We start from the raw sequence: 144,179 nt of genomic DNA on the forward strand, positions 1-144,179 counted from the left end.
CTCTTGAATACAGGGTGAAAACCAACCGGAATACTGGAGCTTTACCCACATAGGATGGTACTTCACCTCCACAGCCACTTTAAATTCCCCCTGCAAGTCTTCATCTTGAGTAACTCCTCTCTGAGCGAATTGTTATGGGAATGATCTCATAAAGCAAAACTGGCATGGTTGGGTACAATTTGGAATGGACAGCATACCCACCAGATCGGAGATTGGGGGTGTTATTATGTATACAGGTACACTGAGCTTGCAAGTATCTATGAGATGTGGATAGTTTCTTCATTGTTATTTAATAGTTTTCTCCCTTTTGATCTGAGTGCAGAGTTGCCTCCCAGAGGAAAATACTTTAAAGAGTTTGTGGCCATGGTGAGAGAGGTCAGAGGTGATCTTAACCACTCACTTCCTGGCCCTTGCAGTGTACAGTTTGTCAATGGGGGGGGGAAAGTTGCAGCCACCAACTTTCTCAGCTGATCGATTGAATTGTGTTATGCACAGTCTTTTTCTTTTCACTGTCTTGCAGAATATATGTGTAATTTAGGTATAATTTATGTTTTTGTGTGTTCGTAAGTTAACAAGTTCTAGGAGCAGAATTAGGCCATTCGGCCCATCAATACTTCGCAATTCAATCATGTCTGATCTAACTTTCCTTCTCAACCCTATTCACTTGCCCCTCCCCATAACCTCTGACATCCATACTAATCAAGAATCTGTCAATCTCCGTCTTCAAAATATCCATTGACTTGGCCTCCGCAGCCATCTGTGGCAATGAATTCCACAGATTCACCACCCCCTGCCTAAAGAAACACCTTCTCATCTCCTTTCTAAAGTTATGTTCTTTTAATCTGAGTCTATGGCTTCTTGCCCTAGACTTTCCCACTAGTGGAAACGTCCTCTCCACATTCATTCTATCCAGGCCTTTCACTATTTCATAAGTTTGAATGAAGATCCTCCTCCTCCTTCTAAACTCCAGCGAGTACAGGGTCAGTGCCGTCAAATACTCATTCATATGTTACATATCAAATGTGTTGTTCGAGTCAATGTGACTGCGATGCTGCTGCAAGCAAAATATTCATTGTATTAGTCCCTCATCGTATTTGTGCATATGAAAATAAACTCAACTTGACTTGAGTTAACCTTGACCACTTCAAAACACTGCAAAATGTTACCAGTGCTGTCTCCATAAAGATCTCCAACTTTACATCACGGGTATGAAACCAATGCCAGTGTCATTTCCCAGACAAACCTTTCTTGCACTGAGGGCCCAGTTACATTTATTTGGCTCTGATGACCAAGAAATATGGTTTGCTTGCCCGGCACTGGACTCCCTGAAACAAACTTTCCATTCAGACTGCTGGAGGTTACCAGATGGGCAGAGGTAAATATTCAAGGATGTCCCTCTGACCTTCAGGGGTCTATGGCCCATGACCATTCATAATAGAAAGAAAACACTCAGATTGGTATTGAGAATCTTGGGTCCATACACAAAAGAACACAAAAGCACTGCTCAACAGCAGGAAGGGCATATCATTTCAAAAGATCCAAAATTGGCATAATTGGAAGGTGATAGTAAATGGTTGTTTTTGTGATGTGGACCAGTGGTGTTTCACAGGGATTGGTGCTGGGAACCTTGCTCATTGTGATACACCTGAATGATGTGAATGTGGATATAGGAGGTGCAAACAGAGTTCACAGACAACATGACATCATCACGAAAACATCATACAAACCAACCTCCCTTCCATTGACTCCATTTACACCTCACACTGCCTCGACAAGGCCAGCAGCATAATCAAGGACAAGTTACACCCTTACCACTCCTCCTTCTCTCCTCACCCACCAGGCAAGAGGTATATAAGTGTGTGCACACCACCAGATTCATGACAACTGTTTTATATCACACCACGGAGTCAGATTCATGGACAGAGAGATTTCTCGTTTCCTGGCCCTTGGGGGGAAGGTTGAAGAAGACTGTTTTGTGTTTCCTCAGATGCCGCAGCCCATGAAGTACGTCCCTGGCTGTTGGGCTTTTTTGTTTCCTAACCGCAGGGAGTCTTTTTGGACCGTGGAGTCGTGGAGTCGACAGTGCCCCCCCATTTAAGATCCTTGGAGATGATGGGTCCAAGGAACTTAAAGGACTCCACAAATGTGACTGTGGTGTTGTTGATGGTGATTGGGAGGAGGGGAAGGGGAGCTCTCCTAAAGTCTACAATCAATTCTACTGTCTTAAGAGCAGTTGAGGTTGTTGCGATGGCACCAGTACGCCAGCTGTGACACTTCCTGTCTGTAGGCAGATTCCTCCGCATCCTGGATCAGTCCATTCACATTTGTGTCATCTGCAAACTTGAGAAGCTTGACAGATGAGTCTGTGGAGGTGCAGTCATTGGTGTCGAGAGAGAAGAGGAGAGGGGAGAGAATGCAGCCTTGCGGCTCTCCTATGCTGAGGATTTGCGGGTCCAAGATGTGTTTCCCCCGCCTCATAAGCTGCTTCTTGTCTTTCTAGAAGCTGGTGATCCACCGACAGGGACATTCTGGCAAGTCAACTGGGACAGTTTGGAGTGCAGTAGCTCTAGCACAATGCTGTTGAATGCAGAGCTAAAATCAACAAACAAAATCCTTGCATAGGTCCCCTGGCAGTCTAGGTGCTGGAGGATGAAGTGCAGGCCTAAGTTGCATCATCCACTGATCTATTGGCCCAGTATGCGAACTGCAGAGGGTCCAGCAGGGGGTTTGTGATATTTTTCAGCTGGGCCAATATGTCTATGAAGGGTCAATGCAACAGGCCTGTAGTCATTAAGACCAGTAATCCTTGTCTTTTTGGGTACAGGGACAATAGTGGAGACCTTGAAGCAGGCAGGGACAGTACAGGTTTGCAGGGACTGGATGAAAATGTCAGCGTCAGTTGTTCGGCACAGAGCTTGAGGATAGAGGGGGAAACATTGTCTGGTCCTGGAGATTTCCAGCTTTTCTGTCTTCTGAATAGCCTCTCCATCTTCTCAATTTCATAGATGCAATAACTATTAGAAAATGACTGCCAACAGTTGTAACTTTTTCAGATGTTACATATACACTATGTAAAAGAATAATGTGTCCTCTTTGGCGCAGCACACTCTCAAAGGAAGCGAGTGCCATGATTTCAATGCAGCTGTTAAGACAACACGATGGCAACAGGAGTCAAACGTGACATATGTTTTTAGACAGCCACAGTTCTCAATGGAAATTAGTCCAAAGCATAATAGCTTTGCAGTGATGCAACTCTGACATGCAATAAGGATATTTTGACAATAGAAGTCTCACCTGGATTACAAGTGACTTCCACCCCACCATTCACTGATCAACTAAATGTCTCTCAGAGGTGTCTGCTGAAGAGAATCGCTGTTAATCAGCACAATAGCATAAATGCTGCAGGGTTTATTTCAGTCAGCCATTATTATAAGCAATTCAAATATACAAACAAAGATCTATCTTTTTTTTATTGTATTATTATATTATCAACTTCAATATATGACAGTCAAAATCTGATAAGGTATTGATATTTTCCTTTTCTTACAGCAGAAATCTACACTCATGTTTTTCATTTCACTTACAGTAAGTATCTTCTGCTTTGTGCCTGTATCTCAATTCGCTTGGAATGTTTTACATTCTTAATATAATCGCACTAGGCATTTTTGTAAATGAAAGTATAAGCTTTTGGTTTTGTGAGGATGAACTGGAATATTAAAAGAGCTGGGGTTAGTAACATTATGAAAATTGCCCCAGGGGCTTTCTCAAGGATTAGATAAGTATGTGATTGGCTGCTTTGCATGTTATTGAAGATTGAATTTTAATATTAGATCCTCTGGAGATTCACTGTGGTTAGGTGCTAATAGATTCCAAAAAAACATTAATAGTTTGCACAGTGGGAAACCAGTTCACTTAAATAGAATTGGAGGCTAGTTAGAATGTAATTGCAAGTATCAGATCCCATACATATATGAAAATAACACAATTACAAGCATGTTGTGTACTTTGGATTTTCATGTCTTCGTCTTCTTCTTGCGTATGATGTACGCAGCCTAAACTTGTTCTATTTGATCTTATTTGAATGTGCATGCCAGGTTGATTGCATTTGTTGAAACAGAACGTGAAGGTTGCAATCTCCTACCCCTGGATTTTCATGTGTAAACTGGGAATCATAGTGGGCAGATTAATCAGCAATGTTACATGCAATATCAGTTTAATTTGTATGATATAATAGTTAAACCATAGACAATAGATGCAGGAGTAGGCCATTCGGCCCTTTGAGCCAGCACCGCCATTCAATGTGATCATGACTGATCATCCACAATCAGTACCCCGTTCCTGCCTTCTCCCCATATCCCTTGACTCTGCTATCTTTTAGAGCTCTATCTAACTCTCTCTTGAAAGCATCCAGAGAATTGGCCTGCACTACCTTCTGAGGCAGAGAATTCCACAGATTCACAACTCTCTGGGTGAAAAAGTTTTTCCTCATCTCCGTTCTAAATGGCTGACCCCTTATTCTTAAACTGTGGACCCTGGTTCTGGACACCCCCAACATCGGGAACATGTTTCCTGCCTCTAGCGTGTCCAATCCCTTAATAATCTTACATGTTTCAATAAGATCCCCTCTCATCCTAAATGCCAGTGTATACAAGCCCAGTCGCTCCATTCTTTCAACTTATGACAGTCCCGCCATCCCGGAAATTAACCTCGTGAACCTACGCTGCACTCCCTCAGTAGCAAGAATGTCCTTCCTCAAAGTTGGAGACCAAAACTACACACAATACTCCAGATGTGGTCTCACAAGAGCCCTGTACAACTGAAGAAGGACCTCTTTGCTCCTATACTCAACTCCCCTTGTTATGAAGGCCAACATGCCGCTAACTTTCTACCCTGCCTGCTGTACCTGCATGCTTACTTTCAGTGACTGATGAACAAGGACACCCTGATCTTGTTGCACTTACCATTTTCCCAACTTAACACCATTCAGATAATAATCTGCCTTCCTGTTCCTGCCACTAAAGTGGACAACCTCACATTTATCCACATTAAACTGCATCTGCCCACTCACCCAACCTGTCCAAGACACCCTGCATCCTCATTGCATCCTCCTCACATTTCACACTGCCACCCAGCTTTGTGTCATCTGCAAATTTGCTAATGTTACTCTCAATCCCTTCATTTAAATCATTAATGTATATTGGAAATAGCTGCGGTCCCAGCATCGAGCCTTGCGCTACCCCACTAGTCATTGCCTGCCATTCTGAAAGGGACCTACTCTTAATCCCTAATCATTGTTTCCTGTCTACTGAACAATTTTCTATCCATGTCTGTACCCAACCCCGGCAATACGATGTGCTCTAATTTTGCCCACTAATCTCCTGTGGGACTCTATCAAAGGCTTTCTGAATGTCCAGATACACTACATCCACTGGCTCTTTTCCATTTTCCTAGTAACATCCTCAAAAAATTCCAGAAGATTATTCAGGCATGATTTCCCCTTCGTAAATCCATGCTGACTCAGACCGATCCTGTACCTGCTCTCCAAATATGCCTCTATTACATCTTTTATAATTGACTCAGTAGAGAGCATGCTGACCGTTGCATCGTGTCTTGGTTCGGCAATTTGAGCTCCCTGGAGAGGAAAAGTCTACAAAAAGTAGTAAACACTGCCCAGTCCATCATCGGCTCTGACCTTCCTTCCATCGAGGGGATTTATCGCAGTCGCTGCCTCAAAAAGGCTGCCAGTATCATCAAAGACCCACACCATCCTGGCCACACACTCATCTCCCTGCTACTTTCAGGTAGAAGGTACAGGAGCCTGAAGACTGCAACAACCAAGTTCAGGGATAGCTACTTCCCCACAGTCATCAGGCTATTAAACCTGGCTCGGACAAAACTCTGATTATTAATAACCCATTTTCTGTTATTTGCACTTTATCAGTTTATTTATTCATGTGTGTATATATTTATATTATGTATATGGACACACTTATCTGTTTTGTAGTAAATGCCTACTATGTTCTGTGTGCTGAAGCAAAGCAAGAAATTCATTGTCCTATACAGGGACACATGACAATAAACTCACTTGAACTTGAACTTGAACTTGACTCCAGCATCTTCCCCACCACCGATGTCAAGCTAACTGGTCTATAATTATTTGGGAATAACTTATATGATGACAGTTAAATATCTATACGTTGTGAAACATCTTTAGGTTATCGAAGTCTATAAGTTATGATTTGCTTGCATTTCCTACCAAATAATAAATGAAGGTCATCGAAAATAAAATATTGCGAAGATAAATGTTGTCCACACTCTCCCTCCATTAACATTATTCGACATGCTGGGTTATGCCAGCAGATTTTGTTTTGTGTCCAATTCCAGCATCTGCGGTCTCTCGCAAAAGATTTCAAGCATTTGATGGGTGTCGGCATGGAGTGTTATCAATTGTGGGTAAAAGCCAGAATAAATTAATTATAGGTTAATATTAGAAATTAGGCAGGGAATTCAGGAGTAAGTTTTTCAGCTAGGGGGTGGCGAGATTGTGGAATTGACTTCCAGAAGGTAAATACATTTTGAGGGATTTAAGGGGACAGAATAGAACGTCATGTGTATGAGTTAAAATAATGCCTACAGGGATTGATTGAACTAAAAAGTCTGATTATGAGTTGAAAGTACTTTTCGGGGACAATAAACAAGCTGCACTTAAACCTGCGAATGAAGTAAGGCAAGGTAGCATATTCCAAAGGAAGAGAATTTGGGAAATACCGACCACATGCTTAAAAATCCATTCCTGGTGGGGAGCACTAAATATGTATTGTGATGTCAGCACAATTCTCTCTCATCGAAGATAACTGAGTAATCTTAGAGCTCAGTTAGCATGATTAAACAGGAATAGGTTGTGAGGCTAAAATTGCATTAGGTTTAAAATAGATAATTTAAAGAAAATGAATAAGAGGTATTTACATGAAAAAAGGTATTTTATATTAAAATCATAGTCATATAGCATGGAAACAGGTGATTTAGCCCTACTTGCTCACACCGACCAAGGTTCCCCATCTACACTACTCCCACCTACCTGCATTTGACCCATATCCTTTCCTATCCATGTACATAACCAAATGTATTTTAATGTTGTGATACTACCTGCAACTATCTCCTCTGGCAGCTCATTTCATATACCTACTACCCTTTGTGTAAAAAAATTACTTTTCAGGTTCCCATTAAATCTTTCCCCCCTCACCTTAAACCTCAAGGCCCTGTCCCACTAACGTGACTGTTCAGCAACTGTCTTCGACCTTCAAGCTTGAGGGCACTCGCCTGAAAAGCATAGAGCTGGATTGACCATCAGCGATGAAACCGCGAGCTAGATCGACCAACGCGCGCGCGCGCGCGCACACACCACACACACACACACACACACACACACACACACACACACACACACACACACACACACACACACACACACACACACACACACACACACACACACACACACACACACACACACACACACCGCAAAGGCGGGGGGCACTGTCAGAAAGTGGGGGGGGGCACTGTCTGAAATTCACACCCACGATGAACAGGAAAGTGAAAGATGGCTAATACGGTGTAAGGTAAGTCCTTTAGAAAGCGGGGAGGGGTGAAGAGAGGGGAGAGAAGCGGTGAGAAGGGCAGAGAGGGAGTAAAGACACTTTTAAGAAGCCAGACAACATAATAAAGTTTATCAGGCATTTAACATTACCGGTCGGTTTTCCTTGGTTCTGAAACCTCCAATGAGCCAATAAAATGCCTGGTCAGAATAGGAGATTGCCTATGGCTACCTCGACTGCCTATAACTACATCGCAACCCCACTACCACTGCACGACGAGTTCAAAACAACCATGCCGACCAATTTTTACTCGCGGAAAATTTTTCAGCATGCTGAAAGATTTTCCTCGACCAAACTGAGGCCGCGATTATTGCGGGAACTTCCCTCGAGCATGAAGAGTTAAAGTGACCTCGGGGGACCACATGTCGACCATGCTGCGAGTTTTAGACGAGTGAAAACTCTTCTAAACTATTTTGTTGGTTCACATGCTTGATCAATGGTGTTTTATCATGAATGTTTTATTATTATTAATGTTTAGTGTTTTCTGAGTCATTTGTAACTGTCATTGTATGTCATGTTGTTACTTGTGGGCAGAGAACCAAGGCAAATTCCATGTATGTGAATACTAGGCCATTAAACTTACTTACTTACTTAAGGGCCTGGCCCACTTACGTGTCCTTGGCACGCAAATTATGCAACCTCGTCATCGCGTTGAGGCGCATGGGCATTGTGTGGCCGCGCAGGGCCGGTCCCACTGAGAAGCGTGGAGGGGTATGGAGTTGTGCGCGGTGTCGCGCGGCGCTCCGAGATTTTGTAGCAAACAAAAGCTTCGTGCACCAATGGCCTGTCACGTAACTGATGGCCAAAGTGGGACTGGCCCAAGACCCTGGCACGACGCAATGTCTCACCTCCAACAGCAGCAGAAACAGGTAAATGATCGTCGAACTCTGCTTGGGGCTCACGGTCGTTGCGGAACCGGTCCGCCCCCACATCTACTCCCAGAGCGGGGCCAAGAAAATTGAAGATAGACACAAAATGCTGGAGTAACTCAGCATCTCTGGAGAGAAGGAATGGATGACGTTTCGGGTCAAGACCCTTCTTTTAGACTGAAGAAGAGTCTCGACCCGAAACATCACCCATTGCTTCTCTCCAGAGATGCTGCCGGTCCCGCCTAGTTACTCCAGCATTTTGAGTCCATCTTCAAATGACGTCACGCACTCCAGATGGCTGTGCAGGCGAATGAAGTCGCGCGCGACCTTCGCGGGACCGGCGTGCCTCAACGCGACAACAAGGTCGTGTAATTAGCGTGCCAAGGACACGTAAATGGGATAGCGGCTTTACTTACTTACTAAACTTGCAAATTAGGTCCCCGCAGTGGGACAGGCCCTTAAGCCCTCTGGTGATTGATTCACCTACTTTGGGTAATAGACTGTGCATTTACCCTGGTTATTCTCCTCGTGATCTTCAAAACCTCTATACGACAGCCCTCTTCGTCCTACCCTCCAAAGAATAAAGTCTTAGCCTGCTCAGTCTCTTGAGTCTTGGCAACATCTTCGTAAATCTTTTCTGCACTCTTTCCTGCTTAAATACATCTTTCCTACAAAAACCAAAGTTGAACACACTACTCAAAATATGGCCACACCAATGTCTTGTACAACTGTAAAATAACATCCCAACTTCTATACTCAATACTCTGACCTATGAAGGCCAATGTGCCAAAAGATTCTTGACCACCCTATCTACCTGCGACACCTGTGATGCCACATTTATGTTGATGACAGGATAATTGCATAAATATTCCATATCTTATAACCTCTGTTAAATGCTTTAATTCTGCCATGATCTCTTTATCCCTTCCTTGTTCATGTTTGACATTTTTTTTGGATGGCAAATTAAAAGTCTCATTACAGATTCTATACCAACATTTATTGTGATGGCATTGCTCACATGATTGAAATGCTCTATTCTACTACTGTATGTTATTTAGATTCATGGTCACTTTTATAAATGCCTTGCAGCTGCTTGGAAAGTTTCTACATCAACTACACATTCCCAGATTGGTAAAATATAGGAGCAGAATTAGGCCATTTGGTCTTTCGTCTGCTCCGTCTTTTAATTATCTGATCTATCTTTCCCTCTCAAATCCATTTCCTGCCTTCTCCCCATAACCCCATAACGATATATAAACTGAACAACACTTTTTTTGAAAATCTATTCTTAACTGACTAACATTAGTATATAAAAATATTACAATCTTAATCTTTCATTTTATTTCTTTTTAATGTGTAAAGCCCGAGTGTGAAATTCCTGGTTCTGGCAGATCTATCACATTCAGCTGAAAAAGCTTATGAGGTCGTAGGTTAAAGCTCATAACCAACATTTGTTCCGACAACTTACAGAGATTATTTTTCTGATTGGCAAGGGAAAACATGCACACTGCAAGCCATGCCTTGCTATTTGTTAGCCTTACTCTTTTACTCCTTTACTCCTCCTTATTAATGTGAAATCACTGCAGGTGAAAATCCCTTAGGAAACCATTATTAGAAGCAGCCAGGGTCACATTAATGCTTATAGATAAAAATACAGCAAATCCAATTGGGGTCATTTTAATGCCTATATATAAAATGCATCAAACCGAGGAAAAGCCAGGTACCGTCAATTTTTCCTCAGGCAAAATTTGAAGGGAAATTTAATGTATGCTTCTGCCCTCAGCTAAAGTCAAGGAGCGCAATAAAAAAGACAAAGAACGGAACTGTATAAAAAGTAAGACACTAAATGCTGGAGTAACTCAGCGGGACAGAAGTAAAGCCCTTGTCCTACTTACGTGTCCTTGAAGCGCGACGGTCCCACGAAGGTCGCGCGTGACTTCATTCGCCCGCACAGCCGTCTGGAGCGCGTGACGTCATTTGAAGATGGACACAAAATGCTGGAGTAACTCAGCGGGACCGGCAGCATCTCTGGAGAGAAGCAATGGGTGATGTTTCGGTTCGAGACTCTTCTTCAGTCTGAAAAAAGGGTCTTGACCCGAAACATCATCCATTCCTTCTCGCCAGAGATGCTACCGGTCCCGCTGAGTTACTCTAGCATTTTGTGTCTATCTTCAATTTTCATGGCCCCGCTCTTTTTTTTATTTCTTTTTTTTTTATGAAACTACTTTTATTCAAAAAAGAAAAATAAACATCGAGTATTAACACAATCAAAGACTGCCTATGTTGACAGTTTACAAACAAACAATCATCAAATTAATATAACGTCAACTTTATCAACAAAACACTCGACTCCAACGGCGACCAGCATTCACGGAAGGCCTCCAAAGTCCCCATGGACACCGCTTGTTCCCTCTCCAGGGACAGGCGGGCACAGACGTATACCTGAAAAAAGCTCAAGCAATTTAAAAAACACTTAAACAAAATTATCAAATTAAAATATTAACATTTTTATCTATAATATATTCAACCTCCTGTGGTGACCAGCGTTCACAGAAGGCCTCCACAGTCCCCATGGACACCGCGTGTTCCTTTTCTAGGGACACACGAGCTCGGACGTAACCCTGGAAAAGGGGCAGGCAGGCGACCGCTGTGCGGCCATCGACTGCCCGCTGCCTGGACCCGCGAATGGCCATCTTGGCGAGGCCCAGGAGTAGACCGACAGGGAGACCCCCCTCCTCCCTCCCATCCATCCCCCCTCTGTACCGGGTGCCCATAAATTAATAGCGTTGGACTAAAATGTAGCCAAAACTTGAGGAGCAGCCCTTTCAGATACTCGAACAGTGGCTGCAACCTCTCACACTCTATGTACACATGGAACACAATCTCTTCCTCACTGCAGAAATGACAAGCAGGGGAAGAGTCCGTGAACCGGCTCAAATACCTATTACAGGCCACGGCTTTGTGCAACACTCTCCACCCCAGGTTCCCGATGTAAAGGGGGAGGGTTCCCTTGTAGAGATACCTCCACTGGGGACCGTTCCCCTCGTCAGGTGGTAACACGGACCGCCAGGGTGTGTCTGGACAGAAGACGAAGGGCGAGGAAGTGGAGAGTGTGCAAGAGCAGCCTGTACAGTATGTGCCTCTCCACGTCACAGAACGGCACGCTGGGCATCTCGGAAAGGTGGCTCATGTTGCATGGGGCCGGCTCTTGGGGAGGGACCCGGGCTGTGGGCCCTATGAACAATTCCGACTGAGCGGGGGTAAGATCGTCCGGAGTCGCGCCATGCACACGCCTCTCCTCGACACCCACCGTCACAGCCACGACACTCCCCTCCCCCTGAGGAGCAGGGCCCTGGCTGAAGGTGACCAAATTCCTGGCCTTCAGGAGGTCACGGTAAATGTCAGGCAACTCCCGCCTAGCGCGTCGACTCATGCCCGCTACCGGGAGCCGGGAGCCCTCCTGAAGGCAGCGCCCTGGCGGAAAAAAATACGTCACCAGCACGTGCCATTTAGGAGGGTAGTCCGAGTAGACGTACCTCCGCAGGGTCCTGAGTCGGAGAGCCGCCACCTGGGTACGAATACAGACCAGCGCCTGACCACCCTCCTCCAACGGGAGACTCAGAACCCCAGCAGAGACCCAGTGGTTCCTCTCACACCAGAAGAAGTTGACCAATCTCCTCTGTAACATGGTTATAAAATAAGAGGACGGGACCATAGTGGCCATCCAGTACCACAGCAGAGAGGCCCATAGCTGGTTTATAACTACAGCCCTGCCCCGGTAAGAGAGCACACCAAGTAGGCCGGACCAACGTCCCAGCCGGGCGATCACCTTCGCCTCCAGCTCCTGCCAGTTCGCCGGCCACCCCCCCTCAGCGGGACTCAGGTAGACCCCCAGATAGAGGAGGTGCGTGGTATTCCACGCAAAACCTGCCATCTCCTCCGGCAGGGAGTCCACCTGCCACCCACCCACCAAGAGACCAGAACACTTCCCCCAGTTGATCTTGGCGGAGGAAGCAGCCGAGAAAACCTGCTGGCACTCACGCATCCTCCGCAGGTCAAAGGGTCGGTGAACATCAGAATGACATCAGGCCGAGAGGACCACCTCCATCCCCGGTCCCGTTAAAGCCAGGCCTGTCAACCGCCTCCGGAGAAGGCACAGGAAAGGCTCAACACAGATGTAGTACAGCTGGCCGGACATGGGACATCCCTGACGAACCCCCCTCTCGAAGGGAATGGGGGCCAACAAAGAGCCGTTGACCTTAACAAGGCATTCTGCAGCAGTGTATAAAAGTCGAACCCAGGCCACAAAGTGTGGTCCAAATCCGAACGCCTGCAGAGTCCCCAGAAGGTAGTCGGCTCCACCCTGTCGAACGCCTTCTCCTGGTCGAGGGAGAGAAAGGCGACTGACAGACCAGCCCCCTGGGTCAGATAGATCAGGTCCCGGACCAGATGAACATTGTCCTGGATGGACCGGCCCGGTACTGTGTACGACTGGTCAGGGTGGATCACCTGGGACAGCACGGGACCCAGGCGACTCGCCAATGCCCGGGCAAAAACTTTATAGTCCGTGCTGAGGAGAGTGACCGGGCACCAGTTCTTCAAAAGGCGGAGATCATAGAAACATAGAAACATAGAAATTAGGTGCAGGAGTAGGCCATTCGCCCTTCTTGGGCAGCAGGACAACAACTATCCTGCGCCACGAGAAGGGCATCTCCCCAGTCGCCAGGCTCTCCCCCAGGACCTTTATATAGTCACCCCCCCAGGACATCCCAGAAGGCTCTAAGGTACTCCACAGTCAGCCCATCCAGCCCTGGAGACTTGCCCCCCTTGAGCTGGTGCAGGGCACCAGTCATCTCCTCCAGAGTTAGGGGATCATCCAGGTGTTCAGCCACATCATTGCACACAGCAGGTAAGCCCTCCCACAGGACCTCTTGCGCCTCCCCACTCGATGTGCCTGCCGAGAACAGAGTCTTGTAGAAAGACCCAACCGAGGCACCAATGCTCTCTGGATCTGTGACAGAGGAGCCATCATCCGCAAGCAACTCAACAAGCTGCCTGCGGGCTCCTCGCCCCTTCTCCAGAGAAAAGAAAAAGGGGGAGGCGCGGTCCAGATCGTGCAACATCTGGACTCGCGACCTCACATACGCACCCCGGGACCTCCTAAGCTGCAAGTCCCTCAGTGCTCCCTTCTTCTCCTGGTACTCCTCTCACTCACACGAACCCCACCAGTCTGATCCAGACGTTCCTCCGAGTCGAGCACCTCTCTCTCAAGCCGTCCGATCTCAGAGTCTCGCCTCTTAGTCGACCCCCTCGTGTAGTTCCGGCAAAACAGACGGACATAGGCCTTCCCCACGTCCCACCACTGCCTTAGGGTAAGGAAACACCCCTCTGCCTCTCTCTCCACCTCGCCTAGAACTGCCTGAGTGAATCCTGGAATTGGCGATCCTCCAACAGCTGGCTATTAAAATGCCAGTACGCGGAACCAGCCCGTGTGCGCATCGGGATAAAATCCACTCGCACCAGGCAATGGTCCGAGCATGGTGCCGGCTGCATGGAGGCTGCCGAAACACAGGAGACATAGGCCTTGGACACGTATAAATGATCAATACAGGAACCACCACCCTCAAACCTGTACGAGAAGGCGTTAAAGTTAGGATGGAAATTCCGCCAAGCATCTACCAGCTCAAAAGAGTCCACCATCTCCCTTAAAGTCTTTACTGCACATGGGTCAAGCTGAATGCCAGTGCGATCTCTTGCCTCGATGGCACAATTAAAATCTCCCCAAGGAAAACACACTCCCCACGGTCGATAGTATTCAACAACGTAGTCACTTGCCTTGTTAAGCGCGTCTGCATTACGCCGATCTTGGGGGCGTACACATTAATGGAGTGTAATGGCACGCCATCCAAACACACGGCCAGATACAGCAAACAGCCTGGTACAATGTCCTGCACTTTGAGGATCTCTGGCTGGAAAGACCGAGCCAACAGGAAGGCTACTCCACTCGAATTGGAGCTGAGATGCCTCATGTGGACCCCCCCTTCCCACTCCAGGAGCCAGGTGGGTTCATCACTGGCCACAGTGTGTGTTTCCTGAAGGCAGCACACTGCATATCTCCCGTCCATGAACACTGAAAGATGGTGAAACCTACGGAGAGACCACCTGCCTCCATTGATATTCAGGCTGGCTATAGTGAGCTTCAGTTTGAAAGTACACTAGATCTTTTACCCGCCCCCGGTGAAGGATTGGAGCCACCCCTAACCTTCTGCCCTCTCTTTAGGGTCTTAAAATGCTCTTGGAGCTGGCGCCTCTCATTTCTTATTAGCCCCGCCTCATTCCCCTTCTTCTGAAGGATGGTATGAATGGACTGCATGGGCGCACTCAGATCCGACCAGCGGTCGACAGCCAAATCCACCTTGTTCCTACTCCCTCTAGTGTCCTTTAAGAACTTCCGAAGTTCCCAGACTTCGACAAGTCGAGACACAGGGCCGCAGGTGGAGCAGTCCGTTAACTCACTGTCGATGGACTCCGCGTACCCCTCCTCCTCGCACTCAATGTCCGAGCCCGAGTCTGGAAGGTTACTACTCTCAGCCGCCTCGCTCACCCCTCCCTGTGAGGTGGGCATTCCAGCCACATCACACAGTCCCTCCTCTGTCACCATCCCACCCCTAGGGTCAGTGGCAGGGGCAGGTACCAGTGCCTCTGACTGCGGCAAGCTATCTGACAATTGGCCAATCTCCTGCACGCTCCCACCGCCCTCTGTAACCGGATTGGGAACAGTGAAGTCGGACCAAGTCTCCGGGCCTTGTTGTAAGCGGGCCTCTCTGGAGTCCGACCGAAGGACACGATCCGGAACGATCTTACCCTCCCCCTCACCCAGGGTACCCGCCCCTGCACCATCACCCAGAGAGTCCCTGTCATGGCCCCGCTCTAGGAGTAAAAGTGGGGGCAGATATGGACCGCAACGGCCGTGAGTCCTAGGCCGAGCTCGGCAATCGTTTGCCTGCTTCTGCTGCTGTTGGAGGTGAGATGTTGCGTCGCGCCAGGGTCTTGGGCCTGTCCCACTTTGGCCGTCAGTTACGCGACAGGCCATTGGCGCGCGAAGATTTTGTTTGCTACAAAAACCTCAGAGCCCCGCGCGATGTCGTGCATAACTACATACCCCTCCACGCTTCTCATTGGGACCAGACCTGCTTGGCCATACGATGCACTTGCACCTCAACGCGATGATGAGGTCGCGTAATTTGCGTGCCAAGGACACGTAAGTGGGACAGGCAGCATCTCTGGAGAGAAGGACTGGTGATGTTTATGGTCGAGACCCTTCTTCAGACCAAAAGAAGTGTCCGATGAAGGGTCTCGACCTGAAACATAATCCACTCCTTCTCTCCAGAGATGCTGTCTGTCCCACTGAGTTACTCCAACATTTTGTGTCTATCTTTGGTTAAAACCAGCATCTGCAGTTCCTTTCAATACATGTTTAATAAGTAAGTTAGTGAGTGAGGACTGGCTCAAGCAGGGATGACTCAAGCCAGATCTCTATATTTGTGCAAGAATTAAAATAAGCTGGGCTGAGGGAGAGGAGCAAATCCACGAGCACATTACAGACAGACATAAAGTAATTGAGTATAAATTATAAAACACTTCAAATATCCCAGTATTAACTGGAGAAATCTATATGAAAAATGCAAAGGAATTTCTGAAATGTGTGCACTATCTTGATCAATAATTTTCTAGCCCTGGGAAAATAAACACTTCTGTATCCAGGTCTATGTTTTGGTGGGAGAACATTTCGGAAATAATTAAGGTAATGTGATCAGATTTAGAATTGTTGTGGAAAGGGAGAAGGCTGAACCAAATGAAGAGACATTATACTGAAAGTGAAATACAGTGATTCGAGAACAACTCGATTGCAAATGGAGATTGGCAGATAAAATAGAGGAACAGTGGAAATTGTTCAAAGAGGAAATAGTTCAAGTACAAACAAGAAACTACTGTGAGGGGAATCAGAGAGCATCCTGGCATGATCAAATTACAGAACTTAAACTGAAATATAATTGGAAAAAGAGGTTTAAAATAAATATTTTTTTTAAATAATCAGACAGAATACAATATTGTTGAGGAACAGAGGGTGATGGTGGAAGGTTGCTTCTCAGACTGGAGGCCTGTGACTAGTGGTGTGCCTCAGTGATTGGTGCTCGGCAGGTTACTGTGTATCATCTACATCAATGATCTGGATGAGAACATACATGGCAAGGTTAAATCAGGCTTGACTAATCTTCTGGAATTTTTTGAAGATGTAACTAGGAAAATGGACAAGGGAGAGCCAGTGGATGTAGTGTACCTGGACTTCCAGAAAGCATTTGATAAGGTCCCACATAGGAGATAAGTGGGCAAAATTAGGGCACTGGGTATTGGGGTAGAGTGTTGACATGGATAGAGAAGTGGTTGGCAGACAGGAAACAAAGAATAGGGATTAACGGGTCCCTTTCAGAATGGCAGGCAGTGACTAGTGGGGTACCGCAAGGCTCGGTGCTGGGACCACAGCTATTTACAATTTACATCAATTATTTGGATGAAGGGATTCAAAGTAACATTACAAAATGTGCAGATGACACAAAGCTGGGTGGCAATGTGAACTGTGAGGAGGATGCTATGAGAATGCAGGGTGACTTGGGCAGGTTGGGGGAGTAGGCAGATGCATGGCAGATGAAGTTTAATGCAGATAAATGTGAGGGTATCCACTTTGGTAGTAAAACCAGGAAGGCAGATTACTATCTAAATGGCGTCAAGTGAGAAAAGGGGAAGTACAATGGGATCTGGGGGTCCTTGTACATCAGCCTATGAAAGTAAGCATGCAGGTACAGCAGGCAGTGAAGAAAGCAAATGGCATGTTGGCCTTTACAACAAGAGGAATCGAATATAGGAGCAAAGAGGTCCTTCTGCAGTTGTACGGACCCCTGGTGAGACCACACCTGGAGTATTGTGTGCTGTTTTGGTCCCCTAATTTGAGGAAGGACATTTTTGCTATTGAGGGAGTGCAGCGTAGGTTTACAAGGTTAATTCTCAGGATGGCGGGACTGTCATATGCTGAGAGAATGGAACAGCTGAGCTTGTACACTCTGGAGTTTAGAAGGATGAGGGGGTATCTCATTGAAACATATAAGATTGTTAAGGGCTTGGACAAGCTAGAGGCAGGAAACATGTTCCCAATGTTGGGGGAGTCCAGAACCAGGGGCCACAGTTTAAGAATAAGGAGTAAGCCATTTAGCAAGGAGACGAGGAAACAACTTTTCACACAGAAAGTGGTGAGTCTTTGGAATTCTCTGCCTCAGAGGGCAGTGGAGGCAGGTTTTCTGGATGCTTTCAAGAGAGAGCTTGATAGGGCTCTTAGAAATATGGGAATATGGGGATATGGGGGGAAGGCAGGAACGGGGTAATAATTGTGGATGATCGGCCATGATCACATTTAATGGCGGTTCTGGCTCGATGGGCCAAATGGCCTACTCCTGCACCTATTGTCTATTGTCAAGTTGCAATTGAATAAGACATTGGTGAGATTTCGTATTGTGTTCAGCTCTGTTATAGGAAATACGCTGTCAAGCTGGAAAGGGTACAGAAAAGATTTACGAGGATGTTGCCAGGATTAGAGGTCTGAGCTATAGGGAGATATTGATTAGGCTGGTATTTGATTCCCTGGAGTGCAGGAGGGTGAGGGGTGATCTTATAGAGGTATGTAAAATAATGGGAGGAGTAATGGGTAGAAGCACAGAGTCTCTTGCCCAGTGTAGGTGAATCGAAGACCGGAAGATATAGGTGTAAGATGAAAGGCAAATGATTTCTTAAGAATCTAAGGGGTAACTTTTTCACACAAAGTGTTGTGGGTGTATGGAAGAAACTACCAGAGGAGGTAGTTGAGGCTGGAACTATCCCAACATCCAAGAAGCAGTTAGACAGGTTCATAGAAAGGACACGTTTGGAGGGAAATGGACCAAACGCAGGCAGATGGAACTATTGTAGCTGGGACAAGTTGGCTGGTGTGGGAAAGTTGGGCCGAAAGGCCTGGTTTCACACATTATCACTATGACTCTATGGAGGTAAAATGAAAAGATAGAAATTAAAGGATGTTTTGGAGGATAGCAGTTACATAAAAAGAATAGAATAGGAATCAATTAAGGAAAACAACAAGAAAAATTAGTCCTTGGGTATTAAATGAATAATTTTCATCTTTTGCAACCCACTGCCACAATAAAATATGAATTACTAACGAAAATGAGTGGGACAAAAATAAATAAGCTCAGTTCAGTTTATTGTCACGTGTACCGAGGTACAATTACAAGTTTTTTTTTGCGTGCTAACCAGTCAGCAGAAAGACAATACATGATTACAATCAATCCATTTACAGTGTATAGATACATGATGAAGGAATAACATTCAGTGCAAGATAAAGCCAGAGAGTCCGAGGGACATCAAAGGTAGATAGTCACTGCTCTCTGGTTGTGGCAGGATGATTCAGTTGCCTGATAACAGCTGGGAAGAAAATGTCCCTGACTCTGGTGCTGTGCGTTTTCTCACCTGTATCTTTTCCCGGATGGGAGAGGGGGGGAGAGGGAGTGGCCAGGTTGTGACTCGTCCTTGATTATGCTGCTGGCCTCGTTGAGGTAGCATGATGTATAAATGGAATCAATGGAAGGGAGGTTAGTTTGTGTGATGGTCTGCGTCCACAATTTGCTGCAATTTCTTATGGTCCTAGATGGAGCTGTCCACAAACTAAGCTGTGATGCATCCTAAAAAAAATGCTTTATATGGTGCATCCGAAGCAGTTGGTGAGAGTTTTAGGGGACATGCCAAACTTCCTAAAGGGCCTGTCCCACTGTACGAGGTAATTCAAGAGTTTTCCCGAGTTTCCCCTGATTCGAACTTGGAGAATTACGGTAATAGCCGCTCGTAGGTACTCGGGGTTCTCGTGGACATTTTTCAACATGTTGAAAAAACTTCACAAGCTTACCGCATTTCCCGAGTACCTACCATTAGTTACCATTAGCTACCCGCTATGCACATTCTACGTATTTACCATGAGTTTGATTTTTTTTTTTAATTCAGGAGAGCTCTTGGGTAAACTTGCGTAGTGGGACAGGCCCTTAAGCCTTCTAAGGAAGTAGAGCCTTAGGCGTGCCTTCTTGGTTGTTGCTTCCATATGTGGTCCAGGAGTTGTTCCTAATATTGACTCCAAGGAATTTAATGTTTTTGTCCATATTTACAGTACTTTGGCACCATCAATGCAAACTGGGGTATGCATATCACTTTGCTTCCTGAAGTCGATCATTATTTCCTTTGTCTCTAACGTTGAGAGAAGTTGTTGTCTCGAAACCAGGATAGGAGGTACTCAATCTCCTTCCTGTACTCCGTCTCATCATTATTTGATATCCAGCCCACAATGGTGGTGTCTTCTGTGAATTTGAAAATTGAATTAGATTTGTACATGGCTGCAAACACATGGGTGTACAAGGAGTAAAGAAGGGGATCGAGAACGCATCCTTGCGGAGCCCCTGTATTGAGGATTAACGTGGAGGATGATTTGTCCCCTATCCTCTTTGATTGAGATGAGTGCTGACCCCAAGTCCTGCGGGTTTGGTGATAAGCTTGGATGGTATAATGGTATAAAAGCAGAGCTGTAGTCTATGAATAGGAGTCTGATGTTGGTGTCTCTCTTCTCCAGGTGTTCTAGGGATGAGTATAGGGCTAGTGCGATGGCATTGCCTGTGAACCTGTTCTGGTGGTAGGCAGAACTGTAGTAGGTCAAGGTCGCTGGGTAAACTGGATTTAATGCGTTTCATAACTAGCCTCTGAAAACATTTCATGATGGTGGATGCCAAGGCAACTCGACGGTAGGTGTTTATGCATGAGGTCTTGCTTTTCTTCATCACTGGGATAATGGTGGTCTTCTTGAAGCATGATGGTACTTCAGAATGGAGTTGGGAGAGGTTAAATATGTCGGTGAATACTTCCGCTGGCTGGTCCGTGCAGCTACTAAGGACACGGCCAGGAACTCCATGTGATCCTGTTCCTTTTCCTGGGTTTACCCTCAGGAAGGCCGATCTAACCTCTCCTACAGTCACCCTGAGAAGTGGCACACTGGCATCTGAAGGGCTAGATGTCACCACCCTTTTGGCCTTCTGCTCGAAGCAAGTATAGAAAGCATTTAGTTTATCGGGTAGGGTTGCACTATCACCAATGATGTTGCCTGATTGGGCTTTGCAACCAGTTATCTTATAATAATAATAATAATATAACATAATAATAAGGTATAATCTTATAGAATTAATGAGGAAATGCTTAGAAAGTTAGCAAAATCACCTGGTACTGATAGGATCTATTCTAGATTGCCGAGGAAAATTAACAGAGACTTTGGCTGCTTTCACCAATCTTTCTTGAGCTTGATGGGAGCAGCAATAAAAGAGATACATGAAATTCAGGCCAATCAACAAAAATAATTCTGCAGATCTTTTAAAGTTCATAAATCCAAGTCAAAGGTAGTTATCAATTGGAAAAACATAGGTAATACATAAGATCCTGTATGGATGAGTACAAAGCAAATTGTGTCCAACAAACATAATTCAGTTGGTAGACAAAAAATGCTGGAGTAACTCAATGGGTGAGGCAGCATCTATGGGAGAAGGAATGGATAATATTTTGGGTCGAACATCACCCATTTGTCACCCATTCCTTCTCTTCATAGATGCTGCCTCACCTGCTGAGTTACTCCAGCATTTTGTATCTACCTTCGATTTTATCCAGCATCTAGTTCTTTCTCAAACATAATTCAGTTCTTTGATTAAAAAATCTAGAATTGTTTGAAAGCACTACACTTAATGTTGTATACATGGACTTTCAAGAAAACACTACAAGATAGTCTTGTGAGTATGACCGAGGTTTGACAGTTCAAAGGAACAGTTTAATTGTATTTGAAAAAAATTATACAGGATACAAAAATAGTCTTAGACTCTGGGGAGGTCTACAATGCAAAATTCCGGAGTTTCGTATCAGGGCCCACTGCTCTCCTTACTATTTATTAATAGACTGGACCTCATTGCGCAGTGCTAAACTTCAAAGTGTATAGATAACATAAAACTGAAATCTTGCAAACAATAAAGACAGCCGCAAACTACAGGAGGATATAGACAATGGGCAGAGCCATTACTGGTGCGATTAAATAAAGCATAGGACATAGATCAGTACTGTGCAGGTATAGGCCCTTCTGCCCACAATGCCTGTGAGAATCTGATGCTAAGATACATTTTTATCTCCCTGCCACATCCCATAATTCTCTATTCCCAAATGTAGAAAGGAACTGCAGATGCTGGTTTATACCAAGATAGACATGGATAGACACAAAGTGCTGGAGTAATTCAGCGGGTCAGGCAGCATCTCTGGAGAAAATGGATGAGTGATGTTTTAGGTCAGGACACCTCTTCAGACTCAGGTCTGAAAAAGGGTACTACCTAAAACGTCACCCATCCTATTTCTCCAGAGATGCTGCCTGACCCATTGAGTACTCCAGCACTTTGTGTCTCCCTCCATTCCCTGTTCCTGTGCTGTGCGGTTGTATGTTGTATGTTCTATCAGTGATGGTCATGATTTGGAAACTTTGAAAGTTTTATTCTATATTGTGGGCAGATGGAATCCAGGGAAAGAATTGTGCCCTTCAGGGACTAAGGGAGCAATCTGTGAGGTTCTTGGGACATAGTGGAGGTATTCAGTGAATATTTCAGGAGGACATTTTTAGCTGGGGAATTTAAGGAGCGGTATGGTAAAATTCCAGAATATTTTAGCGGTAGCAGGGAGGAGGTATCAAAGGTTTTAGTGGTGCATAAATTCCCAAAGCCTGATGAGATGCTTTGAGAGACAAGGGAGGAGATTGCTGGGGCCCTGATCGACATGTTTAATTCTTTGCTAACTACATGTGAGCTGCCGAATGACATAATGATAGCAAATGTGGTACCTTAACTCAAGGAGATTAGCATGGATGATGGGTAATCACAGGCCTGTGAGTCTAACATCAATAGTGGGAAGATAGACACAAAAAGCTGGAATAATTCAGCAGGACAGGCAGCATTTCTGGAGATAAGGAATGGGTGATGTTTCAGGTCGAGTCCCTTCTTCAGACTGGTAAGTCAATGGTAAAAATCCTAAAAGACAAGATTAAACTGCACTTGGAGACTAATCAAAGATAGTCAGCATAGCAGAGACACAAGATACTGCAGATGCCGGAGTCTGGAGCAAAACAAACAAACTGTTAGAGGAGCTCATCAGCTCAAGCAGTATTTGTGGTGGAAAGGAAATTGTCAATGTTTTGAATTGAGACCCTGGGAGGTTATCATACAGCTTTACAAGACATTACTTAGACCGCAACTAGCGCACTCTGAAAAGCTTTGTTCATCACACTAATTTGCTGGAAAGTATTTCACCAAGATGTTGCACATCGGGTGGAACATTACACTTATGCAGAGAGGATGGAGATACTGGGTCTGTTTTTGTTGAACCTGAGGATAATGACAGGAACCTGACTGAAGTAAATAGAACTATGAGGAACAGAAATCTCAGTCTGAAGGAGGGTCTCGACCCAAAATGTCACCTATTCCTTTTCTCCTTGAGATGCTGCCTGCCCTGCTGAATTACTCCAGCATTTTGTGTCTATCTTCAGTGTAAACCAGCAGAGGACACAGCTAACAATGGCTTGTTTACTTTATCATTGTTACTTTTTTCATTCATTTCTTCTATATTTTGCTACATGGTCGTCTATATCTCTCTTTTCGCTTTACCCTGACTCAGTCTGAAGAAGGGTCTCGACCCGAAACGTCAACCATTCCTTTTCTCCTGAGATGCTATCTGACCCGCTGAGGTGCGCCAGCTGTCTATTTGCAGTTCCTTCCTACAAAGAACTATGAGGTGCATGGACAAGGTAGCTATTAGGAAACGGATGGGACAAAAACTTAGAATTAGGAGGAATTAGATTTAGAAAGATGGGTAAGACATATAGAATACATATTAGGAAGAGGTTTTCATTCAGGAAATGGGTGCAGTCTGAAATATATTGCCTGGGTGAGTGAGGGAATCTGCTACTCTCACAATATTTGAGAAATGACTATGCGAGCACTTGAATAGCCAAGGCAAAGAAGGCGATGGACCAAGTAATTAGCGTTGATGAGTAACTGTTGGCATGGATGATCTATGTGATGGATTGGGATAATACTCTCTTCAATTTCTTGCATTTCTGGGTAGAGCTATTCCCAAACCAAGCCATGATGCAAACCAACAAAATGCTTTATATGGTGCATCTGTGGTATTTGTTAGAGTCAAGGGAGACATGCTGAATTTCCTCAGTGTCCTGATGTAGTAAAGGTATTGGTTTGCCTTCTTGGTTGTTGCTTCTCCCATTTCCACTTTGGCACTATTAATGCTGATTGGGTCATGTACTCCACTACGCTTCCTGAGGTTGATAACAACCTCCTTCACCTTGCTGATGGTGTAGCCTATTTAGTAATTCCTTGCAATGCTCCAGCTAGTGCACATTTAGTTTGTTTAGCATTATCGTTAAGTGGCACTATTTGTCTCTGATAATTACATTTGTTGATGTTTGCAATTTATCACTGACAAACTATGTTACTTTACCAATGGTTCTTTGTTCATGAAGGGCAGCTGTGTCCTCTGCTTATGTTGCCTAGTTATCAGCCTGGCATTGTCTGTCTGCTCTTTCGAGGCGTTTGATCTGATGTGCATTGTTCTCATGTTCGTCCTTTAATCTCAGGGATTCTGCATGTAGAAACCTCTTCAGGGTTTGTCTGTGTCAAAAGGCCTTTCATGTACTGGCGTAATGCAATCCTCAGCCTGCTACCCAACCAGGTTTCACTGCTCTTTTATGGAGAGTTGACAATTTGCTCCTCTTCTTCTGATCTCATTTTTGTTTCCTTTCTCACCATTCAGGTCTGCAAGTGCCTGAAGCTCACTCTTTCATAAGGTCATAGGTCATCTATCTATACTGTTACTAAAACTCTCATCTTAACCACTTCCGGTCTGTGTTGTATTTAAATCTGCACAAAATCGGTACCGTATATATCGCTGTGATAGTTTTGCCACCTTACTCACCGGATTGCTAGGATAGTTTCGCCACCTTACTCACCGGTCTCCTCTGCTCGAAGCTCACCAAGTTTTGTTCCGATCGGTGGAATATTACTAAAGTTATAACGGTTTAAAAAATCGTGAGATCAGCAGATTGGTCTTCTTGCCTGTCAATCGCCTGAACGGCAAAGCCCTTCCGGCACCGGCTGTCAAAATAAAGCCTCAGAGGCTGGGCTGATTTTGTGAGCCCTGAAGCAGTGGAACGAGTGCGGCCGTGGGGCGAATACGGCCATGGAGCGAGTATGGCCGGGGGCCGGTGAGTGACGCTGGGGCCGGGAAGCGCTGAGTGAGGCCATAGCCCCCTTGCCTGTGTCCACACACCCCCTCCACCGCCCTCCCATACACCCTCCCCCTTCCCACACACCCCTCCCCCTCCCCACACACCCCTCCCCCTCCCACAAACACCCCTCGCCCCTCCCCACACACACCCCTACACTCCCCCCACACACCTCCCCCCCACATCCCTCCTCTCCTCCGCCACACTCCTCATCATCCACTCACCCCCACACCACTCCTCCCCTCCCCCACAACGCTCCTCCCCTCCCCCCACACCCTTCCTCCCACCCCCCTCCCCCCCCCCCCCCCCGCACCCCTCCTCCCCTCCACACCACACCCCTCCCCCCACCCCCTCATCCTCCTCTCCTTCGCACCACACTTCTCTTCCCCTCCCTCCCTACCCCTCCATACATACCCCATACACACACTTCCTCCCCCCACACCCTCCTCCCCCCCCCACACCCCTCCTCCCCTCCCCCCACACCCCTCCTCCCCTCCCCCACACCACTCCTTCCCTCACCTCGCACCCTCCCTTCCCCCGCACCCCTCCACCCGCGCCCCCTCCCCCTACGTAACCCCCCCCCCACGCACCCACTCACCCCTCTCACCCCCCCTCCCCCTACGCCCCCACCTCCCACCACGCACCCCCTCTCCACATGCAACCCCATCCCACCACGCACCCCTCCTCCTCGCACGCACCCCCCATCCTCGCACGCACCCCTCCTCCCCAGCATCCCCCCAAGCACCCACTCACCACATGCAACTCCAGCCCACCATGCACCCCCACTCCCCCATGCACCCCCCACCCCCCACGCACCCCCCCTCTCCCCCTTCCCCCCCCATGAGTCTGTCCAGAAAGCCGTTCGTCTGTGAGTGAGTGAGTCCTGAAAGCCGTGAGTCAGTGAGTGTGCACAAAGCCGTGAGTCAGTGAGTGAGTTTGCCCAGAAAGCTGTGAGTCAATGAGTGAGTCAAGAAAGCCACGAAGCAGTGAATGTGCAGAAAGCCGTGAGTCAGTGTGAGTGAGTGAGACAAGTCCAGAAAGCCACGAGCCAGTGTGTGTGAGTCCAGAAAGCAGTGAGTGAGAGTGTCAAGAGGGCATGATTCAGTGAGTGAGTGAGTCCAGAAAGCCGTGTCAATGAGTGAATGAGTCCAGAAAGGAGTGAGTGGGTGAGTGAGCGAGTCCAGAAAGCCGTGAGTCAGTCAGTCAGTCAGTGAGTCCAGAAAGCCGTAGCTCAGTGAGTGTGTCCAGAAAGAGTTGAGTCAATGAGTGTCCAGAATGCCGTGAATGAGTCCAGAAACCCACGAGTGAGTCCAGAAACCCACGAGTGAGTCCAGAAACCCACGAGTGAGTCCAAAAACCCACGAGTGAGTCCAGAAAGCCGTGAGTGAGTCCAGAAAGCCGTGCGTCAGCGAGCAAGTCCAGAAAGCCGTGAGTCATTGAGCGACTTCAGAGTGGTGGAATATTGCGTTGGGAGTCCAGGCATCCTGTGTGAGAATTGGACGCAACAGTCTATAATTGATAAAAACAGACACACAGTAAGTGAATGCAGGAGTAGGCCATTCGGCCCATCGAGCCAGCACCACATTCAATATGATCACGGCTGATCATCCAAAATCACTACCCCGTTCCTGCATTCTCCTCATATCTGATTCCGTTAGCCGTACGCGCTAAATCTAACTCTCTCTGGAAAACATCCAGTGAATTGGCCTCCATTGCCTTCTGTTGCAGAGAATTCCACAAATTCACAACTCTCTGGGTGAAAACATTTTTCTTTATCTCAGTCCTAAATGGACTACCCCTTATTCTTAAACTGTGACCCCTGGTTCTGGACTCCCCCAACAAGGGGAACATTTTTCTTGCATCTAGCCTGTCCAATGCCATAAGAATTGTATATGTTTCTATAAGATCCCCTCTCATCCTTTTATATTCCAATGAATATAAGCGCAGTCGATCCATTCTTTCATCATATGTTGGGCCCGCTAATCCCAGGAATTAACCTGGTGAAACTATGCAGCACTCCCTCAGTAGCAAAAATGTCCTTCCTCAAATTAGGAGACCAAAGCTACGCACAATATTCCAGGTGCGGTCTCACCAGGTTGCACCAGTGGCCTGTACAACTGCAGTAGGACTTCCTTGCTCTTTTGATCAAATCCTCTCACAACTGAAACACGTTGCATTTGTGATGCTTTTCATAAACAGTCTTCCTCCATCCTCTCATCTTCCACCACTCCCTACTCCTGCTTCCACAATTTTTCTTCCACCTTTTCCTTCTGTTCACAACATGGGAACAGGCCCTTCAGTCCACAATGTGATGAATACGATGACAAATAAAACTAATCTCCTCTGCCTGCATGTTTAGTTTAGTTTAGTTTAGAGATACAGACTGAAAACAGGCCCTTTGGGCCATTGAGTGCATGCTGACCAGTAAGGTTGCCAACTGTCTCGTATTTGCCGAGACATCCCGTATATTGGTCGAAATTTGTTTGTTCCATATGGGTCCGCCCTTGCCCCGTATTTGACTGCCACTACTCGGGTTGAGGGGACTGTCATGTCAGAACGCTGCGTCCAGCCCCGCCTCACCCATCCCGATGTAGTGCAGCCCAAGGAGTGCAGCAGCAGCGCCTCTCCCGTTGCCCCGTCAGTCGGCAGGCCGGCCAGCTGGCCGTCCTTCGGACCTTCGCTGGCCGCCGACACCACCTCATGGCTGATCATCGGCTCATGAGTTGGATGGGGTGTCAGACTTTACGCACGACGTCGTGCCCGGTCCAAAACTCCTCAGCTGGCCCGCCGGCTGGGATTTGTGTGCAGTCCAGCACCTGGGCCAACTCATCATTCACCCAGCCACAGCAGAGTCGGTCACAGGGAGAATGTACAAATGATAGGTATAGCAGAATGAGGCTATTCGGCCCATCAAGTCTACTCAGCTATTCAATCATGGCTGATCTATCCCTCCCTCCTGATCCCATTATCCTGCCTTCTCCCCATAACTCCTGACATTTGTCCATATCCTTTTGTTGAAGAATTAAGGCTTTCAGTAATTTTGTGTATTTAATTAACCAAAAATCAGAATCAGAATCAGAATCAGAATAGTACTTTATTTGCCAAGTATGTTTTGCAACATACGAGGAATTTCATTTGCCAAGTCAGTCATACAAATAAAAAGCAACAGAAAACACAAAACACATTTTAACATGAACATCCACCACAGTGACTCCTACACATTCCTCACCGTGATGCAAGGCAAAATAAAGTTCGTCCCTTCCCTTTGTTCTCCATGGACGGGACAATCTTGACTCCCGTAGCCGGCGGCGTTCGGGCCCTCCGCATCGAGGCGATCAGCACCCGCATCGGGGGGGATGTCAGCTCCCCCGCGCCGGGCGATCGAAACTCGCGTCAAGGCTAGTCGAACCTTCTGCTTCTCGGCTTCTCCTGAGACTGCGAGCTCTTGATGGTATGTCCGAAGGCCGCAGTTGGAGCTATCCCAAGTAAGGGATCAGTTCCGATGTTAAGTCCACACCCCACAGTGGGGCTCACGACTGTCCGAAGAGGCCTCCAGCTCCATCAATGGGAGGCCGCAGAGTGCCCAGAGAATGCGGTCTGAAAATCAATCACATCTCCGGTAAGGTAAGAACCTGAAAAAAAGTTTCCCCTGATCACCTCCCCCTCCCCCCACATAAGATAAACCGGAGGACATTAAACCAAACTCTTAACAAACACTGAAAATTTAAAATAGATGAAAAAACAAACACACTACCGACGGAGCTGCCATTGGAATTTCAAAAATGCCTTCATCTCATCAACCATCAGGCCACTGAACACTACAAACACCAACTACATGTCCCTTGCTTTATGGGCACTGTCAGAATATGATAATATCTGGTCCCAATCTTACTTTAACATCAGTCAGTAGAGTCATAGAGTCAACAGCATGGACATATGCCCTCTTTTTGGTCTCCAAATCTGAGGAAGGACATTATTGCCATAGAGGGAGTGGAGAGAAGGTTCACCAGACTGATTCCTGGGATGTCAGGACTTTCATATGAAGAAAGATTGGATAGACTCGGCTTATACTCGCTAGAATTTAGGAGATTGAGGGGGGATCTTATAGAAACTTACAAAATTCTTAAGAGGTTGGACAGGCTAGATGCAGGAAGATTGTTCCCGATGTTGGGGAAGTCCAGGACAAGGGGTCACAGCTTAAGGATAAGGGGGAAATCCTTTAGGACCGAGATGAGAAGAACATTTTTCACACAGAGAGTGGTGAATCTCTGGAACTCTCTGCCACAGAGGGTGGCTTAGGCCAGTTCATTGGCTATATTTAAGAGGGAGTTGGATGTGGCACTTGTGGCTAGGGGGATCAGGGGGTATGGAGAGAACGCAGGTACAGGATACTGAGTTGGATGATCAGCTATGATCATATTGAATGGCGGTGCAGGCTCAAAGGGCCGAATGGCCTACTCCTGCACCTATTTTCTATGTTTCTATGTCTATGTTTTCGACCCAGCTCATCAATGCCGAGCAAGGTGCCAGTCCCATTTGTCCGCATTTGGCCAAATTAATCTAAAACTCTCCTGTCCAAGTACCTGTTCACTTCATGATCTTATGCACCTCCACAAAACTGTCTCTCAACCTCCTGCACTCCAAGGAATAAAGTCCACACCTGCCCATCCCATCCCTATAGCTCAACCCTTCGAGTCCTCATAAATCTTCTCTGCATTCTTTCCTATAGCAGGGTGACCAAAACTGAACAGAAAATCCAAGTGTGCTCTCACCAACATCTTGTACAACTGTAACACAGTGTCCCAACCTCTATGTTCAACTCCCAGACTGATGGAGGCCAACGTGCCAAAAGCTTCCTTCACTACCCTATCTACCTATGACGCCAATTTTAGAGAATGATGTACTTCTACACCAAGATCCATCTGCTAATCCACACTCCCTAGACCACACCATTCACTGTAAAGGCCTTGCACAGATTTGATTTCCTTAAAGCGACACCTCACATTTATCGGAATTAAATTCCATTAGCCATTGTTTCAGCTCACTTGCCCAGCTAGTCAATGTCCCACTGTAATTCCTGAAAACCACTGTTTACGAAACCATCTAATTTAGTGTCATCTGCAAATCTACTAATCACGCCTTGTACATTCCTGTACAAATCATTGATATAGATGACAGACAGACAATTATGTAACAGTTCATTAGCTTTTCCTGAATCCCATTCAATCTAACCTTCCAGCTTACCATGCGGAACCATGTTAAAAGCCTTGACGGAAAGCATGCAGACTATGTCTACGGTCCTTCTCTCGTCAACCCTCTTGGTTAATTGTTCAGAAAACTCGATCAGACTCGTTGGTCATGAATTCTCACACACAAATTAATGCTGACTATCCCTAATCAACTCCTGTCTATCCTAATGCATGTATATCTTATCCCTCCGAAGCTCTCTGCTTTTTGTAGAACACCATGCATCTTGCGAATTATATGGTGTAGAAATGATGGGGGCTTGCACTGTTTAGCTTAGTTTAGTTCAGTTTAGAGATTCAGCATGAAAACAAGTCCTTCAGCCCAAGGAGTCCACGCTGGCCAGCGATCACCAGTACACTAGTACTATCCTACATAGTACCATCCTAGGCTCGGTGTTGGGGCTGCAACTGTTGACCACATATATTAATGATTTGGAAGAGGGAATTAGGAGCAACACAAGCAAGTTTGCGGATAACACAAAGCTGAGTGGCAGTGTCAACTGTGAAGAGGATGTTAGGAGGTTGCAGGGGGACCTGGACATGTTGAGTGAGTGGGCACATGCGTGGCAGATGCAGTATAATATAGATAAATGTGAGGTTATCCACTTTGGTGACAAAAACAAGGGGGCTGATTATTATGTCATTGGGGTTAGGTTAGGTCAGGGGGAGGTACAGCGAGACCTGGGTGTCCATGTACACCGGTCACTGAAAGTTGGCGTGCAGGTACAGCAGGCAGTGAAGAAAGCTAATGGAATGTTGGCCTTCATTACAAGAGCATGTCAGTATAGGAGTAGAGAGGTTCTTCTGCAGTTGTATAGGGCTCTGGTAAGACCATATCTGGAGTATTGCGTACAGTTTTGGTCTCCTAATTTGAGGAAGGACATCCTTGTGATTGAGGCAGTGCAGCGTAGGTTCACGAGATTGATCCCTGGGATGGCGGGACTGTCATATGAGGAAGGAATGAAAATACTACGCTTGTATTCATGGGAGTTTAGAAGGATGAGGGGGATCTTATAGAAACATATAAAATTATAAAAGGACTGGACAAGCTAGATGCAGGAAAAATGTTCCCAATGTTGGGCGAGTCCAGAACCAGGGGTCACAGTCGTAGAATAAAGGGGAGGCCATTTAAGATTGAGGTGAGAAAACACGTTTTCACCCAGAGAGTGGTGAATTTGTGGAATTCCCTGCCACTGAGGGCAGTGGAGGCCAAATCACTGGATGGATTTAAGAGAGAGTTAGATAGAGCTTTAGGTGCTAGTGGAATCAAGGGATATGGGGAGAAGGCAGGCATGGGTTATTGATTGGGGACGATCAGCATGATCACAATGAATGGCAGTGCTGGCTCGAAGGGCTGAATGGCCTCTTCCTGCACCTATTTTCTATGTTTCTATGTTACACACTAGGGACAATTTACAGAAGCTAATTAAGTTGCAAACCTTCATGTTTTTGGAATGTTAGAGGAAACCAGAGCACCCGGAGAATACCCACACAGTTATCGGGAGAACGTGCAAGCTCTTTACAGACAGCACCTCAGGCAGGATCCAACCCAGGTTTCTGAGGTTGTAAGGCAGTAACTGTACCACCACGCTACTGTGCCACCCACTGAAAGCCAGATTATTTTGCATTGGAGATAAACAAAATCTTTCCATTTTAATTCATGGTGCAATGACTCTCCCCTCTTACTCAGTCCATATTTCTGTTATTATTATTGACTTTGGCATTTGGGTCTCCCATGATGATAGTTAGGTCCTTGACATTGTTCCTTCACTAAATCCATCTTTAGTGTGAGGTAATTTTTTTCCTTTGCTTCTTCAGCACTGTCATTTGTTAGAGTGCAGCACTGAATCAAAATAATGCTGTGGCCTTTCCCATTCTGTCTAGGTTTCATATGTCTACTGTTGACAGGTTTTCACACAAGAGGAGGTGCTCCATTTCTTCTTCAAAAAGACGCACCAATTTAGTGGTATAATCCATCATTCTGAAGAGAATCTGCAGAAATTGTTATTAATCTTCCTCACCCTGCCCCTCTACTACTCTGGCACCCAAGACGCATACACTGTGGTGTCTGATATCTGGTTTGAACTGATCCTGGTTTCTTTTTTTTTGTAGTCTGCACGCATATTCTGAAAAACAATTGGTGTTGAACACTTCAGCCTTCATGCTTTTAGCTACCTTTCATTTATCTTCATTGTCATCAGACAAGACAATAACCCCTGAATGCCATCATCCACAGTACTGGTCAAATTCTGCACCTATTTCCAGAACACAATTTGTTTGTTTTTTAAAAGTTGTTAGTCCAGATAAAAGGTCTATGGATAGAAGTCAACCTTAAAGGACATTGAAGTAATGCCACAATAAGTTTAATGGCCCTACAGGAGAGCTCAATGTCATCATAAACATCCTTGAGTAACATGTCCCACCAGTCTCAGGCAATGTGCAATGCACATCCTCATCACTTATTGACACACAATTATCATTATTCAGCACTAAGACTCAATGTTCATTTACCCAAACTCATACACTTATCACTTATTACAATCCTCAGAAACCAATCTTGTGTAGAATGCTATGTGTTCATCTCTGACTGGTGCACCACCTGAACATATTGAATGACCCACACAGATGCACTTCACTTGACTTTATAAAAGATGCATTTTTGGTACCATATAAAGGTACCATTCAGTGGATGAAAACATAGAGTAAATAGCACCCAGAGTTCAGCAGTGTGCTTTCTTTATAAAGCCTCTTTATATCTGTTGACATCCAGCCACAAGAGGGAGTTGATGGATCACAATAACACTTCAAAGTCTTTTTTAAATCATCTTTTTATTCTTCTTCTGCTTAGGTGGTCCCTTGGAATCGAGGATATATTGCTTCCATCCCAGATCAGTATGTTCTAAGGTGACTGCTGAAGCCAATATGTGACCTGCAAACTCTGCCACAGGTAGGGCAGGGATTGTTTAGCAGACCAGATACAATGGGTAGTTTGATGTGCTTGTTCTGACATTTATGCTGTGCTTCCACTTGATCCCAAGGAATAGGTGCTAAGTTCTCAATGCCATTACTAAATGTTACATTCCTACTGTGAGCAGTCATAGGCCGGGACCTGGGAATCCTAGAACAGACTGTCTGGTTGGAAACCTGGTGTCATGCCTGCAAATAATGTAGCCTGCTCAATGGAGGTGATTGAATGTCAATAACATCTCAATGCTTGGGATGGAAGCACTAGAAACTGCAGATCCTGGAATCTTGAGCAAAACTAAGTGCTGGAGAAAGTCAGGTTCAGGTTGCGAGGAAGGACCCTGATCTGGAACATCGTCTGTCCATTCCTTCCACAGGTGCTGCTTGGTCTACTGAGTTCCTCCAGCACTTTGAGTGATGTTCATTGGTTTAGATGCTGGTCCACGAAAGGTTGCTGACACAGGTTTATTTATCCTGATGGTGGATTTGGAGGATATAGTGGACACAGCATTGGTAGAATATTTCCTGTCTTTTGAGGTATATAGGAGAACAGAAGTCATTGTTGCCTAGAAAATGGCAAGTTTTATGCAGGTTCTGAATTCATGACCAAAACATTATTTGTAATTGGGTTAGGGAACTGTCAATAACACTTTAATGTAATCGATGTCTGTGATTGATTTGTAGGAGTTACCACCCCATGTAGTTCTGCCCCACAGCGTCCGATGACCCATAAAAGGTAACCCCCACGAGGGGTTCTTCTGGTGGGGCGCTTGGGACTGTGTAAACATTTGGAGGTATCTGCTTGCACGAGGCTGAAGGGCTTGGACAAGCAGAGTCAAGGATCGATTCTGCGGTGGTTAGGTATTGTATAGGGGATTCATTATTGTTTCATAAAATAAAGTTTAGTGGTCCAGTGCTTGACTCAGTTTTACTGAACTAGACTAAGGAGGGTTAGGTCTAGGAGCATATTTACAAATACATTGAGAGTTAGCTCCCAAAATCTGGACCACAATCCATGTTTTCCAGGAACTTATTTTGAATTTTATTTAGTTTTAGAAACAGCATGGAAACAGGCCCATCGGCCCACCGAGTTCATGCTGACCATCGATCACACTAGTTAAATGTAATCCCACTTTCTCACACCCTACACTCTAGCGGCAATTTACAGAGGCCAATTAACCTATAAATGTGCACGTCTTTGGAATGTGGCAGGCAACTGATCCACCCAGAGGAAATCCATGCAGTTATAGAGAGAATGTGCAAACTCCACACAGACAGCTTCCGAGGTCAGGATTGAACTTGGGGCTCTGAGGCTATGAGGCTGCAGCTCAACTATTTGTGTCACTGTGCCGCTGTGCCATTATTGTTGAGTTCCTATGTTGAAGAGTGGGGGCAAGTTAGAAGAGAACCTTGCATGGGCTGGGACATGGTTAGGTTAGGTTAGGTTTATTATTATTATCACATTTACTGAGGTACAATGAAAAGCTTTGCTTTGCATACTATCTGAACAGATCAGATATACCATGCATGAATACAGTCAATCTCAGACTCAAGTATAACAGATAGAGCAAAGGGGGAGATACAAAGTGCAGAACAGAGTTTTCAGTTTTGCAGTTACATAGATAAAGCCCAAAGTCCAACTAAGGTGTAGTGTTGAATCAGACCACTGATTATGTATCCTAGCTTGTGGAAAAACTCAGAAGCCTGATTACAGAGAGAAAAAACTATTTTCAAGTTTGCTGATGGGCACTTTCAAACTTCTGTACCTCCTGCTGGATGGGTGTAGGAATAAGAAGGAATGACCAGGATGGGACAAGACATTGATTATGTTGACTTATTTTCCAAGGCAGTGTGAAGTTTAGTTGCAGTCAATGGTAGGGTGGCCTGATCTCTTTGATCCCTGAAAAACCATCACAGAATGACAGTATAGTAAAGAAGGTGCTTAGCTTGCTTGTTTTCAGAGAGAGGGGTATTGCGTATAGGAGTGGGACATCATGTTGCACTAGTCATTGGTTGTACCACACTTAGAATATTGTGTGCAGTTTTTTTTTTAGTTTTAGAGATACAGTGCTGAAACAGGCCTTTTAACCCACCGGGTCCGCGCCGACCTGTGATCCCCACACATTAACACTATCCTACAGCCACTCGGGACAATTTTTTTTCACATTTACCAAGCCAATTAACCTACAAACCTGTACATCTTTGTAGTGTGGGAGGAAACCAAAGATCTCGGAGAAAAGCCACACAGGTCACGGGGAGCACGTACAAACTCCGTACAGACAGCACTCGCACCTGTGGTCAGGATCAAACCCGCGTCTCCGGCCCTGCATTTGCTGTAAGGCAGCAACTCTACTGCAGCGTCACTGTATATTCACCACACTACAGAAAGGGTATGGTAGCACTAGAAGGAGTGAAGAAGGGGTTCACTAAGATCTTGTCTGGAATGGAAAGCATTAGTGACATGGAGAGATTGAATACGCTGAGATGGTTCCTGTGGGGACACAGGAGGCTGAGGGGTGACCTTATAGAGGTTTATAAAGTTATGAAAGGCTCTGTAATGGCAGATCATCCCTGATTGTCACTTGGACAGGAGTCTAAATCTTGTGGTTCAATTTAAAAGGGAAAAAAGAAAAGGAGATTTGAAGGGAGAATGTTCATAGTCCGTGGAATGAGATGTACAGAGGAAATAATAGAGGCAGATACAATCTCAATATTCAAAAAGAATTTAGACAGGTACATGGATAGGAAAGGATCAGGGATATGGGACAACATTTGGACAGGTACATGAATAGGAAATGTTTTGAGGGATATGGACCAAATACTGGCAGGTGGAACTAGTGTAGAAAGGGCACCTTAATCAGCATGGGAAAGTTGTGCCAAATGGCTGGTTTCCGCGCTGTACAACTAAATACAAGAAAGTAGGATTAGGAAGATAGGGCATCTTGGTCAGCATGAACAAGTCAGGCCAAAAGGCTGTTACCATGCTGTACAACAGTGTATGGTTTTTGTTTGGCTTTCTAATTACATGCTTTACCAGTGTATTAACTTTAAGCGCTTCATATTTAAGCACAACAGATGCCTTTAAATCTCTCACCATTTTAAAAAAAATCTTTAGGTATACAAACTTGAGAAAATTTCACAGTCCCTTTTGATTGATAGTCAAAAGCTTTAATGACTTTAATGACTTACCCTGCAGCAGACAGCAGAGAAACCTCGCTCTGTGGGCATAATGTGAATGTCTTTGAGGTTTTTTGGCTGGCATACATAATTATCTGCTGGTTTGTAATGCTGGTCAAACCACATTTGGAGTATCTGAGGATGGATATGCTGTTCATTGGAGAGGTTTCAGAGATAGTTTATGAGAATTATCCTGGGAATGATTAGGTTAATATACAATGAGTATTTGAGTGCACTGGGCCAGTTCTCACTGGAGTTTAGAAGGATGTGGGGGACCTACTTGAAACTTACTAAATAGTGATGAGTCTGTATAGAGTGGATGTGGAGAGGAAGTTTCCACTAGAGCCAAAGGGGACAGGCTCAGAATAAAAGGATGTGTCTTTAGAAAGGAAATTAGGAGGAATTTCCTTACACAGATAGTGGCAAATCTGTGGAATTTATTCCCACAGACGGCTGTGGAGGCCAGGTAATTGGGTATTTTTAAAGCGGAAATTGACAGATTCTTGATTAGTAATGGGCCTGTCCAACTTAGGCGATTTTTCAGGCGACTGCCGGCGACTGTCAAGCCCGAAAAACTGGCAACTGGAACGGCGACTGTCAGAGTGGAACATACACATACACAAATACATTGCTTCCTTCACCAGCCCGTTATGTAGGCGGGAACAGGGCAAGTGGGGGGAGCACTGTCTGAGTGAAATTCACACGGTGCAAAGCCAATGTGATACGGACACACACCGCGATGAACAGGAAGGTTGGCACTGTAATTAAGAAGCTAAAAAGCACAGTGTCCTTTTAAAAGGGGGAGGGGGTAGAAGGGGGGGAAGGAGTGGAGACAACTTTTAAGAAGCCAGAGATACACTACTGTGAAGCTCGGCAGACGTTACCGGTCGGTTATCCTGGGTTCTGAAAACTACTGCTTACGTTTTTTTTCCCAATGAGCCAATGAAATTCACCGATCAGCACCGGCTACAACCTACAAGAACCTAAGAGAACCTTCGACCTCATGGCAACCCACTAGGACCTCCTAGCGACCCACCTACGAACCTAAGAGAACCTTCGACCTCATGGCAACCCACTAGGACCTCCTAGCGACCCACCTACGACACGAGAATTCTCGCTAATCTCCATCGCGGCTTCATTCTAGTCGCCGCTAATTTTTCAACGTTGAAAAATTTGCGGCGACCATAATGAGGCCGCGACTAATGCGGGAACTCCTCACGACCATGAAGGTGATTCCCCGGCAACCCCAGCGACTGCATAGTCACCTGCAGTTGCCTAAAAAGTCGCCTAAGTGGGACAGGCCCATAAGAATATGACATGAACTTATGAACTACATCCTCGTCTTCTCAGCCTGATATGTTTGTGAATTTGTGACTGGTTTTTCTATGCCAGAATTTATGTTCAGCAGAGAGACTCTCTGCTCTTCCATCCTTTAGTTGGCATATGGCCTATCTGACTTTATTCAGCAAAGGATGCTTCTGATGATTTAACATGGGATGGAATTAAAGCACACACATGTTATATACGGAATCACAGTTAGCAGTTCTTTAAAGTATTTCTTGAAGTGGGCTGCTGACTGCCTCTTTAATCATCGTAAATTTGTCTCTTTATCTTTGGTTCTCAGTGGGGTGGGATTTTCAATGGAACATCGGTGGCCTGAATAGTGTTGAAGAAACTGCACATGCCTTAGTTACCTGTAAGTTGCTACACGTCCTGCACTCTTTCCATCCAACATCTTTTCTATCAGTCATCAGCGGAGTCAGGGTATGTGGGGAGAAGGCAGGACAGGGGTACTGATTGGAGACGATCAGCCATGATCACATTGAATGGCGGTGCTGGCTCGAAGGGCCAAATGACCTACTCCTGCACCTATTGTCTATTGTCTAACATTGGACCTCAGCTTCAGATTCCCATTGAGGTGTGATGTAACCTGCAATCCAAAAATGTACAAGAGGCTTTTACACAAGAAGCTGACACAAGATTACTGTACCCCAAAGATTGTTATAGTCTAATTTGGCTCCCTAGTTTGAACAATATTCTAGGTTAGAGGACAGGAAAACCATTAATCTATCGGTTGCTCTATGTCATCTAGACTTGCTCACTTAGTCATAGAGTGATACAGCATGGAAACAGGACATTCATCCCAACTTTCCCACACCAGCCTACATGCCCCAGCTACATTAGTCCATATCCCTCCAAACCTGACCTATCCATATACCTGTTTAAGAAGGAACTGCAGATTCTGGAAAATCGAAGGTAAACAAAAGTGCTGGAGAAACTCGGCGGGTACAGCAGCATCTATGGAGCGGAGGAAATAAGCAATGTTTCGGCTCGAAATGTTGCCTATGTCCTTTGCTCCATAGATGCTGCTGCACCCGCTGAGTTTCTCCAGCTCTTTTGTTTACCTATCCATGTACCCGTCTAATTGTTTTGTAAACAGTTGTATAGTTCCTGCCTCAACTACTTCCACTGGCAGTTTGTTATGTACACCCACCACCCTTTGTGTGAAAAAATTGTCCCTCAGATTCTTATTAAGTCTTCTCCCCTTCACTTTAAACCTATGTCCTCTGGTTCTCGACTCACCTACTCTAGGCAAGAGACTCTGTGCATCTACCCGATCTATTCCTCTCATGATTTGATACACCTCTATAAGATCACTCCTCATTCTCCTGTGCTCCAAAGAATAGAGTCCCAGCCTACTTAACCTCTCCCTATAGCTCAGACCCTCTAGTCCAGGCAACATCCTCGTAAATCTTCTCTGTACCCTTTCCAACTTCAAGTAAAGCATCCTCACTTCTGTCATCTTTTTCACTTGAAATTTATTTCACAATTTTCATATTACAAGCATAACCTGGGGAGTGTGCGGCAGTACAGGAGTACATGCCTACACATAATTCAACTATCATACATCCTATTCTTGGAAAGTTTGCATGTGCACGGCAATACAAATATGTAAGATAGCAAATTTCCCTGTAATTCCCTGTCAAGAATAGGTTGAATGGAGTTCTTGGTTATAAATTCAATATACTTTCAGCTTCTGTGTCATAAAATCGATAGTGTTTATGTTCTTATATCACTTGGAGTCTTGAAATGGGAATGGGAGTACAGAGCTGCTGTTGTGTGGCAAGAAACACAACCCAGATTACAAAATAAAAGATAAGCTATTACAGATACTTGTTCAGGAATCAAAGGCAGTCATCAAAAAAAGCATCTAAGGACATCTCCAAAGTTGTATTATTGGTAATTTATTCTATTTTTTTTAATTGTTTTTTTTCTCCTTTCTTACTATCTATAAAAAAAAATAAACAAATAGAAGCTGTGTTAATATGTAATTGATAAAGTAGGACCACAACTATTTTGATAGCTGGGATCCCAACTATTAACAATACGTAATTGATAAACCAAATGTGTTTTGATTATGATATGTATATGATATGTATTGTATCTAGACTTTCAGAACGCCTTTGATAAGGTCCCGCACGGGAGACTGGTGACTATAATTAGAGCGCATGGTATTGGGGGTAGGGTGTTGACATGGATAGAAAATTGGTTGGCAGACCAGAAGCAAAGAGAAGGAGTGAACGGGTCCTTTTCAGAATGGCAGGCAGAGGCGAGTGGAGTGCCGCAAGGCTCAGTGTTGGGGCCGCAACGGTTTACCATATATAATTATGATTTTGAAGAGGGAAATAGGAGCAACACTAGCAAGTTTGCGGATGACACAAAGCTGGATGGCAGTGTGATCTGTGAAGAGGATGTTAGGAGGTTGCAGGGTGACCTGGACAGGTTGAGTGAGTGGGCAGATGCATGGCAGATGCAGTATAATTTAGATAAATGTGAGGTTATCCACTTTGACGGCAAAAACAAGGGGGCAGATTATTATCTCAATGGGGTTAGGTTAGGTCAGGGGGTGGTGCAGCGAGACCTGGGCATCCTTGTACACCGGTCACTGAAAGTTGGCTTGCAGGTACAGCAGGCAATGCAGAAAGCTAATGGAATGTTGGCCTTCATAACAAGAGGATTCAGTATAGGAGTAAAGAGGTTCTTCTGCAGTTGTATAGGGCTCTGGTGAGACCACATCTGGAGTATTGTGTACATTTTTGGTCTCCTAATTTGAGGAAGGACATCCTTGTGATTGAAGCAGTGCAGCATAGGTTCACGAGATTGATCCCTGGGATGGCGGGACTGTCATTTGAGGAAAGATTGAAAAGACTAGGCTTGTATTCACTGGAGTTTAGAAGGATGAGGGGGATCTTATAGAAACATATAAAATTATAAAAGGACTGGACAAGCTAGATGCAAGAAAAATGTTACCAATGTTGGGCGAGTTCAGAACCAGGGGCCATAGTCTTAGAATAAAGGGGAGGTCATTTAAGACTGAGGTGAGAAAAAACCTTTTCACCCAGAGAGTTGTGAATTTATGGAATTCCCTGCCACAGAGGGCAGTGGAGACCAAGTCACTGGATGGATTTATGAGAGAGTTAGATAGAGCTCTATGGGCTAGTGGAGTCAAGGGATATGGGGAGAAGGCAGGCACAGGTTATTGATAGGGACGATCAGCCATGATCACAATGAATGGCGGTGCTGGCTCGGAGGGCCGAATGGCCTCCTCCTGCACCTAGTTTCTATGTTTCTATGTATCTGCTTCTAATAAAAATATTATTTAAAAAAATTAAATAAAAACAGCATTCTGACGACAAACATAAGCATTGTTAAAAGGAAACTGTAGTCACTTATGGAAGAGGAATAGTAAAGGAATGTGGAAATCAACCAGAAGATCCGAATGAGAAACAATCCCTGGGGAAAGAAAATCTGTCTCCACCACCAGGAGAGACCTGAACAGCAAATCAGATTTCCAACCGTTCCATTGCTGGCCTTAACTTCAAATGCCTCATTCCCAAATGCTGGACTTGTTCTTTGAATAAGCTTCCAATTAGCTGTCCTAATATGTAAGAAGGAACTGCAGACGCTGGTTTAATCCAAAGATAGACACAAAAAAGCTGGAGAAAATCAGTGGGTTAGACAGCATCTCTGCTGAATTACTCCAGCTTTTTGTGTATATCTTAGCTGTCCTAATAATTACTTCAAAGTGCTGGAGCAATGCAACTGGTCAAGCAACCTCTCTGGAGAATGTGACTAGGTGGCATTTCAAGTTGAGACCCTTCTTCAGACCCATTTCTAGAGGGGTGGGGGGAGAAGAAAGATGGAAAATGGGAAAGGCTGGATAAACCATGGGAGGTCATAAGATGCACAGGCGAAGGGGATTTTTTGACAGACAGATAAATGGGGATAAAAAGCCAATTGTAAGAACAATAGTTGTGAGGCAGGTTTGAAGAGTAGCGATTGTGAAGCCAGGAGGAGGAAATTAGCAGGCTGGATGGAGGGGAGACATAGGTGGAATCCACATGGGTCCCAAGGGAGGGAAGAGAGTGTTGGGGAGAGAAGAACGATGGAGGGGGGAGTGGTTAGAGCTTGCCTAAAATTGAAGAATTCAATGTTCCTACCATTACCCAATCGGAATATGAGGAGCTTTGGTGGTTTAGGGTCAAACTTTACTTGAGAAAGCACCTCCAGAAGTGAGAGGGGTCAGAGCTGATCTTACCCGCTCACTTCCTGGCCCTGGCATTGTACAGTTCGTCAATGGAGGGAAGGTTGCAACCAATAACCTACTCAGCTGATCGAAAGATTTGCTGCAGTCTCCGGATGTCGTGCTTGGTGGCTGAGCCTAACTAGACCATGATAGAGAAGGTGAGGACAGACTCTAGGATGGCCATATAAAATTGGACCCTCATTGCCACCTCTCACTGTCAAAAGGTGCCATATAATGGGAAGTTATTTCTTCCTGAACACTTCCAATTCAGCCTCCCTGTTGATGTATAGTCCTTATATTTATTCAATTTTAGCCTTATTCAATGGTCTACTTGAAATCGTTTCATCCACAGTTTAAATCCATTTCTATTGCTGGAAATGGTGCAAGGGGTGTGTTAAAATGGTGGACACTTTCCTATTGCTAAAAGAATCTCCTCCCCCCACTTTCTCCCAACAAAACCCTCAGTTCCTGCCACCACATTCAGTATTTTGATGAAATACTATCACCTGCCAAATGCCCGCATGAGATGACCTACAGTAAATCAAAGCTAAGTGTGAAATCGGTGGTGGTTCGAATTGACCTTAATCCCTAAACTAGATGAGCATGAATGAATGAATGAACGAATGGATGGATAGGTTTATTGGCCAAGTATCCACATACAAAGTATTTGCCTTGGCGCTCTGCCCACCAGTGACAAAATGACATACAGTGACAGTTAGGAATGGCACATAAAACATTAAACATTAATAATAAAACATTATTAATTAAACATGTGAATCAAATAAAATACCAGTGCAAATCGAGGCTACAAATTTTTGGTTATTGAGTAGAGCTGCTACTCGTGGAAAAAAAACTTGTTTTATGTCTGACTGTGGCAGCATTGACAGTCTGGGGTCGCCTTCCAGAGGGAAGTGATTCAAATAAATTGTGGCTAGGGTGAGAGGGGTCAGAGCTGATCTTACCCGCTCACTTCCTGGCCCTGGCAGTGTACAGTTCGTCAATGGAGGGAAGGTTGCAACCAATAACCTACTCAGCTGATCGAACGATTCGCTGCAGCCTCCGGATGTCGTGCTTGGTGGCTGAGCCTAACTAGACCATGATAGAGAAGGTGAGGACAGACTCTAGGATGGCCATATAAAATTGGACCCTCATTGCCTGTGGCAGATTGTGCTTCCTCAGCTGCCCCAGTAAGTACATCCTCTGTTGTGCCATTTTGACTGTGCAGTCGATGGTGGCCCCCCATTTAAGGTCCTTGGAGATGATGGTTTCCAGGAACTTAAAAGACTCCACAGGTGACTGTGGTGTTGTTGATGGTGAGTGTGGTGAGGAGAGGGGGAGCTCTGCTAAAGTCTACAGTTAATTCCACTGCCTTAAGAGCATTGAGTTCCAGGTTGTTGCGATGGCACCTGGATAAAATTAATATAGATAGACACAAAAAAACTGGAGTAAAGGTCCTGTCCCACTGTACGAGGTAAATCAAGAGTTCTCCCGAGTTTCCCCCGATTTGAACTTGGAGAATGTCCATAGCGATTCCCTAGGAGTTCGTGAATGTCCCGTTGCGGCTTGTATGAGTAACGGTAGGTACTCGGGACATCCGGTAAACTCGTGATGTTTTTTCAACACTGTGAAAAATGTCCACGAATAAAAAAGTACTCATGATGAAAAAAACAGTTACTTTTTACTCATACGAGCCACTAGGAGACATCCACAAACTCCTACAGACCCGCTACGGACATTTTCCGAGTTCGAATCAGGGGAAAACTCGGGAGAACTCTTGAATTACCTCGTACAGTGGGACGGGCCCTTAACTCAGTTGGACAGGCAGCATCTCTGGAGAGAAGGAATGGGTGACGCCTCGGGTCGAGATCCTTCTCCAGCAGTATGTCCTGGAGAATTTTCCCTTTGGCTTCTTTAAACAGTCTCCTACTTGGGTTTCCACATTCATGTTTACTGAGGCTTGCATTTTTCCAGTCGAAGCATATTAATTATGTTCTGGACAAAAATGTTGCAATTGGAGCTTTTTCCCAGGGGTCTTTTCAGAAAAATGAAGGCATTAAAAGCAATTCTAATAGGTTTGTTACACATATTGAACCATTCATCAATGTCGTAAAAGATCATTAGTATTACTTTATGATGAATCACAATATATCACCAAGGATTAAACATTTATTTCAGTGCTAATTTTCTCATTTAAAAGGGACACTAAATGCATTTACTTTGGTCTTTTTTTCTGAACATGCTGTGATATTGTGGATGTAAAGAATGTAAAGCACTAACAATGACATTATAGTAGGTGTAATTAGTGCTTGGTGAGTAAATACTGATCATGAGTCCTGGACACATTATGAAATCCTGCGGCACAGACCAACTGGCTGGAGTTTTTGCAGACATCTTCGTCTCATTACTAAGGTCCGAGGATCCTAACTGTTTTAAAAGGATATCAATAAATCAGGTGTCCAAGAAAAATAACGAAACATGCCTCAATTACTATTGACCAGGATTCGACAAATCAACTCCTGCCTTAGTCAAAACCTGGACCCACTAAAATTTGCTTACTGCCATAATAGGACCAGAGGGGATGCAAATTTACCTCTCCCCTGTGCACTGGACCACTTCACGCTGCTGTTCAATGACTACAGTTTTTTTTTCATTTTTCTTTTTTCTACTTTTCTTATCAAAAATGTATTCAATTATTAAAAATAATATTTAAAATACAATAAAACAAAACAGAACCCACCACCCTAATACAAGACAACCAAATATACTAAACTATTGTACAACTATGTTACAATCCTTGTTAAGGAAATTCCCCAGGGCACCTATGAACAGTGTGTAGTCCCTCTCTTACACCACCCGAGTATACACATAACCCCAGAAATAGACATAACCCCGAGTCACGGGGCCGGCTCGGGCAGAGCCCTCTTCCGCCTGGCCCCGTGACTCGTGGAGGACCAGCTTGGCCAGGCCCAGGAGCAACCCAACCAGGACATCCATGGCCCCACCCTCTCCCCTATGTACAGGGTGTCCGAAGGTGGCAAGGAGCAGCCCCTTTAGATAATGGAACAAGGACTGCAACCTCACACACTCCATAGACACTTCTTCTTCATGCGTATGGCGAGTACAGCCTAAAGTTGCAGGCCAACTTGCTCTATTTGATCTTATTTGTTTGTGCACACCGGTTTGATTGCATTAGTCGAAACAGAGTGGACCATGTGAAGGTTGCAATCTTCCACCCCTCCATGTACACATGGCACACAGACTCTTCCAGCCCACAAAAGTGGCAGGTGCTTGGCGAGTCTGTGAACCGCAACAGAAACAGATTGCAAGTGACTCCTCGGTGCAGTACCCTCCATCCCAGGTCCTCGATGTAGAAGGGGAGAATCCCTGCATAGAGGAACCCCCACAGGGGGGCCCCTTCGCGACTGGAAGGTAACATCAACCGCCACTTAATGTCCGGACAGTGGACCAGGGCAAGGAAATGCAGGGTGTGGAGAAGGAGCTCATACAGGAGACGCTACCCTGCATCTTAATGACTACAGCTTGGCATTCAATACCATCATCCGCTTTAAACACATTGTCAAACTCAGAGAACTGGGTCTCTGTTCATCTCTATGTAATTGGATCCTCGGCTTCCTCATCAACAGACCACAATCAATACGAAATGGCAACAACACTTCCTCTTCAATAATCATTAACACAGGAGCATCTCAAGGCTGTGTGCTCAGTCGCCTGTTCTACTCCCTTTATACCCACAATTGTGTAGTCAGACACAGCTCCAGTGCCATCTTTAAAATTCTGACAAAACCACCATTGTTAGACGAATAACGGGTAGTAATAAGTCAGAGGACAGGACGGAGATTGAAAATCTGATTAAATGGTGGCAGAACATTAATCTTGTTCTCAACATTAGTAAGATGAAGGAGCTGATTTTTGATTTCAGGAAGGGGCTGGGGATTCACAGACCTGTCTCATCCACGTTTATATATTGATATATATATATATATATATATATATATATATATATATATATATATATCAATGAATGAATGATATCTTTATTTTGAATGATTAAAAAAAAAGAAGAAAAGATGAATATGAATAAATAAAAGGAAAATTATATATATACATATATATATATATATATATACATAAATACATACACACATACATACATATACATGTACATATATACATACATACATATACACATATACACATGTACATAACATATATGTACATACATAAATTAAAAAATCAGAAGCCAATTTCAACATAATACACATTAGACTCGTTCGAAAAGAGATAGGAAGAAGCCTATGCTTGTCAAGTCCTACCCCCATTCTTCACCATTAACAAATGCAAAATTCAATAAAATAAACTAAACAGACAATTCAAATAAAACTGCTCCAATCAAGCTATTAAGAAAAAAGAACAAAAAAAAGAAAAGAACAAAAAGAACAAGCACCATTAACATCTGTGAGATTTACATTCTCCTTCCTCATTACTGTACTTTTCAAAGATATATCTTTTGTACATTTTTTAAAATTGCATTATATTCATACTTTGTTTAATCGTTTCGTCAAGACCATTCCACAAAACCACCCCACAAATGGAAATACACATACTTTTTAAATTGGTCCGAGCATAATGCTGTTTCAAGTTTAGTTTCCCTCTAAAGTTATAACCCCCCTCTCTGTCTTTGAACAGTTTTTGTATGTTTACAGGTAGCAGTTTATTTTTTGCTTTATAAATTATTTGTGCAGTCTTAAATTTTACCAGATCCTTAATCTTCAAGGTGTGTCATTTTAAATACAGTATATTGGTGTGTTCATGATATCCTACATTGTTTACTATACAAATAGCTCTTTTTTATAGTGTGCTTAGTGATTGTAAGGTGGTTTTGTAGGTGTTGCCCCATACTTCCACACAGTAATTTAAATACGGTAACACAAGTGAGCTGTACAGAATATACAGTGCTCTCTCATTCAAAACATGCCTTGCTTTCCCCATCACTCCAATACTCCGTGCTAATTTTGCTCTCACGTGTTTTATATGGGGTTTCCTGCAGATTTTGTGATCAAGAATCACACCCAGAAATTTATTTTCATACACTCTTTCTATTTCAACATTATTTATTATTACTTTCACTTGTATATTTATTTTGCGTTTTCCAAACAGCATAAGTTTGGTTTTGTTTAAATTTAATGATAATTTATTCAAATCAAACCATGTTTTTAGTTTACTCATTTCTGCTGTGACCACCTCCAAAAGCTGCTGCAAATTGTCCCCATCACCGAAAATACTAGTGTCATCTGCAAATAACACAAATAACACAAAGAGGTTTGACACCCTACATATATCAATAATATACAAAATAAACAATTTGGGGCCCAAAACCGACCCCTGTGGGACTCCACAAGTTATTTCTAAGCATGTTGATTTGCAGTCCCCTATTTGCACAAACTGATGTATTTTACTTATGTAGCTTCTCCTCCACTCTAGTACAACCCCTCTGATTCCATACTTTTCCAGTTTTTTGATTAGCAAATGATGATCAATTGTATCGAATGCTTTTTTCAAATCTATAAATATACTCACTGCATATTTCTTGTTATCTATAGAACTGGTAATGTCTTCAATTAACTCCATTAATGCCATGGATGTCGATCTGTTTGACCTGAATCCATATTGACTATCAACTAGCAATTCGTGCTTCTCGATAAAGTTATCTAATCTACTTACATACAGTTTTTCTAATATTTTTGCGAACTGAGAGAGTAACAACACCGGCCTGTAATTTGTAAATTGATTTCTGTCACCAGCTTTGTATAGTGGGATGACTTTGGCAGTTTTCATTTTACATGGAAATACACCAGTTTTGAAAGATAAATTGCAAATATAAGTTAAGGGTTTTACAATTACACCAATGACTACCTTGATTAAAGCCATATCAATGTAATTCCAGTCTGTAGACCTTTTATTCTTACAATTACTAACAATGTCAATAATCTCATTTTCATCAGCTGCTTTTAAAAACATTGAGTTTTGGTTGCTGTCTAACAAATCCACAACCTTTCCCTCTACTTCTTCTGACTGTGGATTATCGATTTCTTCTGCCAGTTTTGATCCCACACTTACAAAAAAATTGTTAAACCATTAACCACATCATTCATATCGCTTACAGTTGTATCATTGTCTTTAAAATATTGAGGGTAGATTATATTCATTGATCCATTCCTGATAATATTATTTAACACATTCCATCTGCCCTTGATATTATTTTTATTATCGTTTAATATTTTATTCTAATAATATTTCTTACATATCCTCATAATACTAGTCAATTTGTTTTTGTATCTTTTGTATTTACTTTCTGCTTCTATAGTTCTGAATTTTATGAATTCTTTATACAATATATTCTTTTTTTTGCATGCATTTTGTAGTCCTTTTGTCATCCATGGACTATCTATATATTTTTGCTTCTTGTTGTGTTGTTTCAAAGGACAGTGTTCATCATATAATGATTTAAATATTATCAGGAATGTTTCATATGCTTTGTTGGTATCAGTCTCTTTAAACACTTGTTTCCAATTTTGGGTCAGTAATACATTTCTAAATCTATATTACTAAATCACTGTTCTTGACCGCTTTTGGCCGTCTGTGCTGCAATTTCCGAGAGAATGCCGCCACCTACGGCAGTCATTTTTGGCCACCTTGCTCAGAGTCCCCCTCTGTCGCATGTGTGCCGAGGATTTTCCCGTCGATGAAAAATGACAGAAATATTAATGTTTTTACAAAATTCCCCATTCTCTCTGCTGAGGGGGGAGGGACTATAAAACCAGGAAATGGTGTGCCTCACTCACTCTTCAAGAAGGAGGAAGGCAGAGGGTCATGTTTCTCTGAGCTGTGAATAACACTGAACACATGTCTACTCAAATGTGAGTGCCCTTAGTGGTTCTAAAATGCTTGCAAAAAGTGTCTATTGGTTCTAAAGCTTGCAAAAAGTGTCTATTGGTTCTAAATCTTGCAAAAAATGTCTATTGGTTCTAAAATTGGCTTGCAAAAAATGTCTATTGGTTCTAAAGATTGCAAAAATGTCTATTGGTTCTAAAGATTGCAAAAAATGTCTATTGGTTCTAAAGCTTGCAAAAAAATGTCTATTGGTTCTAAAGCTTGCAAAAATGTCTATTGGTTCTAAAGCTTGCAAAAAGTGTGTCTATTGGTTCTAAAGCTTGCAAAAATGTCTATTGGTTCTAAAGCTTGCAAAAAATGTCTATTGGTTCTAAAGCTTACAAAAAAATGTCTATTGGTTCTAAAGCTTGCAAAAAAATGTCTATTTGTTCTAAAGCTTGCAAAAAATGTCTATTGGTTCTAAAAAAAAGCTTGCAAAAAAATGTCTATTGGTTCTAAAGCTTGCAAAAAATGTCTATTGGTTCTAAAGCTTGCAAAAATTGTCTATTGGTTCTAAAGCTTGCAAAAAAAACGTCTATTGGTTCTAACATGGACGGCCCTCCAGACTTCCACATCTGCACCAGGTGCAGCGAGACGGGGCTCCTAAGGGACTGTATTAGGATCCTGGAGCAACAGCTCGATGACCTCTGTCTGGTCAGGGAGAGTGAGGAGGTCATAGAGGGGAGTTATAGGGAGGTGGTCACTCTAAAACCACGGGAGAGAGACATGTGGGTCACACTAATGAAGGGCAAGGGGCAGAGGCAGGGACGAGTGAGTACTCCAATGTCGGTACACCTTGCAAATAAGTACTCCTGTTTGAGTACGGATGGGGATGACAGTCTGCCCGGGGGTAGCGAGAGCAGACGGGCCTCCAGCACAGAGACCAGCCCTGTTAGGTAGGGACAAAAAGAAGAGATCAATAGTAATTGGGGACTCTATTGTTAGGGGGTCGGATAGGCGATTCTGTGGACGCAGTCGGGAGACCAGGATGGTGGCCTGCCTCCCTGGTGCCAAGGTCTCGGACGTGTCTCAACAAGTCCAAGATATCCTGAAATCAGAGGGAGAGGAGCCCGAGGTTGTGCTACATATAGGTACCAATGACATAGGTTAAAAAAAAAGGGAAGAGGTCCTGAAGGGAGGATTAAGGGAGTTGGGAGGAGAGTTAAGGTAAAAGACCAAAAAGGTACCAATCTCAGGATTACTGCCTGTGCCACGCGACAGTGAGAGTAGGAATGGAGCGAGGTGGAGGATAAATGCGTGGCTGAAAGACTGGTGCAGAGGGCAGGGATTCAAGTTTCTGGATCATTGGGACTTATTTTGGGGAAGGTGGGACCTGTACAGAAAGGATGGGTTGTACTTGAACCCGAGGGGGACCAATATCCTGTCGGAGAAATTTGCAAAGGCTACTGGGGAGACTTTAAACTCGAATGGTTGTGGCGACGGACTCAAATAGAGAAAGCTAGTCACAGAATGGGAGGCAGGAAGCAGAAAAGGGAAGCACTCGGGCACAAGAGGAGAAAGAAAAAAAAGGAAATAAACAGAGAATAAGAGGCGGAGGGTTTCTTAAATGTGCATATTTTAATGCTAGGAGCATTGTAAGAAAGGTGGATGAGCTTAGAGTCTGGATAGACACCTGGAAGTATGATGTTGTGGCAATCAGTGAAACATGGTTGCAGGAGGGCTGTGATTGGAAACTAAATATTCCCGGATTTCGTTGCTTCAGGTGTGATAGAATTGGAGGGGCAAGAGGTGGAGGTGTTGCATTACTAGTCAGGGAAGCTATTACAACAGTGCTTTGGCAGGATAGATTGTAGGGCTCATCTAGGGAGGCTATTTGGGTGGAACTGAGAAGTGGGAAAGGGGTAGCAACACTTATAGGGGTGTATTATAGACCACCAAATGGGGATCGAGAATTGGAAGAGCAAATATGTAAGGAGATAGCAGATATTAGTAGTAAGCACAAAGTAGTGATTGTGGGAGATTTCAACTTTCCACACATAGACTGGGAAACACATTCGGTAAATGGGCTGGATGGTTTGGAGTTTGTAAAATGTGTGCAGAATAGTTTTTTGCAGCAATACATAGAGGTACCTACTAGAGGAGGGGCAGTGTTGGACCTCCTGTTAGGAATTGAGACGGGACAGGTGGCGGAGGTATGCGTTGGGGAGCACTTCGGGTCCAGTGATCACAATACCATTAGTTTCAATATAATTATGGAGAGGGTCAGAACTGGACCTAGGGTTGAGATTTTTGATTGGAGAAAGGCTAACTTTGATGAGATGCAAAATGATTTAAAAGGAGTGAACTGGGACATACTGTTTTATGAGAAGGATCTAGAAGAGAAATGGAGGACATTTAAAGGAGAAATTTTAAGAGTACAACATCTTTATGTTCCTGTTCGGTTGAAAGGAAACAGTAAAAAGTGGAAAGAGCCCTGGTTTTCAAGGGAAATTGGACATCTTGTTCGGAAAAAGAGGGAGATCTACAATAATTATAGGCAGCATGAAGTAAATGAGGTACTTGAGGAGTATAAGGAATGTAAAAAGAATCTTAAGAAAGAAATGAGAAAAGCTAAAAGAAGACATGAGGTTGCTTTGGCAAGTAAGGTGAAAGTAAATCCAAAGGGTTTCTACAGCTATATTAATAGCAAAAGGATAACGAGGGATAAAATTGGTCCATTGGAGAGACAGAGTGGACAGCTATCTGCAGGGCCAAAAGAGATGGGGGAGATATTGAACAATTTATTTTCGTCGGTATTCACCAAGGAGAAGGATATTGAATTATGTGAGGTAATGGAAACTAGTAGAGTAGCTATGGATACTATGAGTTTCAAAGTAAAAGAAGTACTGACACTTTTGAAAAATATAAAAGTGGATAAGTCTCCAGGCCCTGACAGGATATTCCCTAGGACATTGAGGGAAGTTAGTGTAGAAATAGCCGGGGCTATGACAGAAATATTTCAAATGTCATTAGAAACGGGAATAGTCCCCGAGGATTGGCGTACTGCACATGTTGTTCCATTGTTTAAAAAGGGTTCTAAGAGTAAACCTAGCAATTATAGGCCTGTTAGTTTGACTTCAGTGGTGGGCAAATTAATGGAAAAGATACTTAGAGATAATATATATAAGCATCTGGATAAACAGGGTCTGATTAGGAACAGTCAGCATGGATTTGTGCCTGGAAGGTCATGTTTGACTAATCTTCTTGAATTTTTTGAAGAGGTTACTAGGGAAATTGACAAGGGTAAAGCAGTGGATGTTGTCTATATGGACTTTAGTAAGGTCTTTGACAAGGTTCCTCATGGAAGGTTGGTTAAGAAGGTTCAACTGTTGGGTATAAATGCAGGAGTAGCAAGATGGATTCAACAGTGGCTGAATGGGTGAGGGTAATGGTGGATGGTTGTTTGTCGGGTTGGAGGCAGGTGACTAGTGGGGTGCCTCAGGGATCGATGTTGGGTCCTTTGTTGTTTGTCATGTACATCAATGATCTGGATGAAGGTGTGGTAAATTGGATTAGTAAGTATGCAGATGATACCAAGATAGGGGGTGTTGTGGATAATGAAGAGGATTTCCAAAGTCTACAGAGTGATTTAGGCCATTTGGAAGAATGGGCTGAAAGATGGCATATGGAGTTTAATGCTAATAAATGTGAGGTGCTACACCTTGGCAGGACAAATCAAAATAGGACGTACATGGTAAATGGTAGGGAATTGAAGAATACAGTTGAACAGAGGGATCTGGGAATAACCGTGCATAGTTCCTTGAAAGTGGAATCTCATATAGATAGGGTGGTAAAGAATGCTTTTGGTATGCTAGCCTTTATAAATCAGAGCATTGAGTATAGAAGCTGGGATGTAATGTTAAAATTGTACAAGGCATTGGTGAGACCAAATCTGGAGTATGGTGTACAATTTTGGTCGCCCAATTATAGGAAGGATGTCAACAAAATAGAGAGAGTACAGAGAAAATGTACTAGAATGTTGCCTGGGTTTCAACAACTAAGTTACAGAGAAAGGTTGAATAAGTTAGGTCTTTATTCTCTGGAGCACAGAAGGTTAAGGGGGGACTTGATAGAGGTCTTTAAAATGATGGGAGGGATAGACAGAGTTGATGTGGATCAGCTTTTCCCTTTGAGAATAGGGAAGATTCAAACAAGAGGACATGACTTCAGAATTAAGGGACAAAAGTTTAGGGGTAACATGAGGGGGAGCTTCTTTACTCAGAGAGTGGTAGCGGTGTGGAATGAGCTTCCAGTGGAAGTGTTGGAGGCAGGTTCGTTGGTATCATTTAAAAATAAATTGGATAGGCACATGGATGAGAAGGGAATGGAGGGTTATGGTATGAGTGCAGGCAGGTGGGACTAAGGGAAAAAAGTTGTTCGGCACTGACTTGTAGGGCCGAAATGGCCTGTTTCCGTGCTGTAATTGGTATATGGTTATATGGTTATATGGTTCTAAAGCTTGCAAAAAAATGTCTATTGGTTCTAAAATGTTTGCAAAAAGGCAGATGGTCACGTTTCTCTGAGCTGTGAATATCACATGTCTACTCAAATGTGAGTGCCCTTAGTGGTTCTAAAATGCTTGCAAAAAATGTCTATTGGTTCTAAAGCTTGCAAAAAAATGTCTATTGGTTCTAACTGCTTGCAAAAGGTGTCTATTGGTTCTAAAATGTTTGCAAAAAAATGTCTTTGGTTCTAAAATGTTTGCAAAAAGTGTCTCTTTTGGTTCTATAATGCTTGCAGAATGTGTCTTTTTTGGTTCTAAAATGCTTGCAAAATATGTCTATTGTTTCTAAAGCTTGCAAAAAATGATTATTGTTTCTAAAGCTTGCAAAAAAAATGACTATTGGTTCTAAATCTTGCAAATGTGTCTATTGGTTCTAAAGCTTGCTGTCTTTAAAAAAAATGTCTATTGGTTTTAAAGCTTGCAAAAAAATGTTTATTGGTTCTAAACTGCTTGCAGATAGTATCTCTAATGCTTCTAAAGTATGTGTGCGCGTCGTCTGTCTGTGCATGCGTATGTATGAGTTGCTGTGTCTGTGTAAGTGTCTGTGGATGCGTGTGTGAGTGTCTGTGTATGAGTGTGTGTATGTGTGAGTGTCTGTGTATGTGTGTGAGTGTTTGACTGTGTCTCTGAGTATGAGTCCCTGTGTATGAGTATCTGTATTTGTGTCTGAGTGTGTGTCTGCGTGAGTGTCGGAGTATCTGTGTGTGTGTGTCTGTGTGAATGCGTGTGTGAATGCGTGTGTGTGTGTGTGTGTGTGTGTGTGTGTGTGTGTGTGTGTGTGTGTGTGTGTGTGTGTGTGTGTGTGTGTGTGTGTGTGTGTGTGTGTGTGTGTGTGTGTGTGTGTGGTGGAGAGCCACTAAAAGTGCATGGAGGGAGATTGAGGGGAGATGGACTGAATGAGTGTGGGGGAGGGGAATGGCATGGAGAAGAGTGGGGGGGGGGGGGGGGGGGAGAAGGGAAGATGGGTGACTGAGTGAATTGCCACCACCAGCTGTGAGTGACTGGGCTGCCAGCCCACCAGCCATGAATAAGTGAAATGCCAGCCCACCAGCTGTAAGTGACTGAAGTGCTAGCCCACCACCCATGACTTAGTGAACTGCAAGTCCAAAAATCCATTCAGTCCACAATGTCCATACTAGCCCTCTGGAAACCAGTTCCTTCAGTGCACAACAGCCAGAGTGACTAAGCTGCCCGGCCAGAGTGACTGAGCTGCCCGGCCAGAATGACTGAGCTGCCAGCCCAATAATCCATTCAGCCCACAATGTCCATACTAGCCCTCTGGAAGCCAGTCTTTTTGACCCACAACACACATACTAGCGCTCCAGAACCCACCCCCCCCCCCCTCACTGGCCAGCAATATTGGAATTCGTGGAGGTCATTTAGTAGTAACCCACTCTTTATGCTGTTGTCCACTCAGTAATTTAACACAGTATACGATATACTTTTAAGCAACATGCAATCTGAGCAAAATCAGCTAAAGCAATTCAGCAGATGAGGCAACTTTAAGAGAGGTATACGCAACTCAACCATCTTCCCATTATTAGCACCGGACCTCAAACTTGGCCGTGGGATCAGGTTAAAATTCCACAACTCCATTAATTGTGGGAAGTCTTTTTAATTTGCAATAGTTTTCTTTCCAAGTACACTGATACCAGTGGGACGGGTGTAAAATCTATTCATAGCAAAAACACATATGATTACAAAGAAGCTAACTCATGTCCACCAATTCAAATGTCACTGTACTGTAACTGGTACATGTGACAATAAACTAACTTGGAGTCCTTGAAACCTTGAAATCTTGAAACATTTATGAACTTGATAATTTCCGTAGTGATTTTCAGTTGTTCACAGCTGACAGACTAGGCAGCTTACTTAAAAATATTTATTTTCCTGATAAGGCAATTGTCAGTTGTGTTATAGACAATAGGTGCAGGAGTAGGCCATTCGGCCCTTCAAGCCAGCACCATTCACTGTGATCATGTCTGATCATCCACAATTAGTACCCCGTTCCTGCCTTCTTACCATATCCCCTGACTCCACTATCTTTAAGAGCTCTATCTGCAAGTTTACTGCAGGCTCCCAAACTTAAAGCCACTCCCTCAATGCCTTGATGCAACAGTAAATTTGTATTGGTTACAATGGGAATAACCTATCCCAGACAAAAATTATAAAGGAGGAATAGGTGATTGAATCTAGAGACAACTGTGCCCATGAATTCATTAAGGTTGACTTCAATCAAACTGAATTTTAGAGGCAGAGTACAACACACTGTTGCTACAGTTTAGTTTGGTTAATGTTACATCTAGTGATGGATTTTCCAGTCTTTTGATTTTCATCGGGAAATCTCTAAACAGAAACAGACTTCACGTATTTTGGTGCAATCTGAAGCCAGTTTTTGAGATTTTGAAGACCAATTAGAGGGCAAAATAAGTTGCTACACATCCCAATTCCCTCTCAAGATAATAACAAATATCATCTGACAATAAGAGAGCCAAGATTCAAGTCAAGTCAAGTCAAGAGAGTTTTATTGTCTTGTGTCCCAGATAGGACAATGAAATTCTTGCTTGCTGCAGCACAACAGAATATGTAAACATAATACAGAACAGGAGATAAAAGTTCAGTGTGTCTATATACCATAGACCATATTTGTACACAATAAATAAACAGATAAAGTGCAATAGACTGTTATTGTTCAGAGTTTGATTGATGTCATATTTAGTAGCCTGATGGCTGTGGGGAAGAAGCTGTTCTTGAAGCTGGATGTTCCAGATTTCAAGCTCATTGATTGCCAAGCATTTACAAATCATAACTGTACGTGTAGTTTACTCCATACAAATGTTCTTTGTCAAAGCCTGTAAGTGAAAAGGAAAAAATGATCTCCACTTTATAGTGCCTTTTTACAACTGCATACATCCCCAGAACACTTTAAAGTTGGTGAATTACTATTGAAGTGCATCCACTGTTCGAATGTAGGAAACGAAGCAGCCATCACTCATGCAATAAGCTCTGCCAAAAGGAGAAGTGAAAATGACCAGCTAATCTGTATTGATGTAATAGGTTAAGGGCTATGGACTTGCTGGGATACTCTGCTTGTTCTCAAATTATAGCCATGGGATATCTCATACAAATGCATTGGTTTAATTTACCATATAATAGGTAGCATTTTTTACCGTGCAACACACTCTCGGACTGCACTAGTCTACATCTGCATTCATGGCTCAGTTCTCTGAAGTAGAATGCCGAGCCAGCATGATGGCGCAGCGGTAGAGTTGCTGCCTTACAGCCTGCATATGTACAGCAGACAAGCAGCAAACAGCACAGCACGTCATTTTCGACTGCGCTGTCCTCCACCCTCCTGGCGGAGAGGTAGACCTCTCGGCACTCGGAAACAGCACATTTAACTGGCTACAGTCCCTGGACGGCATTACATAACATATGCGGCTTCAAACGCAAGAAGAAGAAGAGCTAGCAACCTGGGTTTGATCTTGACTACGGGTGCTGACTGTTCAGAGTTTGTATGTTCTCCCTGTGACCTCATGGGTTTTCTTTGGGTGCTCCGATTTCTTCCCACACTCCAAAGACGTGCAGGTTTGTAGGTTAATTGTCTTCTGTAAATTGTCCCTAGTTTGTAGGATAGAACTAGTCTACACGTGCTCTCTGGTCATCGCGGACTCGATGGGCCGAAGGGCCTGTTTCCACACTGTATCTCTAAACTAAACCAAAAAAAAAAATTCACCGCCCATCTACATGAGGTAGCAATGTAAGGCAGACAATTAGCCTATTTGTATATGTTTGGGAAATAGGAGGAAACTGGAGTGCCTAATAGAAACCTATACAGTCACAAGGAGAACTTACAAACCACACGGATAGTATTTGAGGTCGGATTTGAACCCAGACAGCTGGATATGTGAGACAACAGCTGTACTTTCTGTGCCACCATGTCACCCACTGTGCCATTATCTGTCCACACCACTACACTTAGAGTCATAGAGTCATAGCGTGATACAGTGTGGAAACAGGCCCTTCGGCCCAACTTGCCCACGCCTGCCAACATGTCCTAGCTATACTAGGCCTGCCTGCCTGTGCTTGGTCCATATCCCTCCAAAATCTTCTTATCCATGAACCAGTCTAACTATTTCTTAACCGTTGGGATAGTCCCAGCCTCAACTACCTCCTCTGGCAGCTTGTTCCATGCACCCACCACCCTTTGTGTAAAAATGTTACCCCTCAGATTCCTATTAACTCGTTTCCCTTTCTTCACCTTAAACCTATGTCCACTGGTTCTCCATTGTCCATCTACTAACACTGCATCGCCCAACAGAACTTTTCCTCACCCTCAACAACTTCTGTTAAGACTGCTCTCACTTACTCTAAACTGAAAGTGTGGCCAGGGGCACTCATATGAGGCCTAGCTCAGCCTGTCTTCTTGTTGGTTACGTCAAACTGTCTTGTTCTATGTGTACCTATCCCCTACCCTTTCTCTGCTACATTGATGACACCATTGGGACTGCCTCCTGCTCCTGCACCAAGGTACACTGAAAAGCTCTTTTGTTGCTTGCGATCCAGTCAGCGGAAAGCCTATACATGATTACATTCGAGCTGTCCACAGGATAATGGGAATAACGTTTAGTGCTAGATAAAGTGCAGTCAAGTCCGATTAAAGATATGTGTAGGAAGGAACTGCAGATGCTGGTTTAATCCGGTTAGACGCAGAATTCATGAACATTATTAACCACCAGTGGGTTAACTCATCCCTTCCCACCCAGACCAAACACTCCCCCTCTACTATCTCCCCTCAAGCGCTGGAGATGAAACTCCAGTCATTATACCTCCTCCATCAACTCCATCCAGGGACCCCAGCAATCCTTCCAGGTGAGATAGAGGTTCACACGCATCTCCTCTAACCTCATCTACTGCATCCGTTATTCCCGATGTGGACACCTGTTCACTGGCGAGACAAATTGTAGACTCACCGGCCATTTCACTGAACTCCCATGCTCGGTCCGCCAAGGCCTACTGAACCTGATGGTTGCTAACCACTTTAACTCCCCTTCCCATTCACCTACTAACCTTTCTGTCCTGGCCCTCCTCCACTGTCAGAGTGAGGCCACACACAAATTGGAGTAACTGCATCTCATATTTGTGTGGGGTAGCGACAACCCTAAGGTATGAACATTGAATTATCCAATTTTAGAAAACTTCTTCAAACTCCTCCCTCTCCCCTCCACTCTCTCTAATTCCCCCCATACCCCTTCCTTCCCCCATCCCTCCCTAAAAGTCCATTAACTAGATTCACAGTTCACAATGAGTGGGAAAAAAAGCTGGAACGAGACAAATTGCAGGGCCGGCAATCAATGACGTCAGACAAGAAGGTTCCCTGATAGATGGCGAGAGAGAGGATTGAGTGATGAACCTCCTTGTCTGAGGTCATCGATTGTCGGCCCTGCAATCTTTCTCATTCCAGCTTTTATCCCCACTCTCCTCACTACAATCAGTCTGAAGAAGCGTACCAACCCAAAATGTCACCTATACATTTTTCCCAGAGATGCTGCCTGATCTACTGAGTTACTCCAACATTTTTTGTCTACCTTTGATGGAAACCAACATCTGCAGTTCCTTTTCATTCTATATTAAATTGTATTTGTCAGGCAGCATTCATCTTATCTTAACCTAATACCTAATAATAATCCGTTTAAAAAAAATCTTCTGCTTCAGCTCCGGTGGCTGAGAGGATTTAAGTGGCCTTTCAAGGTTTTTTGGTGAAAGGAGAACGTACAGAGGCGGAAGGGCTTCATAGTTTGATTTATTGTTGGACTGTTGAAACTTTCCTGTGCTGTAAAAATGCCTCCACGAGTGTGAAAAGCTCTGAGATTTCTCTACATTGTCGAGGGAGCGGCTGCCTTTGGCGGACTGCCAAGAGTGCCTGGAGAGCGAGGGTATGGAGATTTTTTTGGTGTCTTTGTCGTGGTTTTGGCACTGATTCTCTGCCCTAAAGTCATTTTGCACAGTGCGGATGCCTGGCTAAATGTGAAAAGGTGCTTTTGGTGTCAGCAAGAAAAGGCGAGGATTTTTATCGGCAGTGGAGTGAATTTGGAGGAGTTTCTACGTTCGGCTGGAGGACTTTGCTTTTTGAGGATTGCTTTGGACTGTGACTGTCCCTGGGAATTGAATTGCTGAGCTGCTGGAGTGCCGGGAGCTGGTTTGTGCCTCTATACCGGATGGCGATGGCGGGGGCTCGGCCGAAGGCGAAGAGCTACGCAGTAGCGACATCAGCAGCGGAAGCGAGGCCATCTGAACATGAGCATCATGTTGACTTGGACTGGGACAGTTTTGGTATCTCGGTTCAAACTGGGCCCCAGATGTCCAGGGGAGTAATTACGAAGGCTATGAATGCCCTTCTTGGTAGGGGGGCTATTGTCTCTTCCGAGCTCGAGAGGGGAAAGGTTGAGATGATTTTGAAGACCCGGGAGGATGTGGTCAAAGTGTTGGAGAGGGGGATTTCAGTGGGGGGGGTCCATATGCAGGTGGACCCATGGGTGTCCAGGGTGAGACCGGTTCTCCTGCGGAGTTGCCCCACATGTATTCCGGATGCGACACTCATTCCACACCTGTCTCAGATTGGGGGAGGTGCGGTCTAAGTGCTTTAGGATCATGCACCCTGGGGGGGACCCGGAGGAAAAAGGGATTTATAGTTTCAAAAGGAGGGTGTTCGTGAAGGTGGGGGAGGGGGAAGGTGATGAGGGGAGTTTCGAGGTGGAGTGTAGGGGTCTCCCCAGAACCGTGCGTTGGAGTTGGGGAAAGGCACGGTGTCATGCGTGCGGTGGTTATGGACATCTCCGAAAGGACTGTCCTAATCAAGGGGTCGCTGCTAGAACTTCTCGCGCAGCGGCCCAGGAATGCACTGCTGGCCCATCAGGGGTTGCTCGTCATGTCTCGGAGGGGCGGGGTGGAATTGCTGACCTGGCAGGGGCTGCCGGCTCTGCCTCGGTGATCCGGGGCAGCGGGGATAGCCCTTCTGGGTCTGCAGTTTCAGCCTTGGGGACCCAGGGCAGCAAGGGCCCCCGCCCCCCACATCCTGAACCTGAGGGGGTGGCTGAAGGTGAGACACAGGGTGAGGGGGGAGGGAAGTGGGAGCAGCAGAAGAAGAAGAAGAGGAATAGGCAGATAAAGACCACCCAAGCGAGTCAAAAGCAGGAGGGTGTGCTACTGCCGAGTGCGGAGATCACCCAAGGGGCGCCTGTCAGCTCCGGGGGGGTCCAGAGTGAAACTGCCGTGGCCAAGCAAGGAGCTGAGGTGGGTCTGAAGGGGGTAGGGAAGGCAAAACGCGTGGGTGGTAAAGAGGGGGGGGGTAGTGTGGAGGAGGAAGACACTCTCCTTATGGAGGTTACCACACCGCCGCATGCTAGTGGGACAAAAAGGAGGATTGGGCCTGGTGAGGAAGAGCAGGGACGTGAGTCCAAAGTTAGGGGGGTGGAGTTTTCCAGATCTTCCACCACTGATGTGGTTGGAGGTCAGGAAATGACGTTGTCTGGGTTGGAGGTTGAGCATCCACCTCAGGGATCTCTCGAGGGTACCACAGGGTCAGGTGATGGGGTAGACCCCTCTGGAGTTGTGTCCTCTGGGCGGGGGGATGTCCTTTTGTCTCAGGGGCCCTCCGAGGGGGGGATCTCGTCGTGTGTTGATCTTGGCTCCCCTGGGGGTGTGTCTTCTGGGTCGGAGGAGGTCCCCTCGTTTCAGAGGCCTACTGAGGGTGTTAGCACGCAGGAGGGTGGGGTAAGCTCCCCTGGTAGTGCGGACCCTGAGACGGGGGATGAGCAGAGTCAGGGGGGGGGGGGGGGGGGGGGGGGGGGGGGGGGGGAGTGGTGTTCCAATCAGTGCTCAATTTGAGAGCCAATGGTGGTTCTGAGGTGTGTATTGTATTGCCAGCTGATTTAGCAGGGGAGGGGAAAAAATCTAGTGGAGAGCCTCTGGGTGTTGCCAGTGGAGGGGGTGCTTTCGGTGCTGTGGAGGTCGGAGTTACTTCAGGCAGCGACCTTCTTTCAGTTTCTGGGGGTGCCAGTTTACCACAGACCGTGGGGGTGCCTCTTATTTTCTCTTCCCCAGGCCCAGATATAGAGGGTGAGGACAGAGCGCAGGAGCCCAGCCAGTCAGTGGGCTGCGTGACGTGGAGAGGGGCTTCGGGACCCTTCCCCGGCATTGATCCTGGGGGTGGTATCATGCCGGAGGAGAGGGAGAGTGGAGGGGCCGATTTGTGTGGAGGGGTTGGCGAAATTCCAGAGAGCTCTGGTTTTTCGATTTCTGAAAATGACCTTGGGGATGCTGAGCGTGTTGTGTCAGGTGCGAGTAACTTGGACGACGGCCCAGAATCTTTTTTTGGTTCTCATGGTAGTGTAATCTGCGAAGTGAGGGAATTTTTAAAAACAAGCCGCACTAATAGAACAAGGTTAGAGGCCGCTAAGAGACGGTGGGCTGATCTGTCGTCCTTAGTTAAAACTCTCGAGGCTATCCTTGCGACCAAAGATAGTGATCTTCTTGGCTCTGAGCAGTGTCAGTTTAGGGACTTTTTGGAGTTCCTAAAAAGAGAGGGGGCTACAGAGCCCAGGAGGAGAAGTATGAGGATTTCAATTTAATGTATCAGTGCATTCACGCTAGCTACCCTAAACTTAAACGGGAGTAGAGCGAGTTTTCGCAGGTTCCAGCTTTTATCGGTCCTTAGGGAGGGGAAATTTGCAGTGTGTTTTCTGCAGGAGACGCATACTGTTGTCAAGGATGAACCCACTTGGAGGTTGGAGTGGGAAGGAGAGGTCTATATGAGTCATCTTAGCTCAAATTCGAGTGGGGTGGCCATTCTGTTGGCTCAGAATTTCTTGCCTAATATTATAAAAGTGCAAGAAGTTGTGCCAGGACGTTTGCTCCATCTGGCCGTGAGCCTGGATGGCATGCCGTTGCATTTCATTAACGTGTATGCCCCCAGCTCTGGCACGATGCAGGCCGGCCTAATTCAGGAAGTGAATGCTCTGTTGAGCACTATTGATCGGGGAGAGTGTGTCTTCCTTGGGGGGGACTTTAACTGCACACTTGAGGTGCGAGATCGTTCTGGTACTCAGTGTGCTCCTGCTGTAGCAAAGAAGCTGAGAGGGTTGATTGATTCTTTTGAGTTGGTTGATGCGTGGCGGGACCTCAACCCAGACTCCACTGCTTTTTCGCGGAGGTCTGAGGGCGGTGGTTCCCGCATTGATCGAATATATATCTCCCGAGCGTTTGTTTCCCGTGTCTCAGCGGCCTCAATGCAGCTGGTGCCATGCTCGGACCACTGTCTGGTGCGTGTGGATTTTAATCCAGCACGCGTTCAGGCTGGGTCTGCGTACTGGCACTTTAATAACCGGCTGCTGGAGGATCGGTGTTTCCGGGAGTCATTCACTCGGTTTTGGGTGCGGTGGAGAGAGAGGCAGAGATGCTTCTCTTCCCTAAGGCAGTGGTGGGATGTGGGGAAAGCTCACATCCGTATTTTTTGTAAGGAATACACGTGGGGGTCGACCGGGCGGCGGGACTCAGCGGTTGAGAAGCTTGAGAGGGAGCTGATGGACGCAGAGTCTCGCCTGGGTCAGGTTGGAGGTGACTCTTGCGAATGGGGTGTGTTTCATGAGAAGAAGGAAGCCTTGAGGAACCTGCAACTTGAGCGGTCCCGAGGCGCTTACGTGAGGGCGCGGGTCCAGATGCTGCACGATCTGGATCGAGCTTCGCCTTTCTTTTTCTCTCTGGAGAAAGGGCGGGGAGCCCGCAAGCAGCTCGTGGAGCTGCTCGCAGATGATGGCTCCTCTGTCACAGATCCGGAGAGGATTAGTGCCTTGGTCAGGTCCTTTTATGGTTCCCTGTTCTCCGCAGGTGGAGTCAGCGGGGAAGCTCAGCAGGACCTGTGGGAGAGTCTACCGGTTATAGATAGGGAGGTGGCCGATCTTCTTGATGGCCCTTTATCTTTGGAGGAGTTGACTTGTGCACTGCATCAGCTCAGGAGGGGTAAGTCCCCCGGGCTGGATGGGCTGACGGTAGAGTTTGTTAGAGCCTTCTGGGGTATCCTGGGGGGTGATTACATGTTGGTTCTGGGGGGAGAGCCTGGCGACAGGGGAGATGCCCCTTTCGTGGCGTCGAGCAGTGGTTGTCCTGCTGCCCAAGAAGGGGGAACTCCGCCTGCTGAAAAACTGGCGCCCGGTCTCTCTCCTATGCACAGAGTATAAAGTATTTGCACGGGCGATGGCAAATCGCCTGGGCTCTGTGCTGTCTCAGCTGATTCACCATGACCAGTCTTACACAGTCCCTGGTCGGTCCATTCAGGATAACATCCACCTGGTTAGGGACCTGATTCATCTAGCACAGGGAACTGGTCAGTCAGCTGCGTTTCTGTCTCTTGATCAGGAGAAGGCTTTTGATAGGGTAGAGCATGAATACCTGTTCGGAACGTTGCAAGCGTTTGGATTTGGACCGCATTTTGTGGCCCGGGTCCGCCTCTTGTATGCTGCAGCGGAGTGCCTTGTGAAGGTTAATGGTGCGTTGTTGGTTCCCTTTCATTTTGGGAGGGGGGTCCGTCAGGGGTGCCCCATGTCAGGTCAGTTGTACTCGGTCTGTGTGGAGCCATTCCTGTGTCTTCTTCGGAGGAGGTTGACAGGCCTGGCCCTACCGGGCCCAGGGGTGGAGTTGGTTCTTTCGGCCTATGCCGATGATGTACTACTTATGTTCACCGATCCTGGTGACCTGCGGAGGATGCGTGATTGCCAGAAGATTTTCTCGGATGCATCTTCTGCCAGGATTAATTGGAGCAAGTGCTCTGGACTTTTAGTGGGTCAGTGGCAGGTGGACTCCCTGCCAGAGGAGATGGCAATGTTTGCGTGGAGCACCACGCACCTCCTCTATCTGGGGGTGTACCTGAGTCCCACTGAGGATGCTTGGCCGGCAAATTGGCAGGAGTTGGAGAAGAAAGTGGTTGCCAGGCTGGGGCGCTGGTCAGGCCTGCTTGGAGTTCTTTCTTTTCAGGGGAGGGTGTTGGTCATAAACCAGCTGGTGGCCTCCATGTTATGGTACCGGCTGGCTACTCTTGTCCCACCTTCCATTTTTGTAAATGCTTTACAGATGAAGCTGGTGGACTTCTTTTGGGGAAATAGGAAGCACTGGGTTTCCGCAGCTGTCCTGAGCCTCCCGTTAGAGGAGGGCGGCCAGTCCTTGGTATGCGTGCGTACCCAGGTGGCGGCTCTCCGCCTCAGGACTCTGAGGAGGTATATGTATACAGAGAACCCCCCCCAGATGGCACGTTTTGGCCACGTATTTTTTCCGACGGGGTCGTTGTCTAAGGGGGGTCTCGCGGCTCCCGGTGGCGGGCATCAGTCGACCTGCCCTAAGGGGCTTGCCTGTTTTCTACCGGGATGTGTTAAGAGTGAGGAATCTGGTTGTTTTCAGCCAGCGTGTTGCTCCACGAGGGGAGGGGGATGTTGCGGCTGCGGGAGTGGCCGGTCCTCAACAAATCATGGTGGGTGTCGAGGAGAGGTGTGCGCCCAGAGTGGTTTTAAATGAGCCCTTACCCGCTCCGTCAGATCTGCTCTTTGGGCCTCGGTTCCGGGATATATCTCGGGCACCGGCTCCACACAACATGAGCCGCCTTTCGGAGATGACCAGCATGCCGTTTCGTGACGCGAAGAGACGCTCACTGTATAGAATGTTCCTGCACATTCTGCACCTCCTTGCCTTCGTCTCCCGTCCCGACACACCATGGCGGACGGTGTTACCACCTGAAGGAGGGGAAGGTCCCCAGTGGGGGTCCCTCTACAAGGGAGTTGTCCCCCTATACGTGGGGGACCTGGGGTGGAGAGTGCTGCACAGAGCGGTGGCTTGTAACAAACTTTTGAGTCGGTTCACGGACTCGTCCGCTGCCTGTATTTTTTGTGGCGAGGAAGAGACCGTGTTCCACATTTATATGGAGTGTGAGAGGCTACTGCCCCTGTATCAATATCTGAAGGGGTTGTTCCTAAAGTTCTGGTTACATTTTAGTCCTACGATTCTTGTGTTTGGACACAAGGCAGGGTGTGGGGAGAGCCAAGTGGGAGGGTGGGACCTACCTGTCGGTCTACTCCTGGGCCTGGCCAAGATGGCCATACGTGGGTCCAGGCAGCAGGCGATGGATGGTCAGGCAAGAGTCGGCTGCTTGCCCCTCTTTCGGGCCTATGTCCGTGCACGTGTGTCCCTGGAGAGGGAACATGCGGTGCTCACGGGGAATTTGGAGGTATTCCGTGGGCGCTGGTCACCGCGTGGGGTTGAGAGTATTGTGAATAATGATTGTAATGTTGTACTATAATGACACGATATAATGTAAGTCCTTTATGTGTATGGCTTGATCTGTTGTATGATTTGATGTGTTGAATAAAGTCTTTTAAAAAAAAAAAAAAAAAAAAAAAAAAAAAGAGAGAGAGAGAGAGAGAGAGAGAGAGAGAGAGAGAGAGAGAGAGAGAGAGAGAGAGAGAGCTCTCGTTCGGCCGATGGGACTACAGGACATTCCAATTAACCCCTTCAAGCCTGAGTTTTCAACCGGTTATGTATTTGACATACGAATATCAATAAGCAAAATTTGTGTTAATTTAAATAGGGTATTTAAATAGGGTATTTAAATAATACCATCTTAGACAAAGCTATAAGAAGAAATGTAACCATCTTAGAGGAAATTATTTACAGTCTTTGTTCTGTTTAACATACGAATATCAATAAGCACGATTTTTGTTAATTTAAATAGGGTATTTAAATAATAAATACCCAATTAGACCAAGCTATAAGAAGAAATAGGGGTAACATGAGGGGGAACTTCTTTACTCAGAGAGTGGTGGCTGTGTGGAATGAGCTTCTAGTGAAGGTGGTGGAGGCAGGTTCGTTTTTATCATTTAAAAATAAATTAGATAGTTATATGGACGGGAAAGGAATTGAGGGTTGTGGTCTGAGCGCAGGTATATGGGACTAGGGGAGAATACGTGTTCGGCACGGACTAGAAGGGTCAAGATGGCCTGTTTCCGTGCTGTAATTGTTATATGGTTATATGTTATATGGTTAAACGTAACCCTCTTAGAGGAAATTATTTACAGTCATTGCTCTGTTTTTTTTCTGTTTACATGATATCCTATTTAGTTCGGTTTTTCTTTTTTGCGATATTACTTTATAAGGGGAGGAGCTAATTGCAATTAACATCCACGGAAGCTCACTTGAAATTTCCCACCAGGGGGTGGGCACACACAGTATCTTTAAATGCTGTTTTTTTGTATTATTTGCGTTATTTAGCACATTTTTCACTTTTTCTTCATGTGGCACTTCTTCTTGCGATATACCAGCAGGGTTTTGAAATTGGGATCACCCACTCAACATCCAGAAGGGAATCCATGTAAGCTATAATGCTAGACGACCCTCTGAAGAAAACTGGAGGAATTACTTTTTGTAGCTGGAATATTAGGGGTGTTAATGAGCCAATTAAAAGGGGTAAGGTTCTTGCCCAATTAAAACCAACTAATGCTGATATTATTTTTTTACAGGAGACTCACCTCAAAGATCAAACTCATATCAGGCTGAAGGCTAACTGGATTGGTCAAATCTATCACTCCTCTTTTCTCTCCAAAACCAGAGGTGTTGCAATTATAATCCATAAGGGTATACCATTTCAACATAAAACCGCCATAGCAGATAAAGATGGTACGTGTGTCATAGTATCTGGGGAGATATATTCTACCCCACTTACTATGGTAAACATCTATGCTCCCAACTTTGATAACCCACAATTTTTTAACAAAACTTTTAATATAATTTCAGACTCCACCCAGCAAAACCTGATAACCAGGGGAGATTTCAACTGTGTTCTGGATCAATACTTGGATAAATCCTCGCAACAAAAGAGATATAACACAAAATCAAAATCCAGCGAACTTCTAAATACGTATATAAAAAATACAAATATAACAGATGTATGGAGGATTGCAAACCCATCCGGAAGAGAATACTCCTTTTATTCATCCATACACAAAACTTATACACGTATTGACTATTTTCTGGTGGACACAAAATACCTTTTACAACTAATCCCAAATACCATAATAGTACTATTTCTGATCATTCCCTGCTAACCTTCTCCCTAAAACTAGAAGGAATGTACAATAAAAAATCGTTCTGGAGGTTTAATCCCCAAATACTTAACAACCCAGATTGCTGTATATATTTAAAACAACAGATGGAATTATTTTCTGAGACCAATGATACTCCAGGTATTTTGCCCTAGTTGTTATGGGAATATTTTAAGGCTTTTATTAGAGGTTCTATCATTTCATATCAAGCATATCCAAACAAAAAGAATAGGATGGAACAATTGCAACTAGAAGAACAGATCAGACAGATGGACTAGAAAATGCGACAGATCCGTCTATGTGTAAACATAATGAGATAGCAGTATTAAAATTTAAGCTAAATCAAATTCTATCTGCAAGAGTTATCAGATAGTAAACAGGAAAATTTAGAATTTGGTGACAAACCACACAAACTTCCAGCACGCCAGTTGAGAAAAGTGGAAAAGGACCATACTATTCAAAAAATCTAATCAGATAAAAGTGAATTGTTTACACTTCCAAAAGACATTAACGAACGATTTGCCCAATTCTATCAACATTTATATACATCCAAAACATCAACAGAAATGAGAAAAATTACAAACTTTCTTGATAACTGTAATCTTCCGACACTTAATGCGGCGGTACAAGATAAATTAGGAGCACAGACTTCAAATAAAGAAATAGAAGAGACAATCAATTAATTGAAGAATGACAAAACACCAGGCCCAGACAGGTTTCAGTAATGAATTTGATAAAAGATTTTACGCGGTAATCTCCCCGCGTTTACATAACCTTTATATACACGCATTTAAAGAAGAGACGCTACCACAAACCCTAGCCGAATCCACTATTATACCCAAAAAAGATAAAGATCCGGTAGATCTGGGATCATACAGAGCAATTGCCCTGTTAAATACAGATCAGAAAATATTAGCTAAAACTCTGGCAAGAAGATTAAGTAAATACGTTAATAAATTAATACACACTGATCAAACTGGGTTTATACCCAAGAGACACTTGTTTAATAATTTGAGATGCCTGTTCAACATAATGTACTCACATAGAACAATAAAAGAAGACTTATCAATTATTTCATTAGACGCAGAAAAAAACATTTGATCAAGTAGAATGGAAATATCTATTGCAAAAATTCCAGTTGGGAGAAAATGTTATTTCATGGATAAAACTGCTATATGATAAGTCGACTGCCAGAATACTGACTAATCATATACTCTCACCTAAATTTCAGCTATCCAGGGGCAATAGACAGGGATGTGCATTATCACCTCTGTTATTTGCCCTTGCGATTGAACCTTTGGTGGAAAGTATAAGAGTACATCCGAATATTCACGGCTACAACACTAAATACTCCAATAATAAAATATCATTATATGCAGAGGAATTTGGTTCCTTTTCAGGATATAGAATAAATTGGAACCAAAGTGAAATTATGTCAATAAAACCTCAAGAGCCGACACACCTCCTAAAATGCCCTTTCAGAATTGCTACGGAAAAAAATGTAATTATATTGGTGTTCACGTAACCAGAAAATATACTTCTCTATTTCAAGCAAGCTTTCCTCCTTTAGTTACTAAACTAAATGCCCTTACTTAATTTTGGAAAACACTTCCGATGTCTCTCATAGGCAGAATAAATGCCATAAAGATGATTTTCCTCCCATAAATCCTGTACTTATTTGCAATCAATACTGATATACCTTCCTAAAATATTTTTTTTTAAACTTGATTCTCTGATTACAAACTTTATTTGGGATTATAAAACACATAGAATCCTTAAACAGCATCTATGTAAACCCAAAGAAATGGGTGGACTGGCTCTCCCCAATTTTTTATTCTATTATTGGGCAACGGATATTCAAAACGTAATCTATTGGTTGGACAACACATGCCAACAGGTAAAATGGCTAATAATGGAGAGAGAGGATTGCTCGCTTTTTAATATAGGCGCGATTCTTCTCTCCAATAAATTTGAAGAAAACACTATATGAGAAAAATCAGATTATCCACAATACCTTATGAATCTGGAGACAAGTGAAGTCACCCCTTAAACTGAGAAATGTATCTCTTCTCTCACCAATTGCCAACAATCCAATGTTTACACATTGGGAAAGATCAGGAATCAAAACATTCAGAGATCTTTATGAGATGGGAACTCTTCTCTCATTTCAAGAATTACAGTCAAAATATCACCTGAAAGATAGTCAATATTTTAGATACCTTCAAATTCGAGACTATCTGAAATCATATACCCAAGACTATCAATCTTTGTTGACAGACAAACTAGACAAATGTATGCATAGAAACTCGGAGTAAAACAAGTTAATATCATACCTGTATAACACCCTTTTAAATATAGACATCCCATCGTCAGAAGTAATTAGAAGAGCTTGGGAAGATGAACATGGCCTAAAAATTCTAAAAGACAGATGGGAGGAAAACCTTTTATATATACACAATTGTTCGATCAACGTTAGCCATTTGTGAATTCAATTGAAAATACTGCACAGACTCTATTATTCAAAGTCTAAACTGAATAAGATCTTTCCAAATGTATCTCCTATTTGCGATAAATGTCTTCTTCAGGAAGCAACTATAACCCATTCCTTTGTCCCTTGTATAAAGTTACATCATTTCTGGAGAAGAATTTTTGAAAAATTTTCAAAAACACTAAACATAAAATTGGATCCCGACACGGAACTGATCACTCTAGGTACGTCAGAAGCCTGCTCTGAGCTATCATTATTTCAAAGACGTTTCCTTTATTATGGCCTGATAACGGCAAAAAAACAAATACTCAAATTTTGGAAACATACATCAGTCCCTACTCTTAAGATGTGGATTATAAACATGTCTGAGACGCTAAATCTTGAAAATATTAGACTTGGCTTGGCAGAAAAAACAGATCATTTTTCGAAGACATGTCATATAATTGTTCATTAATTTGTTACAAGGATAGTATGGCACACCACAACTTTGGATATAAATCTAATCACGGGTTGGGTGAGGTGGGTGGAGAGGGATGTGAGGCAGGTACAGCACCACTTTTTTCTTTCTTTCTCTTTTTGTCCTTTTATTTATTTATTTTCAATTCCTCTTCTTTCTTTCGTTTATTCACTCTTTGGCTACACCACTTTGGTAGTCTAGGGGTTCTATCTTTGCACATCTCACTTCTTCTCTTTCTTGCTTTTTCTCCTTTATTTTCTTCCAATTATAGCTAAAAAGTTAAAATTGAAGCTGTACAATAACTGTATAATTTTATATGCCGTTGGTTCTATTTTTGTACATTTGCTTCTAATAAATAAAAATGTTTAAAAAAAAACATTCATCTTAAAGGGTATGAGTCGTACTTGAAGGGTGTCTGCAGATGGGGAAATGAAACAAAATATACACTCTAAACCCATTCTTTATGAGACATCAATAACTGCAGCTTTTATTCATATAGGAATAATCAGGTATTCACCGCACTGGGAATATTTCGAGTGATCTTGAAGACAGGAGACTGTTGCTGGGGAGAAAGCCTTCTTTGAAATTTGAGACATTTCTGGAGTTCTAATCCCCACAGCACAAAGTGGCAGCTGCAGCAAGCAGAAATCTTTTCCCAACTATCAGGTGCACAACCCATAATAATCCATCAGAGCATCGGCCACATGTAAAGATGCAGACACATAACAGATACAGATATTCCAAAGGTAATGCTTTTACCAGACAGAGATATCCTATAGAAAATTGTATATGTTGCACTGGACTTTAATATTAAGAAACCATATTTTATTTTTTTTAAATACATGTAACCTCTAATTTATGTCAATAATTTAAAAAAAAAATCAGTTTTTAAATCCTATTTCATCCTTCGACAATCTAGCGTTGTAGGACCACAAATAAGTTTAGTAAAATAGAAACAAACCAGAAAATGTAGGCATCAGCACATAGTTTAGAAAAATGCATCTTCGATTCTCCCAAGCTTGATTTTGTTTGACGAACAGACTAGAGTAAAAATAGCCTGCTGTACATCATCCTGCCCCACCCCTACACCTTTTAGCAGGATCCATAAATAGGTGCACACCAGTTTTTAAAGTAACAGCTTAATTAATGTAGTTAGGATGATTGACGATGTGTATACAGGTTTTTAGATCTTCATATAATGGCTCCTTGTCATATAATTGTTGTTCTCCTTACCTGTAACATGTGCATAGATAGCAAGATAAGTTCATTTACTGGATTGATATTGGCACTGCAAACATTTCAAAACAGATAGGAGTGAATTAGTACTCCCACCTCAACTCTCCTAATTTTAAATTTAATGATATTAATTCTGTGCCAGTGAGACACAAAATATTGAGAAAGCCAATATTAATAAAATAAATTCTGGATTCTTGAGAAACTTGTATAAAGCCACATCCTGGTAGATATTAATTGCTTAAGCAACGTGGATGTGAGGCTTGTGAATAGTTTGTTCAAAGCTAGCTAATTTGCAAACGGTACTGCAGTGCAAGTTATGAAGAAGATTTCTCATGTTAGATTAGGCACAAAGTGCTAGAGTATGGCAGTATAGTCAGGCAGCATTTATGGAGAACATGGATTGGTGATGCTTCGGGTCGGGACCTCAAGAAGGGTCCCGACTCATCACATCACCTGTCCATGGTCTCCTGATATTCTGCCTGACTTGGTGAGTTACTCCAGCACTTTGTGTCTTCTTTTGTAAATGAGCATCTGCAGTTCCTTGTTTTTACATCTATCATATCAGCCACAGTGAAGCTGTAGCTGGATATATCTGACACAAACTGACACATAGAGTGAAAAGGGTGAATGTGGCATTTCTACAGATAGCTGCAGTCACGTTTTCATCAGAAAGACCATGAGTGGTGCTAGTCTATGTGATCAGATTTGTTGTACAGAATTACTTAATAAATCTCCTTTGTTCACAAAGATTATGGATTCTCCATGAGTTTCCTTCAGCATTAATGAAGTATTAAGGGTAGCCAGTAGATCGCTGCCCCCAGGCTCCAGAGACCTAGGTTTGATTCTGACCTCGGTTGTTGTCTGTGTGACTTTGCAAGTTCTCACCGTGACCACCCGTTTCCTCCAACACCCCAAAGACAAGCAGGTTTGTAGGTTAATTGACCTCTGTTAACTGCCCCTGATGTGTACGGAGTGGCTGAGAAAGTGGGATAATGTAGAATTAGTGAGAATGGGTGATTGATGAACGGCGTGGACATCTTGGCTCAAAGGGCCTTTTTCCATGTTGTTCCTCTGAACTCAACTAATGAAGCATAAAGATTACTTCTTTAGTCTTTGTGTCAACTTCACCAATGACGCACGACCAGAAAGTATGATTTGTAACATGGGTTTCAGCTTTTTTAATGCCATTTTTATTAACTGGCTGTCTGTTATCCACCCTCACTGGAACAATAAACAGCACAGAGGCATGAACAAGCTTCAGGGTAATAGGCTTGGATAGTCAGGGATGTCCACATGCTAATTCCTACATCAAGGAATCTACCACAGTTGTTGATAATTATAAGAAAATACTTGTCCGAATACGTTTATGCAACAATAGCATGAACATTAACTCATATCCTTTTGGGAATTTTTATTTTTCTGGCTGATTAAATAGCATGGCTGCTTAACACAGTACACATTTGCTGATATTGCATTCAACCATATCAACAATTTTTGGAAACCATACCTTCGGGATCTTGTCCTTGGAGCTTCCATCTGCAACTGGCTTTGGGACTTCTTGGCCAGCAGACCACGGACAGATTTGTGAATAACATTTCCTCCACCCCGAACATCAACGTGTGCTTCTCAAGTTTGTGTACTCAGTCCTCTGCACTTCCAGTACATTCATGACTGGGTGGATAAGTATAGTGCCAACACGTTCTTCAAGGTCACAGATGATACCACAGGTCCATATCCTCTACACCTATCTGAACCTGTCCAAATGTTTCTTAAACGTTTGATAGTACCTGCCTCAATTACCTCTCAGGCAGCTCATTCCATATACCGATCACCCTTTGTGTAATAAAATTGCCCATCAGGTTCCTATTAAATATTTCCCCCATCACCTAAACCTCTGCCCTCTGGTTCTTGATTTCCCTACTCTGGGTAAAGGATTGTGCATTTACTCGATCTATTCCTCTCATGATTGGATACACTTCTATAAGATAACCCCTCACACCAGCACTCCAGGGATTAAATTCCTAGCCTGGTCAACCTCTCCCTACAGCTCAGGCCCTAGAGTCCTGATGAGATCCTCATAGATCATCGCTGCACCCATTCCAGCTTGACAACATCTTCACCATAACAGGGTGACCAAAAATGAACACAATACGCTTAATGTGGCCTCACCAATGTCTCATAATACTGGAACATGACTCCCATTTTCTATACTCAATACCCTTGACTGATGAAGCCCAGTGTGCTGAAAGCCTTCTTGATCACGCTATCTACCTGTGAGGCCACCTTCAAGGAACTATGTAACTGCACTCCAAGATCCCTCTGCTTTGCAACACTCCCAAGAGCCCCACCGTTCACTGTGTAGGTCCTGTCTATGTTACTTTCCAAAATGTAACAACTTACATTTCTCTGTATAAAAATCTTTTAACAATTCCTTAACCCACCTGCCCAACCAATCAAGATCCTCCTCTAATTTTTGTCAACCATCTTCATAATTTACAATATCGCCCACTTTAGTGTCATTTGCTAACTTATTAATCATGCCTTGTACATTCTCAACCATATCATTGATGTAGATAACAAACAACAATGGGCCCTGCAGCAAACTTTAAGGCACAGCAATAGTCACAGGCCTCCAGTCCGAAAAACAACCTTCCACCTCCACACTCTGCTTCCTTCCATGAAGCCATGTTTCCAACCACGTCGCCATATTTAGTGCTATACAGTATCTATCAATCTCATGGGTATTATGTATTCAATCTGTTTCCTGCAAACAAGGAATTTCACAGCATCCTGGTGTAAATTATGTGGCAATCAATTAATCTGAATATTTTGCATTTAAAATTCTTTAGTTTTCATAACACATTGATGGCTAATGTCTGTAATGAATTCCATTAGTAATGGTGGGATGACAATGCAGTTAGATGACATTGAATTACAAACTTTGTACAAAACATGCAATGCATGTACAATATCTTGAGAGAGTACTGTTTTTGCAGCATACTTCCACTTTGCAACTGAATTACTGTTATACACAGTAAACAGAGTAATGTCTTGCTTTGAGTTTGCCTATTGTCATTGAATTGGACACTGCCTTCAAGGTCATGTAATTAATATGGTGCTGCATGACCTTTTCATCACAACTAATAGGTGCAGATGTAAACATTACAAAATAACCTTTACATGAGCGGAGCTGACAATGTCTCAAAATTTCAAAGAATATCACTATCACCTGAGATTGCAGGAAATGTCATGTATTTGGACTTAAATATCATTTTACAGTGAAAACATTCCCAGAAGTTTCAGGGATGTAATACTATTGTGGGAGATGTCTTTACAATTCTTTGCTATATTAGAGTGTGATGACAATGAAAATTATTGATGTGTAGGAAGGAACTGCAGATGGTGGTTTACACGAAGATAGACACAAAATGCTGGAATAACTTAGCAGGACAGGCAGCATCTTTGGATAGAAGGAATGGGTAACTTTTTGGGTCGAGACCCTTCTTCAGACATTATTATTATCTATTATTAATATAATCGGACAGAATTATTGAATTCATCTCAATGACTGATGCACATGGATCAACTAATATATTGATTAACAAGTTGCAATTTTCACTTCTACCCATGGCTGAATGTTTGAACCATATGCATATCACCACACTTATGGGGCCTGTCCCACTTAGGTGATTTTTTAGGCAACTGCCAACGACTGTCATAGTCTTGACAGATCATGGAAAATCTGGCGACTGTACCCCATCCTACAACTATGTCTAAGACCAGCTACGACAACCTATAACAACCTATGACCTAGTTGAAGTCACAACAACCAGCGCCCCAATAGTGGTGACTTAGGACGTCCTCCTTCAACACACCTATGACTACACCTACGACAACTGAAGTCAAGCTACGACAAGCTATGACCACCAAAGCAATGACATCATCCTATTTTACTATTACAGGATTTGCACGGTGGGGTTTCCAATCATTCTGAGTCATGACTGCCATGGAGAAACTTCAGAGGGCTTTGCTCTCAGTATAAGTAGAATCCCTATTGATTGCAGCAGCCACCATGCTTATAGATCCACAAGATAGAAGAACAAGAAGAATGGTGAAGAGGAAGCCCAAAAATCGTCTGTGTAGTTGAAGCCCTCGTTCCTGAGAAGACCCAGGTTGGGTCAGTATGAGAACCTGATGACTGTGCTCCAGCAAGAAGATCAGGCTGCTTTCAGAAACTTCACTAGAATCCGCCCTGAGCTGTTTCAGGAGTTGAAGACACTGGTGGGCCCTCTCCTGAAGAAAAAGGAGACCTTCATGAGGAAGCCACTGGAACCAGGCCTGCACATAGCCATCACCCTCCATTACCTGGCATCAGGAGACTCCTACAATAGCCTCTCCGACAACTTTCTTGTGACCCACAACACCATCTGCAAGATTGTCTGAAGGACCTGTGAGGCCATCACCAATGCTTATGAAGATGAAATCATGGACTGCCCCCTGGTACACCAGATAAGTGGAAGAGAGTGGCGCAGGGCTTTGATACAAGATGGAACTTCCAGTACACATGTAGGCAGTTGACGGCAAGCATGTGGCCATCAGCTGTACACCCACGGGTGGTTCAACCTACTTCAACTACAAGAAGTTCCATTCCATTGTACTCCTAGCTGTGGTGGATGCAAACTACAACTTCCTGTTTGTGGATGTGGGTACACCTGGCAGTGTCGCAGATGGTAGGATCTGGAAAGAGACCTCCATTGGGCAAGCACTGGAAGGAGGAACAGCAGGCTTTCCTGAACCAGAACCTCTGCCAGGAGAAGCCAACCCTGACATCCACTACACACTGGTTGCTGATGATGCCTTCCACTCAGGTCATGGATGATGAAGCCATACCCTCACAGGCAAAGATGTCAAGGGAGCAGAGAACCTTCAACTACGGTCAGTCCAGGGCTAGGATGGCCGTGGAAAATGCCTTTGGCATCCTTGCCAGCAGATTCAGATGCTTGCTGATTATGATGGAGCAGGAGTCCAAGAATGTGGAGACCATTGTGTAAACAGCATGTGTCCTCCACAACCTGATCGGTACCAGAAGTGCCGCAGCAGCAGCCATGGAGGAGGGTGACCGTGTGGACAACCAGTCAGGCAGCAAAACACCAGGCTCATGGAGAACTGGAGGACAGGCTGCACCTATGGTGCCACTGGAGAGATTGCCAGGAAACACCGGCAAAAAGAGAGCCAAGGAGCAGAGTTACCTTACTGCACTTACTACCACTCTGAACTATACAGTGCACCATGGCAGAACGACATGATCTGAAGACCAGCAGCAAGAGTCCCACACCACAAACCCATTTCAGGGTCACTCACATCCTCCCAAAAAAGTTTAATTTTAATTGCAGTGCACTGCTTGTGTTTGTTTTTGTTTTGGTGATCAAAATATATAAAAATAATTTGCTTTTCAATGCAATGCATCACATGTAGCTGTGTACATACACTTTTTCAATACACCAATCACATTCACCGGTCAGCACCAGCGACAACCTATGTCACCTGGTGACAGCCGACGTCATCCTGGGGATCCACTACCACTGCACCTACGTCATGAGAATTCAAGCTACACTCCATGGCATCAAAACCACTGTTGCTGCCAATATTTCAAATTGGTGAAAAATTAGCCGCAACCAGAATGCCGTTACGACTTGTTGCGAGTCTGGGGAAACTAATCACGACCATGCAGGCGAAACCCCAGCAACCACCCGCGAACATGTGGTGACCATGTGGCGACCGCATAGTCTCCTGTAGTCGCCTAAAAAGTCACCGAAGTGGGACAGGCCCATAAGTGTTCTTAGTGTAGTGAAGGACATCGTGAGAAAGAGTGCAAACAAGATAAGAATGTCTGGAAACTGGCTATTCTGTTAAAATGGATCAGATGATGAACTGCAAATTATAAGCAGATACTTTTACAATTAATGAACGGAATTGAAGTACTGATACAGAATGAAGATGTCTGCTATTTATCCACCTAGATTGATTTCAGTTGTGACATTCTTGAGCTGGGATAAGAACAGGGGAAGCCTTTAGAAAATTGGAGAAAAAAAGTATTATGGCCCATAAACATTGAGAATAATAACCTGGAAGATCATCACAAGAAGGAGGGCCATGAATTCAGAACTCAGAGAATATTGCCATCCCCTTTCAGAGTTGGTCTACCAGTTCATCTCACATGAGTAGCATTTGAGGCCCAGCTACGAGTCTAGCGATTCATGTACAAGGGGACGGGACAGGACATGTATATGTTGAAGACAGACATAGAAACCTGGAGTAACTCAGAGGGTCAGGCAGCATCGCTAGATAAAAGGAATGGGTGACGTTTCGCATCGAGACCCTTTTTCAGACTGAGAGTTGGGAAGGGCCAAACGTCAACCCGCAACGTCATCTATTCCTTTTTTCCAGACATGCCGTCTAACCCGCTGAGACTACAGCTTTTTATATCTATTTTCAGTTTGAACTAGCATCTACAGTTCCTTCCTACACAAATATATTCTTATTTTTTTCTTTTCTTCCTTCCCCCTCTCCTCCCTGTACTCTCCATGGATCTGCACTTATTTCTTCCCCTGTCCCCTTCCACCTATATTCCTTTCTCTTGCTTCACGATTTGCCCCCTTTCTATCCTTATCTCACTCTTTTTGTCTTTTCATCTCTGGCCTGTGTCCAACCATCTGTCAATCAAACCCCCCCCCCCCAACACGCACACACACACACACCACCCGACTCACCTGTATCCACCTATCACTCGCTAAGCTTTGTCCTGCCCCATCTCTCTTCAAGCTTTTTCCACCCACCCTTTCCCCCACCACAATTAGTCTGAAGAAGGCTCCCAACCTGAAACATTGCCTGCCTATGTTCCCCAAAGATACTGCATGACCTGCTTACTTACTCCAGCACTTTATGGGTATTTTTGTTTTGCATAAACAAGCATCTGCAGTTCCTTATATCTCCCAAAGGGTTTCTCACTGTTTCCCTGATCACTTAACTTGGTCTCTTCTGGCCTCCGTTGCATACCGCTGGGTTTCTTTAGCCTATGCGTCACTTGGGCAGACCTACCACTGAATCATTGTAAAAGGACAATGCTGCAATGAATATGTCATCAGACTCAACTTTTGCATTAAAATGGGAGCTTTGATCGACTTTAAAGCCGGGTGGAGGAAGATTTTACCATGCAGGGACAATGTAGCTTCAGGCCAGTATTTGAAATTGTCCCAATCTTAACCCTTCCAGGACAGTTTTAACCCTCCATTCAAGAGGTTGTATAATTTAAAACAACACAGCTCAGAAGTGAAAATGTGCAGTTTCCCTGGATGAATCATGCCTCAAATTACCATAAATTGTGAAAATTCTGCACATCATCTAAGGAGTATTTAATGCCACTGATGTACCTCACATGATTTATTGATCTCTAATAATGCCTGAGTCTTCAGCTTATTTACAATTATAATGTGTGTTAGATTATGCTTTCATTTTGGAAATTAATATGAAATAGACTCTGAAAGAGAAAACAAGATAACATTCTGTCAAAGGGAGTAGAAAATGATATATTAATGTAACGCTTCTTTGCCCACTACATGAGCTGCACCCCAGGTTCGTAAACTTTAATTCCCTTATAGGTGTTTTACTGGTGTTTCTCACACAGATATTAAAAAAGAAACAACACTCAATAAATCAATCTTTTATAGTACCTTTAAGTATTAATTACTATGTGGGCCCACATACTCACTCACACAAGCCGGCAACATTAAAAACAAAACAAGAATAACCCCACGTTGCAGGCTTGGTCAAAGCTGGAGAGCTTCGCGGCCAAATACAGTGGAAGCCAACAAGTGCACAGTGCAGAAGCTCACAAGATGGCGGGGAGTTGGCTGACCAGAGAGGACCCCATGTGGCAGAAATCTTCCTTCTCCCTCGTTGTCTCCAGGGCTCAGCTAACCACTGCTCTCACTCTCCTCGTAATCACAAAGTCCAAACAGCGACAGTCTTTAATCCACACCTCCGAGCTGAAGGGGTAGCAGTTAGCCTAGGCTTCTTCTGTCTTCTTCTGGACTTCTTTTCTCTCTCTCCTGGACTTCGATTACCCACAATTCCCAGCTCCCGCCCCCAAACCAATCACCACACAGGAAAAATGATCTAACTCATTAACAACAAATCAAAATGCAGAACACATATTCACAGCAAAACTTATATACATTTCTTAATAAGAAAAACTAATATGAAGTTACACAGGGCTACATTAATATCCAGAACAATTTAGACATTAAGTCAATATGTGGAGTCTGGGAGGAAAACAGAAAAGCAAACATGAGAGTGATTAGTATAATTTAGCATACTGTGATTAAGAATCAATTATGTTCATTCAGTACGTGCATTAGCTTTTTTTCAAAGCTATTTTAACTATTTTAACTATTTTAATGTGTGGCAGCTAGCAGTGTTCTGTATTGTATAAAATATGGAGGTGTCCAAGCTGGGGAGAGGAAGATGACATAGAAAATAACAGAGAATGATGTAGATTGTCAAATTCATGGCTGTTATAATGTGATTTATTTTTCACAAACTTTCACCACCCCACAGATCTTGAATAATCCACATATCATGCTGCCATGCCTGCCAACATGACACAGCTCACCGCAATTCCATCTCTAGCTGAGGAGATGGTTGGTTTCACCAGCCCTATGATCTCAGCTGAAATCTCCAGTTGAGTGTGCCGGAAGAACATTTCAAATGTAATGTTAAATTGAGACTCCAATCTATCTATCAAAAAAGGTGCAGGCTGACATGGAAAATCAAGTAACACTGTTCTCTATGACCCACTTGTCAATCCATCATCAGAACACCTTTGCCTTTGGTCCAGAGAGAAGGTTCATGTTGACATTGATATAATTCAAGGATGCCTATCGCTCCATCTTTCACCCTTACTTGGCTGCACTCCTTCTTCCTGTGTATAGGCAGCGACTGAAAAGCACAGCCCCAGCAGAGTGGACTGCACAGAGCTGGACTGGGGAGGCAGAGGAACGACTCCAGGATTGCTTGGAGTCAGTTCATGTTCATGGACTCAGCAAATGAACTGATCAAATACACTCCGGTAGTTACTGTCTTCATAAGGAAATGTTGTAGAGGAGCATGTTCCCACTCTAACCACTGAGAACCATCTAACCATTAGAAATTAAGGTTTCTTCATTCGGTCGCAGCGGCTCCTCTGGGTCCTGAGAAATGTGAAATCAAAGGTGTTAACATCTGTTCTACAGCTCGAAAATACGACCAAGACACTTTATTGAACACCTACTTCTACAAAAAAGACAACAAAATCTGAATTACTTGGATGCTGACTGAGGAAGACTAAAGAGGACAGGCCCTCAAGCCTGCAGCACCACCTAAGATAGAAGCGCGCTGGGTCACCCGAGATCACAAAGGAGACCAGAACCTCAAGCTGCTGCACAGCCTGCACAGCCTGCTACAGTCACCAGAGAGAGGAGACGCCGCAAGCCGTGGGAAAGGAAGCGGAAACGCGGTAAGCGGGCGGGGAGGTTAAGTGGACTTACCCGCACAGACCATCTCTTCCATCCATCATCCTCTCGAACGTCCGCTCGCTGGACAAGAAACAATACCACCTTCGGCTCCAGCCACATGCGCAACGAGAGATGAGGGACTAACGCGTCTTCATTCTCACAGAAACATGGCTACATGATAACATCCCCGACACAGCCATCCAGTTAGCAGGACTAACACCATTCCGTGCAGACAGGAATGCCATATTCCCCGGTAAGACCCACGGAGGGGGGCTTTGTGTGTGTATCAATAACAACTGGCATGTGAAGTTCTACAATCAAGACCTACAGTTCATCGCTGGTAGAGTTCTTGATGGTTAAATAGCAGCTATTCTACCTGCCGAGGGAGTTCACAGCCATTGTTGTTGTGGCTGTTTATATCCCTCCCAGCGCCAATTCCAAGGAGGCACTGTGGGTGCTTTACGGAGCAATCAATGATCTACAGACTACTCATCCTGATGGCTTCTTTGTGATTGCTGTGGATTTTAACTATGCCAACCTAAACCTGTATCACCCAAATTCCAACAATACATCAACTTTGCAACCAGAGAGAAGAACAAACTAGACCTGGTTTACTCAATCATTCAGGAAGCATATTAGGCTCCCCCCCCCCCCACCTTGTATACTCAGACCACATCACCATCATGCTCACCATCTCATACAAACCACTACTTAAACGGACAGAAGCAACACATAGACAGATCAGAATATGGCCAGCAGGATCTACTACAGCACTACAAGACTGCTTTCAAACCACAGATTGGGACATGATCATGGAAGCAGTCGCATACGACACCCACACTGACATTGGAGAATATGCCGACTGACTAGCTACATCAATAAATGCATAGAGGACATCACTGTTAATAGGAACATCACCACTCGAGCTAACCAGAGGCCATAGATGATGATGGAGGTCCATATGCAACTGAAGACACGGGATGCTGCCTTCAGAACGGGATAAGGCAGCCCTCAGGTCGGCAAGAAACGATCTCTCCCGGACCATCAAGAGAGCAAAGCGGGCCTACCTGCAAAAAATCCATGGCCACTTTTGTGACACCAGGGGCAGCAGAGATATGTGGCTGGGTATCCGGTCCATCAGGGACTATAAAGGAGCATCACATTCCAAAAAACAGTGATGCCTCACTTCCGGACAAGTTACAGTGAATGATTTTTACAGTGAATGAGTGTAGCTGCTTGCAGTGTAGCTGCTGCTTGCTGCTGCTGGCGCCAACAATGGCGGCCATGGTGTACTGCTCCTTACTGTTTTGTATGTGTTTGTTCGTTTGTGTCGCCTGTGAAAACCCTATAAAGATTACTTTCATGAGAGAGGTACTCATAAACATCGGAAATACTGTACCTCTGAACATCGTTCCGGATTTCTCTCACTCACTGTATTATTTGGACATACTTGTTGGAGGGGCTGTGGCTGCATTCAAGGTCTTGAGACGGAGGAGGACCCGTGGGAAGCGCTCTGGAGCACTCACCCAACTCCAGCGACGAGGATCACGCACACCACTACCGAGCACATTTATGTATTTATTTATTTATTTTTAAATTTAATTTATTAGAAGCAGTGTACACAAATAAAACCAGTGTCATATGACATAATATAGTTATTGTACAGCTTCAATTTTAATTTTTAGCTAAAGTCAAGAGAAAAGAAGAGAGAGAAAGCAAGGGAGAGAAAAAGTGGATGTGCAAGGATAGAATCCCTAGACTACCAAATTGGTGTAGCCAAAGAGTGAGTAAGTAAAAGAGTGAGTAAGTAAAAGAAATAAGAAAAACGTAGAGAAATAAAAAGACAAAAACAGAAAGGAAACAAAAAGTGATCATATCCCTCCCCACCCATCATCCAACCCGTAATTTTACTTCGGAGTCACATGAGTGACTACGTGAAAAACCGGTCCAGCACGCATGCGCGACATTAGCGTTCGCGCAGTGCAACAGCGACGAACAGCAGTACAGGGCGCTCCCGCTATAAGCTTTAAAAAAGACGGACCGTCAGGTAAGTTTACTCTGAGGTCGTATAAGAAAATGTTGCTTTGCTTTGTGTACAGCAGGTCGAGATAACTGGGAAAAAATGAGCAAAGCAAGGCAAGCAAAAAAGACCGCCCCCCCCCCCGTTCAACTCCAACAGAGGAGCGTTCCATCAGTGGGGGGTGAGAGGCGGCACCTGGACTGCACATGCTGTGGTCCGCTATTTCTGATACTGAGCCGAGCCCAGTACCGCTAGCGCAGCCTGAGCAGCGGGCTGGAGGTAAATCAAGACGGAAGACCAACCGGCCGGTAACATCTGACAACGCCGACGAGGATGTCTCGCCGCCCGAGAGCGGCAGAGACAGCCGCCTGAGCCGCATGGAATGGCTCGTGGAGCAAATGCTCCAGCGAGACTTGCTTCCGGTTCTGGAGCAGTCACGCCAAGGGAGTTTAGGCACTCCCGCCACAGTGCCATACAATGCACTGGCCATCGCTTCTCCCTCCACCGAGGGCAGCGTTGGCGACCAGGGCTGGGCTGGTCAGGAACAAGGGTCACTGGCCGAAGATGTCGGGTGTACGCTTGGGGTACAGGACCAGGAAGAGCTGCTCGGTGTGGTCAACTGCTACGTGGCTACACCACGAGCAGGACGGCCATTAGAGCCAAAACTGGCGGCCAGCATAGACTACCTGTCCTTCAAACCTCTACATGAGCAGGTAGGCAATGAGGCACTAGAACTCTATTCGGCCCCAGAAAACCACGTTTCACTCAACGTACTGGCCGTCAACAGCCTAATCTGGGAGTACGTTGGGCAGAACATCCGCAATCAAGAATTGAAATTACAGCGGATTCTCAGGCTCCTGACTTCAGCCATTACTTCTTATGCTCATTCCGTGGATGGGGTGGACATGACCACAAACCAGCAAGACACATTAGCTCTGCTGTGCAACACCCAATACGAGATAAACAACCTCCGTAAGGAGATAATAAGATCTGCCCCCAACACGAAATTTGCAGGGTTGTGCAAAACACTGGCCTCAGAGCCACAAATCCTGCTCTTTGGTAAGGACCTGTCTAAAAAAGTAAAGGACCTGGAAGAAGAGTCCAAAACATTTGGCCTCATGAGGGCAGGGCCCCGGAACGAGCTGACCTACAAAACCCAGACGGCAGTACCCCAACCGCGTCCACCAGTCGACGTCAGCCTCATGGGACTGGTGAAAGCTTGGGGTCCGAATACCATCCCCAAAAGCCTTTTTTAGGCCAGGGTCCAGAGCCGACCCCATGGAAAATGCGCCACCCCCAACTAGCAGTACATCCGACAACACATCGTCAAACGAAGAAACAGAAGAAGCTCCCATAACTATGGAGGTAGGTGGGTCTGGTTCCTACCAGCATATAAAAAGTGGGGGATCTATACTAACGGGGGAGATTACACTTGTTTGTGGAAGCATGGAGGTCTATCACGAATGATAAATAGTAAGATTAAACGAGAACTTACCAGTTCGAATTTTGAGCTGTATTTTATGAGGAGTAACGTTGAGGGAATACATGAAGAACCTGCTAGTCCGCATGCGCATCATTCTTCAAAGCAGCGGTGTGAATCACAGATACCTGTAATGACTTAAACATAGTAAGATTAGAGAAAAGATACCAGTCAAGTTTATGATCCAGAGTGGGAGCGGAGGGCATGTATTCCCTCAACGTTACTCCTCATAAAATACAGATCAAACTTCGAACTGGTAAGTTCTCATTTAATCTTATTATTTTACTTCGGAGTCACGTGAGGGACTCCATGAAGATTTCAAAGCTCTGTGATTCTTGCCGTGGACGAGTCCATGACACACATCTGTCTTGGTATAGGGGAGAAAATATTCGACATCCATATGGTATGTAGATGCAACAATGAAATCCATTAACAAAAGAAATCATGAAAAACCCTGTATATTCATGGGGACAAATTATATTATAGAACTTAAAATAGTTTGTGCAAAAGTTCCAGTTTCCTCCACTGGTTTATTATAAAATATTCGGAAAGTTCCTTCTGATGACCATCCTGCGGTCTTGAGGATCTGATCCAATGGAACATCCAACTTGTATGCTGCCGATGTAGCTGCAGCCCTGATGGAGTGAGATTTAAAACAAATAGTATCTATACCTGCTTTAGTAAGTACTTGTTTTATCCATTTGGAAATGGTCTGTTTTGTTATTCGTTTATGAGGCTGTCTGTGGCTAATTGTCAGAATATAAGGGGGAGATCAACGTCTGATTGAACGGTGCCAGAACAACATCCTTGCGCTCATAGTCAGTAAACCAAAGGAACTGATTCTTGACTTGAAAAGAGGAAGGCCAAGGATCCATAAACCTGTCTTCATGGATTGGTCGGTGGTGGAGAAAATCAATAACTTCAAGTTTCAGGATGTGCATATCTCTGAAAAACTGTCCATGTTGATGCAATCATAAAGAAAGTCCATCAATACCTCAACTTCCTTAGAAGTTTGAGGAGATTTGATATGTCCACAAATATTCTCTTGAATTTCTACAGGTGTACAGTAAAGAAATTATTGCTTGCATCATGGTCTGGAATGACAACTTGGAAGCCCAGGAAGTGGTGATTACTACCTGGTTCATCACTGGTACTGGCATCCCCACCATCAAAAAGATCAATCAGGGGTGCTTTCTCAAAAAAGCCGCCACCATCATCAAGGACCCACATCACCCTGGGCATCTGGAAGAAGGTATAAGAGTCTGAAAACTGTAATGTTCAGGTTCAGGAGCAACTTCTTCCCAACGCCACAAGCTATTGAACGCTATAAACTCCAACTAAACTCGGAACTAAGACCTGCCTTGGTTGCATGAGGGACTTCAGGCTTTTTTTTGCTCTGTTTTGTGTTTCTATATTGTGTTTCTTTTATATATCAAACTTCTCTTTTCATTTGTTTACTTTGTTATCGATTGAGTACTGTGTTTACAAATCTGTTGTGCTGCCGCAAGTAAGAATTCCATTACTTTATTTTGGTGCAGTTGATGATGAAAAAAAATTAACTCTTGAATTTCCTTCAGGGGAGTAAGAGCATACATCCATGATTCATCAGTTAGCTTCTATTACTTGCAAGAGAGAGGGAAGTAGTAGTGAGTTGCATAGATAGTTGTCTCTTGCATCTATCCACTGTTTAATCTGTACACAGATGGATATGGTGAAACTAGTCAAGGATCAGAGAGCAGCACAGAACAGAGTTCCTTTCAATGTTTCTTAAGAGTGAGCAAATAATATAATACAGATGATATTACATGGAATTTCCAAAGACCATATGATATGAAGTACTGCAAACTTCTGTAAATGAATACAACTTTTATACTCTACATTTTACACAGTTTTAATTCTCAACCAGAACAATAACACCCACGTGCTTACTTCTCTCTGACTCTGTACAGGAAATAAACTCTGTTCACTGTTCTCCTGTAAGTTGTTCCTTAACTATTAATAACAGATTGGGTGCTTTTGGAAGCAAATAACCTCATATTCCACTTGAGCTGGCTAGATAGTTCTTCCAGGGAGATGCTAAATGCATTTCTTTGTCTCTGTACTGTACACTGACAATAACAATGACAAATAAAGTTGAATCTGAATCTGAATCTGAGAAGTTAACAGCATAAACAGCAAATTCTCCATTTTCAGGAACCATCCCCTTCTTTCTCATCTGTACTTTCACCCCAGCCCAACCCACATTTCTTTGTTAAAGAGGGAACTGCAGATGCTGGAGAATCGAAGGTTCTGATCTGATCTATATCGGTGAGACCAAGCGGAGGTTGGGCGATCGTTTCGCCGAACACCTCCGCTCGGTCCGCAATAACCAAGCTGACCTCCCGGTGGCTCAGCACTTCAACTCCCCCTCCCACTCCGCCTCTGACCTCTCTGTCCTAGTTCTGAAACAAGCCCGACTCTCCTCCATGGCCACAGTTTAATCTGTAGCAGCAGCACCGGAAATGCAAGGGAGGAACAGAACACCTCATATTCCGTTTGGGGAGTCTGCACCCCGGGGGCATGAACATCGACTTCTCCCAATTCTGTTAGTCCTTGCTGTCTCCTCCCCTTCCTCAGCTCCCCTGCTGTCTCCTCCCACCCTCCAGCCTTCCGGTTACTACTCCTGTAAGTTGTTCCTTTAATAACAGATTTCTTTTGTCCCCACCCACCCCCACCCCTGATCAGTCTGAAGAAGGGTTTCGGCCCGAAACGTTGCCTATTTCCTTCGCTCCATAGATGCTGCTGCACCCGCTGAGTTTCTCCAGCTTTTCTGTGTAACCCACATTTCTTTGTGCTCCTCGTGTCCTTGTCAATCAATTCCAACCCCTTCCTCCATCTGCTCATCTCTCATCCTTTCCTCCTTCGACAACCCATTTTTGTTGAAGCCCTCTTCTTCACAACCCATTTGCTTCCACTCACCATCCCACCCTCACATTCTATTTTTCATTCCCTATCAGATTCCACATCTGTACCTTTTGGTCCGCATTTCCCCTCCAATAGTAGTTACTGTTGTAGCGGCAGATTTTTATATCATTCAAGAGATTAGTCTTGAACTGAGGCTGAGGGGATGCTCCGTGTTCTGTTTTATGGAGACATGGCTCATTCCCAGCTCCCCAGACTCAGCAGTCCAGCCTGATGATTTCTCCATCCATCGCATGGACTGTACACTGGCATCTGGGAAAGGGAGAGGAGGAGGCGTCTGCCTCATGGTCAACTCTGCATGGTGCTCAGACGTGGCAGTCCTGTCCAACGGTGCTACTTTTTTTCTGCCTACAGTGGAAGAGCGCACCCCCAGAGGTGAGGACTGTACAGAGCTGGTCGGGGGGGGGGGGGGGGGGGGGGGGGGGGGGGGGGGGGGTTTGGGGGGGGGGGACTGGGCAATGAGGGACTCGGCAACTCCAGGACGTTTGCCACAGTCTGTAGACTTCATAAAGAAATGTCAGGGACTCATTCGAACAAAAACCTGAACGAATATCCCACAATCATTACAGACTGAATGAAGAATGAAATGTGGAGGACTGCATTCGAAGACCAGGCACCGCATTCAGTGTCCAAAGATACAGAGGTCTACAAGAAGTCCAGATACGACCTTGGTACGGCCATCAAAAAGGCCAAAGGGGACTTTTACTCCAAGCTGGACAGATGTTCGGCAGCTGTGGCGAGGCTTGAATGCCATCACCTCCTACAAGGCGAAATCAGGAGGCAGCTCAAATGTCAGCGAAGCGTCGCTCCCTGACAAGCTCAATGCGTTCTACGCACGCTTTGATAGGGAGAATACTGATGAGCCTTTCCGAGCCCTCATTCGCTGTGATGGTATTACAGTCTCAGTCACAGAGGTCGACGTCAGAAAATCCTTCAGAGGGGTGACACTCGGAAAACACCTGGACATGATGGTATACCCGGTCGTGTTGAAAAAACCTGTGTGGACCAAATGGCTGGAGTTTTTACGGACATTCTCAACCTCTCACTTCTGAGGTCTGAGGTTCCCACATGCTTTAAAAGGGCATCAATAAGACCGGTGCCCAAGAAGAGCAAGGTGACGTGCCTCAATGACTATTGATCAGTGGCACTAACGTCTGTGGTGACGAAGTGCTTTGAGAGGCTGATCCTGGCACTTATCAACTCATACCTTGATAGAAACCTGGACCCACTGCAGTTTGCTTAACGCCACAACGGATCAACAGTGGATGCGATCTCGCTGGCTTGCCACTCCGCTCCGGACAACTTGGACAACAAAAACTCATATGTCAGGCTGTTATTCATTAACTACAGCTCAGCATTTAATACAATCATCCGCTCCAAGCTGGTTACCAAGCTCTCAGAACTGGTTCTCTGCGCATCCCTCTGCAATTGGATCCTCAACTTCCTCATCCACAGACCACAGTCCGTTTGTATTGTTGGAAATGTGTCAGCCTCGATAACAATCAGCACCAGAGCAGCTCAAGGCTGCGTGCTCAGCCCCCTGCTGTACTCACTCTATACTCATATCTGCTTAGCCAGATAATAGTGCAAACTCCATTATCAAGTTCGCCGATGACACCACTGTTGTGGAACATATCACTGATGGAGACGAGTCAGAGAATAGAAGTGAGATTGACTGACTGACCAAATGGTGCCAGCACAATAACCTGGCTCTCAACACCAGCAAAACCAAGGAACTGATTGTGGACTTTGTAAACGGTAGGTTGGGGACCCACAATCCCGTTTATATTAACGGGTCGATAGTGGAAAAGGTCAAGGGCTTCATGGGCATGCATATTTCCGAAGAGCGCCTATCCTGGTCCAAGAACACTAATGGAATTATAAAGAAAGCACATCAGCGCCTATACTTCCTGAGAAGATTACGGAGAGTATGCTGACCGGGTTGCATCGTAGGTTGGTTTGGCAACTTGTGCGCCCAGGAGTGGAAAAGACTGCTATAAGTTGTAAACACTGCCCAGTCCATCATCGGCTCTCACCTCCCTACCATCGAGGGGATCTACCACAGTCCCTGCCTCAAAAAGGCTGGCAGCATCATCAAGGACCCACCACCATCCTGGCCACACACTCATCTCTCCGCTGCCTTCAGGTAGAAGGTACAGGAGCCTGAAATCTGCAACATCCAGGTTCAGGAACATTTCCTTCCCCACAGTAATCAGACTATTAAACTAAACTCAAACATAAATCTGAACTTTAATAGCCTATTGCACTTTATATGCTTATTTATGTATGTATATTAATATTGAATGGTATATGGACACACTGATCTGTTCTTTATTTATTTATGCCTACAATATTCTGTAGTGCTGAAGCAAAGCAAGAATTTAATTGTCCTATCTGGGACACATGAAAATAAACTCTCTCTTGAACTCTTGTACACCCTCTAGCCACTAAAGTGGACTACATGATTAAGAAGAATGTCGTAATACGCACGTGAGCTCTCTGTGAGACCTTCAGAGTTTTTTCACAGATAAATCTTTATAACACAGTCTTTTGATTAATAGTTTCTTTAATATTGAAGAAAAACAATGGTACATCCGACCTTCCTCTCTGACATACACTATAATCTTTGTCAATCTCCAGCACATCACTTTAAAGGTTAGAAAACTCCTTGTGTCTCCGTTACACTTCACATGGTCAAAGTGTATGCCTTCCTCATGTACGTCCAAAACTAAAACTAAATTCTAAGCTTATGCGCAAAAAACCTAGCTACAAACACACCCTAGACTACGTAATAAATCCCACCCACATAATAACGGGCAGTCTAAAATTTAAAGACACAGGGCATTATTAATGACACACAAAATAAGCCAAATGGCCACTACATAATTGTTCCAAGTATATAATGAGGCAATTATTAATAAACATCAAAAAAGTAGCCATGAAGGCTTATCAAAAACAAAACATCGTTGAATTGAATTGAACCCCTGCGTGACAGGCGGGGACAGGCGGGGATACTAACCACTATACTAACGAGGAAAATAGCATGCACTATATATCCGCAATCAGAATTATTCATTGACTCTTCCATCTTCACGTTCGCCTTCTAGAAGCAAGCATAACTTGATTATTAATCTTATTAAAACACTGTTTTTAGTCATACCGTGCACCAAACCCTTAAAATCAGGCATGATACCCAGTATATAGTCCAAAACATAACAGTCCAAAGCTTTGATAGCATGAAACATCTTCCTCCATGTCCGATCAACTCATGGATGTGTTGTAACAACAATGTTGAAGTGTGAAAATCCTTCGAGAGAATAACAGGATTTTTAGCAATAGTTCACCGTTAGGTTTGATTTAATTTCAGGATCATTAGCAGAGATTTCAAATCCCAGCTCAAGTTTTGGCCAATGTCTGTCTGGCTTACAGAGAGACTCCAGTTTATTGATCCACCTCTCATCGCTTAAGAACTGTAAGTTCTCTAGAAACTTCATCCGCAGGATTTTCTTTTGTGTTAACATATTTAATTGTGCAACATTAGTAACTCCCAATGTTCTTTGCATTGGCAGATTGTCTCTGTCCAAATCCAACTCTCTGGTTTCTTTGGCTCTATCATCTGGTGGAATGTTTTCACAATTGTTGCTAATCCACTTGGAATCCGTGAATCCTCCCTTATTGCAAAGGGAAGTCAGATATTTTTCTGGTTGAATCGCTTCCTGCTCAGTAGACATTGATTTTAAGCAATTATCCATGTAGAAGTTATTCTTCAAAGAGATTCTTAATTCATGAAATTTAGTATTCTTGCCAAACTTGCTTTTCAAAGTCTGGGTGCTTATCTCTGCCACAAGACGATTATTCGACAGATTAAAAGGGCTTTCTCACGGTGCGACCTGAAGCAAGACCTAACAAGAGTTTAACATCGTGGGAACCTTCTGCGATAGCAGTACGGCATTCGTGGACCACCGAGGAGCTCCGTGGCACTGACGGCAGGCAGTCGTGTGACTTGGTAAGGTCGGGAGAAAATTCAAACATTTCTGAAATTCTCCAAGAATGTCTTGAGCAGCGTTGCAACATTGTATGAGTGCAGATGCCAGTGCGATATCCATGCGATATCCGTAATGACTCTTACGAGTACCGTGGGAACTTCTGCAAACGGCAAATCCGGAAGCTTGACAGAAGGGACATAAGGTGAGGTTAAATAAATATATTTTTTACTATCAGATTGATGTCTGCAACTGTTCATTAACTACAAGAGGAATGTCTCTAATGTTATAATCCCTCTCATGCTGAAACACAAAATAGTTGAAGGGAGATGAAATAATCACATTTTTATTCTTTTTCATTTTTGAGTGTCCAAGTACCTCACCTGCTGAGCTATTGTACTCCAGCAGTTTGTGTCTCTTTTTGTCTGAAAGCAGTTTCTAACTGGAGGAACTCCGCGGGCCAGGCAGAATCTACGGAGGGAAATTGAAAGGCGAGCCTTTCCTCAGGCTGCCTTATCTCTTTCCCCCCCCCCCCCCCCCCCCCCCCCCAACTGCCACCCACACACACAACAAATGCTGGAGAAACTCAGCGGGTGCAGCAGCATCTATGGAACGAAGGAAATAGGCAACGTTTCGGCCCGAAAAGTTGCCTATTTCTTGTGCATGTGTCGGAAGGAACAGCAGATGCCGGTTTAAAGAGAATGAGTAACTCGACGGCAGGCAGCATCTTTTGGGAGAAGGAATGGGTGACATTTCGGGTCGAGACCCTTCTGATATGCTGCTTGTCCCGCTGACCTACATGTTGTGTCTATTTTTCGTTTTAATCCAGCATCTGCAGTTCCTACCTGGCCGAACCCGATTGAATGAGAGGCTGGGCGATAGAAATCATTAATTGAATTAAATAACTAGATACCTATCTAATCGTATCTACAGGATTGGACAGGCTAGATGGAGGAAGAATGTTCCCGATGTTGGGGGAGTCCAGAACCAGGGTCCCAGTTTTACAGTCTACCGTGGGAACTCTTTAATTACAGCGGGAAACCTTCTGTTTCCCAGGGGGTCGGGACGGGACTGGAGTTGGGAGGGAAAGGTGGGGGAGTCGAGGGAGAGGAGGGGGAGACAGATGGGGGTGTCTTCATTTAGTGTCGGTGGGTGTCTGTCACTGAACAGGCAGGTGAGATTTCACATTCACCTTGTGTGTGCCACTCTCTCTCTCTCTCCCTCCCTCCCTCCCTCTCACACAGGCATGAATGGATGAACTCCGCGGGCCAGGCAGCATCTACGGAGGGAAATGGACAGGCGACCCATTCTTCAGGCTGCCTTATGTCTCTCTCCCCCCCCAACTCCCACCCACACACGCGAATGCTGGGAGAAACTCAGCGGGTGCAGCAGCATCTATGGAACGAAGGAAATAGACAACGTTTTGGCCCCGCTGCACCCGCTGCACCCGCTGAGTTTCTCCAGCATTCGTGTGGGGGGGGGAGTTGGGGGGGGGGGGGGGGAGAGAGACATAAGGCAGCCTGAAGAATGGGTCGCCTGTCCATTTCCCTCCGTAGATGCTGCCTGGCCCACGGAGTTCATCCATTCATGCCTGTGTGAGAGGGAGGGAGGGAGAGAGAGAGAGAGGGAGAGAGAGAGAGAGAGAGAGGCACACACAAGGTGAATGTGAAATCTCACCTGCCTGTTTCAGTGACAGACACCCACCGCCACTAAATGAAGACACCCCCATCTGTCTCCCCCTCCTCTCCCTCGACTCCCACACCTTTCCCTCCCAACTCCAGTCCCGTCCCAAGTTCGGTCTGTGAAACGCAACATGCCAGCCCCGACAACCAGCCCGGTGGTCAGTCCTTTGAAGATAGACACCAGTTGCTTGGAGCAACTCAGCGGGACAGGCAGCATCTCTGGAGAGAAGGAACGGGTGGCGTTTTGGGACGAGAGCCTTCTTCAGACTGAAAGTTTCACCTCTCAGTAGATCATAAAATAACACAATCATCACGGTCAATGTGAGACACAGTCTATTCATATTTGACAAAATAAAAAGACGACTTCTTGCACATATTGAGAGAAGGTGCATCACACCAAACAACATTTGTCTAAAAAAACACAGATTATTCTTCAGCTCATTAAAGAGCTCGGGTGAAAAAAAACAATATAGTGTGTGACACAAAGTAACATCATTTGTGCCACATGATTAACTACACTACAGTCCACGATGTTCATTCACGATTAACGGGAAAGATCGGGAGACGGACAAGTCACTCGCAAAAATGACAGAATTGCAGAGTACCGTGGGAACTCTTTATCTACCTCCTGCTATATCGTGCGGAACTCTTGATGGACCACGACCACTTCACTCTGGTGACATCTTGCATCAGGTCGCACCGTGAGAAATGGCTATAACACTTTCTTGTTTATAAGGTAAGTCCAGATAATAGTGTCCGTCAACTTTACTGAGTAGTTCATAATATCCATGAACATCAACTCTTTGTTCGACATTTCTTCAGATTCCTTCTTAGTACTTTCATTGAAGTCATGATTATATGGCTTCATCACCAGTTTTTCTAATTTATCAGTTGATATTTGATTAATAGCAATGGTAGGATAGTTCTTCTGATTCCTGGTTTCATTATTCCTTCTCAAGGAGCCATAGATAACCCATCCAAGTTGGGTTTTTATAGCATACAGATCATCACCTTGACTCTCACAATCTGTATAGGTTCCAATGCTTTCAAAACATTTGTTTCGATAAGCAGTTTAACACAATAATTTATTTCAGATATTTTGACATCAGATAAGGCCATTGTTTCAAGTCTTCATGTCTTGGTATATTTTGGTGACCAACAGGCATGATTCCATGTGTAAACACTTCTGATATTGGTATAAAATTATCTTCATCCAGACTTGATATCTCCATACTCGTAATGTAATGACTCCTGCTCTCTTTTTCTTTAGTCATGGTACATAATCGAATCTTAGTCTCTTCTCCTGTGATGTTCAGCCTTCTTATCAGGTTTTCTGGGCAAAAGGTAGTCGAACTTCCGTGATCCAAAAAAAGCATATGTTTGCAACATTGTATTCGTCTTGCTATTCCTTAACTGTACAACCCCATTAACACTTTTATACCATTTTCCCAGTCCATAATTCAGAGGCGTCTGAACATTCATGCAGCCCTTATGGGAAACTGCTGTGGGACAGTAATTGTTTTGCCCTGTGGCTGAGTCCAATCCCTGAGCCTGCCACTGTGAGAATTGGGTGGGGGATAAGAAGATAGAAAAAATACAAGCTTCAACCCCAGCCCCAATATGAGCAGTTACTTGAGGCGAGATGATAGCATCACTAGTAGCTGGCTTCTCCTTCTGTTCCGTTTGCTCTGGTTCCTCCTCTTCCCAATGCTCTGGTGGATTCTTTGCAGTGTGAAGTGCGTCAGGATGTTATTGCCTGCAGTTATAACAAATTATAGGACTCTTACAGTCTCTCACCATATGTCCTTTTTTCAAACATCCAAAACAGATTCCCTTCTCTTTCAAGAAATCCATCTTGTCTTCATATTCTTTCATCTTGAATCTTCGACACCATCTTATGGTGTGACAAACTTCATCACATAACAAACAAAATACTATTTGCTTGCTAGTAGACACATCTCATTTCATTCCATCTGTCATTTCCACAGGCATTGTTGTGGTAGCAAAACTACTTCTCATAGGTTCTGATATTTCTTCAGTTTTGGTAAAGGTAGAACCTTTGTTAGTTGCAATTGGTTTATGATCTTCAAAGGTCCCATGGTGTTGCTCTAACATGTACCGTACTTCCTTGTCCAAGAATTTCACCAGGTCTGGTAGCCTGGCTACTTGCTTCCTCTCATCCATTATTTTGCCTGCTTTATATCTCCACCTTTCTCTCAGTCTTCTGGACAACTTACTAATGATGACGAGTATTACTCGCAAGAGTCATTTCCTCCATGTGGTCGAGATTGTTAATCGAGCTGCAACAACCTCTCAGAAATATTGCATAATTATTCAATGCCTCCCCATCTTCTGGCTTGATTTCTTTCCAAGCATGGGCCTTCTCCATGTATGCATTAGCAATCCTCTGTTCATTACCAAAATGTTCTTTAAGTATTCTTCTTGCCTCTTTATAGCCTTGGCTGTCAGGCTCATTCTGACAACTTTCTACAAGTGCCTGAACATCCCAGCTTGTGTACTTTACCAGAAATCATAAGTGTTTTTTTTCATCCGTAATTTTTGTTTCTAATACTTCTTCTAATGCCCTTACAAAAGCTTCATACCACAAAGGATCTCCATCATATGTAGGAATTTCTGGTTGTGGTAGAGTGAGAGAGGTATTTTGTCGAGCTATGATCTGGTTGAATTCAGCTTGCCTATTCGCCCATGCCAATAATCCATCTTGATAACCTTGGCATAGCTCCAACGAATGATAGACAGGCCTAGGCTCAAACTGGCTTGCTCGAACCTGTGCACCAGGCCTTGGAAAAGCGTTGTCCGCTATTGGTTTGTCCCAAGTATCTACAGATGCCCCATTAGTAGTTTGTTTCGATCTAGCACTGATTAGCTGAGATGAAGTTTTACCCATCTTACTCTGATCTAATAAGGTTTTCAAAGCCATGAAATCCAGTGGACCTTGATTGTGGAATTGATCCAACTGCTGACTCACTTGGAGCAGTTTATCCTCTTGGTCCAGAGCTCATCGTCTTTGATGATCTAGAGCTGCATCTTGAACCCCCACTTTCCAGTATCTCCTTCTTTGATTTGGCCACCGCCATCTTTGTGTCTAGTTCCAGTTGTTCCCACCCACATAATAATGGGCAGTCTAATATTTAAAGGCATGCCATAATTAATGACACACAAAATAAGCCAAATGGCCATTACAACTGTTTACACCCATCATCCCTCCTCCGCTGAATCCACCGACCACTTGCCAGTTCCTGCCCCACCACTTCCCTCACCTCCTTATCCCAGCTTTCTTCCCTCTGTCCCATTAGTCTGACATGGAATTTTCTGTCCCTTTCCCTCCATTGATGTTGGCCGGTATGGACATTTTTTGCTTAAGATTCCAACATCTGCATTTCCTTGTGTCTCCTTAACTCTAAATTCTGCACGTTCATAAAATCCAGGTGATTTTGAAAGTGACTTGCTAACACATCACGTAGAATGTGTACTGTGATGTTCTTCCCAACCCATTGTTCAAGCGCTTTTGATTGCAACATGCACCTTAATTTAGTTCAACAAAGAAACTGACAAGTTACTAAATAACTTGTCTGTCTGTTCTGTCTGCACCTACCCATTAGTTGGCAGAGTGTGCCTCAACTTGCCTTATTTTACAATACAAAAATCAGATTTCCAACCATTTAGATTACGTAATTTCTCCTTTAATTACGTCATCTTCACCTGATTTGTTTTCTACAAAACCATGAACTGTATAATATAGAGATATTTGATGTTTGATCATTTGTAACAAAAATGCTTTAATAGGGAAAAGGGTTACTGAAAAGTAGAGTCATAGAATGATACAGTGTGGAAACAGACCAGCCAACAATGTCCCAGCTACACTAGTCCCACGTGCCTGCATTTCGTCCATATCCCTCCAACCTGTCCTATCCATGTACCTGTCTAACGTTTCTTAAACGATGGGATAGTCACAGCCTCAACTACCTCCTCTGGCAGCTTGTTCCATACACCCACCACTCTTTGTAGTAAATTAATTTCTAGGTTTTATTCTGGCAACACAATTCTATTGTTTTCTACCCTTAGAATCTAACCAGTGACATAATCAGATACTCTGGTGCAGTCTTTGTGCTCAGGTGCGGATTTATTGATCTCTAATGAGCCTAAACTGTCTACAACCTTTTGATCAAAAGATCTGGATGCACTTCCCATCTGGCTCCTCAGCATTTCACCAATGATAACTAAAGGATCTAACAGAGCCCATCAGGTGGCACCAACATGGCAGCCTCACCAACAGCCTGTCCCGTCCCTTTCTCCTTTTGTTGTTTTGGTCTGTGTTTACTTGTACCGTTTTTTTTTAATCCCGTTCCTCGATAGGATGGTTCAGTTGCTTGAAACAGCTGGGAAGAAACTGTCCCTGAATCTTGAAGAGTGCTTTTTCTGCACCTTGCCCGATAGGTTGTCCTTGATTGTGCTGGTGGCCTTGTTTAGGCAGCATGAAGTGTAAATGCAGTCAATGGAAGGAAGGTTGGTTTGTGCGATGGTCTGCTCTTGCAGTCTTGGATGGAGCAGCCTGTGTTGAGGCAACTATTTTGCTAATCTCTGCCAGGCCCATGTACTTGGAACCTAGGCTATCAATGAAGGACTACACATCGGGCTACTCAGGAGAGTACAGTGTGATCCATTGGTTGATGCCAGAAAGCACAGTCATAAAAGGTCTGGCCCATTAACTTTAAATAAGATGTTGTAGGGTTGGAGGATGTTAAATATGTAACGTAATTAAAGTTTAATTTCATTTGTGTGGCAATGTATATTTTAAAATCAAAGTGGAGGTTTTTGTTAAAGGGCCCACATTGCTGTTGAGTTTCTGGAAATATAATTTCTAAAAATAATTTAAAACAAATGATCCCATCAAACATAGGTGAAACTACAATATAATATGTGTAGATACAAAATGCTGGAATAACTGAACAGGACATGCACCATCTCTGGAGAGGATTGGGTGACATTTTGGGTCAAGACCCTACAATATGTGTACATTTTCTGAGCAGCCTTTAATTTAAAAAAAAAGACTAATAACACCAATCAATATTGATATAGGCAAGTTCCAAAATGCTCATGCAATTTTGCTTCCCTTGTGAAATGTTTTTTTTTAATCGATTAGTGTGTAGATCATACCATTCATAAAATGAAAATAGGACATTTGGTTGTACTGTAAACCTTCATTTCTTTCCCTATTGTTTCTCCTGTAGTTTTCTGGAGGATGTAAATGAATTGTAGTGCAATAAATATTGTTCCTGCTTAGCTGAGCTCTTAACAAACGGTCTTTTACCTGAAATGATAACACTTCTTCCTTTGTACTGCCTGATATGTTCAGCATGTCCAACATTTTCTGTTTTTATTTCACTGGTGTTTGAAGCAAAATATCCACTCATGTTGTAGCATTTCCTGTTGACTTGTTATAGTTACCAGATACAGTTGTAATGCCATCCTTTATCGAGGTACCTTTTGGCAATTTTGCAGTCATTTTTTATGTACCTTTATGAGCGCAGTATCTCAAAAGACACGCCCAGCTTTTCAGTACTAACTCTGATTTCCAGTGTCAGCAGGGTAAAAACTTAGCGCTTAATAGTAGGTTTCTTATGATGATATATAAAGATAGAATTAACTTCAGTCATGTGAATGAAAGCATTAAAGATTATTGGTATACTGGTTGTAAATACGATCATACTGAACCTGTTAATGTGATTCTTAGCTCATTGAATCCAACCTCTGATGAATAGAGTTTACTTCAACCTCATATCATGAGACGAACATTCAATGAAACAAGTTCCAACCCTCTGCATATGCAACAACTTTAGAAACGTAAAATACACTAGTTACAGAGTCATAGATAGTTTATCTTAGTTTCGTGTTGTTTATTTTATTATTACTACGTGTACTGAGCTACAGTGAAAAGCATTTGTTTACGTGGTATCTAGTCAAAGAATAGACAATACATGAAGACAATCAAGCTGTCTGCAGTGCACAGATACAGGATAAAAGGTATAACATTTAATGCAAGATAAAATCCTATAAAGTCTGATTAGTTCAAAGACATTTCAAAGGTCTCCAATGAGGTAGATTGGAAGTCAGGCCCACACTCTAACTGATGAGAGAATCATTTGGTTGCCCGGTAACAGCTGGGAAGAAACTGTCTCTGAATCTGGAGGTGTGTATTTTAAACATGTTGTACCTCTTGCCTGATGGGAGAGGTGAGAAGAGGGAGTGACCAGGGTGAGACTGGTCCTTGATTATGCTGGCGGCCTTGCTGAGGTAGAAACACCACATAAATATTTCCTTCACCCCACCGTCTAAACTGACCATCAAACACTCATTTTTACTAATCCTAACATAAATCATTTGTGCTTCCTGTGCTTGAAAGATTCCATTGGGCAATGGCACAAAATTTGATCATGCACCAAGGTGCATGTCGAGGAACTCTTGCAATTTGAGGATGATCCTACTGTATTTTATTAATGGGTCCTGAAGTAAATCAATAATCCAATTCCAGAGTACTGAGTAGGCAGGATTTGTTCAAACATTTATCACCTGACTGGTCAATAAAATCATCCACTAAAGATTTGACTGCCGGTAGGATTCTCACCAATTCCAGTGGGATTAGTCAAACCACTTGGAACGAGGAATGGTCTGCTAAAGCATATCATGATAATGCAAATCAAGGAAAAGGGAAAAAGATAAACAGATAGTGAATATGATCTTCGGGCTTTGACAGGTCTAATGCATGCCAGGGATTTTGCAGTTCAAAACTAGTCAACAATTTTCCCTTGTGTTGTTTTCTTTAATCAGTAAAATCCATGAGTGCAGAATGCAGTTTTCATCAGATTGAAGTCTGTTGGCTGAAAGCTGAAAAGCCATCATGTAAGCAAACACCAACTGGTGCTGGATTAAAACAAAAACAATTCAATTGATGAAACATAGAAAACAGATTAGTTTCACCACTCTTCAGTGATAGAGTGTGTTTGGTGTGCGTGTGTGTGTATGTGTGTTGTGATTGTAGAATGTTTTCTTTTCAAGGGAAAATTATACGGATATTATTATTGCAATGGCAGCAAAAAAAAAAATTACTTAAATTTTAGCCCATTAGTGAGAGAAGCCAAAGTGCTCTCATTCAGCACAGGATGTAAACAGCTTTACTGTACATCTGTTGGAAGGGGGTAATGTAAACCTTATTCAAATGAAGATTTTATTGGCATTTGATTAAAACGTTAAAATGCTCTTTGCAGCCTCAATATATTACATAGCTATATTAATTATCTACACCAGTAACTAATCCACATTTTGTGGGAGCCTTCATCATTCATTCGATAAATAATCCCTTCACGAACTGGTCAGATAAACATATCTAACCAGTTTTATTTATTTTCCCAGTTTATGATGTTCTTCAAAGAGTAGGAGTAAACGGGTCCTTTTCACAATGGCAGGCAGTGACTAGTGGGGTACCGCAAGGCTCAGTGCTGGGCCCCCAGCTATTTACAATATATATTAATGATTTTGACGAGGGAATTGAATGTAACATCTCCAAGTTTGCGGATGACACGAAGCTGGGGGGCAGTGTTAGCTGTGAGGAGGATGCTAGGAGGCTGTAAGATGACTTGGATAGGTTGGGTGAGTGAGCAAATGCATGGCAGATGCAGTATGATGTGGATAAATGTGAGGTTATCCACTTTGGTGGCAAGAACAGGAAAGTAGACTATTATCTGAATGGTGGCAGATTAGGAAAAGGAGAGATGCAACGAGACCTGGGTGTCATGGTACACCAGTCATTGAAAATAGGCATGCAGGTGCAGCAGGCAGTGAAGATAGCGAATGGTATGTTAGTATTCATAGCACAAGGATTTGAGTATAGGAGCAGGGAGGTTCTACTGCAGTTGTACAGGGTCTTGGTGAGACCAAACCTGGAGTATTGTGTACAGTTTTGGTCTCCTAATCTGAGGAAATACATTTTTGCCACAGAGGGAGTACAGAGAAGGTTCACCAGATTGATTCCTGGGATGGCAGGACTTTCATATGAAGAAAGACTGGAAAGACTCGGCTTGTACTCGCTAGAATTTAGAAGTTTGATGGGGGATCTTATAGAAACTTACAAAATTCTTAATGGGTTGGACAGGCTAGATGCAAGCAGATTGTTCCCGATGTTGGGGACGTCTAGAACAAGGGGTCACAGTTTAAGGATAGGGGGGAAGTCTTTTAGGACCGCGATGAAAAAAACATTTTTCACACAGAGAGTGGTGAATGTGGAATTCTCTGCCACAGAAGGTAGTTGAGGCCAGTTCATTGGCTATATTTAAGAGGGAGTTAGATGTGACCCTTGTGGCTAAAGGGATCAGGGGGTATGGAGATAAGGCAGGTACAAGATACTGAGTTGGATGATCAGCCATGATCATATTGAATGGCAGTGCAGGCTCGAAGGGCCGAATGGCCTACTCCTGCACCTTTTTTTCTATGTATCTATGTTTCTATGTTCTGACAAATCCAGGCATTAATTATCACCTGTCCCAACATTAAACTCCATCTCCAGATCCCTTCCCCCACTACCTTCTCCATTCCCATTACCTTTTACTGTTGTATTGTGGTTTTGGACTCCATTGGGAATTGCAATTTACTTCTGTGAAATTTATATTGCAGAATGCAGTTTGGGGTAATTTTAAATGGAAAAATACTTTTAAACTTCTGTGTTTGAAGTACCTTTAAAGCAGCAACATTAAACCAACTTGCTTCACTATAAAAAATATCAAAATAACGTGGGGGCAAGGGAGGTTTATAGAAGGAATAAGACAGCTTATGTCTTTTTGTAGGGAGGAATTGCAGATGCTGGTTTAAACCGAAGATCGACACAAAATGCTGGAGTAACTCAACGGGACAGGCACCACCTCTGAGTAGAAGGAATGTGTGATGTTTTGGGTCGAGACCCTTCTTCAGACTGAGAGCCAGGGGAGAGTGAGATACAGAGACAAGGAAAATTAAGGTGAAAACAAGACCAAGTGGGGTGGAGATCAAGGACAATGTAGAATAGGTCATTGTTAGCTAGGAGAACGTGACAACAAAGCAAACAGAGACAAATTTAATAAGGGGACAGTCAGACTGGTCGGAGAACAAGGAAGGGGGGGGGAATGGAGAGAGCAAAGGTTACTTGTAGTTAGAGAAGACAATATTCATACTACTGGGGTGTAAGCTGCCCAAGCAAAATATGAGGTGCTGTAATCGTGGAGAACTGATATCGAAAAGTTTATGTTGGGGGAGATTGCGAGAAACGATATCAGAGAAGGATTTGAAAATATCTTTAAAACATTTTAAATCAAGACTTTGCTTAATTGTGAGTGAACTCATGTCAGTACACACAGAGGTGATCGATGATGGGGAGCTGATATGAATGAAGGCACAAGAAGCAGATCTTTATATTGCTTTTCTTTTACAGAGATTAATCCAACCCAGGCTGCAATGGTGAAATCTAAAACCAACCAAGATGAACAAAAATCTTTGATTTATCTGTTTTAAACTCTCTTAGTGCTCCAAAATTTTTTAAACATAAAAACTAACTGGTTCAACCAACATTGGTTGAACTTTTTGTAAAATAATGCTGTCTGCTTTGAACAGCAGGGAGTAAATTCACTTTCCAAACTACAGATGTTCTGAGTCCTCTGTGGATGACATATGCAGCAATTGAAGAATTTTACTTCGGAGTCACGTGAGTGACTACGTGAAGAACCCCGCTTACGACGCATGCGTGTCATATCGCTACACGCATTGCAACTCGTCATTGTTGGGAGGAAGGACGTTCCTCCCAAACGGCAGGGTTTTCGAACCTGCAATAGAAAGGTAAGGGAACGTCGTTTATTTCCTTACCTTTTCCTACAGGAAGGCTGTTTAAAGCTGGCAAGGGAGTAATCTGCAAGCTGCAGGTAGCCAGCAAACGGCCACTATGAAGATAGTCCCTTAGCGGGAGTTGGTGCAACTTCAGCTGGGCGGGAAAGAACGCCGACAGGAGTACACCGTAGCCGTCAGCCCGACATCTCGGACAACAGCCCAAGGAACTACGCTACGGGGTCGGTGGGGCTGCGGGAGGAAGGACGTTCCTCCCAAATGGCAGGCTGAGAAACAGCACAGGTAAGAAAAATGATTCCTTACCTTTTTTCTTTATAGACGTCGCTGCCGTTTACTGAACAGCAGCAGGCAGCCAGCAAAGGACGTCAGCACAGAGCCACAGATGTCGCTGCCATTTACTGAACAGCAGCAGGCAGCCAGTTACGGACGTCAGCACAGAGCTACAGCTGTTGCTGCCGGTTTTCTGAACAGCAGCAGGCAGCCAGCTACGGACGTCAGTGCAGAGCTACAGATGTCGCTGCCGTTTACTGAACAGCAGCAGGCAGCAACCAATGTCGGAACCAGCATCTCCCATAAGGGAGCAAGTGCCAAACTTCACCCCAAACAGGTAGAGGTGCCCGTGAGTACCGGGACCGTGAGGAGCGGCATGAGTATATCGGGAGGCCGGGAGCGACCAGTGCCCGTAGGCATGGGGACCGGCTGCGGGAAATACCGCGTGCGACTAGTGCCCGAGAGCACCAAGGTCGGCAGGAGCGGTCCGATATATTAAAGCACCCGCGATCGACTAGTGCCCGAGAGCATGGAAGTCGGCTGGAGCGGTTGCTGGAGGAAATTCTCCAGAGTGGCAGGCTCCGGGATTGGAGGATAGCCACAGTGGGCAAAATATAAGTCCCACAGCAGTTTCTCATAAGGGCATGAAATATCAGACGCCTCTGAGGAGGGTATTGAAGGTCTGACTGGGTCAGAATCTGAGCAGGTGATGGAGCCACCTTCCCCTATTGAAGGGGAGAAAAACAACCTGCTGGATATGGTGGGCCAGTACTTCCAGCAGGAACACACTGAGAATGATCTCGAGGACAGGATGGCTGTAAGTATTGAATATATGTCCACCCATCAACTTCAAGCCAATACTTTTGCTGAAGTGTTGGCAAGGCATTTATACCCCGGGAAAATTGTGGTGCTCTTAATGTAGCCAGTGTTAACAGGTGCATTTGGAGACATGTTGGGCAGGCCATTAGGAGTCAGGATATTAAAATCCAAAATGCTCTGAAAGCTCTCACGGCGGGCATAACAGCCTTGGCCCGCACGTTAGAAAAGGTGGACATGACTAGTGACCACAAGGATGCCTTAGCACTATTTTGCAACGTGCAGTTTGAACTAAATAATATTAGAAAGAGGGCCATTCAGCCAGCTCTAGACCCTAAGTTCGCTATACTATGTAAGCAAAGGGCCCTGTTATTTGGGGGAGACCTTCGCTAAGATTTGGATGAGGAGGCCAAGACTTTGGGGCTGATTAGAGCATCCAAAGGATATCTGGGGAAAAGAAATCAACCTATGGGCATCCTAAGAAAGGTAGTTTTGTAATAATACTACAAAAAATTGGAGAGAGGCCAGAGGTACCCAGCAGCAGCGTCCTTTTTTAGGGTTTGGCCCGGGACGACCACTGTGGAAGATGCGAAAGCCTCTACTTCAGCATCTACCCCAACCTCAACCTCAAGGCCCTCCACAACCACGAATGAAACCAAGAAAATAACTCAGTTACCACCGATAACCATGGAGGTAGGTGAATCTGGGGCTCCAGAATTAATAGGGAGCACGGAAGTTGGAGGGACATTGCAACTTCATTTGGAAGCATGGTGTAATATAACTATGGACAGATATATCCTTAGCAGTATTAAGGGATATCTGATAGAGTTTCTACACAAACAAAACCCTCCAGTACAACATACACCGGACAGAATATACATGCTTACTAAATTGGAACAAGCTAAAGCTCACATAGAACTACAAAGATTATTCACTAAAGGGGTAATTGAACAAACCAAACCTGAACAACAGGAATTTGTCTCAAACATATTTATTAGAAATAAGAAAGATGGGGGTTGCCGTATTATTATTGATTTATCAACGCTTCACAATGTTGTGCAATATGTTCATGTTAAAATGGATACTTTTAGCACTGCTAAAGAGTTAGTTTTCAGCAGGCTACTTTATGGCAAGTATTGATCTTAAAGATGCTTACTATACAATACCCATCAGAGGTAAAATTCTTAAACCAGCTTTGGCATTGCCGCAAACAACAAAATCATAGAGTAATGGCATAGTTGGATGATATACTTATTGTGGGAATAACTTATGAATTGGCATGTCAGGCAGTGGTTGCCACTAAACAATTGTTTGAAGAGCTGGGATTCATTATCCATCCAATTAGTCAAAATTGACACCATTAACACATTTAATATGTTAATGACTTTACTAATAGGAAAAGCCACAGAGTTACAAAAGGATTAGAGCACTCAAAATTAATAGAGGCCATTATTTGATGGCCAATGGAACTAACAATTGAAGCCATAAAAGAATTATAATGGTGGGAACACAATGTTAAGTATTGCTCCAACCCAATAGTTATTGACAACCCGACTGTGGTATTACAAACAGATGCCAGTGCAATTGGTTGGGGTGCAACTGATACCATCTCGAGCTGTGGGGGAGATGGAATATACAAGAAGCAAACCTACTTAACACTAAGGGTATAAATTACTTAGAAATGTTAAGTGCGTTTTATGGGCTAAAATCTTATTGCTCAGGAATGAAACAGCAGCATGTTAGATTGCAGATAGATAATACCTCGGTGGTGGCATATATAAATCATATGGGTGGAAATATATCAACATCTTGTGATGAATTGGCAAACTCAATTTGGCAATGGTGTGTCCAAAGGAATATTTGGTTATCGGCTACGTATCTACCAGGGATACTAATTCAGTGGCAGACACCAGGTCACAAAAATTTATTGAAAGTACTGAATGGATGTTGGATAGAACGGTATTTGCTGAAATCACAGTAAAGTATGGAAGGCCGGATATTGATTTTGCATCCAGGTTAAATCACCAGTTACCGAGGTATGTATCATGGGAACCAGATCCTGGGGCAGAAGCTACAGATGCATTCTCACTGCACTGGGGGAAATGGTTCATTTATGCATTTCCTCCTTTTCTGCCTAATCAATCGGGTACTAAGGGAAATTCAACAGGATTCGGCATCTGGGATTTTCATAGTACCTGATTGGCTTACTGAACCATGGTTCTCCGTGATACAGGACATGGTGCTGGAACCATGTATAACTTTAAGACATAGTCCTAAGTTACTGGTGCATCCAGTAACTCAGGATAGCCATCCATGCCATAGAAAATATTGATTTATTGGGTTGTAGACTCTAAAAGACCCGCTACGGGACATGGGGCTATCAAAAAGAACTGTGGACATGATCACAGCAGCACAAAGAAGGTCTACACAAAAACAGTATTTAGGTCATATTAGAAAATGGACTAATTACTGCCATAATAACCTTCTGGACCACAGAAATAAGGATGTTCCGGCGGTGCTAGAGTTTTCTCACCAGCCTGCACTATGAAGGACTTAGTTACAGCACTGTGAATAGTGCCAGAAGTGCATTGTCAAGTTATTTGTGGCAAGGAACAGAAAGACAGTCTGAGGGATCACATCCTCTGGTAGTTAAACTTTTAAGAGGCAATTTTAACACCAAGCCACCCAAAACAAGATACAACCAAATCTGGGATGTAAGTGTGGTTCTGACCATGCTAAGGAATTGGTCGCTGGCTACAGCATTAACTCTGGACAAACTAACTAGAAAAATGGTAATGCTGATGGCGCTGCTCACAGCGCAAAGGGTCCAGTCGTTGCAAAAATTAAGACTGGATGGCTTGACTATGGCGGCAGGAAGTTTGTTTTTTTGTGATCCAGGACCTTATTAAACAAAATAGACCAGGATCAGCGGGGCAGGTCGTAGAATTTATGGCCTACCCGGAGGACGAACGCCTCTGTATAGTGAAGCACGTTTTGGTATAAATTGAAAGGACAAAGGCTATCAGAGGCAAGGAAATGGCTTTTTAATCAGCCATAAGAAACCGTACCCCAGAGTGTCAACTCAGAACATTTCGCGGTGGCTGAAATATGGGTTAAGAAAGGCGGGAGTGGACATTAACATATTTAAATCTCACTCCACCAGGGCTGCAGCTACATCCGCAGCAAAACGCCTTGATGTATCCATGGACCAAATCCTCAGGATTGCAGGATAATCGTCGGAGAAAACGTTTCAGAAATTTTATAACAAACCAGTTAGCAGTATGGGAACGTTTTTGGGGAATTTTAAGTTCTGTATGATAATTTATCCCTGAAGAATACAAGGGTTATGATTTGAATTAATAAGATATTATTTATCATTTACGTTAAATAATTGGTATGAATGTTTTGAATATCATTAACAATTTCTCCCAAACTACCAAGGCAGTTGTGAAGCATGGACTCGTTCCACGGCATGAGGTCACAGAGCTTTGAAATCTTCACGTAGTCACTCACGTGACTCCGAAGTAAAATAGTAAGATTAAACGAGAACTTACCAGTTTGAAGTTTGATCTTTATTTTATGAGGAGGAACGTTGAGGGAATATGTGCCCTCCGCTCCCACCCTCGAATGGTCATATCTTAAACTGGTATCTCTTTAATAATCTTACTATTTTAGGTCATTATAGTGTATCTGTGACCTCACACCGCTGCTTTGAAGGATGACACGCATGCGTCGTAAGCGGGGTTCTTCACGTATTCCCTCAACGTTCCTCCTCATGAAATAAAGATCAAACTTCAAACTGGTAAGTTCTCGTTTAATCTTACTATTTTTATTCGCTACAATACTGCATGAAGTAAGATATTTGGTTTCCCGGTTTTTGAAGATACAGAACTTTCCCAAACCATCTCCAGTGACTGAACAATTTCAGTTACTTCACTATTACATATGCCAGTTTGCTGTGAATGTCAATAACTTCAGGAGTGAAAGCTGACATTTTACAAGATACTGCCTTTGCTTCCGTGCTATGATAAACAATGTAGACAATAGCCTAAAATAGATTATTTTTGAATTTCCCGGATGAATAATGCCTTTTAATTTTGGTTTTGCTCTTCATTTCACCTTTTCCTATTCTTTTCCAGATATTATTCGTGCTACACATTGTTTCAAAACAATTGAATGCTTTTCAAAGTCGCAATCAATTGTCCATTCTTAATGCCTGAGCCAATAAAGTACATGCCAGGAGACTATTCAATCTTGTTACATAACAAACTAGCTGCATGCTGCATCACCGCTATATACTAACCCAGTAATTTAACAGAATATTGCAAACATTTGTGGCACCATCTATGAAAAGAGGAACAACATTTCAGTTTGATAGATTGACTGTACGATACAGCAATGAAGCAGGCCCTTTGGTCCATTGAGCCCACACCGACCATCCCGTTCATACTAGTTCCATGTCATCCCACTTTCACATCCATTCCCTACATTATAGGCAATTTACAGAGGACAATTTATCTGCAAAGTTCTGTGACCTTTTGTCACAACTCCAATGTAGGGCGTGGTTTCCTGTTCTGAAGTGGCCAAATGTATTGAGCAATGTTCCTGAGACTTTCCTCACTCCCACTGTTCCACACTCCCTGCTTCATATCCCCCAATGCCGGCCTTGGCCTAGAGCACAAAGGGCAGGAGGTTACCTCCATGGGGTCACAATGGGATCACCTTCACAGGACTAAGAAATAACCTTGGGACATTCCTTGTTCATGTGGTTAACGCACTCATCACTACAGTGTTGATCCTGTGAATATTTCAGAAACCAAAATTTGACTGAAGAAGGGTCCTGACACAAAATGTCACCTATCCATGTTCACCAAAGTTTCTCCAGCATTTTGTGTTTATTTATTGGTAAGTCAGCATCTGCAGTTCCTTGTTTCTAAAATCTATTTCAACATTATTTTCAGATTAATCAGATTCAGATTCAATTTTAATTGTCATTGTCAGTGTACAGTACAGAGACAACGAAATGCATTCAGATTAATCATTCAGATTAACATTTTTGGCTCCTTAGCACTGGAATCTTCTATTGCAAGCCGCATAAACAATAACAATAGCACATTTAAAAACCAACTCTCGTTGACCAAAGTGCTTTACATTTGTGGAGGTACTAACGTTATACAACATTGGTTCATAGATTAAGTACATACATAAATACATACATATAGCCCTCCCTCAGAGGACGTCTAGAAAGGCTTGAGAGTAAAGATGAGTTTTAAGTCTTGACTTAAAAGAGTCCATGGAGGGGGAAGTTCTGATGGGAAGAGGGAAGCGGTTCCACAGTCTAGGAGCTGAAACTGTAAAGGCGCGGTCGCCCCTGAGACGCCTAGACTGCAGGATGTTCAGTAACCCCAAGTCGGCCGATCTGAGGGACCTGGAGGTGGTGTGGTGGGTAGGCAGACTTTTGATGTAGGTGGGGGCAAGCCTGTTAAGAGATTTGTAAACATAAAGAAGGATCATGAAATTTATTTGAAACCCCACAGAGAGCCAGTGCAGAGAGGCCAAGGTGCAGCCAATGCCATGGTTCTGTGGTGGAGGACATCAGTCTATGGTTTTCCGCTGCTGCACATTGGGGCTAGGTGCGATGGAGACACCCCTCACACGAGGGAAGGGATATCACCCCAGGAGGCCACGTAAGTAGCAAGGGTGCTGGGTATAATAATTATTTTTAGGAACACTACCAAATATGAATATATAATGAATGTATGCATAGCCGTAGGGAAAGTCGGAGGAATTTTGTACAGTTCTTGTTTTGCATATATCTTTTATTCCAAATAAAGTTTATTTTGATTTGTTTTTAAAGATTGGAATATGAAAGTGAAGAGATTAGCAGGAAGTAAATAGAGAGGAACAAGACCAATGGGTAAACATTGAAAGCTAGCATAAACTTGATGGACTGCACAGCCTCATTGTACGTTGTATGAGAAAAATGGACAAGATCATCAGGATGAATGGCCTTCTGTTGTTCTTAGGTCCCTGTACCTCAAATACATGTAATTTGATAGCTTTCCTCTGAATCTTAGCATCGTTGCCAGATTTAAGGATCTAGTTACTTCGCAGATCAGCTGCAGGTATTAGTTTCTTTATGAGTGGTTGACAGTTCCATTTGTCAGAATCACATGGATTAATGCCTCTGTTTACTGGTTTCAAATCAGATGGAGACTATTCTTTTGCACAGTTCAATTTGAAATGGACGCTTGCCATTGTCATCTTGCTAGTTAGTCACTTGGGGAGAGGGGTGGTGCTTGTTTTTGAACAATGAACATTTTTCTATTATATTCTTATTAAGAATTTTATTTATTTTGAGTTAATTTATTTTACAATGCTTTGCACACTTTGTCCTTCAAATTATTTGAACTTAGGAGAACATTTCCTCAATAATCTACATTATTTGCTGCAATTTCTCTGTTGACACAGATTCTGCACCCCAGCCTCTTGCATGTACCTCTATCCAAACCAGATAGGTTGGAGCGCATTTTCCTTTACATGTTGACCAGTTCCAAATCACCTAACAAGCTCGTTGGGGTGGATAATTTTTCAGATTCTGTGCCCTGAGTTTGTGATATACTATTTTTATCTGGTTCCAATGCTGGAGTAACTCAGCAGGACAGGCCGCACCTCTGGAGAGAAGGAATCAGTGACGTTTCAGGTTCAGACCCTTCTTCAGGTATGTAACCGTGTGTGTTCAAAGAAACCACCATTTTCTTTCTCATTAAACTCAAATATAAATTGTCTAATCATTATCACATTGCTCCTTCAGAGATTTTGCTGTGAATTTATAGTCTGCTGTATTTCACAACTGCTTATGTGTCTAAAAAAATTACTCCATTGGCTGTAAAGAGTATTGGGACCTCCTATTATTATGAAATGTGCTTTATAAATGATTATATATATATGTTTTTTTTAATTATTCCCTTAATGCTCACAAAGCAAAGTTGTGTGCATAACATATAAATATATATTTTCCGATTCATGGCTCTTTTTCAAGCATTTTTTTCCTCACAAAGTACATAATTTAACTGGTGATAAAAGTCGAATAATAAGTGAGAGGATGCGAAAGACTATACTCATTTTCTTTTTGGATGTGGATATCACTGGTCAATAGTTATTAACGATCTCTAATTGGCTTGAGAAGATGGTGGGTAGCAGCCTTCTTGGTCAATGTAGTCCTTTTAGTGAAGGTACTCTTGTGGTGCTGTTAGGTGTGTTGTTTTGGAGACAGACAAGCTTAGGTAAGCTAGCTACACAGAAATGACATACAGGAATGATCCATTTTGGTCAATGTGAAAAAGAATCCTGTATTAAATGCACAGCTCTAAAGGGTTCTTGATGAGTTGAGGGACATTGAGTGTTCAGGTGCTTTGTATCTTGTTTGAAAGCATAACGCGATAGACAAAAAAGCTGGAGTAACTCAGCAGGACATGCAGCAATCTGGACACAAAAGAATCAGTGATGTTTAAAGCAGTGTCTTTGATCTCTGTGTGTTCGAAGAAACCACCATTTTCTTTCTCATTAAACTCAAATATAAGTTGTCTAATCATTATCACATTGCTCCCTCTGATTTTGTAAGAATTGATAGTCTGCATTCACCTTTTATCTGTCTAAAAAACCTTTCACTCCATTGCTTAAAGAGTATTGGGACCTCCATCTACTGAAATCTGCCTTATAAATGATATTCAATATAGTTTTTTTTGCTTCTTCCCATTCTCTCAAAGCAAGGGATTTCCAAAGACATACACACCTCTGAGAAAATAAATTCCACCTTACCACTGTCTTGACAGGCAGCCTCTTACTTTTCAACAGTGACCCTCGGTTCTTTCACAAATAGAAACAACCTATTTGCATCAGTCCTGTCAAGACCGCTCAGAATGTTATATATTCTCCCACCATTGCTCATCATAACTGAACCAGCTTACATTTGCTTACTTTATAGATCAGATCTATACTCTTGTGGTGCTGTTAGGCGTGTTGTTTTGGGACATCAAGTTTAGGTAAGCTATCTCCGCTCGGTGCGCACATACAAGAATGACCTTTTGGTCAGTGTCAAGAAGTCAGCACTATCAAATGGCACAGCTCCCACTCCGTCTCCGACCTCTCTGGACCTTGGGTCTCCTCCATGAATCTTTGAAAGCGAGCAGCACACGAAATTGGAGGAACAGGACACTCATATTCCTTTTGGCAGAGCCTTGTTCTCCTGGGGGCATGAACATCTCAAATGTTTCCCAATTTTGTTAGATCCTTGCTGATTTCTGCATTCCCTTCCTAGTGGTCCCCCTGCTCCCTCCTTCCCATCCCCCAGCCTTCGGGCTCCTGCCTCCTTTTTCAAATATTTTGCTTGTCCTCTCGCCCACACCCCGCCCACCGATCACTGTCTGACAGAAGCCTCTTACGGCCCGAAACAGTTGCCTATTTCCTTCACAAATAGAAACTGCTGCTATTTGCATGAGTCCTCTCAAGACTTTTTTGTGTAACCTTCGATTCTCCAGCATCTGCAGTTCCTTCTTAAACCAGCTTACATTTGCGTTCAATTCTCTAGCAGTAGTAATATCCAAATTACTTGTCTCAACGGCATAGTATATATGCATCCATTGTTATTCACAGCACTTGAGAAACGAGAATAGAAAAGAGCTTGAGGTTGAGTAAAGAAAAGAGATTCCAAAGAAGGGACTAACCGAAAATGGCACCTATACACTTCTCCATAGACCCATTGAGTTCCTCCATCACTGTGTGTTTTGCTGAATAGTCCAGCATCAGCTGTACCTTGTAACTAAACAGCCACACAAACAATGTTTCAAAGTCACACCGTGAGGTGCACTCAGCTCTCACAGATACGCTTGCAATGAATCCATTAATCTGTTCAGCCTTAGACAATGATGAACCAGCAATTAGTTACAGCCATAAAATCATCATCAGTTAACAATTTATATAATTATATACACAGTTGTAAATTTGTCCACCTATAGTTTCACTTTGTCTTTGCATCATAAAAGTTCCTGTGTCTCTACAGAAAGGATTTATGAGGATGTTATCAGGAATGTAAGATCTAAGTTAAAAGGAAAAACCAGAGAAGCAGTGATTGCTCTCCTTGGAATGGAAAAGTTTGAGAAGATTCATGACAGGTGTGCTAAAAATAGGCAGGGATTGAGACAGAGTAGTTGGAACAAACTGTTTGTGAATCAAGGGCACATACTTAAGGTAATTAAGGAAAGAGCAATGAGGAAATTGTTTTTTTTTTGCAATGAGTGGAGACTGCATTACCTGATAGGGCTGTAATTCCATTCATAAGTTTCAGTAAGGAATCATATGAATATGTGATGAAAGAGCTAACTGCAGAATGATGGGGAGTTGGCACAGGGATGGGAATGACTGCAGCCCCCTTGCAGAGAAGTTAACAAAGACCTCAAAGACCCAAATGGCCACCAGTTCTGAAATTCTATATTATCACCACTGGACAAAATAATGAATATTTTTTTCTCTTTGAAGAAATGTGATTGTTTGCAAAAGGGGAAAAAGGAAGTTACATTTCCATCGCAGCAAGCAAAATGCCAACATTGGTCACATGTCATACAGATGCTCGATATTCTCAGTGGTGTGTGCTTGCAGTGTTTTTATCCCAGTGACTCAGATTGCAGAAGCACAGAAGCATATCAGGGATTTTGTTTAAATGTCAACTTTGAGATGCTGATCTTGGGTATTAGGAGCATATTATTAGCTGAAATGGAGAAATATTATCACCTGTTGCCTTGTTTTACACCCGAGTTTTCTTTTTGAAAGATGCTTCTGCATGAGCAGAACAACTGATATGATAGAAAGTTTTCACAATTAAAATTACAAAGTCGTCAATTGAACAGCATTATTTTGTTTTTTACCCAGCTCCATTTCATCCTGTTTGAACAATAACAGATTTCCAATTGATAACTCGACCATTTCATCCAAAATGGATAGAATTATTTTATGGAAACATGGATCTAAATTGTTGCATCTGTAAGATGCTTGGTGTTACTACATGCAAAGGTCGAGTTATCAATTGGAAATCTGTTATTGAAAGCAGTCAACAAAATAGACAGCCCAACAATGTTTCAAAGCCATAAATATAGTGAACCCACCTCTTAAAGGTACTTCCAAATACATTAACTTGTTACATTAATACATTAAAACAATGTAATATATTGTTGAACCATAAAATAATGAGTTAACAATATATATAATTATATACACAGTTATGAATTTGACCACGAATTCTCAGTTAATCTCTTAGTCCTCACGTTGACGCAATTTCTTGGAGACGTATCTAACATCTCTGAGATATTCATTATTCATTCTAATGGGTGGCTTCTCAAGATGAGCTTCATGTGCCTCGGATCTCATACGCTGTTCCAAAGTTATTGCTTCAATAACATTGTCTTCATGATTATGAATACATTGTATGCATATTCTAAACACTATTGCTCTGACATAAAACTCAACAGAGGGTAAATAACTCCTGTCAACCACTACAGTAGCTACAATTATGCATTACTGGATTGAATCATAGCAATCTCAAAAAAACAAAATGCTAGTAGCAGGTTAAGCCGCATGGGTTTAGAGAGAAACAAAGTGTATGTTTCACATTAAGAGCCCTCCGGAAGATTTTGCACTACCTGATGTACTCAAAAGAGCTTGTTTTCTCTGTATCTCAATACATGTGATAATAATAAGCCAATACCAAATATACACGTATGAGTTTTAACGTACATAGATTGATTTGTATAAGTCGGATTGACGGGTAATGTTTCTGAAAGTATGTTTGCATTGGACAGTGAAGAAATGGAGATGGGCTGGAGACACTGTGTGAATGTGTTGAGACACTGAAAACAAATATTCTCAGCTGTAATTCCAATGGAATAGAGATGCATTCTGTGATGTTTTGGTGGACTGTGTGGGGTGGGAGGACCCGTTGCTCCTCCCGTGCAGCAGGTGGCACTGCACAGGACAAATGGAGATGATTTTGTATTTCGTTTATCCTGTCTGTAGACTGTGTGGGTGAGTGTGCAGCCATTTTGACGTCTTGCTGCCAGCAATGACTAAAGTACCAGGCCAATACACAAAACTTCTGGCAATTGATTTCATGCTTACTATGCCAGGATGTTCGGCGTGAAGTTCCTTCATAATTTAGTTTCTCAAAGACTCTGGTACAACCACTCTGTAACCCCACTTAATGCATCCCTGCTCTCATGATAATTCATGGCATTGATTATGGAAAGGTTTCAGCTCTGAGTTCAGAACTGAGTTCAATCCACTATCGATTTCAGTCCAACCGTTCAAAGTCTGTTCATAGACCCACTTCAGCACAGTGTCTTTCTCTGTTTCTGCTGCAATTTCTGTTGCAGTCACCGGAAAGTCTTCATCTACAACTTGCAGTGTGTAGATTGAGTTCTCACTTCCAACGTCAGAGTTCTGATGGGGCAACCGGGACAATGCATCAGCAACTGGGTTGCACTTGGAGCTTCTGTACTCAACCTTGTAGTCATACTGGGACAGCGAAATTGCCCAATGCTGCATCCTTGATGCCGCCATGGAAGGTATTGCTGATTTGCGATCAAGTATCACTAGTAGTGGCTTGTGATCAGTTACTAGGGTGAATGGTCTGCCGAGAAGAAACTGATGGAATTTCTTGATACCGAACATGATGCTGAGTGCTTCCTTTTCTATCTGTGCATAATTATGCTCACTTGGTGATAGGGTGCGGGATGCAAAAGCAATAGGCTTTTCTTGTCTGTCATTCATTACGTGGGAGATCACTGCACCTACACCTTAACTTGAAGCATCACAAGCAAGTTTCATCTCACGTGTCATATCGTAGTGAACAAGGGGTTTGTCACTTGTCATGTTTTCCTTGCAGATGTCATATGCACATTGCTGTTCCTTTCCCCACATCCATTTCACATCTTTTTGTAGCAGATGATGTTGTGGCTTTAGCACAGTTGCTAAATCTGGAAGGAATTGTGCATAGAACTGCACCATTCCAAGGAATGATCACAGCTCTGACACATTGTTGGATTTTGGAGCATTCACTATTGCTTCCACTTTCGCCTTCACAGGGTGAAGTCCGTTGGCATGTACTTTGAGTCCAAGGTAGACCACCTCTGACTGCACAAATGCACATTTACTTTGTCGCCGTTTGACATTGTGGCAGTTCAGTCGTGTGAGAACTTGCTCAAGGATTTCCAGATGTTCTACCATGCCCTCTGTGGATATCAGTTGGTCATCCTGGTTGCACACACAGTGAGGAATGCCTTGTAACATTTTGCCCATGACCGACTGAAACATTATCGGGGAGGATTTCACAGAAAACGGGGAATTACCGACCAGTTAGCCTGACTTTGGTGGTGGGAAAGATGCTGTAGTCAATTATTAAAGAGGTAATAATGGGGAGTTTGTATAGTAGCAACAGGATTAGTCCACGTCAACATGGATTTATGAAAGGAAAATCATGCTTGACTAATCTTCTGGAATTTTTTGAGGATGTGACAAGTAAAATGGATGAAGGGGTGCCAGTGGATGTAGTGTATCTAGACATTCAGAAAGCCTTTGATAAAGTCCCGCACGGGAGACTGGTGACTAAAATTAGAGCACATGGTATTGGGGGTAGGGTGCTGACATGGATAGAAAATTGGTTGGCAGACCGGAAGCAAAGAGTAGGAGTGAACGGGTCCTTTTCAGAATGGCAGGCAGTGGCGAGTGGAGTGCCACAAGGCTCGGTGTTGGGGCCGCAACAGTTTACCATATGTATTAATGATTTGAAGAGGGAATTAGGAGCAACACTAGCAAGTTTGCGGATGACACAAAGCTGTGTGGCAGTATGAACTGTGAAGAGGATGTTAGGAGGTTGCAGGGTGAACTGGACAGGTTGAGTGAGAGGGCAAATGTGTGGCAGATGCAGTATCTATCTATATTACTAAAAGTCTGTTGCTGTAATTTCTGAGAGAATGCCACTACCTACAGCCATCATTTTTGGCCACCTCGCTCAGAGCCCCCCTCCGCCGCAAGTGTGCCGAGGATTTTTCCCGTCGATTAGAAATGACAGAGATATTAATGTTTTTACAAAATTCCCCATTCTCTATGCTGCCCCCGCTGGCGGCAGGGGGGAGGGACTATAAAACCAGGAAGTGGTGTGCCACACAGTCTCTTCAAGATGGAGGAAGGCAGAGGGTCACGTTTCTCTGAGCTGTGAATAACACTGAACACATGTCTACTCAAATGTAAGTGCCCTTAGTGGTTCTAAAATGCTTGCTGAATGTGTCTATTGGTTCTAAAGCTTGCAAAAAAATGTCCATTGGTTCTAATCTTTGCAAAAAGTGTCTCTATTAGTTCTAAAGCTTGCAAAAAATGTCTATTGGTTCTAAGCTTGCAAAAAATATGTCTATTGGTTCTAAAGCTTGCAAAAATATGTCTATTGGTTCTAAAGCTTGCAAAAATATGTCTATTGGTTCTAAAGCTGGCAAAAAATATGTCTCTATTGGTTCTAAGCTTGCAAAAATATGTCTATTGGTTCTAAAGCTTGCAAAAATATGTCTATTGTTCTAAAGCTGGCAAAAATATGTCTATTGGTTCTAAAGCTGCAAAAATATGTCTCTATTGGTTCTAAGCTTGCAAAAATATCTCTATTGGTTCTAAGCTTGCAAAAAAATGTCTATTGGTTCTAAAGCTTGCAAAAAATGTCTATTGGTTCTAAAGCTTGCAAAAAAATGACTTGTTGGCTTCGGGAGCTGCGGCCTCCAGTGCGGAAGCGGCCATTCCAGGATTCCCAAGCCGCTGAGAGGACTCTCCTGACGCCGGAGCAACATCACCCAGCGAGAACGGCCTGGAACATCGGGCCACCATAGAGGCAACTGTGGAGGCCTCAATGGGCCCGACTATGGGTGAACTGGGGTTGGGGACTGGACTTTGTGCCTTCCATCATAATGGGAACCATTGTGGGGGATGTTCTTTATGTTTAAAGCTCTTATTAATGTTATGTCTGTATTCCTTCTTTATGTGCTGCAAAATGGCAAGAAGCATTTCACTTCACTACACCTAGGTGTATGTGAATGTGACCAATAAAATACCTTTGATACTTTTGATACCTTTGAAATGTCTATTGGTTCTAAAGCTTGCAAAAAATGTCTATTGGTTCTAAAGCTTGCAAAAAAAATGACTATTGGTTCTAAAGCTTGCAAAAAATGACTATGGTTCTAAAGCTTGCAAAAAATGTCTATTGTTTCTAAAGCTTGCAAAAAAATGTCTATTGGTTCTAAAATGGTTCATACTAGCGCTCCAGAAAGCCTCCCCCCTTCCCTCCTCCCCCCCTCCCCTCCCCCCCCTCCCCCCCCCCTCCCTCCCTCCCTCCCTCCCTTCCTCCCCTCCCCTCACCCTCACCCCTCCCCCTCCCCCTCACTTGCTTGGCTTGGCTTGGGTGAAAGGTCTTGAAATTGAAAGGCACTACTTACTGCAAATGGCGGCATGAAGTTGATAGGCACTACTTACTGCAAATGGTGGCTTGGGAGCTTTGGCTTGAAGTTGAAAGGCACTATTACTGCAAATGGTGGCTTGGGTGCTTTGGCTTGAAGTTGAAAGGCACTACTTACTGCAAATGGTGGCATGGGGTTGACAGGCACTACTTACTGCAAATGGTGGCTTGGGTGCATTGGCTTGAAGTTGAAAGGCACTATTTACAGCTAATGGTGGCTTGGTTGCTTTGACTTGAAGTTGAAAGGCACCTCTTACTGCTAATGGTGGCTTGGGTGTGGTTTGAAGTTGAAAGCCACTACTTACTGCAAATGATGGCTTGGGTGCTTTGGCTTGAAGTTAAAAGGCACTACTGTAAATGCACGTACTTCCTGTTTGCACTGTATATTGATTTTAGATAAAACGCTACCACTTGCCGCTGTGATTTTTGGCCATCTTACTCAGTCCCCCTCCACTGAGCAGATGCAGAGAATTCTTCCCATCAATGAAAAATAAAAGTGTTATTAGTTTTTTAAAAAATTGGTGAGAATCTCTCTCCTGTCTATCACTCCATGAAAGCCACACCTTTTCCGGTGGGGGGAGGGAGGGGTTATAAAACCCGGTAATGTGGGTGTGGCTCACTCTGCAAGATGGAGGAGGGAGAGGTCACGACTCGCTGTCTTTAGTGGATTTGCACCCTATTTCAAATGTTATGAAACTGCACTTGAATTTGGTGGCCTTGCACCCTGCTAGAAGTGGTAAGAAACTGCACTTGAATTTGGTGGCCTTATACCCTGCTTGAAAGGATTAGCCGTGAGTCAACTACCAGCCCACCAGTCGTGAGTGAGTTGCCAGCACAACAGGTTTGATTGACTGAGACGCCAGCCCAAGAATCCATTTGGCGCACAATTTGCATACTAGCCCTCTGTAAACCAGTCCCTTCAGCCCACAACACCCATACTAATGTTCCAGAAAAGCCCCATCCACCCCCCCCCCCCCCCCCCCCCCCCAACTGGCCACGAAATATTATAATTGGTGGAGAGGTGGAATATTGCGTTGGATGACCAGCCCTCCTGTGTGATGCTGGGACCCAATGGATCCCACTTCCAGGTAGGCGGCATGACTCTCGTCAGCAGCGGCCTCTGCAGCCCGTCCGCGTTTTTATTATTTTCTGTCTATGTTTTTATGTAGTTCTTGTTATTTTTTGTTGGGGGTGTGTGTGGGGGGGTGGGGGTGGGGTGGGAGGGAGGGGGAAACTTTTAAATCTCTCCCTGCACGGGAGACCCGTCCTTTTCTTGTCGGGTCTCCGTTGTAGTTGGGGCTGCAATGAGGAGCGGCCTCCAACAGGAGGAGACCGGGGACTCTGGTGCCGACGACTCACCGTCACCGTCGCGGGGCTGGCGGAGTCCGGAGCGGGTGGAGCGGTGGAGGAGCGCTGCTGCTGCTGCTGCTGCGGCCCGACCTCCGGAGATTCGGAGGCTTCAACTGCGGGTCTGGCGGACGGCGGCACCGGGAGCCCGCGGGTCCCTGGAGGGAGACCGCTTTTCAGGGCTCTCGCAACGGCGACTTCTCCCGCCCGAGTTGCGGGGTCGAAGAGCTCCTGGAGCAGGGCCTGACATCACCGCCCCGCGCGGCTTGGAATGGCCGCGGGACTCTGCGAGCGCACGCCGGGGGCTTTAACACCAAGACCCGGTGTGCGACCTCGCACCACCCGGCGTGGCTTTAATGGCCGCGGGACAATCGCCATCGCCAGCCGGGAGCTTTGACTTTGACTCTGACATCGGGGGGGGGGGAAGATTGCAGTGTAGAGATAAGTTTTTTTGGCCTTCCATCACAGCGATGTGATGGATGTTTATGTAAATTATGTTGTGTCTTGGGTCTATTTGTTTGTAATGTATGGCTGCAGAAACGGCATTTCGTTTGGACCTCAAGGGGTCCAAATGACAATTAAATTGTATCTTGTATCTTAGACTAGTAATATAGATAAATGTGAGGTTATCCACTTTGGCGACAAAAACAAGGGGGCAGATTATTATCTCAATGGGGTTAGGTTACGTAAGGGGGAGGTACAGCGAGACCTGGGTGTCCTTGTACACCGGTCACTGAAAGTTGCCGTGCAGGTACAGCAGGCAGTGAAGAAAGCTAATGGAATGTTGGCCTTCATTACAAGAGGATTTCAGTATAGGAGTAAAGAGGCTCTTCTGCAGTTGTATAAGGCTCTGTTGAGACCACATCTGGAGTATTGTACATCTGGAGTATTGTGTGCAGTTTTGGTCTCCTAATTTGAGGAAGGACATTCTTGTGATTGAGGCAGTGCAGTGTAGGTTCACGAGATTGATCCCTTGGATGGCGGGACTGTCATATGAGGAAATATTGAAAAGTCTAGGCGTATTCACTGGAGTTTAGAAGGATGAGGGGGCTCTTACAGAAACATATAAAATTATAAAAGGACAGGACAAGCTAGATACAGGAAAAATGTTCCCAATGTTGGGTGAGCCCAGAACCATGGGCCACTGTCTTAGAATAAAGAGGAGGTCATTTAAGACTGAGGTGAGAAAAAAAAATTCACGCAGAGAGTTGTGAATATATGGAATTCCCTGCAACAGAGGGCAGTGGATGCCAAATCACTGGAGGGATTTAAGAGATAGTTAGATAGAGCTCTAGGGGCTAGTGGAATCAAGGGATATGGGGAGAAGGCAGGCACGGGTTATTGATAGGGTACGATCAGCCGTGATCACAATTAATGGCGGTGCTGGGTCAAAGGGCCAAATGGCCTCCTCCTGCACCTATTTTCTATATCTATGTTTCTCACATCTTGCTTAAGTCGACTGTGTGCAGAGTACCCTGTTATTCCTGTGTAATTGTCAGCAAAAATGTTTGCATGCTTGCTTATAACGTTTTCAAGACGTGATTTGGACAAATCAATGCTGAAAATGTTCTTCCAGTATAATTCTATTCTCCTCAGCCAATCCTTTCCAAGGAGGGTTGGTTTATTTCTGTAGCTGGCCACTATGATGGGCAGTGTTACTGACTGACCATTATGCTGAACTTTACTGTTCATTTGTCCACATGTCTCCAAAACTTCGCCCAAGTATGTTCTCAGTTTGACCTTACTCTCAAACAATGGTATCGGTGGGAACTTTGTTTCGTACAGGTCTTTGCTCATGACCGAACAATCTGCTGCCGTGTCAATGCACATATCGATTAACTGTTCATTTATCAATAGCTTATTTTGAAAGTCCTTGCCTTGGCTGGTTGTAGGCTTATCGATGTTGGTTGCATAAATGGTGTACAACCCAAGTTCATTTCCATCTGAGTTCACCTCCAAGTTGTGAACTCCTCTCTGGTATTGTCGCTTGATTCCTGCAGATTGTTGATTTCCTGTTTTAAGCTTGGCCCGACATGCTGAGACGCTATGGCCTTTCTTCTGGCAGATACTTGTGGCCATTTTGAACTGACAAAATTGGGATGAGTGATTAACGTTGCAATGATAACAGCAGGCTAAACTCGGCTCCCCACCACTCTTTGGTTTTGGTGGGGTGAAAGGTGAGGACTAGTGGGGGGATGGGGAGAGAGAGTAGTGATATGGGGTTCTCACCATGGTCTCTTCCATACCCCGTAACACTGCTCTCTCTTCCCATCTCCTCCCCCCCCCCCCCCCACTCGTAACAAGGGCAGAGTCCCCCTAGTCCTCACCTTTCACTCCACCAGCCGTCACATACAACAAATAGTCCTCCATCATTTTCGCCACCACCAACGTGACCCCACCACTCACCACATCTTCCCATCTCCCCCCTGTCTGCTTTCTGCAAAGACCGCTCCCTCTGTAACTCCCTGGTCAATTCTTCCCTTCCCTCCCGCACCACCCCTCCCCGGGCACTTTCCCTTGCAACCGCAAGAGGTGCTACAACTGTTGCTTTGCCTCCCCCCTCAACTCCATTCAAGGACCCAAGCAGTTGTTCCAGGTGCGACAGAGGTTCACCTGCATCTCCTCCAACCTCATCTATTGCATCCACTGCTCTAGATGTCAGCTGATCTACATCGGCTTGGCGATCGTTTCGCCGAACACCTCCGCTTGGTCCGCATTAACCAACCTGATCTCTCGGTGGCTCAGCACTTCAACTCTCCCTCCCATCCGAATCCGACCTCTCTGTCCTGGGCCTCCTCCATGGCCAGAGTGAGCACCACCGGAAATTGGAGGAGCAACACCTCATATTCCGCTTTGGCAGTCTGCACCCTAGTGGCATAAATATTAAATTCACCAATTTTCGGTAGCCTTTGCTGTCTCCTCCCCTTCTCAGCTCTCCCTCAGCCCTCGGGCTCCTCCTCTTCCTTTTTCCTTTCTTTTCCCCGTCCCCTTCCCCCCCACCCTACATCAGTCTGAAGAAGGGTTTCAGCTCGAAACGTTGCCTATTTCCTTTGCTCCATAGAATCTGCTGCACCCGCTGAGTTTCTCCAGCACTTTTGTCTACCTATGACCTTCTGAGTGATATTCCTACCGCCAGACCATCTTGAATTAGGCATTTGGAATGTTGGTAGTTCTCTTAACATTTCAGCCAAAACCTACCACTTTTTTGCACTAATATATCTAGCAACAATTCTACCTTTTGCACATGGTTATTTGGGATAGAAGGAGATCATCTGACACATCAATTCAATTCCGACCCCCCGGGTAATCCATCAATCCTGTTCTTTTACTTAATTAGCTGCAACCACTTCTGTCTCACACATACATCAGCTTAATCCTCAGTTTCCTCCCACCTACTACATTTGCAAATTTGCAAAATCAAATATCCTACCAACCAGCATACCTCTGAGTTATAGGAGAAAACCAGAACACGCAGGAAAATCTGATGTGGTCATGGGGAGAATGTACACATTCCATACTGACAGCAGTGGAGGTCAGGACACAACCACAGGACCCAAATAGCTGGAGCTGTGAAGCACAACACTGCTATGGTGCTGACACATTTTCATGTACAAACTCCACATAGGTCAAGCCGGCAGACAGGATCAAACCCGACTCTCTAGTACGTGAAGTAACAGCTCCTTCAGCTGCACCACTGTGCCACCCCACTATCTGGTCACATCTTGGAATGAGACTGCTTCACATTTTTAAATGCCACTTCAATGCAGATGGCAAATCTACTTTCTCCCTCAAATGTTAAATGCAGCATAACAAAAAACATTACATGAATTCTCTGATTCGCTACTCTACAAATAAATAATCCTGCAATGCCTGAATCTAAAAGGTGCATGAATTGTTAAGCTCCCTTTAACCTGCCCATATGTTGATGAAATCACAGAATCATAGAATGATACAGCACCAAAATGGCCCCTGAGAGTCCACTCTGTCTATGCTGACTGTGGTATCTCAATGTTTCGACTGAGTGAATGATATAGCATGGAAGCAGGCCCTTCGGCCCATTGTGTCCATGTTGATCATCAATCACCCATTCACACTAGTTCTACGATATCCCTCTTTCATATCCACTCTTTGAACATTGGGAGCAATTTACATAGGCCAATTTGGGACGTTTGAGGAAACTGGAGCCTCCCGAGGAAAAATCCTTGTGGTTTTTCTCTACAAAGGCAAACTATTAGCGCAGTAGCAAAAAAAACCAGAATAATTTAAAGGATCGAGAACAACACAACTATAAGGAACTGAATATTCCACTCTCTTGCATTCAGAATAGAGTATTCAATTTTATAGAAAGAAGACAAGAACATTCATATAAATGTCACCTTTCATGATCTGGGGCATCACAGTGCATTCCATAGTTTAGAGAATATTTTTGAACATGCATCATGTCAATATGGGTATCAGTTAAAATAGCCAAGATGCATTTTTAACATTTCCCTTTCTGTATGTTTTCACTACTGATTTTATTTTTCTGATGCTTATTTTGGTTCCAGAGCTTTGACATATTGGCATGTACAACCGCCCAATTAAAACTGAAATTCATTTAAAGAAAACAGTGAATGTAGTCTTTGGTCTTTTGCATTTGGAAGGAACCACTTAATCACAGAAAGGTTACAGCAATGCAAGAAGCCATTAGGCCAGCTTTGTGCAAGAACAATCCAGCTAGTCTAATTTCCCGGCCCTCTCCTGATTGCCCTGCAATTATTATATTTTTCTCTCCGCAATCCATGGGCAGTGCAGTTTAGATTGCAACCATTCATTGCTTGAAAAGCATTTTATTCAGTTCACTTGTTTTTTTCTTCTTTCTTCTTGGGTGATTTTCAAAAGAGAGACTCTGCCTCCAAGTCTCATCGTGAAATGCTTCCTGACTGAAGGCTTGGAGATCTACTGGCACCACTGAATCACAGAGGGAAAGTGATAGTAATCACTTGTGAATCACCGTTTTTTTAACAAAATGTCTGGACCCAAAAACAAACATCAAATACTTCAGATGAATTTAGGGATTTAAGAATAAAATAGTTCCTGAATATTAACGTCAGATTGTTCCAGAATATTTATTTAATTGGCAGGTTATATCCTGATAGGAATTCCAAGACCTGCTACACATAAACCTAAGATAGACACAAAATGCTGGAGTAATTCAGTGGAACAGGCAACATCTCTAGATGGAAGGAATGGGTGACGTTTCTGGTTGAGACTCTTCTTCAGACTAAGAGTCAAGGGAGAGGGAGACACAGATATAAGGAAGTGTAAGGTGTGTAAACAAGACATCAAAGGTCAAGGAAAATATTGAATAGATAATTGTTATCTAGGAGAAGGTGACAACAAAGCATACAGAGATAAAATTTAATCAAGAGGCAGTCAGACTGGTTGGAGAACTAGGAAGGGGAGGGATGGAGAGAGAGGGAAAGCAATGGTTACTAGAAGATAGAGGTCAATATTCATACTGCTGGAGTGTAAGTTGCCCAAGCAAAATATGAGGTGCTGTTCTTCCAATTTGCACTGGGCCTCACGGTGACAATGGAGAAGGGCCAGGAGAGAAAGGTGAGTATCACAATCACAGTCATACTTTATTAACCAAGTATAGAAACATAGAAACATAGAAATTAGGTGCAGGAGTAGGCCATTCGGCCCTTCGAGCCTGCACCACCATTCAATATGATCATGGCTGATCATCCAACTCAGTATCCTGTACCTGCCTTGTCTCCATACCCCCTGATCCCCTTAGCCACAAGGACCACATCTAACTCCCTCTTAAATATAGCCAATGAACTGGCCTCAACTACCCTCTGTGGCAGAGAGTTCCAGAGATTCACCACTCTCTGTGTGAAAAAAGTTCTTCTCATCTCGGTTTTAAAGGATTTCCCCCTTATCGTTAAGCTGTGACCCCTTGTCCTGGACTTCCCCAACATCGGGAACAATCTTCCTGCATCTAGCCTGTCCAACCCCTTAAGAATTTTGTAAGTTTCTATAAGATCCCCTGCAACATACGAGGAATTTTATTTGCCAAGTCAGTCATACAAATAAAAAGCAATGAAACACACAAAACACATTTTACCATAAACATCCACCACAGTAACTCCACCACATTGGAAGACGAAAACAAGTTCAAATCTCTTCCCTTCATTGTTCTCCCGCTGTCGGGGGCCTCGAGCCCTCCGTTGATGGGATGATCTTGACTCCCGCAGCTGGCGGCGTTTGGGCCCTCCGCATCGGGGCGATCAGCTCCTGCATCGGGGGGATGTCAGCTACCCACTCCAGCGATTGGATCCCAGGTTGGGGCTGGTGGAACCTCTGCATCGTTGGAGCTCCCGACTAGCCTCTCCCGAGACTGCGAGCTCTTGATGGTAAGTCTGCAGGCCAAGGATGGAGCGATCCCAGGCAAGGAATCATCACCAAATTAAGTCCACGCCCCGCTGTGGGGCTGAAGTCAGTTCGAGGAGGCCTCCAGCTCCATCGATGGTAGGCTGCAGAGCGACCGGAGTGGCGATCCGTAAAATAATCACATCTCCGGCAAGGTAAGAAACTGAAAAAAATGTTAACCCTGACCCCCTCCCCCTCCCCCTCCCCCCACATAAAACAAACTGGAGAACATTTACACAAACTTTGAACACACATTAAAAATGGTAAAATGACGAAAAAACTGGCAGGCTGTTGGCAGGGCTGCCAATCGTGCAGCGCCCCTGGTGGTTCATGGGAATGGAAGGGGAGTTAAAGTGTTTAACCACCGGGAGATCAAGTAGGTTTAGGTGGACTGAGCAGAGGTGTTCAGCGAGATTATCACCGAGCCTGCGCTTGGTCTCGCCGATATATAGGAGCTGATACAGTAAATGAGGTTTGAGGAGGTCCAATTTTTCTTGATATCCTAGCTTATAGAATTTACATCTACAATGTGTAAAATGGCTGCCTCACCAACAGTCTGCCTTGTCCCTTCGTTCTTTGTTGCTTTTTTAGTTATGTTAAATGTATGTTTTTGTGTTCTTCAGCTTGTCTTATGCGGGGGTGGGGGTTGGGGAAAACTTTTTTTTTTAAATGTCTTACCTCGACAGAGATGCAATTTTTTCCCAGACCGTATCTCCATCTGCACTGCAGCCTAACATCGAGGAGCTGGCGGACTCTGCTGGAGACCGACCTCTGGAGCTCCAACTGCGGTAGCTTGCAGGACTTAACAATGTGGAGCTGGTGATTCCTGTCAGGGATCGACCCTTGAGCTCCAACCGCCGTAGCCAGCGGACTTTAACATTATGGAGCTCGCGGTCCTTGGTTAGAGGCCGACTTCGGGAGCTCCAAGCCGCAGGAGCTTCGACCGCCCCGAAGTGGGAGCTTCGATCACCCCAACATGGGAGCTCCAATCGCCCCGACGCGGGGGTTTTGATCATCGGCTGCAGGAGCTTCGATCGCCCTGACGGTGGATGGTTCGACTTCCCCGACCACGGGAGAATAAAGAGGAAGAAGATTAGACTTTATTGCCTTCCATCACAGTGAGGAATGTGGGAAATCCGCTGTGGTGGATGTTTATGTTAACTTGTATGTAGTTGTGTGTCTTGCTGCTTTTTTTTAGTATGGCTGTATGGTAATCCGAGTTTTACTGTACCTTAATTGGTACACGTGACAATAAAACTGACCTTTGATCAGCAATAATTGATAGGAGAAGAATCAATTAGTAAAATACCTAAAACAAAACAACAAAATATTGTGGAACTACTCAGCACATCCAGCAGGATCGGTGGGGAGATTTACTCTCCAGTGTCCGCCTAATTCAGTGTCAATGTTCCAGGTGCATGACCTTTCATTCAAAGATAAGTCATTTACTTGTAACGTTAAATCTGTTCCTTTCTCTACTAAGCTGGCTGACCCACTGAGGATTCCCAGTATTTTCTATTTTGATTTAGGATCTGTGGAGATCCCCTTCAGGCTCCAAGGGGATGATTATTCTGTGCCTTCAAAACACCCCATCTCATTGTGAGTTACCTCTGACTGTTTTGAAGATCATTGGATTCAGCATGGAATCACAACATTACTATTTTCTTATCCTGGTGTTGTTTGGCATTAATCCTTACCTATTAAAAAAAACCCACTCTCCCACAAATTTATTATCTAAAATACACATCTTCCCACCCTGCTTTCTGCAAAGACTCTATCCCCTACTCCCAATTCTCCCACCTACGCCGCATCTATGCCCAAGATGAGGTGTTCCATACCAGGCCATCCGAGATGTCCTCATTCTTTTGGGAATGGGGATAACCCTCTCCCATCATAGATGAGTCCCTCACTCATCTCTCCTCAGTACCCCACAGCTCCGCCCTTGCTCGCCATCCCCCTAGTCACAGCAGAGATGAGTCCCCCTCGTCCTTACCTTTAGTGCAGCTGTTCACTTTCCATTCTTTGTTAAAATTTCCATCTGAGTGTCTTTCCTCAGTTTCATTTCATATTGTTAGTCCAATTTTGGAGAAAAAAGACTCTAATTATTTCCTGATCATCACTTACCTTGTGCTGACAAAATGAACAATCTGTAATTATCACTTATTACGTTGAGAGATGAAAAATGTAAAATGTATTACTATTAACAGCTGTTGGAGAGCTAGAAAGAGAGAAAGAGACATGCATGTGTGTCTCTGATTTCTTCCCAACATGATACCAGGAAAGTTTGCTTGAAATAACAATAGATGCTTCAGGAAATGCAGAGAAATTACTTATTTTAGACAGGCACATGGAAGTGCAGGGATTAGAGGAACATGGATCATACAGGCAGATGCGATCAATTTAACTAGGCATCATGTTCGACACAAACGTTGTGCTTGAAAGCCCATTCCTGTGTTGTACTGTTCTATGTGTAGGAAGGGGCTGCAAATGCTGGTTTAAACTGTAGGTGGACACAAAAAGCTGGAGTAACTCAGCGGGTCAGACAGCATCTCTGGAGAAAATGCTGCCTGAGTCATTGATTTGCTACAGCTTTTGTGTCTATCTTCTGTACTGTTCTATGTTCTATTAACATTAACATAATAAAACAGAGCAATAAAATTTAAACATGTTAAGGTAGAAACAGATTATGTCAATTCATGATCAGCTTTACATCCACAGGAGCGGTGTACAATAGAAGGTGATTTTCTATTTGTTTTATATTTTTGTAGTATCATAATCTGCCACATTAAGCATTCATCTGATATTACTATCTAAGATATTTCCAAGCCTTATAATTTTGCAGAAGGTAAGAGCTAGAACCTATTCCTCAAAAATAAATAATACCTCATTATTTTTCCTTCAAATTACTATAACGCTAGGTTTAAAATATTATGATTTTGTGTTGAAATATCCACGAAAGATCTCCAAATATATATATGGGGCAAATGCTCTGAGATCCCTGTGATTATTATGTTTAGAAACATGGCACAAGCACATAACCTGCATCATATAATCATTTCTCAAAAATATATAGGAAATTACTTTTCTTTTTAGAAGTTATTAAGCAGTGTTATAGGCTGAAAACATGGCAGTCAGACTAATGCAATAGAACAAACTATAAATTAGTTTAATTAAAAGTGTGTATAATCAAGTATCAAGTATCCTTTATTGTCATTCAGACTTTTCAGTCTGAACGAAATTCTGTGCTTTGCAGTCATAACATAGAATAAAATAACAATACACACAATAAACGCAGATTTAACATCCACCAGGTCTCGCACAAGCAGGATGAGGAACAGCGTTTTCAATAACACTATTACACTGCTAAACTCGGAGTCCAGTCGCTAGATATCTTTAGTCACTCCCATTTGTATACAGTATTTGCCTATGTACCAGATTTTTTATTTCTAATCCATCCACATTCCACAAATTGTTAACCAGTACTCTTTTACTCTATTGTATGCTTAATCTGTATTTTTATTTTCTACTTCTACTATCTTGCACTATGACTATGACCAGACGCTAAACTGCATTTCGTTGTACCTATACTTGTATCTGTGCAATGACAATAAAGTTGAATTGAATTGAATTAAATTTGACCACAGTGAGCCCACCAGGCACCTCCTCACTGTGATAGAAGGCAAAAAGTCTTAGAGTCCTTGTTTCTTCCCTCCTTGTTCTCCCTCTGCGCTGAGGCGATCCAGGCATCCGATGTTGTGACCCTGCCGGGTGATGATAAGCAAGTCCCACGGCTGAATCCGAGATCCGCGAACAGGCTGGTTCAAACTCCGCGGCCCGGGGCGGTCGAAGCTGCCAAAGCTGCAGCCCTCCAGTCCAGCGGACGAAGGTGTTGTTGCGGGAGCTCCAGAAAAACAGGTCACCAACCTGTGACCTGCGAGCTCCTGATGATGTTGTCTACTGGGCCCACGGCCGAGCCTCCGAGGCTCCGAAGTCAGGTCACCACCGCCGCAACGCCGCCACAGCCGCGAAGTTGTGTCGTCCCCGCTGTAACGCCTCCACAGCCCCATAGTCAGCCAGCTGTACATTAGTAAGTCCTGGCTGGCTCTGCCTCCGGAGCCTAGAGGTCGATCCCAGTTGGAGGCCGCCAGCTCCGCCATTAGGCCTCAGCGCAGACGGTGTCGGAGACGGGGTATATGACAATAAAAGGTCGCATCCCCCCAAAGGAAGAGACCAAAAACATGTTTATCCCACCCACACACACACACACACACACACACACACACACACACACACACACACACACATACACAACCTAAAATAAACTAAAATTAACTAAAACAGGACAAAATAAAACAGAAAAAAAAGAAAAAAAACAGAATGACTGAAGGCAAGCCGCAGCTGCCAGGGCAGCACCGCCACTTCTGGAGATGACATCTGCGCATCACTGTGATTAGTTGGATCGCAAGGATCTGAGCTGGTGCAAATAATGCAGCATCCCGTTACTCTTGCATTTTGATATTGTGTTGCTTTTGTGGAAATCTCTTTCTCACAAGAGGTAAGCTAGGTGGCTGTGGGTATTGATATATTATCAGCCGGCAAAAGTTAGATGATGACTTCTTGTTCAGAAAGTGTCCATCATTCATTACCTATATTACAACTGAAGATCAAATTTACCAGTAATCGATTGTAAATCATCTCTCAATAAGCTCCAGTAATAATGCCAGATACATTAATCTTCTTGTTTTGCAAAACACTTAAAGAGGAAGAAAGAACAATGCAGATAATCAAATGGGGAATTAAACTGATAGTGCCATGCATTAAAGCTGCAATTTAAAGTAGATTTGGATGGGAGATAGATAAGACCAAGGCAAATGTGACTCAGCTGATGGATTAATGGGTAAATGTGATATTTCAATGTGGATCTGAGCCACAAAGACCATAAAGTGTCAGGCTCAGTCACAGTTTATTCTGAATTAATCAATCACAGAAGCCATTGGGATACTAAAAAAAATGTAAAATGACCTGGGGCTACCAATCCGATTGCAGTACTAAAACGACTGCTGAGTGCTGTGCATGTGTGGATGTTCGTTGAATTTGGAATTCACTGCACTGTGATCTTTCTTACAGGTGAAGGATTTTCTAGCATTCAATGCAATGTCTTAAAAGTAAAGAATGGTTATCCGAACAAGCTGATTCTACTGAATCACACTTGAGACAAAGTCAATAGCATTAGAAACGAGGAGAACTTAAAATTAAAAAATGAATGCTAGATGAGCTGTAGAATCGCATCTTGTAATCTTTCTTTTAATTATCACTGCCTCATTAATTTTCCTTTGATGGCCACCCTTCAAGTTAAACTATTAGTTTAAAAGGGGCAGCTGGAAGTGTTGTTACTTGTTTCCTGCATCTGATGTTTTACTTAATGTCTTTGCTCATTCATGCCATTTACATTTGAAATTAAAATTGTCAGTAACACACGTGATGACATTTGAACCATATGGAAATGTACAATATGTATATATGATGCATCCACGTGTTGCAACAGTTGCACCTATTCTATCCGCTCTTTGTGTCATTCCCCCACGTTCCCCAATGTAAGCTGTAATATGTTTCAGTATATGAACAACCTTGTTATATATTATGGGGCGTATATAACCAATGATATTTTTCTTGCCCATTGGTTTCCTGATAAGTTATGTTGATTTACTGATGCAACATGGCTACATTTGTTTATGCTTTAGGCTATCATATTTGAGCCAACCATCATCACTGAGAACAAATATTTAGTCAATGTTTTACATGGGACATTGCTTTCTGCACATTGGCCGCTATTGTTTCTCATCTAAAGTGTCTGCAAAAAACACACAATTGGATACAGAGTAATGGAATGTATCATTGGCTTTCAGATAACATTTACTCATCAATAACTTGCACCATTTAGAGTTGCCAGGGCCATTCCATTCCATACATTTTAATTGGACCAAATGTGAACCAGGGAAGTGAATTGCAGAGTTTAGTTTAGTTTAATTAAGTTTAGAGATACAGTGCAGAAACAGGCTCTTCAGCCCACTGAGTCCACACTGACCAGCGATCCCCACAGATAAACACTATCCTACACATACTAGGGACTATTTACACATACACCAAGTCAGTTAACCTATAAACCTGTACGTCTTTGGAGTGTGGGAGGAAACCAAAGATCTCGAAGAAAACCCACGCAGTCACAGGGAGAACGTGCAAATTCCATCCAGACAGCACCTGTAGTCAGGATGGAACCCGGGTCTCTGACACTGTAATGCCCATGTCCCACTTAGGAAACCTGAACGGAAACCTCTGGAGACTTTGCGCCCCACCCAAGGTTTCCGTGCGGTTCCCGGAGGTTTTTGTCAGTCTCCCTAATGGTTGAAAGTGGTTACCGCTTCTTCTATGTTCCAGCGATTATTTGAAAAAATTCAAAACCGGCCGCGACTAAAAATAGTTTGCCGTTTAAAAAATCAGTACAGGAGAGAGAATCTCAACACTTTTTAAACACTAATAACTCTTTTATTTTTCATCCATGGGAAAAATCCTCTACATCTGGTGAGCGGAGGGATCTCTGAGTAAGATGGCCAATAATCACATCCGTAAGTGGTAGCGTTTTTTCTAAAATTAATATACAGTGCAAATAGGAAGTGGTCAATTTTAGACTTTTAATCATTTCCCTTTTCAAAGCAACAGCATTTGCCTTTTCAAAGCAACCGCATTTGCCTTGTAGAAGCAACCACATTTGCCTTTTCGAAGCAACCTCATTTGCCTTTTCAAAGCAACCACATTTGCCTTTTCAAACCAGCCGCATTTGCCTTTTCAAACCAGCCGCATTAGCCTTTTCAAACCAACCGCATTTGTCTTTTCAAACCAGCCGCATTTGCCTTTTCAAACCAACTGTATTTGCCTTTCAAACCAACCGCATTTGCCTTTCAAACCAACCGCATTTTCTTTTCAAACCAACCACATTTTCATTTTCAAACTTCATTTTCAAACCACATTAAGGATGTCAATAACACCACACTCACAATTTAGTAGACATGTGTTCAGTGTTCAGTTGATTCACAGCTCAGACAGAGAGCAGTGACCTCTCGCTCCCCCATCTTGCAGCGACTGAGGCATGTCCACACTTCCGTGTTCATAGTCCCTCTCCCCTCCCCCCCTCCCACCAGAAGATGCGTGGCCTTCATGGCATGATTGACAGGAGAGAGAATATCAACATTTTTTAAACATTAAAAAGTCTGTTATTTTTCATTGATGGGAAAAACCCTCTTGTCCTGATAGCTGGAGGGGGACTCTGAGTAAGATGGCCAAATATCACAGCCGTAAGTGGTGAAATCAATATACAGTGCAAACAGGAAGTGGTCAAGTTTAGACTTTTAATTATATGCTTTTTCAAACCAACCACCACATTTGCTTTGCTTTTTCAAACCAACCACCACATTTGCTTTGCTTTTTCAAACCAACCACCACATTTGCTTTGCTTTTTCAAACCAACCACCACACTTGCTTTGCTTTTTCAAACCAACCACATTTTCATTTTCAAACCACATTAAGGGCACTCACAGGTCAGTAAAACCACTATCACATTTTAGTAGACATGTGTTTAGTGGTCAGTTGATTCACAGCTCAGACAGAGAGCTGTGACCTCTCGCTCCCCCATCTTGCAGCTACTGAGGCACGTCCACACTTCCGGGTTTTATAGTCCCCCCCCCCCCCCCCACCGGAAGGGGCGTGGCCTTCATGGTGAGATTGACAGGAGAGAGAACTTTAATATTTTTTAAACGTTAATAAGTCTGTTATTTTTCATCGATGGGAAAAATCCTCTTGCCCTGACAGCTGGATGGGAACTGAGTAAGATGGCCAAAATTCACAGCCGTAAGTGGTCTCATTTTTTCTAAAATCAATATACAGTGCAAACAGGAAGTGGTCAAGTTTAGACTTTTAATTATATAGATGAGAGGTATAGATACGGTAGACAGTCATAACTTTTACCAGGGTGGAAATGTCCAACACCAGAGGGCCTAGTATAAGGGGAGGGGGAAAGTTTGACGGGGAACATATTTTTAACACAGAGATTAGTGGGGACCTGAAACGCATTGCCAGGGTTGGTGGTAGAGGCAGATACGATAATGGCATTTGAGACTTTTAGATAGGCTCATGGAAGTATGAATAGTGGGGCATAGATCATGTACAGGCAGGTAAAATCAGTTTAATCAATTTAGACAAGGGAATTAAATGTAACAACTCCAAGTTTGCGGATGACTCAAAGCTAGGTGGCAGTGTGAGCTGCGAGGAGGATGCTATGAGGCTGCAGAATGACTTGGATAGTTTGGGTGAGTGGGCAGATGCATCGCAGATGCAGTATGATGCGGATAAACATGAGATTATCCATTTTGGGGGCAAGAACAAGAATGTAGATTATTATCTGAATGCTGTCAGATTAGGAAAAGGTGCAACGAGATCTGGTTGTGCTTGTACATCAGTCACAGAAAGTGAGCATGCAGGTACAACAGGCAAATAAAGCTAATGGCATGTTGGCCTTCAAAGCAAGAGGATTTGAGTAGAGAAGCAAGGAGTTCCTACTGCAGTTGTACAGGGCCCTGGTGAGACCACACCTGGAGTACTGTGTGCAGTTTTGGTCTCCTAATATGATTAGTATCTGGGATGATGGGTCTGACGTATGATGAAAGAATGGTTTGACTGGGCTTCTATTCACTGGAATTTAGAAGGATGAGAGGGACTCTTATAGAAACATATAAAATTCTTAAGAGATTGGACTGGCTAGATGGAGGAAAAATGTTCCCGGTATTGGGGGAGTCCAGAACCAGCATTCACAGTTTAAGAATGAGTGGTAGGTCATTTAGGACTAAGGTGACGAAAAAACTTTTCACCCAGAGAGTTGTTAATCTGTGGAATTATCTGGCACTGAAGGCAGTGGAGGCCAATTCACTGGATGTTTTCAAGAGATAGTTAGATACAGCTCTTAGAGCTAAATGAATCAAGGGATATGGGGGAAAAACAGGAATGAGGCACTGATTTTGGATGATCATATTGAATGGTGGTGCTGGGTCGAAAGGCTGAATGGCCTACATTTGCATCTATTTTCTATGTTTCTAAACTTGGCAAGGTGTTTAGCACAAACATCGTCAAGTATCGTCAGGTATCCTTTATTGTCACTCAGACTTTTTGGCTGAACGAACTTTTGTGCCTTGCAGTCATAACATAGAGTAAAATAACAATACACACAATAAACGCAGATTTAACATCCACCACAGTGAGTCTACCAGTCTATCCTCACTGTGATGGAAGGCAAAAGTCTTAAAGTCTTAAGTCAAACATTATGGGCTGAAGGGCCTGCCCCTGTGCTGTACTGTTCCACATTTTATGTTAAAAAGGAACAATGTTCAGGAATTACTCAATGGGTCAGGCAGCATTGCTGGAGAGCATGACAGGCCATGTCTCAGTCTGGACCCTTCTTCAGATTGAATGCAGTAAGGGGTGAAGCTGAGGGAAAAGAGATTGTGTGGGACAAAGTCTGGCAAATAATAGGTGGATGCAGGTTAGTGGTTGGGAGTTGAATGTATTTAGTTGGACTAAAGCCAGAGATAAACAAGTCAAAAATTGTGAGATAAGGATAAGAAATGGGAAGCCAGAGCAAGATGGAAGAGGACAGTGTGAGGGTGTGCATCTGGGAGGGGGGGGGGGGGGGGGGGGGGGGGGGGAGAGGGGGGAGGGTTTGGGGGGAGCGGTGGGGGTGTGGTGCATGGTGAAGGGTGGACCTATTTGGATATTTCTTACCTAAATTTTAAGAAGCCAAGTAAGTTACCTAAGCAGAATATGAGGTGCTGTTCCTCCAGTTTACATGTGGCCTCACTCAGGCAATGAAGGAAGCCCAGGACTTGAAAAGTCAGTATGGGAATAGGAAAGGGAGTAAAAATAGTTGGCAATCGGGAGATCCAGCAGCCTTTGGTGGACAGTGCCTGTGTTCGAATGTCATAGATGAGATTAGAGGAGGTGTATTGTGTTTATATATGCAAGAGTGATCATCAGTGCCTAAAGAAATGCATGTTTATAGGTGGTAAATATCAATCTCTCTCAATGAAAGTGTTTGTGAGGAAGGCCAGTAAGTTGCAGGGAAATGTTAAACCCTTTGGTCATTGTTTTATTTGGTAATTTTTTCTAATTGGTCATGATTAATTCTTGGTAAATACTGAAACGTATCAATATTGCACTGATGTGCCAATTAAAAATAAAGCATAGAATGTTTCCACAAATATCAAAAATAGTTTAAACTAAGAGATTAAAAAGTCAAGAGTATTTATTGACATATGTATTGGAAACAAAACAATAAAATCATTTATTTGCTGCAGCTTTGCAGGCCCATGAACTCAATATCATACAAAGAAATACAATAATCAATGATACAACAGGTAATACAATCAGTAACTATGTGTAGCTAATCAGACTATAATAGTCTAAAAGCAAAGTCCGTGGTGCAGACAAAACAAACTCCAGATGAGACTATAATTGCAGAGATAGTTATTCTGGTTAAAATTATACAGTGTTTAAGAGCCTGATGGTTGTTGGGAAGAAACAGTTGTTTAAGCTGGAGGTCAATCTCCTGTACTTTCTTGCTGGTGGTGGTACCAATAACAGAGCATGGCCTTGGATGTTATTAGCTGTCTTCTTAAGGCAGCACCCCCTGATGACCCCTTCTATGGTAGGTGGAGGTCAGTACCTGTGATGGGCCAGGCAATGTCAACTTCTTTCTGCATCCTCCTTCATTCCTGGGTGCTCAACTTTCCGAACCAGGCCCAGATGCAAACAGCGAGTATCCGAGACACTCAATAGAGTATTTGGTGACATGCAGAATCCCCTCAATCTTCTATGGAAGTAGAAACATTGATAAACTTTCTTTGAAATTGTATCAACATGCTGGGACCTGGACAGAACTTGAAGCTATTCACTCTCTACACCACTGTCCCATCAACGAAGATCGGTCATGGATCCCCAGCTTTCCCTTCTTGGAGTCAACAATCAGCTTTTTGATCTTGCTGCCGTTGAAAGCAAGATTGTTGTTTTGGAACCATTCAATCTCTGACTAATCATGACCTAGTATTATAGAGATATAGATAGAATAGAGCAGGCAAATGAGCATGCAGTCTTGAGGTCCCTCTGTTAGAATGTTCTCGAGGACAAAGTGCTGATGCCTATTCGTACCGATCATGGCGGATGGGAAAGTCAAGGATCCAATTAGATAGGGAGGAGCAGAGACCCAGTTCTCTGAGCTTGGTGATAGGTTTGGATGGGGACAATGGTGTTGAGTCAATGAATAACAATGTACGATTCTGATAGCTTGAATGCATTGTCCATCGTGTTTGATTTTAAAGTTACAAGACTATTGTTGTGTGAAGGGAAATAAAGTATTCAGAGTTTAAGAAGGATTAAATGGGAGGGGGTCTGTGAGGAGTATTTTACTGCAATGGGCTGTCACATATGAACTAATAACATTGATTTCAGTTTACTTTTTCTTGAAAATAAATTCTTGCACACCTGACAGTTTTCTACTTTGCTGGTGTAGATGGGAAATTGAGTAGTTTTGGTGTAAACCCTTTTGGGTGTGCTGAACAAACTGGTTTGACAGTTTTTATACTGATTCTCAATCCCCAGATACACTACAGGTTACAAAGATTGCATTTCAAACAAGTAGTGTGGTTTCTTGCAATTGCCGAACAACTATTTCAAACCAGTTTCGGGTCAGATTCCTTTGACTCCTAATAAGAGCATCACATCTACAAATATAGCTCATAACTGATATCATTAACATGGCCAGAAAAATCCTATTGCATTAGCAGCTTGTTTATTTTAAAAGTTTAGAGGTTTTTTTTCCATGCTCATTTCTCAATCATCTAATTTCTTAGGCCTCCTAACCAGCTCCCTTTGTCCATCACTCACGTACACTTCTCACTGGGTCCTTTCCCTCACATTGTCTCCATCTGCCCACATTATCTCCCTTATTTGATTCCAGGTTTTGCCTTCCGTTCACCTGCCAGATTCCACCATTTGCAGCCGTTTTACCTTCACCTCTCATCTCCCAGCCACTGTTGCCATTTCTACTCTTCCCCCCCCCCCCCCCCACCCATTTGGCTCCATTTAACAATCAAGCCCTCCTCAGTTGTCACTTGCCAGGACTTGCCCCACCCCTATCCCTTGCCTATTTTTACTGGTTATCTTCCCTTTACACTTGCAGTCCAGATGAAGGGTCCCAACCCTAAACACTGAGTTCCTCGACCAGGTTGTTACATTAATGTGTGGCTTTCTTTCCACCATCTGAATTTTAGTCCCCTCGTTATATATTCCTTCTTCAACCATTTACTTGAATTTACCAAGCCAGTGTCCAGTGAGATGCCAGCCAAATGTTGTATGCACTTCCTTTACTTTAACTAATCATGCTCTTCTTGAAATAGCTCTATTAGATATCCCAAGTAAGATTTGACTTCAACAAACCGTGAACATCCATACATAGAAACATAGAAAATAGGTGCAGGAGTAGGCCATTTGGCCCCTCGAACCAGCACCGCCATTCAATATGATCGTGGCTGATCTTCCAAAATCAGTACCCCGTTCCGGCCTTTTCCCCAGATCCCTTGATTCCCTTAGCCCCAAGAGCTAAATCTATCACTCTCTTAAAAATGCTTATTAATTTAACCTGGGAGTTGTTCAGAGGTGTGACACAAATGTATTTTTTAGTTATCTGACTTAGTTCTCCCTCGCTTCCTGAACTAAGGCATTAAATTGGCTACCTTCTATTCTCATGGCATGATCTGCACTTTAAACATTGATTAAAATATTGCAAAGAAAACCTTTGTTCACAAGTAACAAGGATGTATGCCATCAGGGTTTGATGACTCATGTAACTTCTAATTAATTTAGAGCTAATATTTCAACTACAAATGCTGACATTTTAAAAGGGCAGCACAGTGGCACCGCTGGTAGAGCAGCTGCATCACAGTGCCAGAGATCTGAGTTTGATCCTGACATTGGGTGCTGTCTGTGTGAAGTTTGCAAGTTCTCCCTGTGAACTTGAACATTTCCTCTGGGTGCTCCGATTTCCTCTAACATCCAAAACACATGTGGGTTTGTCATTGAATTTGTCTCTGTAAATTGCCCCTGGTGGGTGGGGCATGGATTCAAAGGTGAGATAACTTACAGTAGAACTATTGAGAATGAGTTGTCAATGGCAGTCTGGATTCGATGTGCCAAAGGGCCTGATTCCATGCTGTACATCTAAGCTCTAAACTCTAAACTAAACCATGTTTATCAATCATTCCATGTTTTCCTACAGTGCACCAAACTGTAAGAAGTGGAGACTGATTGAAAATCTAAGAATTGCAGGTGTTGTAACTCTGATTCGTTAACTAACAATTCTGAGAATTTTCATGAACTCGGGTGGCATCTGTGGAAAGAGAAGTAGAGCTGCTGCTTTGTCAGAACCATGAAAGAAGGAAACATATTAATTTTAAAGAGATGGCTAGGTTATAATGGATGGGACAAAGGGAAGTGGATATTTATTGTCAATCCTTCACCAAAGTCCAAGTCTTTAGAGATTAGGATACACGATGAGATCTCATGAAAATGTATAATTTACAGGGAGGATATTCTCCAGATTAATGAGTCTAGGGACAGAGGGCAATAAGGAACAGCGTTTGACAATAAGGAACAGGTTGTGCGGAGAAATCAAAAAGTGACAAACCTTTGGAAGTATCTCGCCTGTTAGAGAGTCAAATTTGAGATACTGTTTTCAATAATTCTCACTGGGATTAAAGGGAATCATATGATAGGGAGACAGTCAGAAACCTTTTCCCATGGTGGAAACACTACAGAACATAGCTATGAGGTGAGAGGGGGAAAGCTTAATGGAGATGTGCTGGGGACATTTTTTATATAGAGAATGCCAAGGGTGGTGGTGGTGGAAGCAGATTTGATAGTGGCTTTTAAGAATCTTTTGGAAAGGCACCTAGAAGTGGTGGTAATAGAGGGATAAGGATCATGTACAGGCTGATGAGATCAGTTTAACTTGGCATCATGTTCGGAGCAAACATTGTGGGCCGAATGGCCCGTTCCCATGCTTTATGTTCTATGTTCTATGATTTAGAAGATGTAGCTGGAAAATAGCTCTGAGGAATGATCTTAATGAATGGCAAAGCAGGCTTAATGCTCCCAGATTGTCTATTCTTGCTACTATATTTATGTCCTTTAATGTCATATGGTATAATAAGATGAAGCCAATGACAATAATTATAGCAAATAAAAGGTTGTCTCTTTTACTGGTTGAGATTGACCAATGTATGTCTGTGCACACAAATACAAGAATAAGGAGCACTCTGCCCTCAAACCTCCTCTGCTGATGATAACGTAATGGCTGATCTGATTGTAAACTAAGCACACCACTGCCTCTACTTCCATAGAAGGCTTGGGATGTTTGGTATGTCCCCAACAACCCTCACCACTATTTACAGATGTGCCGTAGAAAGCATTTTATCAGGATGCATCACAGCAGGGTTTGGAAACAACTCCACCCAAGACCACAAGAAATTGCAGAGATTTGCCGGCCCTGCAAGTCAAATACACAAAGATTAGGACATTCTATTCTGCATGCGATAGCCCTGTCAGGTGGATGTGAACACACTTGTGCCTCGTGATGTTGCAGTCAAGGCAGCGCAGCCGTACGGTTGCTGCCTTACAGCGAATGCAGTGCTGCTGGAGATCCGGGTTCGATCTCGACTGTGGGTGCTTTCAGTACAGACTTTGTACATTCTCCCCATGACCTGCATGGATTTTCTACGAAACCTTCGGTTTCTTCCCACACTCCAAAGACGTACAGGTTAATTGGCTTGGTAAATGTAAAAATTGGCCCTAGTGGGTGCAGCATAGTGTTAATATGCGGGGATCACTGGTCGGCACAGACCCGGTGAGCTAAAGGCCCTGTTTCTACGCTGTATTTCTAAACTAAACTAAAGTAAACCATCATATAAACCGTCCCAGTTGTTATCAAGCCAACCTATCACCAACTAGAGAGCAGTCCTGACCTACCATCTACCTCTTTTGGACCCTCGGACTATCTTTAATCGGACTTTACTGGACTTTATCTTGCATTAAACGTTATTCCCTTTATCCTGCATCTGTACACAGTGGTCAACTTAATTTAATCAGTATAGTCTTTTCATTGACTGGATAGTACAAAAGAAAAAAATGTTTTCACTGTACCTCGGTACATGTGACAGTGGTAAGTTAAACTCAAATAAAATAAAGGTTAAAAATAAAAACTTCAAACCATTTGTAAGCTTAGAAAACAAAACTATTTTGATCTGCATAGTTAAAGTAATTGACCTGAAGCATTTAATTCTGTTTCTCTTTTCACTGTTGCTGCCTAACCAGCAGGGTACGTCCAACATTTTCAAATGTTTTCCAGTTTTCTTGTAAATGTAGTCTTTTGCTTCTTGTTCAAAATAGTGCAGATGCTGGAGCACCGAATTTAATGCCGAAATATTCAGCCGGCCAGACAGCTTACATGGAGATATGAATATGCTTCACGTTCCAAGTCAATATCTTTGCATTAAATTAATTTGGAATTTTATCTGTTGCCATGCAAAAACAGACCATTCGGCCCACCGAATCCACACACTGACTCTATCCTACACACCCCATGGACAATTTACTATTTTACCAAAGCCAATTAACTGACAAACCTGTATGTTTTTGGAGTGTTGGAGGGAACCGGAGCATCCGGAAAAAACCCACGCAGTTCACGAGGAAAATGTTCAAACTACGTACAGCCATCACCCGACTCAGGATCGAACCTGGGTATCTGGCACTGTAAGGCAGCAACTCTAATGCTGCGCCACATTGCCGGTCCTGCAAGTCAAATACGCAAAGATTAGGATATTCCATTCTGCATACATTAGCCCTGTCAGGTAGATGTGAACACAATTTGTCTCCTGATGTTGCATAATTACATGTGCCAACTTAATCTTTTAACCTGCATAGCCATAATTGAAAACTTCCTCTCGATGCTGTGAGCAACTTCGTAATTGTATTCAGGAAACTGCCAGTAATTGTTCCAAAACTATAAATAAAATTACCTTTGATTGCTTTTGCAATTCTTTTTAATGTGAACCTGCACAATCTTACCAGCCGCCGCACACAACGTTTTTCTTCACAATCAACTGTTTGCTTTTATTTTAGAATATAATTTAATCTCTTTGGTTTCTTATCATTGCCACAGTCACATCATGCCACAGTCTGTATGAGAACTACTGCCAGGCATACAAAATGAATGCAAAGGCAAAATAGCTAAAATGCATGGAGGAACATGAAAATGAAAGGCTGCCTTGTTTGTCCTGATTTCTCGTGTGGGTCAATCAGTGATCATGCAGATTTGTTGCAGAATAACATGTTATTGACACAGAAGCTTACGTTTTTTTAACAATATGGCTGGGATGATTCATTAGCAGAAAACATGTGCTTGTTGAGTTTGAATGGGAGTCACATGCCACATCAGTCACAAGAGATGCATATTCCCCAAGATTTATTTTTGATTTAGTTCAGTCACCGGAATGACCAGGCTATGCTTTCATTTATATTTTTAGAAAAAAATGCTCCTGTGTAAATTTGAAGTGAATTCATGTAGTTTTCAAGCTATCGGTATTCTGAATTTAATTGACCCTACCAAGCTTTCTTGAATGCAATCTATCAAACCATCACAACAGTGCTAATTAAAGAAGCCTATGCTAGATCTTTGCAGGTCTGTGTAATTAACTGTTTAATCCAAGAGGCACAGCATATATGTGCTTTTAGAATTGAGTTGCAGGATGTGAATTTTAATGTGAGTTGCTTGTTGTGGTGCCACCCATTAAACACAGTGGCGCAGTTGATGGAGCAGCTGCCCCACCGTGCCAGAGTCTTGGCTTCGATCCCGAACTTGGGTGCTGTCTGAATGGAGTTTGCACATTCTCCCTGTGACCTTGAGGGTTTCTTCTGGTTACTCCATTTTCCTCCCACAACCAAAAGACATGCGGGTTTGTAGGTTAATTGCCCTTAGTAAAAATTGTCTCTAATGTGCAGGGAGTGGATGGGAAAATGCGATAACATACAACTAGTGTGTTTAAGAAGAAACTGCAGATGTTGGAAAATCAAGGGGGGGGGGGGGGGGGGGGGGGGGGGGGGGGGGGGGAGAAGAAAGGAAAAAGGAAGAGGAGGAGCCCGAGGGCTGAGGGAGAGCTGAGAAGGGGAGGAGACAGCAAGGGTGACCGGAAATTGGAGAATTCAATGTTTATGCCACAAGGGTGCAGACTGCCATAGTGGAATATGAGGTGTTGCTCCTCCAATTTCCGGTGGTGCTCACTCTGGCCATGGAGGAGGCCCAGGACAGAGAGGTCAGATTCAGAATGGGAGAGGGAGTTGAAGTGCTGAG

The sequence above is a fragment of the Leucoraja erinacea genome, chromosome 1, assembly GCF_028641065.1.
Source record: "Leucoraja erinacea ecotype New England chromosome 1, Leri_hhj_1, whole genome shotgun sequence".
NCBI lineage: Eukaryota > Metazoa > Chordata > Chondrichthyes > Rajiformes > Rajidae > Leucoraja > Leucoraja erinaceus.